General features: G+C 45.1%; 1 protein-coding gene across 3 annotated transcripts; it reads left to right on the top strand.

The window, feature by feature from the left end:
• Positions 1-58,126: 58,126 nt before the first annotated feature.
• LOC146858300 (uncharacterized) lies at positions 58,127-133,348 on the top strand. 3 transcript variants are annotated; one of them, XM_085646908.1, is made up of 5 exons: positions 58,184-58,243; positions 72,223-72,333; positions 121,533-121,682; positions 132,088-132,172; positions 132,573-133,348. In XM_085646908.1, the coding sequence occupies exons 1-5, from the start codon at positions 58,241-58,243 to the stop codon at positions 132,590-132,592; spliced, it is 369 nt and encodes a 122-aa protein (XP_085503034.1). In that variant the 5' UTR covers positions 58,184-58,240; the 3' UTR covers positions 132,593-133,348. The 3 variants fall into 3 exon arrangements, 1 of the variants encoding a protein (XP_085503034.1); XR_014979674.1 differs by lacking the exons at positions 72,223-72,333; positions 132,088-132,172 and having other exon boundaries at positions 58,127-58,243; XR_014979675.1 differs by lacking the exons at positions 58,184-58,243; positions 72,223-72,333; positions 132,088-132,172 and adding an exon at positions 72,682-72,747.
• Positions 133,349-144,179: the final 10,831 nt, after the last annotated feature.

Here is a 144,179-nt window from a genome sequence, read left to right as displayed (position 1 = left end):
ATGCTATCTGGAAATGCAGTGCTATGGTGGCTGATGGGAACATCTCTTCACTTATTCTTATATAACTTCAGGCACCAAGATCATCAAAAGCAGGTAAGTAATTATTAAAATAGCAAGTTTGAGGAAAAACAGGTTTTTGATACTTTAAGTTGGAATTGAAGCACTTTGTGGCAATGTTAATGTAGGAAGAAATCATATGCTGCATATGGTCGCTGAACAGCGACTTACAAGACCCATCCCTGGATCTTAAGGTTAGTAGGGGCAAGGTCCAAGGCAGCACCAACAGTTAACTATCGGCAGTTCTAGCGCGACCGGTTGCAGAGTTACATTACAGCATTGGGTGCCCCATTCAAATTTATGGAGGTCGGTCCATCGGAAAAGAGGTTGCAAACTCGGACTGGGGGACTATTTAGGCTGCACTGACAGGGGTGCTCAACTCTTGCAATGATATGGGACGCGGGGACGCCTTTGGTCCTCTTCTTCAGGCGCCAGGGGTGACGGGTACAAAGGTGTCTTCAGGCGTCGGATTTTCATCAATGGAAGCACTTGCAGTGGAGGGGGGCCTGCAAACCGAGGCAGCATGTGGTGTCTGGAAGTCCACAGTGGGCACGTCCAATGTGGGCTTTGCCTCTGGAGGACCACACTGGCACTATTGGCCCACTTCAGCTCAGGCTAGAAAGCACAGGTGAAGTGGTGCTTTGCGGTGTTGGTTTTTGCAGTTTTGAAGTCTCACAGTCTTCTTTGAAGTGCCTGCATGTTGCAGGGAAGCTGCTCCTTTGCTCCACTGGAGTTCCTGACTCTTTGGAGAACTGTTGGCAGTCCTCTCAGGCTCTTGAGGATCTGCAGCTTACAGGGCGAGACGACTTTTGCGCAATTGTTGAGAATAGGCGAAAATGCTGGCAGGTCAGGTGCCAAGCCAGTTGCTTCTTCTGCAGTTCTTGCTTTCATGGCTTTTCTGCCCTTCTTCTTTTGGTTGAAAAGACCTGGTTTTCTGATGCCACGGCTTCCCTAAATACTGAACTTACGGGAGCATAGGGTAGTAGCTTGGGGTCACTATGCCCCCCCATATGACCACTTCCTATGGGGGAAGGGAGCATAACCCTGTCCCAGAGATCCTAAATTTGCCATCAGCAAAATGGTCACTTCTTAAAAGTTGCATCCACTTTAGGTAGCTCAGTTCAGGGGTGGTGCTCGCCTGAAGGTGGATACGCCTGTCTTGCCTAGCTAATTTTCCTGCCAATCCAGGTGCCAAAGGGCTCTGGACAAAGGGGGTCGGTTTCCTCTCCTGTGAGAGAAGCCAGTACACATACCAAAGGCAGTGGGCCTCTCTGAAGCTCGCTGACCCTAGAATGCTAATCCGCAAGTCATCCTGTGCGCGGGGATGCAAAGCACCCCCTGCTCGAGCAGGCCTGGCTAATGGACCCCGGAGAACAAAGGCCTTTACCCTTGGGGGTCAGCAACTCGTTGTGGCAGGGTGGCGAAAAACAGTCAGTCAGTACACCAGTGGCTGGTAGAGTTCCACGGGGCACCTCTAAGGTGCCCTTTGGGTGCATGCATTACTAAATCTGACACTGACATTTAAAATGGCTTTCCTGATCACTTGTACTAGCGGTAATGGAACTCCCCAGTATGAGGCCATACCTTCGCTTGCAGTTATACCCTCACATGTAGTATAGTGCACCCTGCCTCAAAGAGCTAAGGCCTTCTGTAGGGGCGGCTTACTTGTACTGTATGCAGTGTCGGCAGGCAGGTCACACAGGTTGTGTGCCATGTGGTGTTTTCACTTTTGTCTGCACCAAGACACGCAGCCTGCAGTGGCAGTTTACATGAGAATGATGAGGGGTCCCTTAGGGTGGCACAATTCGTGCTGCAGCCCTCAGGGACCTTCAGCCCCTATGTACCGGAGGTGCCATTTATTAAGGACTAACAGAGGGCGCTAAAGGTATCGTTATTTGAGAAAACAATTGCACAGTTTTGGAAAAGAGATCTGGCACTGGGAACCTGGTTAGCAGGAACCCAGTGCACTTCCAGTCAAATGAACATCAAATACAAGGCAAAAAGTGGGGGGTGACCATGTCAAAAAAGGTACTTTCCTACAGTGAATCCTATCATGGTTTATTAAACCACACACGAGAGATTGTTGTACATTATGTATCCTGAGCTATTTAAAGACGCTCTCAAATGTGCGAATCACGGAAAAGGAAGCTCTGTGACATAACTACTCAGGGTTGGTAGTTTTGGATGCTGTACACAGTCTAGTAAAGACCAATTGTGGGTCCCGATGTGGAAATGTGCCTTTTCAGGGGCACACTGGTGCAGGGTTCACCCTTAAGTTTGTCCACGGGTCCTTAGACTAACAAAGAAGAGATTGGCATGAAGCTGGAATTCAAAATTGCAAGTTTAATAATCACTCGTGTGGGACTACATCAATACAACACTCAGGCACTGTAGGAGGTAGTACATTGAATACAGAAACCATGGGCCTTTCATACACAGTTTGTTGCAGAGTAAGCATGTAGTTACAAATAGAAGGTACAGGCCTACACAGGAATAGATACTGACGAACATGGGCAGATGAATGTCAATTAGTCAGCAACGTAGGAGGGGAAACAGAACTGCTTACATCAGTAGGATATGAGAGACAGTTACATTCTCAAACAGGTGCATTCTAGCAGCTACAGGCCTTTCTGAGCTCATACATTGCTCTGGCTCAGTACAGAAGGAGTTAACTAAGGTTGATGACTCAAGCAGAATAGAAAAGCAGGCAACAGTGAAGACGGCAGAATCACAAGGCTAACAAAATGGATGCTGCAAACAAGATCGCTTCAGCTTATGCTAACAGCAATTATTTTCGATTTCTACAGACGGCCCTTTTAGCATTAGCTGAAGACATCTCTAGGATTTAGAAGGAGCATGGACGATATCATGGACATCAATCATCATTAACTCACTAATTTCTTGGTCTGTTACTAGTCGGGCATTTACATTCTTGACATTTTGTTTAGCTGGTATACATGAGGTACAGGTAGAAGCACAAAGGTAAGCATCGGGCCACATTGGATACATAGGCAACAGATAAAAAGGATTGCAATAAATATACATTGAGCTGACAATAGTTTTCAGCCCCATACAGTAAACATAGTCCATAGCCATCCAGTAAAAGTTCACATTCCTGAATCCTGATGGATTTCAGTGGGTATCTTGTGCAGCTTAGAAATTGCTTCAAAAACTGAAGGGGCGTGGTCAGGGATGTAGACACAGCAGCTGTTCCCAATAATGCGGCATGCTCCATCACGGTCTGCCAGGATCACATCCAAAACCATCCTGTTTTGGAGCACCACAATTCTCGCAATTTGTAGTTCTTCCATGATGTTTCTAAGTGCCATGGCTGTCTGATTGGTAACAGCCTCTACAACATGAGTTGACCGCCTTATTTTTCTGCTGTTTAAGACCGCACCAACAAATAAGAATAGACCCAAATTAAAGTCAATATACTGCTGCAATGCAGTATCAGTTTGATCCACCTCATCGCGATTTATTGTCCTCTTTAATAGGCTCTTAAAAATTTCATTATACAGTTTATAGTCTTTGTGGTAGGATGCAGGTGCCAAAAACACAGGTGGTAGCAAAAACAACACAAAACAGCTACCTGACCACCAAAATAGGTAGGTGGTAATAGCCTTTACTTCCACAAATGAAATAGCTTTTATGTGATGACAAAAAACTACTATTGTTTTTTATTCCAGTAATGTTCAGCACTGTAGTTCAGTCACTTTTTCCCACAGGAATACTGCCACTACTGCTCACACAAAGGTCTGCTCGAGCTCTAGTAACAGCTATAACAGGAGGCCCATTACCCTTGACAGTTCAAGTGTTAGGGAAAACATAGTGCGTGGAGGAATTTCCTTGGCGATACTCCATTTCCTATACAGTTCCTTTAGCTTGTGGATCTCCTTCCTCATCAGGGTAACAGACTCTATTTAACTGAGCGTTAAGTCTTCCTACATCAAAGTTGGTAATATTACCACTATGAGAAGCCCACAATAGTGCAAACCAGGCTCTGCATGAGCCATTGTGTGAAAACGGCAAAGGAATGAAAGGCATTCCTCCCCTTTTCTGATGAGCTGGCATCATTCCACACACCCAACAGTTGGTAATGTTCGTAGCATTATGGGTGTGATGCAACATTTGAATGAACGTATTGTTGAGATAGGACATTCTGTGCTTCTGCTCATTATAAGGGAGAGTAAAATATCAGTGCTCAATGGGGACAGGAGTAGTAGTAGGCAGTTTTTGAGCAGAAGCTACTCCCTCTACAACCAATGTTATTGTAACGATGATGACAAAAATCAAAGTGAGTCCAATAATGAACATACTTTTTCGATCACAAACTTTTGCAGCAGTTGATTTCTTCTAAGCAGGCATGTTCATCTTGCCATTGACCAACAGAACTGATGGTGCCTTAAGGTCCTGGGCAAACGTTGGTTTCTTCGCTGAGGTTGAGACGAGTAGCCACTAAAAGAGCACCCCCCTTTGTAACACAGTCGTTCACTACCCAGGACAGTGGCTCAAACAGTCTTTTTCAGCAACAAAGTGTCTCTCTTCCGGGGTCGCAGCTGATATCGAGATGCACCAGGGATCGTGTGGTCCGGGAAGACTTCCTCAGGTCCTTCAGGTGACGTGGCTTGTTCTTTCTCTGCGTCCAGAATGTCGCGATGATCTGTCAACACAGCTGGGCTCACTTGGTCCTGCAATACCTTCCGAAAATGGGTTGCGTGGACCCAGTTCTTCAGGTTGGTCACTGGAACCGCAGTCCTGATAGCCAAGAGCACCTGATCAGGGCCACGCCAATGAGGATCCAAGGATCTGGTCCGCTGAAAGGACGTAGTTAGGACAAAGTCCCCAGGCCGTAGATTATGGCCCTCACCCTGCAACCTGTCTAGAAGAGTCTCCCGAACCTGTTGATAAATAGAAGACAAACTGTCAGTCAACTGAGACAAATATTCGTTCATCAATACATAGGGTACATCATGTATAGGGCGTGGCTTAGGAATCCCCCAAATATTAATTGGCCTTCCAAAAACCACCTCATACGGTGTGTGGCCAGATCGTGTATATGGTATCTATCTAATGGATAGCAACGCTAATGGCAGTGCATCAGGTCATTTCAAAGATGTGGAAGCCTGTATTTTGGCCAATTTTAGCTTGAGGGTAGAATTGTAACGTTCCACTAGCCCTGCTGATTGTGGGTGAAAAGCAGCATGGAACTTCTGTTTAATTCCTAACCCTTTCATGAGGTAATCAACAACTTACCCAATGAAATGGGGTCCGTTATCACTCCACAAAACTCGACAAATGACGATTCTGGGGAAAAACTCCTTTAGGAGCATCTTTGCTGTTGTAAGAGCTGTATTATCTTTCGTAGCGTATGCCTCCACCCATTTACTGAAGACGCAAACTACTACCAAGACATACCTTAGGTGGTTACAACACTCAAACTGTATTTAATCCATTTGCAGGACCTCAAAAAGTGCAGTAGGTATGGCAAACCCTCCTGCTGGAGTTCGTGTTCCCTTTCCAGGATTATATTGGAGACAGATCAGACAAGACTGGACTATCAATTTCAATTTCAAAAAAGCTTTATTTCGACAGTTAGTCATAAAAGCACAACAATACAACACACAATAAATAACACATAATACAATACAAGGTAAAAAAAGAATTAAATTCCATATACTGTCAGATATCTAAAATTTTTTAAGAACAATTAAAAGAAAACAGGCAGCAGGTGAAGAAGCCCTGGATAAGAAATAATCTTAAGAGGAGATAGCAGCAATATTTGTACTTAAAGTGCGAGTGCGTATAATCCAAAACCAGCCCAAGAATTTGGCAACTGCTATAGCTATGCTAGGCCTACAGTCAGAGCCCAAAATTCTCAGTGCAACAGCACATCTCCGAACACCCAACAGGCTACAGATCGGCCTCAGCCATCTCCGCCGTGGGGCCGCATATAGCGGACAGACAAAAAAAACATGGGGGATGGATTCTGTCAGTGTCAAACAGCAATGGCATTTATCATCATTTCTAGGGGCCCATTTGCAGGTATAGGTCTTGATAGGCAAGCTACCTATCCTGAACTGAAAGTAAAGTTTTCGATCAATGGGCCTCTCAATCAAATCCCAATAGGCCTCACACACTAGCCAGGATTTAAAATCCAGAAAGCGACCTGTTAGGCTAGTTGGGATGCTGATGTGACCTATAGATGTATAAACCATTGCCCAGTATTTCTGCTTCAGTTGCACCTTTGATGGGAAAACTGCCGTCTCGGGGTTAAGCCAAAGAGTCTCCAAATCCAGTTTAATAAGTAGGGATCTAATCTCTTTTAGCCAACCTATTCTGTGGAAGCAGTCACGTAGGATCACATCCTTAAAGCCCAGAGTGTATTGCACAAGTTCTGGAGTGACCCATAGACGCCTCCAGTAGAGGAGTGGTCGAAGCTTTGCTAGGTCCACTATATTTTTCCTCCCAAGATCTAGATGAAGAGGGATCGTAGGAGTACTTTGTGGGACACTTACAAGATTACGTAAGAATTTATTTTCTAGTCTTGCTAGTTGTTTTATATCATTAAATCCCCAGAGCTCAGCTCCATAGAGGGCCGAGCTCACTGCTTTAGCGTTATAAATTTCTAGTGCAGGAGTGACTGGTTTGGTAAAAGAGGATTTATATTTCTTAGTTAAGCACCCTATATGCTGGTGCAGTTTTAGAGCTGTGAGATCCAAATGGTGCTTCCAGCCCATATCTTTTTGAAGAGAAATACCCAGGTATGTAAACGCGCTCACCTGTTCTAAGGGCTCATTATTTAATAAAATACTGCCTCTAAAAGATTTATGCTGATTAAAAGCCATAAACTTGGTTTTTGAGGTATTTATTTCTAGCCCTCTTAAGGTACAGAATTCTGCAAATGCATTAATGGTCTTCTGGAGGCCACTCGGAGTCCTGGAGATGAGCAGAGTATCGTCCGCAAACGTGAGGACAGGGACACGATTGCCAGCCAGGAGGGGAGCATCGGTGGGGGCCGCCGAAAGATACTCAACTCCCCCGTTGATGTACAAGGAGAACAGGGTAGGAGCCAACACGCAACCCTGTCGGACACCCCGCCCAACAGGGAAGGAATCGGTAACCTCCCCCTGTGCCCCCCACCTAACTTTTGCAAAGTTGCCCTCATGTAAGCGGACGAGAAGGGTTAACAGTTCCGGGGCCATTCCCAGGTCACCGAGCACACCCCACAATTTCCTCCGAGGCACCAAATCAAACGCTGATTTGAGATCTACAAAAACAGCGTAAAGTGACCCCTCATTCAGGAGCACGTTCCTCCAGTAAATAGTTATAAATCGAAAAATTTGATCTATAGTACTGGTACAGGAACAAAACCCCGATTGAAGTGGAGACAAAATGTTAGCTTCCTCCACCCAGGTCTGTACTTTTCCTAGAGCTAAGCGACCTATAACCTTTTGTATTGAGTCGATGAGGCTTATAGGCCTGTAATTACTGGGGAGGGATTTGTCTCCTTTCTTATAAACGGGAATTATCTCGGCACCTTTCCAAGATGGGGGCACTAAAGCTCCATTAGCCACTGCATTAGCAAGAAGGGCTATATACTGACACCAAGTTGGCTTATCGCTTAAAAATATATCGGCCGGGATTCCGTCCATACCTGGAGCTCTTCCCTTTGCCACACAGTCGAGTGCTATCTCAACATCCTTGATAGAAAACACTGTACCAGAATAGAATTTTTCATAATGTGATGGTAGAACCTCTTCACTGGATGCTCTACCAGCATACTGAGGTCCAAAAAATTCAACCCATAGTGCCTGGGGAACATTATTCTGGGGGGGCTCCGGACGCCCACCCCTATCCCAATTGACAATGCTCCAAAAAATTCTCGAATCCTTTGCTGCACAGGCACTTCTTAAGTCCTGCCACCATGATTCGTCCCAGTCTTTTTTAGCTTTTTTTTGCACATCCCTATAGTGATCCCTTGCACTCCTAACCCCCGATCGGTCTCTTGATGTAAGAGCTTTACTTAGCTGCTGGCGAGCCACTCTACATGTGGTATTAAACCAGGTTGCGTCATGGGTTTTCAAAGCCTGTCTTCCTGGCTTAACATCCTTTAGAAAGTAGGTTTTCAAGTTATCAAATAGACTGGTATGGGCTTCTAAGACAATTTGTGGAAAATCATCATTATTGACTTTTGACATTAGGAAGTTGGTACTCTTAACTACTTCAGCTTTAAGAGCTTCCAACTTTTCTGAATGTTCAGCTATTTTGTTCCATTTTACATGGCGTTTATCATTTGCGATCACTAAATCCAAGGTAATAGTTCCCTCAGGATGGGGCGCTTCTCCCTTCCTAGAAGTTGCCCACAAATCAATACATAGAGGGTTGTGATCACTTTCGAGCCGCCATGTTACCTTCATGTCATCAAGCCTATGCCATATCCTAAGATCAATTAGTATATAGTCGATACGGCTAGTGGAACGCCCATTATCAAAAGTAATTTCTCCTTTCAGATCTGATCTGGTGCGCCCATTTGCAGCCCTAAGACCTCTTTCGAGACACAACGCCTTAAGCTGGATTGCAGCGTTTGACCATTTTTTAACAGGGGGTAGATCAAGCCTCGGGATTCCCCATCTAAGGTCTTGTTCTGTTGAAAGCTCCTGTACCTCGTTACCCAATGGTTCAAATGTAATGTTAAAATCCCCTGCTACAATTGGAATAATGTGATTGGGAAGATTTTCTAGTTGTAAGTCCAGAGATGTTACAGTCTCTGAGCGAAGTCCTCCCCTCTGACCCCTAGCATACACATTGAAGATAGCAAGGGTACTCTCATTAGCCCGACTGAATTTCAACACTAAGATATCTTTATCAGAGGATTTTAACATTACTACGCTGTAGTCTAGGTTTTGCCGGACCCATGCCACAAGGCCACCTACAGGACGCCCTTTAGGGTTTTTTTCCGCAGGTATATAGAAATTAAGATATCCATCCCTGTACACAGGATCAACAGCCCATGACTCTTGAAATAAGCAAATATCGTATTTGTCAATAAAATTGCCCCAATCAGGAGACGACATTTTCTGGGCAATACCTGCAATATTCCCTGATATCATGGCTATTTTACAACCACTACTGAAAATATTTCTTGGGGAGCTACACCTTTCACTTACCAAGGAATTAATAACTGTGTTGTCTGAGGGGATCACTTGTTCAGGTGGACTATTACGAGCAGATACCCCTATTTGATGGTTATTCGTGGGGGTGCATGTGACAACTCGGGTGCTGGTATAGGCAATTATTTCATCCGAGGATTTGTCACTAATCAATATGTTTACTTGGGGATACAATTGAGCAAAATATATATCACACCCCCTATGTCAGTCGCATTCCTCCAGATCTGTCAAGGCATTAAATCTATTTTCTAGCCTAAGATCACTAGAGTAACTTAGAAGTGCTCTCCTATCAGTAGCTAAATATGGGTCATTATATAGTAATGGCATCACATTGTGTCTTAAGGAACTGTGTTTACCAATAAAGAATTCCAATGTGAGTGGAATTATATCAGAGTTTCTTTTCTGAGGTGGCAGTAAATTAACAAGAACATTGGGTAGAACATACATATTAGCAAAGTTTATAACAACACAGTCTCCGCCAAATTTCTTCACATTATTTCCAAGCCATGGAACACGTCTGGCCATTATAATTTCTCTTGCCAGTTGTTGTTGACCACCCACTCCTCCAAAGATCATATTCCTGCTAAGCCAATGCAAAGCTTTGTCCATCAACGCAGTTGTTAACTCTACTTGGCCTGGCCTTAGATGGGGAACGTTGGCAAGGACGAGAACCAAAGGGATGGCCTCTCTAACAAACGGGAGGCCACTCCCAGTATGGGTTTTATTCACATTCATAGTAGGGGTAGGGACAATGGGTGGAGGGTTGTCATTACAGACATTATCGATCTGAGGATTTTGGGTAGGCATGGTTGATGTAGGAAACAGGATGTGAGTGGAAGAGCTTGCCACCACTGGGGGGGGCAAATGAGCAACATTCAAGGGAGCTTCCTTCGTTAACACAGGCACAGAGCACTGAGGTTGGTCATGATTTCTTGCTACCAACAACTCCAGAGTAGAATGTTGCGTAGTTGTTGGCATGGCATTAAGCTTCGTTTCCAATGAAGAAAATCTGGCCTCAATTGATGTCAGTCTCTCAGTAATGGGGGCCAATATACCATCCAATTTTTTCTTAATTGCTGCCCAGAGTTTGTTAGGTAAAACCTCCACTTGAGGCTGGGGACCCAAGCCTATTTTAGCAGAACGTCCCACAGTCGGTTTATTTAGTCGCCCAACTGTAGCCAAGCCCCCTGCTCTTGTACGTCTTGTCTGCATCGGGACTGGGGGGGAAGGGGAGACCTCTACGACCAGGGGCTCTTGGGCATGAGTTGGGGGGGGGGTGGACGCACAATTCTCGATGGTAAATGGTGGGGACGGCATGTGCTCTGCCTGATCAATTAGGTCCCTGGGGATGCCTGGTGATTGCTGCTGCGTGTTTGAGGCTGGGGTGTTGGGATTGACGTGAATGAGGGAAGAGGTCTTATTCCCCACTCCCATCGACAAACGCCTTTCCGTTCTTTCTATTTCCTCAGTCAGAACACTAGCAGCTCTAACCAAATATGAGTCCAGGGTTGCCCCTACCACCCCTTTTGATTTACTTCCTGTGGGCTTCTTTTTCACCATAATAGTATCTAACAGATGCCACTAGGCACAGTACCTTATTTATTACGTTGAGCGTAAAGGGGGTGCCCAGCCCGGCCTCTTCCGGCCCCGGACGGCCACAGACGGCCCGCCCTTTGCCCGGGCTTAGCCCGGCGCGTCCCGCCCGCGTCCCGCGAGGCGGGTCTCTGCGAGTCTTAAATGCGCCTCCGGGCGCTGTGGTGTCGTCAGCAGGTGCGCCGCCGCCGCAAGGGACCTTGGGCAATGTGGTCCGGTGGCGGCAGCGCGGGTAGCAAGGCTAAGGCAGGGGCTCCTGGCGTGACCTGCACGATTTTCTGACTCTCGGCGGTGTCGGCGGTATCAGAGATCCCCCTACGGTATTCTGTTCGACTGGACTATCTTTTTAGCTGTGCCAGCAATATCTGGATGATCTCAAACTTGCATAAGTTGCTTTGCCATTGAGGAGGCTCTAACATGTGCCGGCCCATGTGCCATGTAAATCATAGGATGTAAATAGGCTGTGGTTAACTTCCATTTTGTCATTTCTTTATTCCTCCAACAACCCTCATCATCCAATGTTCCCTCCTTAGACCATTGGTCTAATTCCTCAACAGAAGCAGATCGTTGCATATCCAGTACCTCTTGCCTGGCATCATGTCAACGCTCAGTCTGTGACTTAACTACATACATGGGTGTAGTACTTCGCTGCATTGCAGTCTCACGAACTGTGTGATCCACAGAGGCATTACCTTTTCCTATTTTATCAGTCACTTTCTTGTGTGCGCTACACTTAACAATTGCCACTTTCTTAGGATACGTCAAGGCAGTAAGGAGATTGTGTACTAATTCCCCGTGCACTATTTGCGTCCCCATGTGAAGTAAGAAAGCCTCTTTCCTTCCAGAGTTGCCCAAAATCATGAGCCACTCCAAAAGCATATCAGCTATCGGTGTAGATGTTAACAAGTAGATCTGTACTAAGCTCACATGCTCTTGTCAGTGCTATCAACTCGGCTGCTTGAGCTGACTTCTGTGGAATGCGAGCTGTCTCAACTACTGTATGAAGTGTGATTGCATAGTCAGCGGATGTCGTACCATCAGGCAACTTCAAGCAGGACCCATCAACCCACAGTTCCCCATCAACACTAGAAAGGGGTGTATCATGTAGGTTAACACGACCATGTGCTTGTTCTTCAGTAAGGGATATACAATCATGTAACTCTTGTGACTGAGATGGAGTGGCTGGAAATGGCAATAATGTGACAGGATTCAGAGTCGAGCTTGTTTTCAGTGTAATATGAGGAGCCAAAAGTATCAATTCATATCCTGTCAAGCGGGCACTAGTCAAATGTTGTTTTTGTTTGTTTTAAAATAGCATCAACTGAATGAGGTACTAACACAAGCAATCTGTGTAACAAGAGTATTCCCTCACTTTGATGTATGGACACAGCTGTAGCCGCCACCACTCGAAAACACCCAGGCAGCGCACAGGCGACTGGATCAGGACAGCTGAGAAATATGCACAAGGACGCTGCTTAGCACCGTGTGTTTGTGTTAAAACTGAGAGAGCACAGCCGTCCCTCTCGTGTACATAGAGTATGAAAGCCTTAGTGTAGTCTGGAGTTCCTAATACTGGTGCAGAACAAAGAGCTTGATGCAAATGTTGGAAAGCATGCTGGCATTCAGTAGTCCATGGGAGGGGCATTGGAGTATATTTAGTCAAAAGGACCAACAAGGGTTTAACAATGTGGGATCTACTGCCTACAGAAAGAAGTAAGGCCAATCAGTGCATGAACATCCTTCTGAGTATGAGGCACAGGCGTGTCTAAAATAGCTTCAATGTGATCTGGTGTAAGTGCACATCCCTCCTTAGACAGAAGGTGACCTAAATAGGTAACCTGCTGTTTACAATATTGCAATTTCTTCCGAGAGACTTTGTGATGATGAGAGGCAAGGAATGATAGCAATAACAGTGTTCCTTCTTCACACTGTTCAGGGATATCAGCAGCCAACAAGATGTCATCGACATATTGAATAAGAGCCACCCCTTTTGGCACAGGGAAAGAATCAAGCCGCCTTTTCAATTCCTGGCTATAAATGCTAGGACTCTCTGTATACCCTTGTGGAGCTCTACAAAAACTGAATGATAGATTATTCAAAGTGAAGCCGAACAAATAATGGCTGTCTGGATGAATAGGTAGCGAGAAGAATGCATTCTTCAAATCGATTACACTGAATGTAGTTGCAGTAGGAGGAACCATAGTAAGAAGTGTTGTGATGTCAGAGACTACCGGATATTGGGGCACTACGATCTTGTTAACCTCTCGCATTTTAGAATCAGTGTCTTTTTTCAAAATAGGAAGAATAGGGCTATTACAGGTATGGTAAGGGACTTCTTCCACAACCCCCACCGTAATCAAATCCTGAACAATGTGTATCAATGCATCTTCGCCTTCCCGAGATATTTTATATTGGGGCAGTCGAGGCAAAGAAACACCTTCTTTCACTTGAAAATGTACTGGTGGGATAACCATTTGTCGCACATCGGTATCTGATGTAGCCCACAAGGCACAAGGTAACAATGCAAAGCAATATCCTCTTTAATAAGACAAGACCTCTCAACCATTGGATAGTTATCGTTTAAAATAACAACACGCACACCCTCTGGGAAACAACGTATTGTAGCACGAAAATGTTTAAGCATATCGATACCCACAATGTTATCCGGCGTGTTAGGGGAATGCAGAAAGGGACATGCTACAATTAATTTATCAAGACTAAATGCAAGTGGCTGTGACAGTGGGCTAAGTGTAGGTGTCCCATCGATCCCTATCGATGTTATCATTGTGCCAGACAGGGGAGCCCTAGGAACCAACTGTTTAGACAGAGCACAACGAGTAGCTCCTGTATCAACCAGAAACATCAGTAGAACCCAAGACGTTTCCATCGACATAGGGACCCCTCTGATCTACTGGGACCTCAACCGTTTCCTTACCCCATCCTAGGCATTCCTATGCATAATCAGAATCCTTAGATCATCAGCCGAATAATCAGACATTTGGTATTGGTTTCGTCTATCAAAGGTATTACAAGCATTTGGATTGTGTTCAACTGCCTCAATTCTGGTACGATTATCCATGCTGCTTAGCACCGTGTGTTTGTGTTAAAACTGAGAGAGCACAGCCGTCCCTCTCGTGTACATAGAGTATGAAAGCCTTAGTGTAGTCTGGAGTTCCTAATACTGGTGCAGAACAAAGAGCTTGATGCAACTATTGGAAAGCATGCTGGCATTCAGTAGTCCATGGGAGGGGCATTGGAGTATATTTAGTCAAAAGGACCAACAAGGGTTTAACAATGTGAGAAAAGCTAGGGATCTACTGCCTACAGAAAGAAGTAAGGCCAATCAGTGCATGAACATCCTTCTGAGTACGAGGCACAGGCGTGTCTAAAATAGCTTGAATGTGATCTGGTGTAAGTGCACGTCCCTCCTTAGACAGAAGGTGACCTAAATAGGTAACCTGCTGTCTACAATATTGCAATTTCTTCCGAGAGACTTTGTGATGATGAGAGGCAAGGAATGATAGCAATAACAGTGTTCCTTCTTCACACTGTTCAGGGATATCAGCAGCCAACAAGATGTCATCGACATATTGAATAAGAGCCACCCCTTTTGGCACAGGGAAAGAATCAAGCCGCCTTTTCAATTCCTGGCTATAAATGCTAGTTCTCTCTGTATACCCTTGTGGAGCTCTACAAAAATTGAATGATCGATTATTCAAAGTGAAGCCAAACAAATAATGGCTGTCTGGATGAATAGGTAGCGAGAAGAATGCATTCTTCAAATCGATTACACTGAATGTAGGTGCAGTAGGAGGAACCATAGTAAGAAGTGTTGTGATGTCAGAGACTACCGGATATTGGGGCACTACGATCTTGTTAACCTCTCGCAAGTCAATGATGAATCCATACATTTTAGAATCAGTGTCTTTTTTCAAAATAGTAAGAATAGGGCTATTACAGGTATGGTAAGGGACTTCTTCCACAACCCCCACCGTAATCAAACCCTGAACAATGTGTATCAATGCTTCTTCGCCTTCCCGAGATATTTTATATTGGGGCAGTCGAGGCAAAGAAACACCTTCTTTCACTTGAAAATGTGCTGGTGGGATAACCATTTGTCGTACATCGGTATCTGATGTAGCCCACAAGGCACAAGGTAACAATGCAAAGCAATATCCTCTTTAATAAGACAAGACCTCTCAACCATTGGATAGTTATCGTTTAAAATAACAACACGCACACCCTCTGGGAAACAACGTATTGTAGCACGAAAATGTTTAAGCATATCGATACCCACAATGTTATCCGGCGTGTTAGGGGAATGCAGAAAGGGACATGCTACAATGAATTTATCAAAACTAAATGCAAGTGGCTGCGACAGTGGGCTAAGTGTAGGTGTCCCATCGATCCCTATCGATGTTATCATTGTGCCAGACAGGGGAGCCCTAGGAACCAACTGTTTTGACAGAGCACAACGAGTAGCTCCTGTATCAACCAGAAACATCAGTAGAACCCAAGACGTTTCCATCGACATAGGGACCCCTCTGATCTACTGGGACCTCAACCGTTTCCTTACCCCATCCTAGGCATTCCTATGCATAATCAGAATCCTTAGATCATCAGCCGAATAATCAGACATTTGGTATTGGTTTCGTCTATCAAAGGTATTACAAGCATTTGGATTGTGTTCAACTGCCTCAATTCTGGTACGATTATCCATGCCTTCCCTATTTCCTGTGTTCCCTAGCGGCTTTTCATGCTTCCTCTACCCCGCTGATACTGCTGACCTTGCAAAGAGGGCACGCAGCACGCCAATGTCCAATTTCTTTACAATAAGCACACTGATCAGAAGACAAAGTTGCTTTAGGGAAATGGGGTACACTAGGGCAATACATAGCACGTCCACCTCTACCACCACCTCTAAATGAGGGACCATAGACTTTAGCCAACATAACTTTCATTTTTAGATCCTTAACCTTTTTATCCTCCATGCCTTTTGCTTCCAATTCCTGTCGCTCATAATACAGAGCCATAGTCAAAAGGGAGACTGGGGAAGACGTAGTCCATGAACTCTCGCTGGCCTTTAGGCGACTAGCTATTTCTGGCAACATGTTAGCGACAAATTTGTCAACGAACAGATGCTTACCCATGTCATCTGTCGATGACTGCCCACTAAAATCATGGAATGTCTCTTCAAATCGTGAAAAGAAATCAGAAACTGACTCATCCGCTTTCTGTTTACAAGACGCTAATGTAGTCCAATCTATTTTCTTAGGGGGGTATAAGAGTTTTCAATTTAATCACAATAGCTTTGGGAAGATCTAATATCCCCTGTTGTGGTTTCTGCGCAGGTTCTCTAGCCGCATCTATTTTCTCTAAATGCACCCAAGTATCACCATAGGCTACATTATCATCTACCTTCCGAATTGATCTCCACATATCAGGGGGCAAATTAAGTCCAAAAAACATGTCAATATCTGGCAGAGTCATAGTACAGGAGCTAATAGCTCCTTCCACTTCTTCATAAAAAGCAGCTGGGTTTTTCCGTGGGTCGGGCAAATCAGCTTTAAGAGCCATAATGTCTACTCCAAGGAATGTAGACCCAATTATAAACAAAATATCCCTTTGCATCATCTGAATCTTTATCATCATTCGTTCCCACTCCCTTTGGGGGAAGATACAGAGGTGCTGCTTCACGCATGGGTTTCATAGTAACTTCAATATCACTAGTATCTTTATCTGTCCCCGTAGCTCCCTCTTGTCGCTCGGGGGTCTGAACTGTTTGTTCAGTTGTAGTTTAAACAGCTGCTTTTTTTATCCTTTCGCAGATGGAACATCTCAGTGCGCAATTTAACCACTCGCCTAATTAGATCAGGCACCTGTGAAGGAAGAAAGGTGCCATCACTTAATTGTTTATAATTAGAATTTATATCAGAGGGCTCTAAATCATCAGAATGTTTTCTAAAACGGAGTATTTCTTCCCAAGTAAACGTCTCTACAAAATATAACTGCTCTAAATCTATCCACTGCTGAACCATTGCTACGAGTTCTGGGGCAGAGGCACTCCCACAAGCTGCTTTACGAGCAACGGATCGAAGAGTGGCCTTGCCTTCAGTAGTCAAAGTAGAGCGAGTCTTCCGCCCATCCTGCTTATCTTCATCTTTTTCTTCTGAAGAAAAATGCTCTTCATCAGAACCTTCATTCTCAGGGGCACTAGGGAATTTATACGGGGGTGGAGGTGGATCTAACAAAATAGAATCATCTGGAGGTCTATTAAGCATGAAATAAATGGGGCACCTAATAGGGTACTGGCCAGTTACCTCTAAACGACGGTCCCTAACATCTTTTTCTTTTATTTCCTTCATCTCCTCATTTTTCAATTCCAATGCTTTTTTATATATTGTTTTTCGCTGTTGTTTTTCTGCTATAGCTTCTTCTTTCCTCACTCTCTCATGCACTTCTTTCTCTCACATTCGTACACAATCAAACAGATCTTGTCAACTCTCTCGTTTAAACAGACACTGCTCAACATACTGAATCTTTTTTAAATCAAATGACCCATTTACTGACCATCCTTTTTCGTATATTTGTTCCACAGTGTACTATACATTATGGGAGAAATGCCGTATTTAATATACATATACCGATTAGGTGTCCCCTCTAGGGGAGCCGGCTGACTACTTTCTAAATCCATTTTGGTACCACAAGACAGCAACACAACCTACGAAGTGTGCTAGGAGCAGACATGCTATCAAATTGTAGTAAAATATTACTTATCCCAGATATATCAAAGTAGAAAAAAATCTCCACATAACCTGCCTTTATTTATTGCAATAAACAAACAAAACCAGAATCTTGGCCAAGCAAATCCAAAATCAAGAGTGTCGCTTCAGCGACCTTACCAAACAAAAATCTCCAACCTCCATCTGCCAATCTCTTGGTCGACCTAATGGTCACTGCAAAACTTGCGCCAAAGGAGATCTGTCAGGACCGGCCACCACCTGGAGGGTCAAATCTGGGAAACCGGAAAAGGACTTTGTTCTGCAAAGACAAAAGGTCTCCTCGTGCAGGACGTCTCCTCAGTAAGATTCCATTCCTCTGTCAAGACCACTCCTTTGGACGGCCGTGTCTCCGATGAGCCCCACGAGTCGGGCGCCAAACTGTGGAAATGTGCCTTTTCAGGGGCACACCGGTGAGGGGTTCACCCTTAAGTTTGTCCACGGGTCCTTAGACTAACAAAGAAGAGATTGGCAATGAAGCTGGAATTCAAAATAACAAGTTTATTAATCACTCATGAGTGGGACTACATCAATACAACACCCTCAGGCGCTGTAGGAGGTAGTACATGGAATACAGAAACCATGGGCCGTTTATACACAGTTTGTTGCAGAGTAAGAATGTAGTTACAAATAGAAGGTACAGGCCTACAAAGGAATAGATACTGACAATCATGGGCAGATGAATATCACTTAAGTCAGCAAAGTGGGAGCGGAAACAGAACTGCTTACATCAGTAGGATATGATAGACAGTTACATTCTCAAACAGGTGCATTCTAGCAGCTACAGGCCTTTCTGAGCTCATACATTGCTCTGGCTCAGTACAGAAGGAGTTAACTAAGGTTGATGACTCAAGCAGAATAGAAAAGCAGGCAACAGTGAAGACGGCAGAATCACAAGGCTAAAAAAATGGATGCTGCAAACAAGATCGCCTCAGCTTATGCGAACAGCAATTATTTTCAATTTCCACAGACGGCCCTTTTAGCATTAGCTGAAGACATCTCTTGGATTTAGAAGGAGCATGGAAGATATCATGGACATCAATCATCATTAACTCACTAATATCTTGGTCTGTTACTAGTCGGGCATTTACATTCTTGACATTTTGTTTAGCTGGTATACATGAGGTACAGGTAGAAGCACAAAGGTAAGCATCGGGCCACATTGGATACATAGGCAACAGATAAAAAGGATTGCAATAAATATACATTGAGCTGACAATAGTTTTCAGCCCCATACAGTAAACATAGTCCATAGCCATCCAGTAAAAGTTCACATTCCTGAATCCTGATGGATTTCAGTGGGTATCTTGTGCAGCTTAGAAATTGCTTCAAAAACTGAAGGGGCGTGGTCAGGGATGTAGACACAGCAGCTGCTCCCAATAATGCGGCATGCTCCATCACGGTCTGCCAGGATCACATCCAAAACCATCCTGTTTTGGAGCACCACAATTCTCGCAATTTGTAGTTCTTCCATGATGTTTCTAAGTGCCATGGCTGTCTGATTGGTAACAGCCTCTACAACACGCGTTAAGCGCCTTATTTTTCTGCTGTTTAAGACCGCACCAACAAAGAAGAATAGACCCAAATTAAAGTCAATATACTGCTGCAATGCAGTATCAGTTTGATCCACCTCATCGTGATTTATTGTCCTCTTAAATAGGCTCTTAAAAATGTCATTATACAGTTTATAGTCTTTGTGGTAGGATGCAGGTGCCAAAAACACAGGTGGTAGCAAAAACAACACAAAACAGCTACCTGACCACCAAAATAGGTAGGTGGTAATAGCCTTTACTTACACAAATGAAATAGGTTTTATGTGATGACAAAAACTACTATTGTTTTTTATTCCAGTAATGTTCAGCACTGTAGTTCAGTCACTTTTTCCCACAGGAATACTGCCACTACTGCTCACACAAAGGTCTGCTCGAGCTCTAGTAACAGCTATAACAGGAGGCCCATTACCCTTGACAGTTCAAGTGTTAGGGAAAACATAGTGCGTGGAGGAATTTCCTTGGCAATACTCCATTTCCTATACAGTTCCTTTAGCTTGTGGATCTCCTTCCTCATCAGGGTAACAGACTCTATTTAACTGAGCGTTAAGTCTTCCTACATCAAAGTTGGTAATATTACCACTATGAGAAGCCCACAATAGTGCAAACCAGGCTCTGCATGAGCCATTGTGTGAAAACGGCAAAGGAATGAAAGGCATTCCTCCCCTTTTCTGATGAGCTGGCATCATTCCACACACCCAACAGTTGGTAATGTTCGTAGCATTATGGGTGTGATGCAACATTTGAATGAACGTATTGTTGAGATAGGACATTCTGTGCTTCTGCTCATTATAAGGGAGAGTAAAATATCAGTGCTCATTGGGGACAGGAGTAGTATTAGGCAGTTTTTGAGCAGAAGCTACTCCCTCTACAACCAATGTTATTGTAACGATGATGACAAAAATCAAAGTGAGTCCAATAATGAACATACTCTTTCGATCACAAACTTTTGCAGCAGTTGATTTCTTCTAAGCAGGCATGTTCATCTTGCCATTGACCAACAGAACAGATGGTGCCGTAAGGTCCTGGGTAAACGTTGGTTTCTTCGCTGAGGTTGAGACGAGTAGCCACTAAAAGAGCACCCCCCTTTGTAACTCAGTCGTTCACTACCCAGGACAGTGGCTCAAACAGTCTTTTTCAGTAACAAAGTGTCTCTCTTCCGGGGTCGCAGCTGATATCGAGATGCACCAGGGTTCGTGTGGTCCGGGAAGACTTCCTCAGGTCCTTCAGGTGACGTGGCTTGTTCTTTCTCTGCGTCCAGAATGTCGCGATGATCTGTCAACACATCTGGGCTCACTTGGTCCTGCAATACCTTTCGAAAATGGGTTGAGTGGACCCAGTTCTTCAGGTTGGTCACTGGAACCGCAGTCCTGATAGCCAAGAGCACCTGATCAGGGCCACGCCAATGAGGATTCAAGGAGCTGGTCCGCTGAAAGGACGTAGTTAGGACAAAGTCCCCAGGCCGTAGATTATGGCCCTCACCCTGCAACCTGTCTAGAAGAGTCTCCCGAACCTGTTGATAAATAGAAGACAAACTGTCAGTCAACTGAGACAAATATTCGTTCATCAATACATAGGGTACATCATGTATAGGGCGTGGCTTAGGAATCCCCCAAAATTAATTGGCCTTCCAAAAACCACCTCATACGGTGTGAGGCCAGATCGTGTATATGGTATCGATCTAATGGATAGCAACGCTAATGGCAGTGCATCAGGTCATTTCAAAGTTGTGGAAGCCTGTATTTTGGCCAATTTTAGCTTGAGGGTAGAATTGTAACGTTCCACTAGCCCTGCTGATTGTGGGTGAAAAGCAGCATGGAACTTCTGTTTAATTCCTAACCCTTTCATGAGGTAATCAACAACTTACCCAATGAAATGGGGTCCGTTATCACTCCACAAAACTCGACAAATGACAAATCTGGGGAAAAACTCCTTTAGGAGCATCTTTGCTGTTGTAAGAGCTGTATTATCTTTCGTAGTGTATGCCTCCACCCATTTACTGAAGGCGCAAACTACTACCAAGACATACCTTAGGTGGTTACAACACTCAAACTGTATTTAATCCATTTGCAGGACCTCAAAAAGTGCAGTAGGTATGGCAAACCCTCCTGCTGGAGTTGGTGTTCCCTTTCCAGGATTATATTGGAGACAGATCAGACAAGACTGGACTATCTTTTTAGCTGTGCCAGCAATATCTGGATGATCTCAAACTTGCATAAGTTGCTTTGCCATTGAGGAGGCTCCAACATGTGCCGGCCCATGTGCCATGTAAATCATAGGATGTAAATAGGCTGTGGTTAACTTCCATTTTGTCATTTCTTTATTCCTCCAACAACCCTCATCATCCAATGTTCCCTCCTTAGACCATTGGTCTAATTCCTCAACAGAAGCAGATCGTTGCATATCCAGTACCTCTTGCCTGGCATCATGTCAACGCTCAGTCTGTGACTTAACTACATACATGGGTGTAGTACTTCGCTGCATTGCAGTCTCACGAACTGTGTGATCCACAGAGGCATTACCTTTTCCTATTTTATCAGTCACTTTCTTGTGTGCGCTACACTTAACAATTGCCACTTTCTTAGGATATGTCAAGGCAGTAAGGAGATTGTGTACTAATTCCCCGTGCACTATTTGCGTCCCCATGTGAAGTAAGAAAGCCTCTTTCCTTCCAGAGTTGCCCAAAATCATGAGCCACTCCAAAAGCATATCAGCTATCGGTGTAGATGTTAACAAGTAGATCTGTACTAAGCTCACATGCTCTTGTCAGTGCTATCAACTCGGCTGCTTGAGCTGACTTCTGTGGAATGCGAGCTGTCTCAACTACTGTATGAAGGGTGATTGCATAGTCAGCGGATGTCGTGCCATCAGGCAACTTCATGCAGGACCCATCAACCCACAGTTCCCCATCAACACTAGAAAGGGGTGTATCATGTAGGTTAACACGACCATGTGCTTGTTCTTCAGTAAGGGATATACAATCATGTAACTCTTGTGACTGAGATGGAGTGGCTGGAAATGGCAATAATGTGGCAGGATTCAGAGTCGAGCTTGTTTTCAGTGTAATATGAGGAGCCAAAAGTGTCAATTCATATCCTGTCAAGCGGGCACTAGTCAAATGTTGTTTTTGTTTGATTTAAAATAGCATCAACTGAACGGGGTACTAGCACAAGCAATCTGTGTAACAAGAGTATTCCCTCACTTTGATGTATGGACACAGCTGTAGCCGCCACCACTCGAAAACACCCAGGCAGCGCACAGGCGACTGGATCAGGACAGCTGAGAAATATGCACAAGGACGCTGCTTAGCACCGTGTGTTTGTGTTAAAACTGAGAGAGCACAGCCGTCCCTCTCGTGTACATAGAGTATGAAAGCCTTAGTGTAGTCTGGAGTTCCTAATACTGGTGCAGAACAAAGAGCTTGATGCAACTATTGGAAAGCATGCTGGCATTCAGTAGTCCATGGGAGGGGCATTGGAGTATATTTAGTCAAAAGGACCAACAAGGGTTTAACAATGTGAGAAAAGCTAGGGATCTACTGCCTACAGAAAGAAGTAAGGCCAATCAGTGCATGAACATCCTTCTGAGTACGAGGCACAGGCGTGTCTAAAATAGCTTGAATGTGATCTGGTGTAAGTGCACGTCCCTCCTTAGACAGAAGGTGACCTAAATAGGTAACCTGCTGTCTACAATATTGCAATTTCTTCCGAGAGACTTTGTGATGATGAGAGGCAAGGAATGATAGCAATAACAGTGTTCCTTCTTCACACTGTTCAGGGATATCAGCAGCCAACAAGATGTCATCGACATATTGAATAAGAGCCACCCCTTTTGGCACAGGGAAAGAATCAAGCCGCCTTTTCAATTCCTGGCTATAAATGCTAGTTCTCTCTGTATACCCTTGTGGAGCTCTACAAAAATTGAATGATCGATTATTCAAAGTGAAGCCAAACAAATAATGGCTGTCTGGATGAATAGGTAGCGAGAAGAATGCATTCTTCAAATCGATTACACTGAATGTAGGTGCAGTAGGAGGAACCATAGTAAGAAGTGTTGTGATGTCAGAGACTACCGGATATTGGGGCACTACGATCTTGTTAACCTCTCGCAAGTCAATGATGAATCCATACATTTTAGAATCAGTGTCTTTTTTCAAAATAGTAAGAATAGGGCTATTACAGGTATGGTAAGGGACTTCTTCCACAACCCCCACCGTAATCAAACCCTGAACAATGTGTATCAATGCTTCTTCGCCTTCCCGAGATATTTTATATTGGGGCAGTCGAGGCAAAGAAACACCTTCTTTCACTTGAAAATGTGCTGGTGGGATAACCATTTGTCGTACATCGGTATCTGATGTAGCCCACAAGGCACAAGGTAACAATGCAAAGCAATATCCTCTTTAATAAGACAAGACCTCTCAACCATTGGATAGTTATCGTTTAAAATAACAACACGCACACCCTCTGGGAAACAACGTATTGTAGCACGAAAATGTTTAAGCATATCGATACCCACAATGTTATCCGGCGTGTTAGGGGAATGCAGAAAGGGACATGCTACAATGAATTTATCAAGACTAAATGCAAGTGGCTGCGACAGTGGGCAAAGTGTAGGTGTCCCATCGATCCCTATCGATGTTATCATTGTGCCAGACAGGGGAGCCCTAGGAACCAACTGTTTAGACAGAGCACAACGAGTAGCTCCTGTATCAACCAGAAACATCAGTAGAACCCAAGACGTTTCCATCGACATAGGGACCCCTCTGATCTACTGGGACCTCAACCGTTTCCTTACCCCATCCTAGGCATTCCTATGCATAATCAGAATCCTTAGATCATCAGCCGAATAATCAGACATTTGGTATTGGTTTCGTCTATCAAAGGTATTACAAGCATTTGGATTGTGTTCAACTGCCTCAATTCTGGTACGATTATCCATGCCTTCCCTATTTCCTGTGTTCCCTAGCGGCTTTTCATGCTTCCTCTACCCCGCTGATACTGCTGACCTTGCAAAGAGGGCACGCAGCACGCCAATGTCCAATTTCTTTACAATAAGCACACTGATCAGAAGACAAAGTTGCTTTAGGGAAATGGGGTACACTAGGGCAATACATAGCACGTCCACCTCTACCACCACCTCTAAATGAGGGACCATAGACTTGAGCCAACATAACTTTCATTTTTAGATCCTTAACCTTTTTATCCTCCATGCCTTTTGCTTCCAATTCCTGTCGCTCATAATACAGAGCCATAGTCAAAAGGGAGACTGGGGAAGACGTAGTCCATGAACTCTCGCTGGCCTTTAGGCGACTAGCTATTTCTGGCAACATGTTAGCGACAAATTTGTCAACGAACAGATGCTTACCCATGTCATCTGTCGATGACTGCCCACTAAAATCATGGAATGTCTCTTCAAATCGTGAAAAGAAATCAGAAACTGACTCATCCGCTTTCTGTTTACAAGACGCTAATGTAGTCCAATCTATTTTCTTAGGGGGGTATAAGAGTTTTCAATTTAATCACAATAGCTTTGGGAAGATCTAATATCTCCTGTTGTGGTTTCTGCACAGGTTCTCTAGCCGCATCTATTTGCTCTAAATGCACCCAAGTATCACCATAGGCTACATTATCATCTACCTTCCGAATTGATCTCCACATATCAGGGGGCAAATTAAGTCCAAAAAACATGTCAATATCTGGCAGAGTCATAGTACAGGAGCTAATAGCTCCTTCCACTTCTTCATAAAAAGCGGCTGGGTTTTTCCGTGGGTCGGGCAAAGCAGCTTTAAGAGCCATAATGTCTACTCCAAGGAATGTAGACCCAATTATAAACAAAATATCCCTTTGCATCATCTGAATCTTTATCATCATTCGTTCCCACTCCCTTTGGGGGAAGATACAGAGGTGCTGCTTCACGCATGGGTTTCATAGTAACTTCAATATCACTAGTATCTTTATCTGTCCCCGTAGCCCCCTCTTGTCGCTCGGGGGTCTGAACTGTTTGTTCAGTTGTAGTTTAAACAGCTGCTTTTTTCATCCTTTCGCAGATGGAACATCTCAGTGCGCAATTTAACCACTCGCCTAATTAGATCAGGCACCTGTGAAGGAAGAAAGGTGCCATCACTTAATTGTTTATAATTAGAATTTATATCAGAGGGCTCTAAATCATCAGAATGTTTTCTAAAACAGAGTATTTCTTCCCAAGTAAACGTCTCTACAAAATATAACTGCTCTAAATCTATCCACTGCTGAACCATTGCTACGAGTTCTGGGGCAGAGGCACTCCCACAAGCTGCTTTACGAGCAACGGATCGAAGAGTGGCCTTGCCTTCAGTAGTCAAAGTAGAGCGAGTCTTCCGCCCATCCTGCTTATCTTCATCTTTTTCTTCTGAAGAAAAATGCTCTTCATCAGAACCTTCATTCTCAGGGGCACTAGGGAATTTATACGGGGGTGGAGGTCGATCTAACAAAATAGTATCATCTTCAGGTCTATTAAGCATGAAATATATGGGGCACCTAATAGGGTACTGGCCAGTTACCTCTAAACGACGGTCCCTATCATCTTTTTCTTTTATTTCCTTCATCTCCTCATTTTTCAATTCCAATGCTTTTTTATATATTGTTTTTCGCTGTTGTTTTTCTGCTATAGCTTCTTCTTTCCTCACTCTCTCATGCCCTTCTTTCTCTCACATTCGTACACAATCAAACAGATCTTGTCGACTCTCTCGTTTAAACAGACACTGCTCAACATACTGAATCTTTTTTAAATCAAATGACCCATTTTGCTGACCATCGTAGATCAGGATCCTTTTTCGTATATTTGTTCCACAGTGTACTATACATTATGGAAGAAATGCCGTATTTAATATACATATACCGATTTGGTGTCCCCTCTAGGGGAGCCGGCTGACTACTTTCTAAATCCATTTTGCTACCACAAGACAGCAACACAACCTACGAAGTGTGCTAGGAGCAGACATTCTACCAAATTGTAGTACAATATTACTTATCCCAGATATATCAAAGTAGAAAAAAATCTCCACATAACCTGCCTTTATTTATTGCAATAAACAAACAAAACCAGAATCTTGGCCAAGCAAATCCAAAATCAAGAGTGTCGCTTCAGCGACCTTACCAAACAAAAATCTCCAACCTCCATCTGCCAATCTCTTGGTCGACCTAATGGTCACTGCAAAACTTGTGCCAAAGGAGATCTGTCAGGACCGGCCACCACCTGGAGGGTCAAATCTGGGAAACCGGAAAAGGACTTTGTTCTGCAAAGACAAAAGATCTCCTCGTGCAGGACGTCTCCTCAGTAAGATTCCATTCCTCCGTCAAGACCACTCCTTTGGACGGCCGCGTCTCCGATGAGCCCCACGAGTCGGGCGCCAAACTGTGGAAATGTGCCTTTTCAGGGGCACACCGGTGAGGGGTTCACCCTTAAGTTTGTCCACGGGTCGTTAGACTAACAAAGAAGAGATTGGCACTGAAGCTGGAATTCAAAATAACAAGTTTATTACTCACTCATGAGTGGGACTACATCAATACAACACCCCAGGCGCTGTAGGAGGTAGTACATGGAATACAGAAACCATGGGCCGTTTATACACAGTTTGTTGCAGAGTAAGAATGTAGTTACAAATAGAAGGTACAGGCCTACAAAGGAATAGATACTGACAATCATGGGCAGATGAATATCACTTAGTCAGCAAAGTGGGAGCGGAAACAGAACTGCTTACATCAGTAGGATATGATAGACAGTTACATTCTCAAACAGGTGCATTCTAGCAGCTACAGGCCTTTCTGAGCTCATACATTACTCTGGCTCAGTACAGAAGGAGTTAACTAAGGTTGATGACTCAAGCAGAATAGAAAAGCAGGCAACAGTGAAGACGGCAGAATCACAGGGCTAACACAATGGATGCTGCAAACAAGATGACTTCCGCTTATGCTAACAGCAATTATTTTTGATTTCCACACCAACTGGTTAGTCAATAGTCCGTGTTTTCCAAAAGAGAAGAGCTGGTGCCTAGTGACTCTAGTGCCCAATACAAATTGTGGGGATGATGGGAGGGCATCAATCTTTGGTGGCATTTATTTTGAAACTGTCCAGTTGATGTGGGGATTTTCAGATTGATCCACCAGATGGGAATGTGATCGGGAACTGTGATTTAGAACTAGAGTCTAACAGCCTCTCCAAGATGTGATAACTCTGGACTTGCCAGGGTTAGTAGGAAAATTCCAATAGTTCAAGAATAGGGGTGGCCAGTTCCAGTACCAGGATCCTACCCTATGGTTTAGAGGGTGTAGGTATCCTTTTTAGGTCGAGGGACTGTCCGGTCTGCCGAAGGCAGAACCGGAAGTCCGGAGATTTAATGATTCTTAGAGTGGCTATTTAGCCCGCCTCTCTTTTTGCGTCTCCTCCATTGGCTGGCTTCCTAAACGGAGGCCAGCCATTGGAGGAGAGAGACGTCCCTCCAAATAGGCTTCGTCTTTTTCAGATTCGGGGGCGTGTTCCCTGCTCTTCTTTCCACCTTTTAGCCACGCCCCGAATCTGAAACCGCCGCTGCGTTTCTCCGAGGCATTTCTGCTTCGCCTCAGAGAAAGGCAGTGGTGTGCTTGTTACTATCTGTTCCACCGACTCCTGCGCCCTCCGCACCAATGGCGCCCACTTAGCATTCCACTCGGGGGAGACTCCTTTACGATCGGTGCATTCGGAATGAGGGGATGCCGGTGCACATTAAGGAGTAATAGGAGCCAGCTTTAGTAAAGTACTTGTCCTAACTTTTGTATTTTTTTTTATTTATATAGCGCAAACTCGCCCGAAGGTATTGGAGCGCTTTACATGCGCGCTGGTTACGTTGCGCATTCAGGCACGAGGGGGGGTTAAGTGATTTACCCAGGATCACGAGAGTTAAGGCCACAGCTTGCATCTGTTCCACCGACTCCTGCGCCCTCCGCACCAATGGCGCCCACTTAGCATTCCACTCGGGGGAGACTCCTTTACGATCGTTGCATTCGGAATGAGGGGATGCCGGTGCACATTAAGGAGTAATAGGAGCCAGCTTTAGTAAAGTACTTGTCCTAACTTTTGTATTTTTTATTTATTTATATAGCGCGAACTCGCCCGAAGGTATTGGAGCGCTTTACATGCGCGCCGGTTACGTTGCGCATTCAGGCACGAGGGAGGTGGGGGGGTAAGTGATTTACCCAGGATCACGAGAGTTAAGGCCACAGCTTGCATCTGTTCCACCGACTCCTGCGCCCTCCGCACCAATGGCGCCCACTTAGCATTCCACTCGGGGGAGACTCCTTTACGATCGGTGCATTCGGAATGAGGGGATGCCGGTGTACATTAAGGAGTAATAGGAGCCAGCTTTAGTAAAGTAATTGTCCTAACTTTTTTATTTTTTTATTTATATAGCGCGAACTCGCCCGAAGGTATTGGAGCGCTTTACATGCGCACCGGTTACGTTGCGCATTCAGGCACGAGGGGGGGTTAAGGGATTTAGCCAGGATCACGAGATGTGAACGCGACCCAGAGTGTCGAACTCTGGTTTCCCGCACCTAGGTCGGTAATCTAGCCGCCGGACCGCATCCGCTCCCCCGCTGCTTAAGCCCTTACCCTGCCACTGCTCTCGGCGCCAAGAACCTCCTAGTCTTCGCCTGGGGAGCTGGGGGTCGCTACTGCGCCTTTCTATCTCACTAACTCACTTTCACTGTCTCTTTCACTACCTCTCTCTATCTCACTACATCACAACACCACTCTGCTTACATCTCACTACTTCACAACATCCCTCTCCCTCACTACATCACTGTTTCACTACCTCACTCTCTCTCACTACATAACTCTCTACCTCACTACTCCACTCTATCTCACTACCTCACGATCTCACAACTTCTCTCTCTCAAAACATCACTAGCTCACAACCTCACAACTTCACTCACTACCTCAACCACTCTCTATCTCACTACCTCACTCTTTCTATCTCACTAACTCACTTTCACTCTCTCTTTCACTACCTCTCTCTCTATCACACTACATCACAACATCACTCACTACCTCACTCTCTATCTACCTCACTCTCTCTCACTACCTCACTCTCTATTTCAATACCTCACTCTCTCTATCTCACTACCTCACTCTCTCTCTGCTAATGCAATAGGTATCACATATGCAAAAAAAAAAAAAGCTAATGCCGATAGAAATGACAATGCCATTTATTTAGGGATACAATAATGATAAAAAAATAATGAGCAATACCAATAGCTCTACCTATAATATTGCCGAGACCATTGCATTGTAAATGCTTGTTAATATTCCTCCTGGGCTGGAAAGAGTCGTCCGTTCACTAACTAAATGTGAGAGGGACTGGTGCAGGCTCAAGAGGTTTCCTAGAGGTCCTCAGCCTCATAGACCATTCTGAAGTTCATGGGCATTCACTTTTAACCAGCTGGGCATTACGTGGCCTGTGGTTTCTTGGTCTTTCATTTCTTTGTGACAATCTCATGCAGAGTCTAGTCCACTAGGTATTGCTCTGTTTCTTGTCACAACAATTTCTTCACACTGAGCCATAAAGCTCCCTCCTTCTTCGAGGTTACTGTAGGGGTGATTCTTTCCAGTTCCCGTCTCTCATCCTAGCAGCTCTGTGATGATGTACAGTGTCCATCTGAGTCCAGATGAAGTACAGCTAGTGGCAGGGAGGGTAGGCCTGGGTGGAGTTCGGGGAGTTCTGCTACGCACCAAACAAAATGTGTTTCATTTGTGCTTTCCTAATTCTGATATATTCTGAAATATTTGCTCAAGTCATTTATAAACATTTAAAGTTAGCTGTGCAACAAAAAAACATACCGCTGTTAACTCACATGAGAAACCCAGAAGGATTATCACATAAATACTCTCACTTTGAAGTCAGAAAAAAAAGTAAACACCAATCTCCAGAAGACAGAGACTGACATTGGACCTGTCTTTATGAATGTGCAGCAGATGTGACAAGATAAGAACAAAATATAAAGGCCTGTTTACAGAAAGCGAGCACTCGTGGACGAATACAAACAGCGATGGTGGACAGGTTATACTGCACAGAAGGGACAAGGACATGCTGGCCAGCCTAAACCAGATAAAGCCAGAAATTAGAAAGCAAGCAAATGTGAGTTACAAACCATACAGCCAATGGTAAGCAACAGGCAGAATGCATTCCCATGGAAGCTTTCACGATGGCCCCAAGATGACTAGGAAAACCGGACAGCAGTGTGGTCTTGTAGGTTTCGACCTACTTAGGTAATGACCTCCTCTCCCCTGTTCACGAGCCCATCCTAGTGAGGGTTGTGATTTGGGCGACACGTTTGCAACACTACTGAGATGCAATCTGCGTCGAACCAACTTCAGCACATGCTGGCCCGCCAAGGCTGCCAGGGGAAAACACAGATGCTTGTCATGTGTGGGAATATAAATACCTAGCGCAGCAAGACATAACCCAACATAACCAACTGCAAGGCAGGAAATAAACAGAGCAGAATAAACTGGAAAACTCACTTTTATTCTAATCCAACAATTGGAAATCAAACACGTAAGAGGGGTGGAGAAGGCTCGGCCTGTGACAAGGGTGGTATCCTGGTGCAAAGCCGCAAACACCGTTGTGTTATTCTTTCTTTATAACAGTGCACGTCCGCCAACACCTTGGTTTCATAGCGCTTTTACCGGCCGGTGCATCACAGTGCATCAACAAGACAAACACTGCTTGGAGCCTCTGGAATACTATGTTTCAGGTAGGTGTTTTTTTTAGCCACTATTAAGAAACTAACCGTGAAAGCCAGGTTCGCTATGCTCGAATTCCTGAGACTGGAGCCCTGAATCTGAGCTGCCTGCTACAGTCCGTCCCACACCCAGAACCCCTCGACGGTACACTGCCCCGCGAGGCATCTGCGCGCGCCCGAGAGGGGCGGGCAGGGTGTGTGCGCAGGGCACGAGTAATAATAGTTTGTTTGTTTAGCATCGCATGTCACACGTAGAGAGTTCGAGCGGACATAAACTTCACAACAACTTTAACATGGTCATCAAACCCAAAGTGATAACATGCAATAGCTCAATTACCCGAAAGGTTAAGACTTTACCGGGAACTAAAGGCCACGTGCTCGTACTGTAACTGCCAATCGGCCAACAATTCTTGGGCCACGTGTCAATAACAGCAGGCATCCTTGTACCGCGTGTCCCTGGGAATGGAGCCTTGTGCGGCAGGCAATGAGACAGCACCAGGTCCGAAAACTGATCCACAGAAACGGACACCGCCAAACGTGGTCCCAGAGTGCCAGACAGCCACGCGCCATGATGGTTTTAACATACTTCAACGCACTATATAAGGTCATACTATTAAACTTTCAATGCAGTCCCCACATGCAGGGTTTCAGCAAAACTCGGCAGTAGATTGGTCTTGGCTCCCAGGGGCCCTGGTTAGAAGCAAGAATGATTGAAATATTTCCGATCTAGGCGTATGAATATGCTCATGCAACATCAACGGCCTAGAACAAAAAATTAAATCAGCCGCTACTAGTGGCTTCCTAAAGGAGCACGACATCATTCTACTGCAGGAAATCTGGGCAGTTGACAATACACCCATAGAAGGCTACCTCGAATTTGCATCATTTGCAATAAGACAGTCTTAAGTTCGGTAGGCCAAGCGGTGGCCTAGGTATTTACGTGTCAACCAAACTATCTCAGCAAACTAAACATTTGAAATTTAAGGAAGACTGGCTCACTGGAATACTAATGGGAAGTGGACAGACCGAAAGCCAATTACTTCTTCTCAACGTTTATATATCCCCGCGGACCTCAGAGAAAAAGTCAAAATTGGATAGCCTGACCAATAACGTATGTAATTTCCTTAGCGAGTACGGCATCATACCAAGTATAATCACAGGCGATTTCAACACTAACCTTTACAGTAATCCCATTGAGGATCCTGAGCCTACTCTGCAAATGGTTCCATCACACCTAGTCTCACAGTCAATTCCCACTGATAATAGACCATCCAAATTGGGGGAGTACGCAGTTACCCAGCTCAGTAGCATTGGTTACACCGTCCTGAATGGTCGTTTCCCTATGGATAAACCTCCAGCCTGGACACGATCTGATGGCCGAACCTTCTCTTTCCTGGATTTTTCTCTAGGGAGCATAGAAATTCTCCCACTGATTGAGAACTACTACATTGCACCACAAGGTGATAGCGACCATCGGCCTCAAAAAATAATAATACTCGCAAGAACACCACGCCACCAGGAGCTAGCCTACACCCATGGAGGCACATACACAGAGAATTTAAAACGATTGAAATGGTCAGTCGACATGGCCCCATCTTTGATGGAAAAAAGGAGAGCACTGCTAAATCAACAACTAGACATTGACTCCACAGCTATTAGTAGCTGGGCAAATTTTACCAACCAATTGTAATATGCAGTGCCTGCAAAGAGGAAAACTCGGCAGCAGGTATTTCAATCACACATTTCACCAGCAACAAAAAAGCTAAAGCTGCACCGAAATCGAGCCCTTCGGCAAATCAAGTTAGAGCCCAGGCAACAAAACACAATTTCTCAATAATAAGCAAGCTCAAGCAGCCTTTAAGTGTGCAGTATGCAGGGAAAAACGAGAAGCCTCCGATCAATTTTGGCTGAAGCTCTTCCATGAAAGCAGGAAATAAAATTCAAAGCAATTCTGGTTCATGGTGAATAGGAGTCACGAGGCGGAAATGGCCACGGAAATGCAAAAATCAGTGCTGACGAATGGATCTACTTCTTATCCTCTCACTTTAAGATCATTTATTACAAAAATAACTGCCTCACTTCGCCAAGCATAAATAACTCAATGATACTTTCACCGGAGGCCGCGAATGAAACACGACCGCGGCCAAGACCGTTACCCATTAACACACCCGAAGAGCCTGTTCACACAAGTAGGAACAACATTAACCTACTCACTGGAAAGCCAACAGTGACACTTGAAGGAATAAAGAACAGGATCCTACGCTCTATAAAGAAAGCCAGGGCTGATGGCACGCCAGGTCCAAATGGTCTCCCTCAGGCAATGTTCAAAACGGAAGCCGAATTTTGGCCAGAGCATTTGACTCCCCTGTTTTTGGAATGTCGATCAAACTACGAAGTCCCTGACTCCTGGAGAGGTGCAATCATCCACCCCATTTACAAAAGTGGGAAGAGAAACAACCCTAGTAACTATCGAATGATAGCCCTCCTTGACGTGGAGTCTAAATACTACGCCAGCATGCTATTGGAAGATCTCCGGACCAGGGCAAACGAAACCAATCAAACAGGTTTTGTGGCCAAATCTAGAACAACAACTAACCTACTGACATTATCTGTCTTAATAGAGAAACCTACCGTCCAACAAACTCAACTGCACTATTGCTTTGTGGACTTCAAAGCAGCCTTCGATAACGTGCCCCGGGACCTACTTTGGCAAAAATTAAAAGGCTGGGGAGTTCCCCAATCCTTGCTACTAGCAATAGTTCAACTCCACTCTAAAACGTGAGTAAGAATCAAGCTGGGCGAAGGCTCTCATGTTTTCAGGAAGATTGAGACCAGCAGTGGAGTAAAACAAGGTTGCGTGCTGGCCCCACTCCTTTTTAACCTGTTCATATCGGACCTTTCGCCAATCCTTGACAGCGTCAATTGTCATCCCCTTTAATTAGATGGCGTACGAATCAGCAACCACCTATACGCCGACTTGGTACTGCTCAGCCACACGAAGGTGGGCTCACAGAGGCTACTAGATGAACTGCTCCCCAACACTGAAAACAACCTCTTAGAGCTAAACTTATCAAAAACAATCACCTTTGGGAAATCCAAGAAGTCGCGCGGAGGTTGGTACTTCAACAACGTAAAAATTGACTCAACACCTCACTACAAGTATCTGGGAATATTTTTAGACTCCAGAAGCTAAATTTGCTAAGCAAAAAGAAGCACTGAGGACCAAAGATCTGGCTTTAGAGGCAGCAGCAACAAAACTGTCAAAAAATCTATTAGGTCCCAGCTTTATCCCACTGTTAAAAGTGATGAAGGCAAAAACATCCAATTCCCTGACATACGGCCAAGAGATCATGAAGGGAACCACAAACATTCTTCTAAATAAACTGATAACTAAAAATTTTAAACGTGCATTCCATCTTCCGAATTCAGCATCACCGGCACAAGTTCGCCTGGAATTTGGCTTACTAGACCATCACGGCGTAGAGGCTGGGGCATTCATAAAGTTTTGTAACAGACTGCGTCAAGCCTGGGAAGACTCACTGGAGACCAGACTCTGGCAAGAAAATCAGAAAAGTCATGCCACCTACAAACTTCGGCTCCACCTGGAGCATAGCTTACTTGGTATTAAGGAGTTTTGGGGAACAACCCCCCCCCCCCCCAGTCTGCATTAAAGCTAGTTATCAAGAAGAGTGTCAGGTTGTGGTCCTTTCACACAGACAGGGCAATACTGTCAAAAAGGAAGCACGCCTGGGCAGTAATTACTAACTTTAACCCAGGAGTAGAATCCCGTCATCTATCAAGCACCACGGCACTTTACCTGGAACGAAAGTTCATGGCACTGAGGTTGGGTGAATGGCCTTTTTTGAAAAATCTTCCAGAATGGCGCCGGAAAGCCAGCCACACCCAATGCAGGCTGTGTGGTTACCACACCGAGGGGTTGGAACACATAGTCTGCTTATGCCCAACAATGCTCACTTTTAGACGCTCACTATTGCGGGAAGAATAGATAAGACTTGGAATTCGATCTTGCCGCCAAGCTATAATAGCAGCTTTCAACCCGGATAACACAGAGCTGAATATCGGGCTAACAAAATTTATAACTAAAGTATTAAGCCAGTTGGAAGTTATCAGGGCCACCAACCCTGTCCTATTAGAGCTGAGGGAAACTCCATCATTGGACACACCAACGCCTTGTCAGCTGTCAACAAATTGTTGATTCGTACCTGGTCCACGCGACTTTTAACAGCAGTTAAGAAGTCAAGTCGAGTTATAAACAAAATGTTATTCCAATAATTTTTAAGAAATGTATCCATTTTACGAACACGATGCGTGCTTTTATATTGAAAAGTTTTAATTTACCAACAATAACGTTTTTACGTGTTTCACATGGGTGAGTGCAGCCCAGATCACTGTAGTTACCTCGTGGCACTTCATCGGAGGAGCATAGACACTTCTCAGCAATAAAAGCGCCAATGTTAATCTAATAACAGCTATTATTCAAAATGGGACAGGAGCCCCACGCCTTGGCAAGACGGCTCCAAGCGCCAACGTTAATCTAATAACCGTTATTATTCAAAATGGGACAGGAGCCCCACCCCTTGGCACCACGGCTCCACTTTTACTGGAAGAGTCGTCAGCGATAAGACCATCGCTTCCCAGCAGACCTTCTATTATTTAAACAAGACAGCACCATCGTCACATCAGGACCACTGCACTTTAACAGGATATTGGATAGCAGAGCTGCTATTCTTTAAATAGGACATTACCGACACTTAAAGACCGCTTTACATTGCTTCCTGCTTCGGCTTGTTGGGCAGGGAAAGCTCAATCTCACAGGCGAAATTTATGCGAATCCTACACAGTCTTCCCTGATTTGCTCTTAAGTCTTGATCTTGCTGGAAAAGTCACTCGGGCACAGAGACGTATAAAGCCATGGGCAAAGTGGCCTCTGGCCCAGGACTCCTGCCCCCTTGATAGAGCCAGCTGTGTTCTGGACAGGGTCATACCCTGATGACCCTAAATAATTCCTAAGCAGATTGTTTTAAATACATTTTCTTTTAATTTATTTTTAATGCGAGTGATGTGTGAGGGTCTATTACAGACATTTTGCAGAGAAATCTGTTTGTTTCATGCAACATCCATAAAAAAGTTTCTTTCAGATCAAAACAGGACCTCACATATGAGAAAGGGGAGATGCAGAGAGATTATCTGCAGTAATACTAGTGAGCTGCTGCTGTTGTACCATATTGAAAACATACATCACTATCCCTGAATATTAGATATAAACACATTTAGAATTTGGAGGAGTGTGTGTGTGCGCACTCTCAGTGACCTAGCCAAAGAGGGCATGAAACAGCTGAAATTGGATCATAAATTCACAGTTGTTCTGAACAGGGGCCCCCAAAATATGTTTGGCCCAGGACCCCCAAAAACAATAAAATGTCCCTGCTCAGGCAAGCCAGATAGAGGCCTCAAGCTGCCGGAAGCTTGGATTAGCAGGCCTGGGCAAGAAGACCGCAGGGATCTGGAACCAATCATCCTCGGCACGCTCTACTTTCAGTAGCCGTGGACTCTTAAGGAGATATGGGGCCCTTTGGACTTCCCGTCTTCCCCTATTGTTTAATATTATTGAAAACGTTATTAAATAATTATGAAAAACAATGCAGGTTTACATCAACATTTGATACATGGCCTACAATATTTGATAAATATAGCAGTAGCTTATACGAATTATTTTTTATTAAATAATCATTTTACTATTGTACATCTACCAAAAATTATAACCTGAGAAAACATTTACAAACATTTCTAATGTCGAAAAAGTAATAATAAAAGGTGAATTGAGTATCCACCGAAATTTGAAATATGTAAGAAATTGACTTAGAAAGAAAAGAAATCAAGGCAGACCATATTATATTTCTTTTAGGTTTAAAGAAAAAAACATTCTGTTCACCTTCTCGTTAAAATAGATGGCATTCCCCCCAAAAATAGACAATTTATCCTGCTGTTTTTAATTTGCAGTAATCTGTTGAACAGAGATTGCCATAAAGAGAACAACAATGTTGCACTTACAAGCAACTGGGTACCAATATTTCAATAAGCTACATATTAATGTATCATTTAGAGCTAAAGGAACATCAGTATTTCATAATTTATTACATTGCAAACAGATTTGAGACCAAAACTGTTTAATTCAATGGTAAGAATAAAACGTGTGCCTGTTAGTACCTATAACCTTGAAGTCTTTCCTGTAATAAAATGACTTTGAAATATATCACGTGTATAAACTGTGGAGGGAGGAATAATCTATTATAAAAGAAAAAAGGTGTCCGAGTTGTACTAGCAGACCAGGATGCTGATGAACTCATCCACATATGAATCCACAGATTAGTCAACAATACACCGTCAATGTTTGCTTTCCATTGCAATTCCATTTTAGATTTATATCTCAAATTTCATAGGGGAGTCAAAAAAAATATAACTTGGTAGCCATAGGAGGTAATAAACTTGGTTCCAAAGAAATTGCATCAAAAATAAAAGAATGAGACAGACTAATTCAGTTAGGAAATATCTCTGATAGCCTCCAAGAGATAATTGTATTGAGTGGACAACAGTTAAAGTAAGGTTTATTCTTTGCAGAGAAATTAGTCTTTGAGGGTGAATAGTTGAAGGTACGGTCTCTAGAGAGTGTAAGAGGTGGTCAGTGGAAGGGCAAATCAAGCTTCAGCGCTGTTTTTTTTTTATATATAAACATGCAGACTTTTTCAGTTTAGGACCTAGAAATTAAATCCTATTTTTAGAAGAAATGTTGTTGTTGTTTTCAAGGGCACTATTTTGAGAGGAGTGAAGATCACTATCTCGCACTCTTTTTTCTCCTTTCGCATGTCTCTCTTTTTCCCCTTCTACAGACTTCTCCCCCTCTCGTTTTGGTGAAAAGCAGCACAAAACTTAGGATTCAATCCGTTTCATACCCCATCATTGTGACATCTAGATATATGCCAAGTGACCTGCCATTTTGGGGTTTAGTTATGTGATATGTGTATAGTATGCAAGTGTCACTGGTGTGGCATTATTAGCGCTTTGCTATTGCAAGCAGGAGCATACATGCAAGTTTATACTGCTGGTGGATGGCCAGTGTGGGAAGAGCTGAATGAGGTGCATAGGAGCCGGTGATTCACCACGATCATGCTGCAGGGAACTCTTCAGCAAAACTCTGCCTCTAGGTATTACAGAGATGTTTATTAGATTTCTATAGGTTGCACGTTTCATAGGACTACACTAGTGTGGTCACGCAGAGGTTAGGTTTGGAATTGAAAGGTTTCTGTGTGAGGTGGATTTAACAATGAGAACAGACTGACCTAATTGCTGGAGATAGGAAGCAACAGAGTTTTATGGGCTCTCTGGACGGACAGGTGATGCTGTATTTTCTAAATGAAAACTGTTAGGAATACCACAGATTAAAAGATTTACACCAAGATGGCAAGATTGTTAGTATGAAGTGAGGGCCACTGTTAAGCCCACCTCTTAGTAAGATGTTGTGGTGGATGAGAGTTACTCAGGCAGGATGCACTGGAAAGGTAACAGAGTGAATATCCCTTTAGGTTCACCCATATGTGAGTGAAATTTGCTCAGTCCCAAAACTCCAGCCAGGTCTACCTAGATTAGAGAAGCATAAGTGGCTGACAATTACTCATGCCTAGATACTCCAAGTAGGTCTGCATGCATGCAGGAAGCAGATGGGAAAAATAATTGAAGCAGATGGGAAAAATAATTAAAAATCAGCAGGTCCATCAAGAGGTGAGGAACATTAGTTCAAATATCCCAGTCTGGTTTACACAGATGTGATAAGAAAAGGTATTATTGGAGGTGCAGTTAGTCCCACAGGTTCACTGAGGAATTAATGTCTCCGTCACATTCACCCCAATGTAACATGCAGAGGCGCCTGGAATTTACTCTGCCTAAAATACCTCAGTATGTTCACCAGGAGTGATTAACCTAGTCGGGGTCAAACAGACGTAAAATGCAAAGGTAGATAATAAATACTCCAGCCTAACTGGTTGCGAACCACTCTAGTCTGGAGTATCTCAGTCAGATCCACTTACTTATAAGAAAGAGATGGGCTTGGCCGAATAGGTTCACTTAAAGTATGCTCCACTGTCAAGTCCGACCAGATGTAAGGAACAATAGCAGCTGGGAATCACTCAGGCCTAGATGCAATTATAGAACCATGCAATCTGGAAATGGTAGTTCCTCATTTTTTTTTTTATAAATGTGGGCCTAAAATCTCAAACAAGTAAAGTGATATTAACTAAAATGTTTGACCTCAGTCAAAAGAGTTGTCTCTAATGTCTTACATTCTCAGAGAAGAGCTATACATCTGGTTGCACAGATATCAAAGGCCTACGCCTCCAACAGAGCTTGCGTAACCTTAAAAAACCTTGCTGCAACAGAACTATCCCTCAGGTTACATATATTGCCATGGTGCCATTTCCACATTACCACAGTAAAACCCAATGCCAAGGTGGTAGCTTCCACAATGATACAAAGTGCATGTTTATTTAATGCAATTCTTCACATTGCCCCAGTACATCTCACAATGTTTCCTCAGTTTCTACCTGCTCCAGAAATGCACACATGACCATTTCTACCAACAAACATGGTCAACTCAGAAGAGAAGACCAAACCTTCAGATCCTTCACAGACTTCTCCATAGACAACCAAATGTTTGAACTCATCTCTCACCCCATCAATCCCACGTCCAATGCCTACAGCTATCAAAACATTTTTGGAAAAGTATGTCCAAACCCACAACCCAATTAAAACATGCACGTGCAAGCTAAAGCCTTCAGCACTCTGATACTTTAAAGATGTTGCTGACAATAAATGATCCATTAGCAGAGTGGAAAGAAAATGTAAGAAAAACAGAACTTAAAATGACCTTATGATACGGAAGTACCTCAGTACAACACACAGGCAGCACATCTTCTCACTCAAAGCAAAGAACTATACCAGCACCATAAATAAAACCACTTTCTTTTCAAGGCAATCATGTATAGTATCAATCGCCAACTGGACCCACCTATTCTTCACTCCACAGATAAGTGAAATGCCATCAACCTCTTCTTCAGTGAAAAAAATACAGGAAATTTGAGTGCATCTAAACACCGCCAAGCCGATTTCATCTAGTATACACACACCTTCCCATAGAATCCCAAAATGGTCAACCTTCAAAGTCAGATCTCTTGGAGATCTCGCCAACACACAAATCCTAAAAAAACAAGCATTAAAAATGCAATAGGTCTCGCCTTTTTTTAAGTTAAAGCCATTTGCTTTGCTATACAATACCATTAGGAAAGCAAATGGCTTTAACTTAACCAAAGGCGAGGCCTGTTGCATTTTCAATGCTTGTTAATATTTATAAGTCCCCCCCTAAGAAACCCCTATGGAACCCTCAAGGCAAGGTGGGTTTAGCATTCAATCAATCAATGACACTTATAGAGCGCGCTACATACCCGTAGGGTCTCAAGGCGCTGGGGGGGGGGGGGGGGGGGGGGGGGGGGGGTGCCGCTACTGCTCGAACAGCCAGGTCTTCAGCTTCTTCCTGAAGGAGAGGTGGTCTTGGGTCAGGCGCAGGTCGGTCGGGAGGGAGTTCCAGGTCTTGGCGGCCAGGTAGGAGAAGGACCTTCCTCCTGTAGTCGCTCTTCGGATGCGGGGGACGGCGGCGAGGGCGTGGTTGGCTGATCGGAGGTGGCGTTTGGGTGCGTAGAAGTTGATCCGGCTGTTGAGGTAGCTCGGGCCTTGGTCGTGTAGGGCTTTGTGTGCGTGGGTGAGGAGGCGGAAGGTGATTCTTTTGTTGACGGGGAGCCAGTGAAGGTCTCTCAGGTGTCCGGTGATGTGGCTGGTTCGTGGGATGTCGAGGATGAGTCTGGCTGAGGCATTCTGGATCCGCTGGAGTCTCTTCTGGATCTTGGCGGTGGTACCGGCGTAGAGGGCGTTGCCGTAGTCCAGTCGGCTGGTGACGAGGGCCTGGGTGACGGTCTTCCTGGTCTCGGTGGGGATCCACCAGAAGATCTTCCGTAGCATGCGTAGGATGTTGAAGCACGCCGAGGAGACGTTGTTGACTTGCCTGGTCATGGAGAGGGAGGAGTCCAGGATGAAGCCCAGGTTGCGTGCATGGTCTGTCGGTTTGGGTGCGGCGCCCAGGGCGGGAGGCCACCAGGAGTCGTCCCAGGCGGAGGGTGAAGAGCCCAGGATGAGGACCTCCGTCTTGTCAGAGTTCAGTTTCAGGCGGCTGGTCGCCATCCACTCGGCTACCTCTTTCATCCCTTCGTGCAGGTTGGCTCTGGCGGAGGCGGGGTCGTTGGTCAGGGAGAGGATCAGCTGGGTGTCGTCGGCGTAGGAGATTATGCTGAGGTTGTGTTTGCGTACGATGGCCGCGAGGGGGCTCATGTAGACGTTGAAGAGGGTGGGGCTCAGAGATGATCCTTGAGGGACGCCGCAGATGACTTCGGAGGCCTCTGACTTGTACGGTGGTAGGCGGACTCTCTGTGTTCTTCCGTCGAGGAAGGAGATGATCCATTCCAGCGCCTTGTCCTGGATTCCGATGTTGCTGAGGCGCTGTACTAGGGTGCGGTGGCATACCGTGTCGAATGCCGCGGAGAGGTCTAGGAGGATAAGGGCCGCTGTTTCTCCATTGTCCATCAGGGCTCGGATGTCATCGGTGGCGGCGATGAGGGCGGTCTCGGTGCTGTGATTGGCTCGGAAGCCGGACTGTGAGGGGTCGAGGGATCCGTTCATCTCGAGGAAGGCGGCCATCTGCTTGTTGACGGTCTTCTCGATGACTTTCGCAGGGAACGGGAGGAGCGAGATGGGGCGGTAGTTCTTGAGTTCGGTGGGGTCCGCTGTTGGTTTCTTGAGCAGAGCGGTGAGTTCGGCGTGTTTCCAGCTCTCAGGGAAGGTGGCGGTGTCGAAGGATGTGTTGATGATGTCTCGCAGGTGGGGTGCGATGACAGCGTCGGCTTTGTTGAAGACGTGGTGAGGGCAGGGGTCGGTCGGTGATCCGGAGTGGATGGAGTTCATCGTGCGGATGGTGTCTTCGGTGCTGATCGGGGTCCAGGCGTGGAGGGTGGTGGTGGGGGGTGGTTGTTCGGTCATGGTGTGCGTTGGTTGGTTGTTGAAGCTGTTGTGTATGTCCGCGATCTTGTTGTGGAAGTATGAAGCGAGGGAGTTTCAGAGGTCTTGCGATGGGGTGATGTCGTTGTTTCCTGTGCTGGGGTTGGAAAGCTCTTTCACGATATTGAAGAGTTCCTTGCAGTTGTGTGCGTTGTTGTCCAACCGGTCCTTGAATGCTGTTTTCTTGGCGGCGCGGATCAGCTGGTGGTGCTTCCGGGTGGCAAGCTTGAAGGAGGTCCTGTTGTCCGGTGTAGGTTCCCTTCTCCAGACTTTCTCGAGGGCTCGGCAGTTCTTCTTGGAGCTCTTGAGTTCGTCGGTGAACCACGGGGCTTTCTTGCTCCCGGGTCTGCTGGGCGGGGTCCTCAGAGGGGCGAGTTCGTCCGCGCAGTTGCTGATCCACTTCGTGAGGTTGTCGGCGGCCTGGCTGGGGTTCGCTGAGCTGGCAGGAGGGTACTGGCTCAGGGAGGTGGCGAGCTGGTCTGCTGTGATCTTGTTCCAGCTTCTGCGGGCGGCCTGTTGCTGGTGGTGGTGGGTCGTCGTTCTCTTGAAGGTGAAATGGACGCAGCTGTGGTCCGTCCATTGAAGCTCTGTGGCGTGGCTGAAGGCGATGTCTGTGCTGGAAGAGAAGACTGCGTCGAGTGTGTGTCCGGCGAGGTGGGTGGGGGTGGACACCAGTTGCTTGAGTCCAAGATTAGTAGCATTAGTAGCAAAATCAGTAGAAAGGCTGGAGAGAAAGTAAAGAATTGTCAAGAGAATGGAATTAAAGAAAACGTTAAGAAACTACCATTTGCAATGCAATAGGTCTTGCATTTGTCAGAGTTGGAGCTATTGGGATTGTAAATGACAATGCCTTTTATCTATAAATGCCCGCTACGTAAGCCATTTTTCACGCATCCATTCTCCATTTTTCAAGTTCCAGGCACCCCTGTGGATTTAAATGAGACAGAGACGTAATAACAGACTATGGGGGCAAGTCAGGAAAGGTAGCCGGTCAGTTCAAGTAATGTTATGTTACTGTGCCTTGTAGAGCGCTACAGCTGCCCCAGCAAAGGGGCGCCCCGGCGCTAAAACCAACAAAAAATGACATAAGCAGATGGAACAGACCTTCCTGAATTCTAAATAGTTACTAAGGCCACGAATATGCGCAGGTAGTGAGTTCCAGAGGATGGCTGCTCTACTACGAAAGGTGCGGCCACCAGCACAAACTCTTCGTATCCGGGGAACCACCACCAAGTGCTGACCCTGTGAACGGAGATGTCATGAGGGAACATATGGCAAGAGGAGGTTGGCCAAAATAGAGGGGGTGGTCAGTTTCAAAGCTTTGAAGGAGATACATAAGTCTTTAAATTCAATACGCCTGGCAACAGGTAACCAATGAAGACGGCGAAAGGCCTCAGACACAGAGCAAGGTTTGCGCAAACCTAGAAGGGTTCTTGCTGCCGCGTTCTGTGCCCTTTGTAGCCTCCGAATCTCCGCCTTGTTGGACCCCAGATAAAGAGAACAGGCATAATCAAGTCTGGACAGTGCAGACGCCTGAATGATAACCTGGCGCATAGGTGCATCGAAGAAGCCCAACAGGGGTCTAAGCCCCCGTAGGAGTCCAAAACAGGTCCCTGACATTTTTTTTGTTTGGACTCGATAGTTAGGAGATGAGTCCAGCCAAACCCCTAGATATTTCACTGTCTGCTTGGGAGAGGGGGCCCTGCCCAGGCTATCTAGCTACCAGAGTTCACTCCACTGACCATGGTCCTTTCCCACTAACAATACCTCTGACTTGTTAGAATTCAGCTGGAGACAGTTGGTGGTCATCCACCACCCACTGCCGCAAAGCCGCCTCATATGTGAGGTAAGAGTGTCAACAGCCCACTGAAGAAGTAAAAATGCCACATCAAGTGACAGAATTGAGGTAACAAACATGGCATGGTTGTGGCATGAGGTTTTGAAAAGCCATAGTTGGAAAAGGGTTGGTGCCAGGCCATTAGGTTACTGGGCTGGTGAGTGAGGGTGAAAGGACGAGACGTGGGAAAAAGTGACACGCCTTGGACTAGAATAATAATTAAGATTGTGGGGCAGATGGTGGCAGAGCAGTTAACGACCCAGTCTGCTGTTAAATGACTGAAGCAATAGCTGGCATCGGGACACAGATAAAGGTTTTAGACAAGGCTTTGTGGCTACTCTCTCAGCCCTAAAGATTTTAAAATACCTCATGCACCGATCCACTGGCACCTGTGCTTTCACCCGCTGTGCTCCAGCTGTCTAGTTGTGTTTGACTCCAGGATTGCCTTTCACTCTGACGCAAAACAACATGGTGGCGGAAGCCACGGACATGCCCACGCAGCACCCGCCACGCACACAGAGGAGAGCCACTAGCACAGACAAGTCTGTGATGAGCCCCCACATTGTGAACTTGTGAAAAAAGACGATGTCTGTAGGCAATAAAAGAAGAACTGAAACTGCTCCTCATGGTTATGCAACACTGCTCAAACAACAGTGCCTTCTTGGAATGGTCAAATGTTGTTAGTTCGGACGAATTCAATAAATATAACGATGGGGTATCGAATGATATGGCTTTTTAAAGGACACAGGTCATTTTAGGTGCAACCACTTTTGTTTAAGTGGCAGTGCTGCGTGCCGCGCTGCTGAAATGAAAACATTATGTGGGGCTGAAAAAAAGTAATAATAAAGTGCGGGGTGCCACGGTGCTGAAATAAAAACATATTATGCATGGCTGAAAAAAAAAAGTGCGATGTGCCGCTGCTTTAAAAAAAAGATATTATATTGTGTGTATTTTCTGGGAGCTGCACATAAGAAAAGAAAGGCTCAGCGGCGTGCCATGCTTTTTCAAAAAAAAAAGTAGTTGCTCAGTATCTTGTTGCTCGATAGCGTGTCGCAGGCAGGAGAAAGTAATTTGAGAAAATAGTGCTCACATACTGCAATTAAAACATACCGAATAACAAAGCATGTAACAGGGGCAATCCTATTGGGAGGTTACAACAGGAAAAAAGCATTGAAAATGCAATAGGTCTCGCCTTTGATTAAGTTAAAGCCATTTGCTTTGTTAATGGTATTGTATAGCAAAGCAAATGGCTTTAACTTAAGGAAATGCGAGACTTATTGCATTTTTAATGTTTGTTGAACATTGGGTTTACTTTATATTTGTTTCCCCGTATAAGTTCAATAAAGCATTTTAAAATTTTAAAAAAGATTAAATCATACAATGTCAAAAAACGCTCAAGGCAGTAATTTCACTTTATGGAAAAGGGTTTTAATGAGTTGCTTGTTGGAATGACGTATGGTTTTCAAAAGATGTGAACTTGCGGACGACGCGAAAGTAGCCTTCCCAATAAAAGAAGGTATTTATAGCTATAAAATATGACCCAATTCATTTCGGGTTTAAGTAACCCTTCATCAGGGGTAACTGACATGAAAGAATCATTAATAATAATAATAATAATAAGTTACATCACAGGTTCGAGCACAGACAACATACAATGAGGGAAAACAATTAACACGCTCATGTGGTTGAGAATTATTTACCAGCTGTCGAGTTAGTACGTTATGCACAATATTATAACACATACAACGTAAGTCGACATGCCATATTCAGAAATTGTGAACACTGACTGCTGTGCAAACTCAAAACAAATCGATGTTCAATAGATAGGTGACCAATTTACTAAATGGGAGATGAGAAAAGAAAGAAACATCAAGTCCCCGCAGTGTTGAAAAGTGAGGCTGATCGAACATAACCTACGGTGGAGGGACTCGGGCAGTCGCGACGGGGAAAGCTGCAAGACCATAGTGGTGGGTAGGCCACACCAGAAGTGTACCAAGCATAGCGCGCAACGAGCTAAATAGCCAAATCACATGTCGTCAATGCGAACCAGATTGTGCGAACCCTCTGTCGGCGATTCCAACACAAATACTATGCAAACGTGATGAAAAAATGAAAACACCAGCGCCCGGTTGAAATGCCAACTGACATGTACATAAAACATTCAGTGTTTGGCCGTAGCCTCCAACTGCAAACGCCGCATCAAACTGCTAACTCTAAATGTCAGGAAAGGGGGGAATCGAGATGATTCAGTCGTGACACAAGCATTACCTGCGACGTGTGAACACTACGGTCAGCACCTCATGTGATGCTGGCAGGTCTAGCTGTTGTCGTCAGAGCGCTTCCGGCCTCCTAGTCCGTCATCTACTGTAGCGCAGTGGAGCGGGGGTGTGGACGCTGCTCTGGTTAGCTACAGTAACCGTTTCCGCACTTTTATCTCGAGGCACACCGCATTCCTGTTGGCGTTACATTGGCGGAGAGGGAGTCTGGTCGTAGCACTCCGCTTCCTGTGGGTGTTACGTTGGTGGAGACGGCGTCTGAGTCCTCGTACCCTACAGGTTCTTTCCGGTTTTGTTTTTCCTTGATCAGTCGCTTGTGCCACGGCTGATTTACCTAGACTAGGCTTCTCCAATGAGTAGTTCCTGAGCTACCTGTAAAATAGCTCTCATGTGTGCGGTCCAACTTCCTTAGGAGCTTTTTAGCTAGTTTGAATTAAAAGCGTCTATGCTACAACAAGCCCGGCGGTCGGCGGAGCGTGGCGCGCGCGCGCTTGGGGGCGTGTGCGTATGCGCTTCTCAGAAGCGCGTCCACGGACCCCGATCGCTGCGCGTGTGTCTCCCTTGAGAGGCATCTGGGCAACAATAGTTCTCGTTGGCGGCAGCGCTTCGCGCTGCAACGCCAGCGAGACCTAAAAATGATGTCTTACTCTTGTCCTTCCTCAAAGCTCTCTGGGGATGCTTTCGCCTCTTCTCAATATTCTCAATACCGCTCTCACTCAAGGCTTATTCCCAGAAGCTCTCAAAAAAGGGCAGACCCTCCCCTCCTAAGGAAATCTACAGTAGATCTTGATGACCTCACCAACTACCGGCCCATCACTCATCTAGCATTCCTTTGTAGAATGATTGAAAAAACTGTCTGTGTTGAACTCCACAAGCACATTAGTGCTAACCACCCCCTGCATGACTACCAGACTGGCTTCAGATAATGCTGCAGCACGGAGACCAGTACCTTAAACGTTGTAGACAATCCCCTTTAGGCCACGAATGAAGAGGGCCCCTTTCTCCTGACATTGCTGTACCTCTCTGCTGCTTTTGACACAGCCGACCATGCTATCCTAAGACATCCTTTTCAGTCTTGAATGTGAATCACGGTCATTGTCCTTCACTGGTTCTCTTCCTACCTTTGCAGCCAACAGCAGTTTGTTCACATGGAGCAACTTCAGGTCCCAAAAGATCCCAATCACCAATGGAGTGCCTTGTAATTCCATACTGTCTCCGGTCATCTTCAACCTCTACATGAAGCCACTGGGCGCTGTACTCAAATAACAGCAACAAGAGTTAGGATTATATCAATGAAATACAACTCTGCTTGAAAACCTTCTCTACTTCAGACATCCATCAGCTAAGACTACCTGCACACCATCCAGACCTGGATGCCCAGCACCTACCTGAAGGTCACCCCAATTGAAAGAGAAAACCTGTTATTTGCCAAGAACAGCAAACAAGAGTCAGTACAAGCCTGGCTCAATGACATGAAACTTGACAGCTTCGAACCACAACTCTCACTGCATCACTTGGATTCACCTTGAGCACCAACTGCATCCTCAAGGGACATAATGTCAAAAAACACAAAGACCTAGTTCTCTCTACAAAAGAAAGTGAAACCATTTACACTAGAAAGCGACTTCAGAACTAATGCACTCACGTCTAGATGGTGGTAACACCCTGCTATATAGCCTTTCAGACTCTACAATTGTACCGCTTAAGGGCAACCTACATACTGCAGCACTTCTCGTCTGGGGCCTGAAGAAATGTGATTAAATCACTCCCATCCTGGTGCAACTTCAGTGACACCCCTTGCCAACCCACTCAATCTTCTGAACCATTGGCATAATTTACAAAGCCATCAAGACCAGCACACCTGCTTATCTTTCAGACAAGCTCAGCCTCTCTGGTGGTTCTCTGCACACCCACAGCTAGGATACCATCAGATTGCAGACTAAGTATAAACAAAAATTGGCATAGCCAATAGGTCTCGCCTTTGGGACCTTATAAGTATTTAGTTATGCAGCACAATATCCTTGGTGCAACAACATCAACTGTTGCACAGCTAAACACTTATAAGAACCCAAAGGTGGTAGAGAGTTAGAGAGAGAGGTAGAGAGAGAGAAAGAGGTAGAGAGAAAGAGAGGTAGAGAGGTAGCGAGAGAGAGAGGTAGAGAGGTAGCGAGGTAGAGAGGTAGAGAGGTAGAGAGGGAGAGAGGGAGAGAGGGAGAGAGGGAGAGAGGGAGAGAGGGAGAGAGAGAGAGAGGAGAGGAGAGAGAGGAGAGAGAGGGGCAGATGGGAGGGGGAGTGGGGGGGGGGAGTGGGGGGGGAGGGGGAGAGAGAGAGGGTGAGGTAGTACATGGAGTGCAGTGACTGACTTCCCTTGCAACATAACATGCAAGCCAGCAGGTGGTGGTACTGTAAATCGAGTCACCACACAGTTCAGTATATATTGCGCTATTCAAGGCTTCAGCATGAATTAAGATCACATTTAAGACCTATACCAGGAGTTCCAGGAATAACCATTATGTGGAAAGCACATAAACAGGGCATAAATTAAAGACTTATCACACAGTTTGGGGCAGCTAGAGCATCTACCTTTAAGTGGCAGACAGGCCCAGATAGCCCGAAAGCCACAAACTAGGTGGGAAGAAAATGTAAGTGTAAATAAGACAGGTTTGGCTTTAATATTGTCGCCCTCATCTGATATCTGGTCATATACCCGACGAGGGCGAGATGTTTTGCGACGTTTATCAGAGAATCTGCGGAGGGAGATGCATTGAAAATTACAACATGGATTGGACAAATCAGGCATGACTAGGAAAATAATGCAACTAGCAAAAGGCCAGATACATATTCTTGTATCTTTCCTTATGGGGAAAAAATTAATAAAGGAAGCATAAAAATGCATTTAATAAAAAAAGAAAATATTTCAATATATACGTAATCCTAGCAGCTATACCAGGAAGAGGGTTGGCAACAGAGGGAAACCATCTGCAGATGCAGCTACCAGTGAACTGGCAACCAGTGCAAAGGAACATTCTGGAAGCAGGAAGGCAAAAGGTGGTGAGGGAGTGTAAGTAACCCAGAGTGTGAGAAATTAAACAAGCAAAGTAACTAAAGGGCATATAAATAAAAGGAGCATACGTCTTTTTACAAGGTTACCACTGAATTCGACAAGAAAAGCTTTTACACGTTGACAAGTACACGGCAGAACAATATTTCAATCCATTTTCCTATGTTACCAAACTCTCAGAATAGTGTTTTGTTTAAAATAGCCTTCACCTAGAAATGTCCAACTCTTTAGAAGAACGAGCTTTTTTTAGCCCTTTTAGTGCTTGCAATAAAAAACTGAAAACTGCTTAGAGTGGAAATGCGAGTCTCTTTTCACAGTTTTCACAGCAGTACCAAAAGTGAAAGTCTGTGACGGAGGAGACAGATGGCTGCTGCGCAATAGTATGACATTTTCTGCCCGAGCTTGAAAATCGGAGAGGTTCTTTGTTCGCTGTCTCTGTACGGCTTGTGAAATAGTTAAAAAATAGAGTTTCTCCAGTTGTAGGTCAAACTGTCAGTTAAAATTAGAAAGTAGTTACACGCATGCTCATAAAATCACCACACACGCATGCTCATAAAATCACCCTTTTACATGAAGACTAGAGACTTGACACACCGCTATAGTCTTCGCCCAAGACACGGAGACTAAAGGGCAAATAGAAAACAATGTTAAAGAAGGAGTGGAACTGAATAACCGGGCACTAACCTGTTCCTGTGTTTATTGTAACAAACGCCATCCCGAGAGAGCCATTGACGCAGGGCTTATTACTGCACCTCTGTGTTCAGCTGTTTCCTGTTCATAACATATGGGAAACCTAGCGCCGCCTAGTGGAAACTGTTTTAAAAAGTCGTTCTTAGGGGAAGCTGCCGAGAGGCATCGATTTGCTTACTGGCGTTGTTCATCGTTGGCTTTTACTGAGTGCAGCACGCCGCTGTGAAGCCACGCACGGGCGCTTACGTTGTATCAGACTATAGGTGATTTGCATGGTATTGAGCATGGCCGGGATCACTTGCTCAGACAGCAGTGACTCGGAGCGGCTGGCTGCGCGCGCGAGTGGTGCGCGCGCAGCAGCGCCAAAAGTGAAAGTCTGTGACGGAGTAGACAGATGGCGGCTGCGCGCGGGCACGCTCGTGTGAACGCAAGCGTTAGGCCAGCCAGTAGCACTTTCAAAACGCACCTGCAAAATGGCTCTCCGAGCAGCGCATGCGCTGGCTCAGCGAGACCTAAAAAAGAAAAAATTAAAGCAGCAGACCTTTTCCATCTATGTTCCTAGGATATGCAACAACACCCCTGTACCAATCAGGACGACCCCAACGCTGCTTTAGAAAAAAGATGAAGAGACACCTTTTTTAAATAACACTACAACACAATGCAGTAACTGTACACAACCAAGCTACCTCTCCTATTACTCGTTGACTTATGCTTGCCTTTGACAATGTACATTGCTATGCTGTCTTTTGGCCAGGTTCTTGCAATTGAAATACCACACAAATTACGTTTTTCATATTGTCTCAGAAAACAACATATTGCCATCATACAGGTTTTACAGTGCATACATGAAACACATACTGCCACAATGAAATATTCCACATTGCCTTAGTAGAGCAAGTGTTTCTAGGAAATCCCATTCCCAAATTGCCCAGGTAAAAAGCACATTGCATTGAAGTTTATACCTTGCCCCAGTAAAGTGCATACTACCGTGACAATTTTCACAATGCTGTAAGAAAAAAAAATGGTAATTGTCCTAACAGAGCACCTCTCACAATTAAGAGTGTTCACATTGCTCCATTAAATTACATAGTACCATTCTGAAAGAATACACCTCGCACAATAAAGCAGATTGCACTGTCTACATTACCCTTGTAAAATAGAAATGATCATGCTAGATACCACATTTTCCCATCCCCCATTAGAGCAGTAAATCACAATGCCAGTTTTCACATTGCCAAAAGCACATTAAATATTGACAAATTACTGTGGTAAACTACACATTTGCCATAAAGCAAAAATATCCATTCCAATCTTCGCATTGCCTCACTAAAACACATATTACTGCCCTAGTTTCCTCATTTTCCCCATGCCTCTAATTTAACACAAACTAATGCGACTGATTCCATACTGCACCAGTAAGCAATAATATACCTACCAAGTAGAATTACCAACTGCCCCCCTACCCCAACTGTACCAACAATATTGAGTCCAGGCATTATAACCAATAATGGCATACAAATCCAGGGTCATATACACACACACACAGTTACATCAACACACAAAGGCACATACTTAATGCAGGATATCAGACAGGCATATGTTAAGCACACAGTAGCACACACCCACGCAGGTGCGCAGATGCCCATCAATGAGTATCCCTTGTCCCCAGCCATGCCATTACAGTTTGTCCCCACTCTTTGGCTGTATCTGCTCTGCCGCGTCTTCATGCAATAGAGAACAGATGATGGACGGAATGCTGAATCAATCAAACATTCACCCCCAGTCACAGATCTGGGTTAAATCCATCAGTTTTTTGCACGCCATGCCATGCCATTCCAGTTTGTCCCCACTCTTTGGTGGTATCCGCTCTGCTGCGTCTCCATGCTACAGCACATGCACAGGATCAGCAGCAAGTAGGGCGCACATCATTGTTTAGGCATTGTGCAACAAGAGGCAATACAGGAAGACTCGGGGTCCAGAGCAGGGCCCAGGATCTACGCTACTACTGCAGTCTGCTACAACAGTTGTTGACTCTGACCTTTTGTGAAGATGGAGAGATGCAATTTTGCGTCTGACACACTTCTGGCAGTTTTACGTTTTTTTGTTTCTTTTTTTTAAACAGATTTCTTGACAGAACTATTGTGCACTGAAACGTGAAGCATATAGAGCAGCGGATGGGAAAATACCATTCCAAGAGGATAGATGGGCACATAAAAGCAGCATAAGTGAAGGGCGACTACAACAACCGATGTGGTACAAAATGGAGTAATAGTCCAACCAGTGTGGCATCGCCTCAGGAAACAAACTATCAATGCAGCACAATATTAAAGGGGGGGGGGGGGGCATTAAGGGAGCACTATGGCAGATGGTATACACTAATACCACCGTCTTGGGGAACATACCAAGGGGCTGTCTCCATTTCGGTCACTTCTCGCTTGCCCATGTCCATCGGGGAGGGTGGATGAAATCCAATGCCGAGTACAGGGGCATCAATTCGGGTTTACCAGGAGCAGCAGCTGATTCACACCTGCCTTGCTCTTTGTTATCCTCCCTCCTGCCCCTGGTCTCAGTGGTCATGAGGCACAGACTGGCGCAGAAAGCCTCTAAGAGCCAGGTTTATTTTCAATAGTTTAACTTCGAGCCATTTCCTGATCCGTGAGAAGCGAGGAGGAGCCGAGGTGTGTCGAGGGGTTGTGAATGTTTACTGATTTGTCTTAGCACTACTGTGATCACCGACGCCATTTTACGTGCCGATACTAGCCGCAGACCCATCTGTGCTCCTCGTGCTTAGCAAGGCAAAACTCGAATTCCCAAGCAGTCTCCTCAGTGCTGCAAAATTTATATTTTGTATCATTTTGAAGGTCGAACGTGCTATGTGTCTCAGGTCTTGCCTGCACTTGCAACGTTTTCAGCCACATGATCTCTGTTGGTGCCAGTGTACGAAAAAAAAACTTTACATTTGCTCTATGTTCGTGTATACTTGAAGATTTATGCTCATCTAGAGCCTCCCTCACCCCATTCGGTGACTCACAAACTTGTTCAGGCTTCAAATGGGCGTGACGCCATATATTTTTCTTCGACCGTAGTGCCTAATTTGAGCTGGTGGTTTCTGGTGTTCTGCACCCACACAATTGTCAACACCACACTTATGACAGTCTACCACATGGTGGCGCTGCTCATCTAATTCAGAGATGAGCAGAACAACGGCTGTTTATGAATGCAATACACATTAAAAATGACTAATACCTGCCTCCCCAGTCATTTCTTTACATTTGGTGACCTGGATAATCTGAACTGTCGCACTTGCAGACGAGACAGATGGTAAATAGTTGTTTTGGTGCCGTCATTGGCAGCGATGAGGGGGCAGTGGGTGGTGTATGCTGCAGTGGCATCCTGGTCGGGGCCCTGGCACTTATTTATTTACAAATTAAGGTCGACAGGGTCAATGTTATGATGTCTTCGTGGGTGAAAGGCTGTGTGATGCCGTGCTACCCCTGGCAGTTTGATGAATAGTCATTTTTATAGATAATCTAATCCTTTACAATAATCCACAGAGAATCATCTGTCAGAGGCACCATCCTGGCGAGCGCGCCAGACATGCAAGGTGTCTTCCGCACATGATCTCTCTTTACTCGACTGTACTCTCAACTCCATCCACAACTGGATGTTAGCTCACCAACTCATTCTAAATCCCACCAAAACTGAATTCCTCCTCCTTTCGACCTCTCTCTCACCTCCTCCTGTTCAATCGTGGATGGATCAGCTGAACCTGCTCAACAACAAACCCATCATTGTCGACAGCGCTAAATCTCTAGGTGTCATTCTTGACAAAAGACTCAACTTAATCTCCCACATCAGCTCTATTGCCAAGAACGCACGGTACCAGTTGCGCCTTCTCTGGGGGATCCGTCGGTTCTTCCCGGAGAATGACTTAAAAACCTTGGTACAATCGCTGGTTCTCTCAAGACTGGATTATTGCAATTCTCTTCTGACTGGCCTACCCAAATCCCACCTCTCCCCTCTCAAATCCATCCTCCATTCAGCAGCTCGCTTCATTTCAGGGTCTAAGCGAAGCGACCAAATCACTCCTATCCTGTCCTCTCTTCGATGGCTTCCGATTGAGGCAAGATCTATTTACAAAACTGCCTGACTCACACACAAAGCCTTGCACACGTCCTCCCCTCGTTACCTGGCAAATAAATTGAAACTGTCCGGAGGCTCTCGACCCTCTCGTAATGCAGAAAAGCTTCTGCTTGAGCCCCCCGTCTTCAAAAGGGAAAGATCGATGGTGCAATCCTTCTCAGGGACTGCCGTGAGGATATGGAACTCACTTCCCCCATTGCTCCGTGCCACTTCCTCTACCCGGATCTTCAAAGCTGAACTCAAAACTCTTCTCTTCCAAAGACACTTTCAGAACTAATACTTCCATACTCCGGCCCCTCTTGGAAGTTCGCTCTTCATTGTAAATTTGTATTTTTTCCTGTACATCCCTCACTCCTGCGTGCTGTGTTGGATTTTGTGCACCCTTTATTCTCAGGCCCCTCTTGGAAGTTCGCTCTTCGTTGTAAATTTGTATTTTTTCCTGCACATTCCTCACCCCTGTGTGCTGTGTTGGACTTTGTGTACCCTTCTTTTTTAGTCTGTGTAATGTTATATTCTGTACCACCATTTCTCTTGTAACGTAACTAGCTCTATTGTACAGCGCTCTGACACCTTTGGGTAATGTCCGCGCTTTATAAAAATGCACTAATCAAAAATAAATAAAATGTGACCAAATATGCCCTACTGCCAGACTTGTGCCCGACCCATTTGCAGTCTGACATAAAAATATCCCCAGGGCAGTCTCTCCTGGGCATTCTGCCGGCCCTCCGTGACCCCCTGCCCCGAGGCGCTTTTGCCATGCCTTCCTCGGCATGGGCCCGGGTTACAAAACTACTGCTATTAACAGATCTGGGTTCCGGAGTAGTGTGCTACTCGCCGAAAAATGGCGCTTCGAGGCCTCGTCAGGGGCAGCAAGCGCTATGCGATTACAATATGCATTATTTCCAACATAGGGTGACTTGCTCCTGAATTTACAGGAGTCCTATTTACTCCTGGAAAGAAAGGTTGAATGAATCTTTCCCAATCACCAACCGCTTTCTAGGTGCTGGGACAGATGTCGAAGAAGACTTTAGTCACTGTGAGAATGCTGTACACAGTCTCTGGCTTTACCCTGCTTGCTGGGCGCTATTGCTCCAGTGTTATAAAAGAAACGTCCTGAATGTATTCGTTTTGCCTCTGTCGCTCTCCTGGGGCAGTGTTTCTGAATTCACGTAAACTGTTCCACAGCTTCAACTCGTGCTCCCTCTCCACCGAATTGGGTCGCTGACGTGACCCATTACTCAAGCCCCCCTTCCCTTTTCCAAGACTATCGCGAGATGTTGTGCCGTAGCTTCTTAGCTCGCCTCGCTGCGCTGTGTATTCTAATATTTGCATTGCACTGGTTTTCGCAGTGACCGGCTGCCCTCGTAGCAATGATGCAGTTAGCCATAATGTACGCAAGGTTCAGTTGCAAAGGCATTCGCAATTAAAGGGAAGTACCCCCTCACACACGTGGGCCCAGGTGCCACTGCACCTGCTGCACTAATATTTAGTGCGAGTGCATAAAAACCTGAAATGGCCGAAGGTGACCGTCGTGACCTCTGGCACCGGCAGTTTAGCAAGCTTAAGAATCTCTTTTGCTTAAAAATACACAATTTACACTGTTTACTCGTTTAATAGATTGCTTTTAGTATCCGATCTATAACTTACTACAAAGTCCATTTTGAAGTCATAATCCTTTCGGACTCTGGTGTAAAACTGTTAGTACCACGTGACAATGGCGTGAGTGTTTTCATGTCTTCGGTTCTCATTCAGCAGACCAGTGAATTTTTTGTGTGCAGTTTTTATATAGCGAGAACTCGACCCGAAGGTATTGGAGCGCTTTACTTGAGAGCCAGTTGCGTTACACAAGAACACATCCATTTTCGTTAGGCTCGGGGAGATCAAGTGATTTGCCCAGAATCACAGGATGTTGAGCCCACGCCCATTCATGTTCCCCAGCTCTGTCCGTTAGGCCACCACCTCCAATTTTTGGAGCATATTTAGCTATACCATTGCGTTAGATTGACTCTGAGAGACAGGCATTACTAATCAATCAATTGATTGATAAGGACTGTGGAAATCTAACTAATACAGTAAACCAACCAGCAAAAGCTCACCTCTGTTGTTGGTTGGAGGCGATACCTCGTCCTCTGAGGGAACACTTCTTACAACGTCGGGGGTGGCCATGCTGCACTGAGAACCATGTACTCATCGAAAGAGCCCGCTGGGAGGGGGGGTTACAGAAGACAGCCCCTTTATGTTTCCCCCACGGTGTCCGGGAAGAAAAGTCTTTTTTCAGTGGCTATTTGGCCAATCAGGCTAGCCACAGTGAGCTCGAGATCGCTTCCCCCGTCCCATATTTAGTCCTGGATAAAGTTGGATGTTTAGGAAGGCTCACTTCCACGTGATGTCTATTTTTCCCCCAACACCCTACACTTTAAGTGGCCTTTGCTCTCTAGATGTTCTTTTGGGTCCTTGTTTTTTTTTATTTGTTGTTGTTGCATATTTATATAGCGCGAACTCGACCCGAAGGTAACATAGCACCGTATTTACATCACACATTCAGGCACGGGGAGATTAAGTGATTTGCCGAGAATCACAGGATGTGGACTAGACCTGGAGGCTCGAACTCTAGTTTACAGCACCAAAGTCGGCAGCGCAGCCGATGGAGGGGACATCCTTCGTAACTGTTTACCTATTCTCGCTCTTCCTTTCTCAAATGTCAGATAACAAGCATTTACAATGCAATAGGTCTCGCATTTACGCGAGTTTGAGCAATTGGCATTGTAAATGACAATGCCTTTTATTTAGATTGTGTTTTTTAAACATAAATAAAAGGCATTGTCATTCACCATGCCAATAGCTTAAACTCGTGTAAATGCGAGACCTATTGCATTGCAAAAGCTTGTTTTACTACCGATCAGTGGTAGATTTTCAAATAACTCACCAGTGCCAGCCTCCTACAGTGTTGGCCACACCTCCTGCCAGGGCCAGATCCTACCATGCCTTACAAAGTGCACCAGTGCCAACTTCTCATTCTGCCACCACAATAAAGACCTTTTCACAATTCACACCCCTGTACATCAAACCCACTTTTGCGACTAAAACACATTCATGCTACTCGTCCATTCAGTAATTGGCCTCTGGTTACGCACCTCCTAAAACGAGTCAAAACTTCGTGCCAATGGTGATTGTAGGTTTACTATAAATATTATGGTGGAAGTAAAGACTGTGTAAAATCATTAACGACCTAAAATTGTTGCAAGTGATAAATAACTTGCATCCTTTCTGAAACAGAAACCTAAACTTTAACACCATCAAATCCGTCATCATCCTGAAATCACCTAGACCACCAACACCCCCTGACCTGAATTCTTAGCCACAGTGATTTCCTGAGCTCCCACCTATGGTTACAAAACATAGAACAAAGGCACACATATGTCCAACATATCACTTCTTCCACCGGCCACACTTGGAATTTAGTGCCATATTTATTTATGTGTTTAATATTGCGCCAAACCATGTTCTCTAGGAAGTTTCAGTGTGTCATGCTGGCAACCGCCTAAAGGCCAATAAATACGCTATCTGTTTTGGACGGACAGGACAGCCAACGAATGTCTCTCTTGGCAGCACGGGTGGTAAATTTAAGCAGTTCACCTTAATTTCAGATGGGCCAAGGCTGTGGAGACAGACATGAGATTCAAGAGTCCAATGTCTCCACAAGGTGAATCTATGGGCTCCACGCTCACAGCTGGCACAGAGGCGAGCCCTAAAGAGGAATTGCTCTCCAGTGAAGGTCACTAAAACGAGCAGGCCAGGGGCGCAAGAGAGAACCTTAGCCGATACAGGACATTCAGATCTCGAGGGCCAAGGGCTATTCCCAGTCTGTCTTCCAATCTCGCATCAAAGCGGAAATGTGGCGACAGGGCGAGCAACATGTTCATAATACGTAAGGGCCGCTACTCGTAGCCCGGCAAATGAGAGTCACCTTCCACTCCTCTCGGGCGGCATGTCTCATCTCACAGGCGAGAAGTAACGCGAGACTACCAAGCCACTGGCATCTCACAGGAGAGAAGTAACGCGAGACTACCAAGCCACGGGCAGCCTAAGAACGCACGATTCGGAATACCGTGTCAAGCTATGGAGGAGATGAGCTTCGTGTAATGGCAGAATGGTGAGCATCCCTTTAATCTTATATGGTGAGGTTATTTGCGAGCTTAAAACAAAATAAACCACGGACATGCCTATGTTTCAAGATTCCATCTAGGTAAAACTACTAACTGCTGTGGCGTTCATGTACTCACATGAAGTCCTCAGCCACACGTATTGTATTGTAATTGTATATATATATATAGCGCTTACTACCCATGACGAGGCATCCAAGCGTTTTTTCGGCGAGTAGCACGCTGCTCCGGAACCCATAAAGGATTAGTGCTAAATTGTATTGGTACATTGAATTATGTGGTTAGTGTACACATAGATCGCTAAACGGTGTGAGCGAACACCGACCCGTGTAATTTGTTCCACATACAGTACTGCATTAGCTCTAAAAGTGCAACAGGAATGTGCACAGGGCTGTCCAATCATGCAGATCAAACTGCTTGAAGGGAACATAAAAAGCGCTTTACAGAACAGTGCTGTGCAAAACATTCTTACACTCTCTTCCAGTGCACGCTTCTTGTGCTTTGAACCTGGGGCGAGAGTGCACATGAATAAAAGTCATCGTGGTTTAATTATGACGACTGGACTGACGCAAAGTCTGGTTTGCCCTAAAAGTGTCATGTGCAGTGATTGGTGCATTATGTTTGCTTTTCATTAAGAGGATAAAATACAGCAATGTACAATATACATTCTATTTCGTTTGCACATTTAGAGTGAGGACGAGCTCTGAAGCACAGAAAAGATGCGGTAAACACTAGACTGTCTCCCAACCAGAAGATTGATGATGAGGCGGGGGAAACGGGCACCAGAAGAAGGGAAAGGAGATAGAGGAGGCAGGAGTTTGAAAACAAGCATTGGCATAGCCAATAGGTCTCACTTTTGGGACCTTATAAGTATTTAGTTATGCAGCACAATATCCTTGGTGCAACAACATCAACCGTTGCATGGCTAAACAATTATAAGCTCCCAAAGGCGAGACCTATTGGCTATGCTAATGCTTGTTTTGTTTCTCAATTGTACTTGCACAGCAGTGCTCTGTTGCAACAGTCCAAGATGCAGCTGTTGTACATCTGAGGTCTAATGCATGCAGCTCCCGTGTGCGCCATCTTTGTGGAAGACAGATGCTTACACACAGCTTGTCTGAAACTGGTCCCAGGATGCTTGTTTCGTGTCCAGGGAGAACCTGGCATTTCGGCCTGGACTGTTCTCATGAGGGGCAGGGTCACGGCTGATTTGCATATGGCTGGGTGCAAAATGAGGTGGTGTGGAGAGCAAAGAATAATGGATTTTACCTAGATCTGTGACTGGAGTGAATGTTTCCATTGTTCAGCATTCCGTCCAACATCTGTTCTTTTTTCTTATGTAACCCCAATTGGGGAGGGTATGCCGAGACGTGGGTCCCAGGCCCACTGTGCCACTGGGCTCCAGCTAGCCTTGCTGATATGGGGTGATGTCCTGAAGCCATCCTATGATGCTTGTTTATAGTCTAGGGAAGGGCCTGGCCTGGCAGTTGAAGCTGGACTTTTCCCATGAGGAGCAGGGTCAAGACTGATTTGCATATGGGCAGTCCAAACTGGGGTGGCAATGTGAGCAAAGGAACAATTGATTTAACCCAGACCTGTGACTGGGGTATAGTGTCTGAAAAGTTTCATCAGTGCTCCGTTCATGGGTTGCCAGAGAAAATCAAACCTCCCTCCTTGTACTGAAGCCCTGGCTCTTCATGTATCATGTTGCGCTCAGTGACGTAGCTTCCATTAGTGCAGCGGCACTGAAACTCAGGAGGGACATATTGAACTATATTACTACATTTGAGGTCGAACCTCTTAACTACTTCAATGCCACATACTTGACAACATTTTATATGGTGTAAGTGGGATATCTTTACAAAATAATCCGGAGTCTCCCGCCTGAATCTGGTTTAATGGCATGTGTGATACTATACTGCCCGAAAAAGGAAACTGCCCGTTGCCGGACTTAGCACGGCCACGATATACGAACTCACAAAATGCCGGTTGATATGACCACTTGAAGACAATGACCCATAATACTGGCCACGGAAGTACTGGATCGCCTACGAGAGGCACAAAATCTACTTTCAGCACCACCTTCCTCTGCACAACAAGGGCACTAACTGGGGGTAGGTATGCACGAAAATCAAAGCTCCTCACATACTCGTAGGCTCCAATAGACCGGTTGGCACTAGAGCAAACAGAGAGTGGGAAATTCACCATGCCTTGCAGGGTAGGGGTATGAGCAGCCCCTTAAGCTGAGTGCCTGCTGCCTCTTGAATCACATGGGGGCGCCTCACTCATTGGTTACTACTGAGCTGTGACGCCAGGTGGATGACGAAACTGAACTTGCATCTGAAAGGAAAGCAACCCCGATATTTCCTACAGGAAGTAGGAGGCCACAGTGACTTGAGTCCGTGTCTATCTCCTTCGTACAAGTTTGGTAGACAAGAAATAAAGGGGTACCCTCCACAGCCCAGAAGGAAGGGCTTGCTCTTCATTTCAGCGCGTAAAGTAAATCAGGATGAGTGGCTGAATGTATCCCTCTTAATCGAGACGAGGATGATGGTGGGATAATTAGACCAAGTGTTATGAATTCCACAAGGCTATAACGGTTTCCGGGTGAGAAAACAAAAGCGAAGATTCTAAGCTAGCGCACAGAGGGATAAAATGCACAGGAAGCAGGATGCAGGCGCTACAGAACTAGAAGAAAATCAAATCGGCTGTGAGTAGCAGATTTATAACCGATTTGGCCTTTTTTCTACGCACAACTAGCCAGGATCCCGCCATCGTTCTTGCAGTTTATTTTCCAACCACAGAAGACTCATAAGTACACGCGACCACGAGACAGGCAAGAAAGTGAAAGCGACCGCAAGACAGGCAAATGTAAATAAGAGCATACAGCCACGCTAATTAGAAACAGATGGCCCCTGCGTGCCGCTACTCGCTCCCGCAAGGTGGATGCCACCACACGGACGAGTGTTAGAAAAGTGCAGACCGATTCCAAAAGGTCATCTCCTAGAGCAGCACATGCGCACTACGCTAGGCTCGACCTAAAAAACAGCGCCTGTCAGGACATAAATAATCAGATGAACGAGAAAGACCAAGAGATCCCCTGTTACTTCTGCTTGGCCCCTAGTTACTCATAGTACAGTGATTACTGCCCCTACAGTCTGAGGCCATGCACAGTGCAGCAGGAACAGTAAGTAAACAGGAAAAACACGGCCGTAGCCTAAAAGTTGGACATCAAAGGGATTTAGGGCGGGGAAAAAGGTCAACATAGTTATGTAAATGTAGGAGGGGAAACGTTACATGACGTCACTCACTAGTAGGCGGTACATGATGTCACTCACTACAACCCCTGGTGTTTCGGTGAACCAGCGTCCATGATTACAAATAAATAATTAGAAATGAGGAGCATCCAGGCTCGCAATTTGCCTATCCTGTTCAGGCTTTCAATACACTGCAGCAGTAGAACTACACTTCCGGCGAGGCCTTGGGAAGAGTTTTAACCAATGATAACCTTGTTGCAAACACCAATTTTCAGTCAACAAAGCCCATATCAACCCTGTTGGCGGGTAGCAACAGATATTTTATAGACGCATTTTCTATGAAGCCCTCACTGCTAATGAGACTACGGCCTCCGTAAGGGTATTAGCCTTTAAAACAAGCAGCAACGGGGTCGGAGGGAGAGGGCAGTAAAGATGTGGGGGCGGAGTTGGGATGTACAAGGAGGAACCTGAGAGGGGCGTTGAGGGCACCCAGACACAAACAGAAAATGCAGCGATGGGTGGGAGGTGGTCCGAGAGCCGAGTCAAAAGAAAAAGTAGTGCACCGAAACTAACTAAATGGCCAGAATTTAACTGATCCATGTAACAGGGCCAGTCTCCACAAAGGTAACAAAGCAGCCAAAAGGCAGGACAAATGTAAAGCATTTACCAATGAAATGAAAGGAATTTTGAAAGGCAGGCCAAGGAACAAATGAAAGTGATGGCTGTGTGATAGATGTGGTGAAAGCCCACAGAAGTAGATATAGCATGTTGAGTGACAGCACATGCTCGTTGCCTAGGCTACACCTAAAAATGAGTACCACTGCTGATCCTCTGTAAACACCAGCACAAATAAAACCTGGTAGTGTGGCATGTTGTATGAGGCGTTGCCACCTGGCCGCTTTTCTACTGGCATGACCACTATTTTACTGTCCACGTCATGCAACAATTAAGAAATTCACCTGAAGCAAGTATTTTTTCCTCTTTATCTTTGCATACCTAAAACACCAAACATAAAAATAAAGCACTTTATAATGTGCTCTAGAACTGCCTTAATTATCTGTGACTAATTGTTAAAGTAAACAATGGTAGAAAAGCAGTGTTAAAAATGAATATGGATGATTTTACCTAAAGCGTGGTTTAAGCATCATGCCAGGGCCTTTGGACAATCTTAAAACATGATCAAACGAAGTACAGGTGGAGTTCAGTCAAAAACAAGTTGCCGCTGTTCTCCTGGTCTCCAGTTACAACGAAACCAGTGGTTCCATTTAACTGACAGTAACTTCCGTGACAGGCCCCCAAATTGCACTCTGACGACTCTTCCGGATCCAGGAGACTCGGGTGCAAGTTTTGAGGGTCAGGACACGGTCTCCCAGTCTGTACTTCGGCCATCAGTGGCGATCAGGTGTTCCTGGTTACCAAGTTTTCAAGGCAGGTTTTTTCAGCCTATATGGTCCCTGTAGCTGTAACAAGGTGTCAGCCAACTGGCTCTTGAAGTTACCTGTTCTGTCTGAGGTTCGGGAATAGCTTTTTCTTGAGCGGGGTGCCACAGGCACAGTCCTTTATTTACCAGCCTACGAAGGAGCAACTGCAGTCCATTTTTCGGTGCAGCTTCACCCCGCTGTTCCCTGGATCCAGCAATGCTTTACACTTTTTCCTTTTTTTTTTTTAAACCAATTTTTGTAAGTTTTGTTTGCATATCAACAAAATAATGAATATCAGTGGAGGAACATTTGAAGAAAGGAGTAACCAAATACATCAAAAACCTTTGGGGAGGGGGAAGGAAGCCCAGGGAAATCTATGGGGTAGCAGGAAGATGACCAAGATGGGAATTTGAATCAGGGGTATGCACCATATTCAGGGGGTTTAATCCTCAACATTAAGTGGAGGCAGAGGGCCTAGGGTATTGTCTGTTGGACATCTTGTTGAAGGTATAGGAGGGAACCAACTCTCTCCAAAACCATGTAAAGAGTTTCCCCTAAGACGAAGTGTTGTCATGTAGCTGAGTAGAGTATGTATGACTGGTGAGGGTGAACTCTCTGTTGTGTTTGGTCAGGAGGAGGGGGAGTTGTCTGACCTGGAATCCAGAAACCTGGATAATAGATGATCTCATGTCAAAGGTTATAGGGTGCGGGAGAATACCCAGGCCTCTTCATTTATACTAGCTCAAGGGCTAAATCAGTGAAATGGGCTACGGTCTTGTATTTTTTTATCCAATGATAAATACCCAAGGCTCCGGGCTCGCAAGTATCCAGTGGAGGTTGGACTGTGGTTGCATAGATCTTCCGGGTAACCTCTGTCCAGTATGGGCGAATGTGGGGACAGTCCCACAACACATGGCGGAGATCTGTCACCATGGATTTGCAGCAGGTACATGTGTCAGGGACATATCAGCGAAGATGCTGTGGATGCATTGGGGCAAGAGATAAGCTCTGTGTAATAACTAGAACTGTAACCGCTCTAGGCATGCCCTGCAGGAGATTTTACGTAGGTGCGCCCCCATGAGCTCCTCCTCATATTCCCTCACTTCCACCCGGCAAAAGGGCCCCTCATCTCGCCATAGCCCCTTTCTTACATACATTTAATTTGTTTTAAAGCGCAGGTAAAGGCTGGCTTTACTAATCCACTCAGCTATCCACTTTAAATACCAACCTGTTCTATGGAGCCGGCATATTAACTAACCTTCTGTGCTACTTTATGACGAGTCAAAACTGCCTCTAGACAAAACTCCAATCTCTGGCTCTAGCAGGCATATTAATCGCAACAGTTATTTTTTTTAAAAACATGTTTTTATTGGTTTTCTTGCACAGCAACAAATAAACGTTTCTGTATTACCCATATTCAATACCCTTCACGGCAACAACCCCTCTAGACAGGAGATTCACCGCCCTCTATCTTCCTGTTCATGGAGTCATATGCTAACGATCATTCAGCTAGCCCCCGCTAGTCCTTCCCCCCCCCCCCTTGCAACGTGCAGCAGTCGGACTGGGACCCATCCCGCTCTATTCTTCGAGGCGTGTCCATTTCATGAGAATTGGGTAATATAATTTAGAATAATCTGAGCCCCCCTCGCACCCTCCTCCCACCCCACCCTCTTCCACCGGGGTGTCCAATCCCCAATTAGCTGTACAATCTAGAACAACCTTTCCCTCCACAGTACTTTGCGTGGTAATATTATCACAATACATCGTCACTTCTAATCACTCCATTGCGATGGCTGCACAGCATGTCTGCCCCAGCAGTGTCCCTACCACCCTTCTATTTCAAGGTTGCCCTGTTTGTGTATCTAGGACCGAGTCTTCGTTTGAATCTACCTCTGGTGCTTGCAGCGCCATAACTAAGGCCTCCCATGCCCTTGCGGACTCCAGTGTTTTATCGATATTAGACCGCTTGGCTTGCTGAAGTCTAACTGTACTTTCGCTCGACGCCCATTTAACTACTTCTGCCTTCCATCTCGTAACGCTAGGCCCTTCCCTTGACTTCCAGTGCGCTTTTATATTCCTTTTAGCCAACAGTAATCCCAGATCTAAAATCGTACTTGTTACCTTCAGTTTGGGAGTGTGCGGAAACCAGTGCAATAAACAAGTACCCATGTCGGGCTCAATCCGTCGTTCCGTGATTTCACAGAGCATGTCCGTTGCCTCCTCCCAGTATGTACCCAGTTGCAGACAGCCCCACATCATGTGACAAAACTCCGCCCCCTCTAAATGACAGCGCGGGCATTGGGCAGTATCTATTTTAAAATACTTGTTAATCTTAGCGGGAGTAAGATATTTCCTGTGCAATATAAAAAAGTGAATCAGCTGGAATCTAGCGTTCCTAGTACTTTTCCATGCTCTCCTGACTTTTTGAGCCCATGTCTTCTAGGGGATCTCCATGCCTAGGTCCGCCTCCCATTTCCTTTGCAGTTCCCTCAGTGGCTCCATTCCTTCCCCCCACCATGCGCCTATAGAGGCATGTGACTGCCTTGAAGGTCCCCACCACCATCACTACATACTGACACGCCATGGCAGTCCGTGGTTCCGCAAGGCCCTCTCTCCAATATCGCTGCACCGCAGTAACCAGAGCAGAATGCAATAAATAATCTCCGTGAGGGAGTCCATACCTATCCTGCAGGACTTGGAAGGGCAACAGGGCACCATCCTCATATAAATCCCCCAATACCTGTACTCCCAACGCCTCCCACTCAACCAACGTGGTCCAATCCCCCCGTGCGGGAGAGCTGTACACACATACCTAGTGGTATCTCCGGGGCATATGGCCGAATGATTCCAGCCCTGCGTTGGCTCCGATTCCAGCATAGCCTCAGAGTCCGCTCCTCGTTGGAAAGCATCCTGAGTCACAATTGCTGCTGGAGCACTATGAAGGACAGCACATGACGCGGTATCCATCGTCCCTCTGGGCCATCAGGGCCCCCAAACTCCTACGCCACCGCTTTGGTAAGCAACTGTAGTTGGGCTGCCAAATAATAGAACTCAAAATCAGGGACTGCCAACTACCCCCCCCCCCCCCCTCAACCCTCGGGCACATCATGGTGTCCAGTGCTACCCGCCGTCTACCATTCCCCCACAGAAACCCCCCTATGATTGAACGGAGCTGTCTAAAAGTAGATCCCGGTACCCAGGTCGGCAGCGTCATAAAAAAATATAACAACCGGGGGAGCGCCACCATCTTTAACAGGGCCACCCGACCTGCCACCGAAAGCGGCAAAGTACTCCAAAATGTTAAGCTACCCTGAAGTCCTAGCACAGCTCTGCCTATGTTCCCTTCTAGCAGGTCCTCAGGCGCGTGATAAATGTTAGTTCCGAGATAAGGCAAACACCGGGACTCCCACCTAATGCCCTTGACATAGGTGGGGCCAGTATCCGATGGAGTCACCGGGAATAGGCAAGTCTTCGCCCAATTCACCCCAAGCCCTGAGACCCTGCCAAATTTGCGAAGCAGCATAGTCGCTCCATCCAAAGCCTCCTCTGTGTTAGCTAAAAACATAAGAAAATCATCAGCATACAGTGAGATATATTGCACAGCCCCACACAGGCCCAGCCCGAGATAAGTCCGCTCCAATCTAGCATTTGCCGCTAATGGCTCATAGCCAATGCGAACAATAAAGGAGAAAGCGGGCACCCCTGTTGCGTTCCTCGCCCTACGGGACAGGAGTAGGAAATCATAGTCCCCGTCTGAACCAGAGCTGTCGCCGATCTATAGAGAATCTCGGTCCATCCCACGAAAGCCTCCCGAGACCAAACGTCCGCATAACTTGAAACCGGTATGGCCATTCAAGGCTATTGAACGTCTTTTCAGTATCTACCGATAAAACGGCTGCAGACGTAGCCTCGTATTGGCCCTCCCCCAATATACAAAGTAAACAGCGCACATTGGTGGCTGTATTCCGGGTAGGTATAAAGCCCGCTTGATCTCGTTGACCAATTGAACCATGTATGGGAGGAGACCAGTCGCAAGGATCCGACTCAGAATTTTATAATCAGATGTGAGCTTGGATAGGGGGCGATAAGCTGTTTTATCAGTGGAGTCCTTCCCAGGTTTCAGCAACGGAATAATGACCGCCTCTCAGGTGGAAGCCGGTAATACTCCAACCTACCTTGCCTCCTTAAAAATCAACAACCGCTTAGGGGCCAGTATATCGATAAAGGCCGAATAAAATTCTATAGGCAGCCGGTCAGTCCCTGGCGTTTTGTTACGTGCCATCTGTTTAACCGTGCTCCTAATTTCCCCTATCGTAATCTCTCGTCCAAGCAGATCTGCTTGTGTCTTTTCTCATTGAGGCGGCTCAACGGCGGCCAGGAAATTCCCTATGTCATCCCTGGCAACCCGTAATTTACTTCAATACAACTCATGATTATAGTCGAAAATCAGTCCATTAATCCCCTGTTGGGTATACATCAGAGTCCCCGTCGGGGAGGCCAAGTTCAGCATGGGTGTGCCTCTGGGATCGGGGTAGCTAATCAGGCTGCTCGCTTTGTCTCGTTCCGCGTGCGCACCAGCCAAATATCTCTTGTGATCAAAACAACGCAACAGCTCTAGTTGTACCGCCACCGCCTCTCTGGCATTCAAAACTTCCTCCTGCGCCTCTGGGTTCTCAGGGCGAGCCCTCTCAGCCGTCCACAGGCATTGCTCTGCCTCATCTATGTCCCGCACTAGTCTCTTTCGCACTCCCAACAGTTTAGTGATACATAAGCCCCTTACCACCACTTTAAATGCGTCCCATTCCAGTGCCGTCGTCGACGCCGTGCCCTCATTTCCAAGAAAATATTGCGTAATTCCGGTCCCTACCACTTCGCGGAAGACCTGGTCTTACAGTGCCTCTGGTCGTAAACTCAAGGCCGGAATCGCAGGCATCTCTTGGGCCCATTGTATCCTCAACAATACCGGGTTATGATCAGAGAGTGATCTCGCAAGGGACTCACTGTGCCCCACTGTAGCATGTATATCCGGGGAGCATAATATCGCATCCAACCGCATGTGTAATTCGTGCAGCGCGGAAAAGAAGGAATAATCCCGCTCCCGCGGGTGATGCGCACGCCATGTGTCAATGAGCCCCCACCTGTCTTGCCAGTCACGTCTGATTTTGGAGAGGCTATGTCTGGGCGCGTCAGACAAAGGAGGGTGTGAACTATCCATGTCAATGTCAGCTATAGAATTAAAATCTCCTCCCATGAGTACCGAGCCAGTCAAATACGGCGCCAGCCTCCCTGACAAATGTGTGAAGAAGGCTACCTGGTCCACATTTGGAGCATATATGCTGCACAAAGTCACATCCTTCCCATTAAGGCGCCCCCCCCACCACCACAAACCTCCCTTCCGGATCCACCAACTGACTTGTCATCTGAAATGGGACCCCTGCTCTAACCCATATCAATGCCCCCTGGCAAAAGATGAGTATGTTGTGTAGTATAGTTGCCCCCTCCATCTACGTAGTAACGCCAAGCCTGCAGCGCGGTTAATATGTGTTTCCTGGAGGAATGCAATTTGGGCCCCTCTACGCACCAAATAAGCGTGCACCCTATGGCGCCTCTGCATTGTGGTGTAACCCCCGTACATTCCATGCTATGCATTTTACTTCAGGTAACGTCCCCATATCGCATTTGAGTTCCTGTACATAACTGCTCTCCCCTTTTGGACACACCGGTGGTCCCAACAACCTCAACCAATCCCCCCATTTACCCCCAACATCCCCACCCTGCAACCCACTGGTCTCCCCCCTCCCCCCTCAAACAGGCGCTAAACCACTAGTTCTCATCCAAACTACAAAACGCTACTGAGGACTTGCAAACCCAAAAAAGTAGGGGAGGCGGCCAAGTGCCAAGAAGACCCGACTTACTACGCCTTCGCTGTCCGGCGCCATGCCCCAATTACTTGCACGTGTTTTTAAGGAACAAGGGTACCCCAATATGTGAACCTGGGGTGATACAATGTAGGAGAATACAATGGTTCTTAATGGCCTATGAAGGTCCAGGGTAGCGAAAAGCCCTAGAGAGGGCAGGTGATTTTTTATAGGTACAGAGACTCAAAGGGGAGAGGGATAATTAATATAGAGAAATTAATTAATATAGAGAAGGGCCAAGAAGGGACAAGAAGGTCAAATTATGACACTTATTTATTATACAATAGATGAAATCAAGTGCTCACATATTCAGTGACAACAAGCGTGACGTGCAGGTGAGGGTGAACTTTAAAAGAGAACATCGCATTGGCAACAATTGTGAACCATTTTTTCTTAGATTAGTGTAAAGGGTTCAGGTTGCGTAAGGTCGACGACGTTTCGAACTCAGTTATTTGAGTTCATCTTCAGGACAAATGTGAGCATATGAAATTTAGCATACGGAATGGATAATCACTTGCGGTGCAATTGTGAAGTTAGCGAGTCAAGTGATTATCCATTCCGTATGCTAAATTTCATATGCTCACATTTGTCCTGAAGATGAACTCAAATAACTGAGTTCGAAACGTCGTCGACCTTACGCAACCTGAACCCTTTACACTAATCTAAGAAAAAATGGTTCACAATTGTTGCCAATGCGATGTTCTCTTTTAAAGTTCACCCTCACCTGCACGTCACGCTTGTTGTCACTGAATATGTGAGCACTTGATTTCATCTATTGTATAATAAATAAGTGTCATAATTTGACCTTCTTGTCCCTTCTTGGCCCTTCTCTATATTAATAAATTTCTCTATATTAATTATCCCTCTCCCCTTTGAGTCTCTGTACCTATAAAAAATCACCTGCCCTCTCTAGGGCTTTTCGCTACCCTGGACCTTCATAGGCCATTAAGAACCATTGTATTCTCTTACACCAATTACTTGCACGACACCCAACTCTCAGGGGGCCCGCATCGCAGTGAGAGCCGCCACATTACAAAAGGATAAATACCCCCAGGGCCTGCCAGCCTCCATTGCTTCTGTTCAACAATTGTAAAAACCTTCTAATGTGAAGCAAGGTCCCAACAGTCCTTAGTCCCACTCAGATAATTACTAAACACACTCTGATAGCATTAAGCATCAACAATCTCATCTGCTGTCCCAGGTGTAACATCCGGCGTAGCAGGACTTCCAGTTCCGTCAGAGTCAGTTCCTTCCGAGCCCTTCTCCGACTCCGTGTCCACCACCGATTGAGAGAGCTTTTCCTGGGAAATTTTGGACACAGCCTTCAGCGCAGCTGACCGCTCCGTTTCCGTTTGGGTCACCGTGGGTCCTCTTACGCCACGGCTGCCCCGCCTGATACGCTGCGATCGAGGGCGTGGTTCCTCAGCATGCGGTCTCATGCTTCGCCCGCTTCCCCCGTGCCCACTCGATAAGACTCCAGCCAAGCCCACGCCTCCTCCGGGCTGTCACTGAAATGTGTTGTACCGTCCAAAACTATTCGCAGGCGCGCGGGGGAACATCAACGAGCACTGCAGTCCTTCATCCCGCAACACCTTCTTAACCGCCAGGAATGAAGCACCACGTCGCTGGACTTCAAAGGTGTAATCCGGGAACAGGGTCACATTGCCATTGCCCACCTTGTAGGACCTGACGATCTGGCCCTGTGTAGCAACAGGTCCCTGTCTTTGTAATGGAGTAGTCATGCCACCACTGGCCAGGGGGGCCTTCCGGGCGCCAACGGGCGAGCCGGTACCCGATGCGCTCTCTCCAAGGTGTAAAAAGGAGATAGGCCCCCCAGTGCCACCTCTGTTTTCAGCCAGTGTTCCAGATAGTCCACCATACTGGACCCTTCCACTCCCTCCGGCAACCCCACCACCCTTATATTATTCCTGCGATTGCGGCCCTTTGCGTCCTCAGCTCTCCGTTCCAGGGCCTGTAACCGGTTCATAGCATCGCCCATTTGTGACTCCAGTTTCCTTTGAGCCGGTTCCATGACTTCCAACGTCGTTTCTGTCTGCTTCACCCTATCATTCAATTTTGTGTGGTCAGCCTGGAGGAGACCCAGCCCTGTTGCTCCCTGTGCAATGTCCTGCTGCAGGGCCGCTCTTGTGTGAGTGATAGCCTTCAGTATTTGAACCACTTGCTGCTGCATCAGGGTCCCAGGTAGCTGTTCTGCGGTGTCCTGTTTCCCGGGTTCCATCACCGAGTCTTCAGGGTCTAGCGTTGCACCCTCTTGTTTCCCCCGGGGCTTCCCCATGCCCTGCTACGTTCCCAGTCACCAGCTCAACCTCCAAGACAATTCTGCACTCCGATTCCGTCTGTTCCAGATCGGGTGATGTGGCGGTCTTCTTTTTCTCACTGCCACGCGGCTCCAGTGGGCACTTGCCCTGGCACGAATTATAGAGCCGTCAATTGCTCCCATATGGCCCTGCACGTTTCACGCGGGTACGGCCCCATCCACAGCCACGCACCTCCACTGGTCGGCACCCCAGGAATCCACAAATAATTGCCCTACCGCATTGTTCACTAGCCTGCACAGCTCACGCTCCTCGTGAGTTTATGAGCGCATCCCGCCGCAATAGTGCCACACCAGAATCCTCTCCACAGCTCCCAGTCCACACAGGTTCCACAGTCGTGTCCAGCAATCAGACCATCCCACCAGGCACTCCCTGCAGATTAGGAGTTCTCCTTATCCAATGGTCTCTCACCTTAGTCCACCGCAGGGCCCCGTTAAGGTACTCACAGATAGTCCAGCAGGACCCTAGTTCCGGAGTCTGTGTTCCTCCCCGTCCGGGGACACTCTGTTGCAGTGTTGTTGGTATGGCGTAGTTATCGGCAAGGTCACCACCAGCCCAACAAGGCTCTCAGGGAGGCGTCCGCCCTCCTGCTGCCTGCCGCAGGAATCCGAGTCTCGCGGCAGGTCGGGGGCCAAACCGCCAATCCAGGGGTGCACTCCGCAGGCCTCACACCCCCCAGGGCCACGCACCAGTTCACCAAGTTATGCGGGGGAGTCTTCAGTTTAGTCAGAAATTACCTCAGCAGTACTCCAAGGCTGCCGCTCACAGCCAGGACTCTCCGCAGCTAGATTTCCCCTTGGGTCTCCCCGGCCAGTAGGTGAGTCACAATAAAAATTATCCAAAATGGAGACTAATAAGTCCTCCACTTGTTTTAAACGGCTTCCAGTGTCTCCCGGACCACCAATCTTGTTTCCGATATATTTAACGGGCCGTGAGAACTTAAAGTAGAAAATAATTTGTGTTCACAGTAGTAATAGCTTAAACCTTGCCCATAGTTGGCTTTTTTATTCTATTCTGTCTTTTCTACTTTTCTCAAGGCCCCCGTTAAATATATCAGAAACAAGATTGGTGGTCCGGGAGACACTGGAAGCCTTTTAAAACAAGTGGAGGACTTATTCGTCTCCATTTCTGATCATTTTTATCTGGAGGTAGGTGACTCCATTTTTATAATAGTGTTTTTTAACGAATATTGGTAAAATAGTACATATAGATCTTATATGGGAGTGTGATTGTTATGGTTACCTTCTAGGTGTTCTTATTTCTGTGGGGTCATTATCTATATCAGTCCCCCAGACAACGTGGTGAATACCTGGAGCAGAAATGTTTAATCCTGACCTTGGGTGAATTATTGATTGACAGTGGCCAAGGTGGGTGTCACATTATGAGAATCGCGATTTTGGTGAGGGAAAAATATTAGTACTGTCTCCCTGATTTTTTAATCTTTTTTCATCTTCTTCCGTCTGATTTATATTAACAGTATCAGGATGGTAGAAAGGGCCACGCACTACAGAGGGAAAAATATGTGATACCTCTACTACCAGATGGAACAGTGTTATTATAAGGTACAATTTACGTCACTATGATCATCAAAGGGATTGATAGGAGATAGTCCTAATTGAAGGGAGATCTACATGTTCCCTGGAAAGGAATGTGATACAATACCGAGTAATAAATAATGATAGAATATCGGTACTGTTTAGATGTGACATGTGGATAATTTCTCTGAATGCAGTAATGCTTGAGAGTGAGGGATAAGGATGAGCGCCTGTTCCCTTAGTGGCGCCACATCCTACTTCGACATTATATGAGTAGGACTTTGTAGGCTATATAAGGTTGGTATTCATGTCTGGGTTGAATGAGTATGAGCGGTAGTTTAGCTGCACGTTAAGGAAGGGCCCTTGAATCAATTATAAATTATATGTATAGATTATTTATCCCATGCATTATGGATACTGAATGTCTTTTTAGAAATGTTTAGGCTGTCATGAGAGCAAGATGTATCCGCTTTTTTATGTTGTGTATTCTACAATAATGTGATATATATTTTGTTTTAATACAGGCATACACTGTGAGAAGTTGGCCTGGTATATGCTGTTCACTAGTTCTAGTGACCACCTTGTACCATGCCAAGCAACCCTTATGGTGTGGTTGTAAGTCAACCTTTTCGGACTAGCTGCCCTAGTGGTAGCGTAGGCTAAGCAGTCTTTGAGGCTAAACTCGTGAAGCGTGTTAAGCCAGCTGTTTTACCAAATGTAACCCCCTTTTATACCAATGAAAGGACACCACACAGATATATATTCAAAATATATATGTATTTATTTCTCAAAGTAACCCCTAGTCTCTTTATGAGCACAGGAGCACAAATCGTCAAACAAGATTACAGTAGAATACACAGAAGTTGCACTTTATATGGATAGGCCCTGGTGGCCGCTCAAACCATATACTAAAATAGTGGTATAAGTACCACGAACAGAAAAGGGAAAAGGCCTAGGGCCTCTAGAATCGCTGGGCCTACAAGGAGCTAACTTCAGTTAGTGACCAGGAGGTCCACGGGTGGCGGGTGCAGAGCAAATAGTCACACGCGTGCTCCCATAGGTTTCAATGGGTGCGTAAAAAGTACAAAGTTACTGCAAAGAGGATCTTCCGGATGGACTAGGAACTCAAGATTTGGAACACAGGCACTAGAGATGTAATACTACACTTGGGCACAGGTGTGCCAGCTTTACTTCACCCACGGGAAGCGGGTGCATAGGCCTCGAAGTGCGTCGGGTTTCTTCTATCTGTTCCGTGGAGCCTGAAGACAAAGATGCTGCAGGCGGTCGGTCCGGGAGAGATGCAGTGGATCCAAGAGTGGATCGGAGATGTTGAAGACCTGTAAGCAGAGGGGACAGTGTTCACAGTCACTAGCCAGTGACCAGCGTGGCACCAGGTGGGTACCCGGCAATGTCGGGTGCAAACAGGAAGAAAGGTGTAGCTTGTCTCTGCAGCCACGTGGTCCCTGGAGGTCGACGACGTCCAGGAGTCGGTTCACGAGCTGTCCCACGCAGGCTCTCGCTGTCGGCGGTGTCGGCGACTTGATCGAAGCAAACAAGCCTTGGCAAAAGCAATTGTTGTAGGAGATGAAATAAGCTGATGATTCTGACCAGCAAGGTCAGAAGGACTGCTCCTTTGGAGGGGAGCAAGGGCCAGTCTGGAGCAACCAGACCAGCGGTGTATTTCTTGAAGTTCGTCGCCAAGATGGCTACTAGCCAGCGGGCCAGCAACCGGTTAGGCGCGTCGAGTGGCAAAATGCAGAAGGGCCCCACGCAGATCGTGGAGATGCTGGAGGGCTCACCTTTGGTGCAGATGCTGCTCGAGGGTTGGGCTTCTCAGATCCCAAAGCACAACTTGGAGGGAGCCTCGGTTGTTGCACTTGTCAGCTTGTCGTGGTCGTTTCAAGATGGCTGGCTCCACGTGTCTCGGTGCCTCCACGGGTCTCCTCTTTTCAGGGACTGTGGATCGGGCGGTGAGAGGTCTGGAGGTCCAGGTCTTGTCAGTCTCTGGGCTCGGGCTCCGGCGGGAGGCGGCGGCAAAGCAGACGTTGATTCGCTGGATGGTGCTTGCGTTAGCAAGGTGGTCACTCCCTGACCACAGGGGAGATTTCCTTCAGTCTTCTGTGCAGCAGAATGTCGAAGTTCCCGTCTTCTTCTTAGTTTCAAGTTGATTCCAGGATGTCTGAAGTCTTAGGACACAGCTCCTACCTTTAAGCGGATTCTAGGGGCCGGACTACCTGCTAGGTCCCTCCCTATGGGTGGGACCAGGAAGGGGGGTGGTTACACCCCCAATCCTTTGTCCAGCTCGCCCCAGGCCCGGGACTGGTGTGCCCCAGGACCGGTTTGAACTGGCATATGCACCGAGGCTCCTTGTGAGCCACAGGCATGTCTGGTTTCTTTCAAGCCCTACCTGACCAATACACAAAATCCTGTCTGGGGTGGTGCACGCACCTCCCCTGGCAGGAAACCCTTTGTCCACACCTCCCAAGCTGGAAGGACTCCCAGCAGCAGGAGGGCAGACTTGTGTCTGTGGTGGCAGCATCCATTTTGTGGAGCTGAGGCTATGTCTGATTTTACCCGGGTTTCAGGTACTGTACATGTCGTGTCCCTCTATAAGGGTGGAATGCTAACCCCGTCGCCAGAATTGGCGAGGGGTTAGTATTCCAATTCGTATGACACCTTACTCGACATGTTTTGATAAAGCCAAACCAAAGATAGCATTTAACCGCGAGGTTCATAATGCACTTAAGAGTATATGGTATGACGATATCTGGAAACAGTAGAAGGAAGTTGTTCCGACCACGGCAGACAGGCTCAGCTCATGCCAGAGCACCATCTCACATGGAACCAAGCACTCTGCCTTCAGGATTGTTAAGGCCTGCCATAGGAGTGACTTATAGGTTACCATGTGTCCCATTTAAGGTTAGGTATAGGTATACTACACCTAAGTAAGTGGTGATTACACCAACTTACCCCAGCTGAGTGATCAGCCAGTTGTGTCAAATTGTTAGGCCAAGCCTGGGGTGGCATAATACATGCTTCAGCCCCTGGCAGGCCTTGGGTACACCAATGCCCTGGGTACCTAGTGTACACTGGTACAGGGGCTGACAGGGTGATCCATTTCCAATTGGTTATGCACCTAGGGTGCATAGGTTTAATTTAGTAGAGAGAACAGCAGGCTGGGGGTCTGATTGGCAGGCCCACAGCCTCAATATGTCAAAAACCAGTGAAGCAAAAATTTGGGGTGACCATAGGATAGCAGACCCTACTCTCCTACACAACCCCCCCCCCCCCAAACGCTGGGACATTAAACTAGCCTTGACCAGTCTCGTCTTCATGTCCTAAGTGGAAGTACCTGGAGAGACCATCTGCATTCCCATGGTCAGTACCTGGCCGGTGCTCCACTGTAAAGTCCATCCCCTGTAGGGAAATAGACCACCTAAGCAGTTTGGGGTTTTCACCCTTCATCTGATTTAGCCACAAGAGGAGCTTATGGTCGGTCTGAATCTTGAAGTGAGTGCCAAACAAGTATGGCCTCAGCTTCTTCAGGACCCACACCACAGCAAAGGCCTCCCTCTCAATAGCTGACCAATTCTTCTCTCTGGGGGTCAACCTTCTGCTAATAAAAGCAATGGGTTGGTCTTGACCATCTACATTAAGTTGTGACAGCACAGCTCCCACACCCAACTCAGAAGCATCTGTTTGGACAATAAACTCTTTGGAGTAGTCAGGACTTTTCAGGATAGGTGCAGAGCACATGGCCTCCTTCAGGTCATCAAATGCCTTTTGACAGCTTACTGTCCACTGAACCTTTTTGGGCATCTTCTTGGATGTCAGATCATTAAGAGGAGTCACAATGGACCCATAGTTCTTAACAAACTTCCTGTAGTACCCAGTCAAGCCCAAGAAAGCTCGAACTTGAGTCTGGGTGGTTGGAGGGGACCAGTCCTTGATGGATTGTATCTTACTCTCCAGTGGTTGAACTTGGCCTCCACCTACAAGGTGGCCCAAATATACAACCTTACTCTGCCCTATCTGGCACTTAGTAGCCTTGATAGTGAGGCCTGCCCTTTGCAGAGCCTCAAGAGCCTTCTTCAGGTGGATCAGGTGATCCTCCCAGGTGGAGCTAAAGACAGCAATGTCATCAAGATATGCTGCGCAAAAGTCATCCAACCCAGTAAGGACTTGGTTCACCAGCCTTTGGAAGGTGGCAGGTGCATTCTTCAGACCAAAGGGCATCACCACAAACTGGTAGTGCCCACCTGGGGTTGAGAATGCTGTTTTGGCCTTAGACTCCTCAGCTAATCTGATTTGCCAATAGCCAGCTGTTAAGTCAAATGTGCTCAAAAACTTTGCAGAAGCTAGTTTGTCTATGCGCTCATCTGCCCTTGGAATAGGGTGTGCATCTGTCCTGGTGACAGCATTGAGACCCCTGTAGTCCACACAGAACCTCATCTCTCTCTTGCCATCTTTGGTGTGAGGTTTGGGGACCAGAACCACTGGGCTAGCCCAGGGGCTCTCTGAGGGTTCAATGACACCTAATTCCAGCATTTTATGTACCTCAGCCTTTATACAGTCCCTGACGTGGTCAGGTTGTCTGTAAAGCTTGTTCTTTACAGGCAGACTGTCACCAGTGTCCACCACATGGGTACACCAGTCAGTTTGACTAGGTATCAAGGAAAACATATGTGAAAATGATTGTAGAACCTGTCTACATTCAGTCTGCTGATGGGCAGTGAGGTTGCCTCCAAGGGTCACTCCTTCAACTGAGCCATCTTCAGGGTTCTGAGACAACAGGTCTGGGAGAGGGTCACTCTCTTCCTCCTGTCCCTCATCTGTAGCCATGAGCAAGCCCATGTCTGCCCTGTCAACATATGCTTTAAGCCTGTTAACATGGAGTACCCTGTGGGGACTCCTGGGAGTTCCTAGGTCGACCAAGTAGGTGACCTCTCCCTTCTTTTCCAGGATTGTATGGAGTCCAGACCATTTGTCTTGGAGTGCTGCTGGGGCCACTGGCTCCAACACCCATACCTTCTGTCCTGGCTGAAACTCAACCAAGACAGCCTTTTGGTCATGCCAAGCTTTCTGTAAGGCCTGGCTTGCCTCAAGGTTTTTGGATGCCTTCTCCATATACTCAGCCATCCTGGAGCGGAGACCAAGTACGTAGTCCACTATGTCTAGCTTAGACTTTTTGAGAGGTAACTCCCATCCTTCCTTCACCAAACACAGTGGGCCTCTTACAGGGTGCCCAAACAACAATTCAAAGGGGCTGTAGCCAACTCCTTTTTGTGGGACCTCTCTGTAAGCAAACAGAAGGCAGGGTAGAAGGATGTCCCATCTTCGCCTGAGCTTTTCAGGTAATCCTTTGATCATACCCTTTAGGGTCTTGTTGAATCTCTCAACAAGCCCATTGCATTGTGGGTGATAAGGGGTGGTGAACTTGTAGTTGACACCACATTCCTTCCACATAGCTGTCAAGTATCCTGACATAAAGTTGGTACCTCTGTCAGATACTACCTCCTTAGGAAACCCCACTCTGGAGAATACTCCCAGCAGGGCCCTGGCCACAACAGGAGCTGTAGTGGTCCTAAGGGAAATTGCCTCTGGATACCTGGTGGCATGATCCACTACCACCAGTATAAATCTGTGCCCAGATGCAGTGGGAGGATCCATGGGACCCACTATGTCTATTCCCACTCTCTCAAAGGGGACCCCCACCACAGGTAGTGGTATCAGGGGGGCCTTTGTTGTGCCACCTGATTTGCCACTGGCTTGGCAGGTCACACAGGAGCGACAAAACTCCTTTGTATCTTCATTCATATGAGGCCAGTGAAAGTGAGGGACAAGCCTGTCCCAAGTCTTGTTCTGGCCTAAGTGTCCTGCTAAAGGAATATCATGGGCCAAGGTAAGAAGGAAGCCCCTAAATTGCAGAGGTATAACCAACCTCCTGGTAGCACCAGGCTTGGGGTCTCTAGCCTCTGAATAAAGGAGCCCTTCATCCCAATACACTTTATGGGTACCTTGAGCATTCCCAGCAGCCTCAGCAGCAGCCAGCTGTCTGAGGGGTTCAAGAGAGGGACAGGATAACTGAGCCTGCCTCAAGTCAGCCCTTGAAGGTCCCCCTGTCCCCAGAAACTCAACCTGATCAGGTTCAAGCTCTTCAGGGACAGTTCCTTCAGGGTCCTCTAGATCAGCTTCCTGGGAAGGCTGATCATCACTCTGAGGCAGGGGGGAAGGCACAGCCTTGACCCTCCTGTTCTTCTTCTTGGTAGGTGCTTGGGCCATTGTTCCAGGATCCAAGACCTGAGGTTCAGTGAGGCACTTTTTGGCCTGTGACCTGGTCACAGCAAGGACATGTGATGATATACCTAACATCTCTGCATGAGTCCTGTACTCCACTTCTGACCATAGAGAACTCTCTAGGTCATTGCCCAACAAACATTCTACTGGGAGGTCTGCACTAACCACAACCCCTTTGAGGCCAGTTACCCCTCCCCATGAGAAGTTAACAACTGCCACACTATGTGAAGTAGTGGCATTGCTGGCATTGGTCACCAGGTAGTTCTCACCTGGTATGTACTGTCCAGGGTCCACAAAGCCTGGTGTCACCATAGTGACACTGGCACCTGTGTCCCTGTAGGCTTGAGCCACTTTGTCATTAATTAAAGGAGTCTGTCTGTACTTGCCCAGGTTACTGGGGCTCACAGTCAGGGACAAATCAATGTCCCCATCACAGATCAAGACTGCGGCATTGCTGGCATTGGTCACCAGGTAGTTCTCACCTGGTATGTACTGTCCAGGGTCCACAAAGCCTGGTGTCACCATAGTGACACTGGCACCTGTGTCCCTGTAGGCTTGAGCCACTTTGTCATTAATTAAAGGAGTCTGTCTGTACTTGCCCAGGTTACTGGGGCTCACAGTCAGGGACAAATCAATGTCCCCATCACAGATCAAGACTGCCTGTGTCAGGGTTCTGTCTAAGTCAGAATCTCCTTCAGTTCCCATAGTGATTCCCACTACACCCTTTGTCTGGGGACCAACACTGCTAACAGTAGTACTGGGAGCAGGTGCCTTAGGGGCAACAGTGTTGGGGGCTCCACCCTTTTTGCAATCACTAGTCCAGTGAGTTGTATTTTTGCAATGATTGCACCAGGGTTTCTTTTGACCTTCTTTCTTCTTTTTGGACTGTTGTTGGGACCCACCCTCCTTAGCAGTAGTTTGGGGCCCTGTTGAAGACTTCTGGTCTTTAGATTTCTGATCTCCACCCTTTTGGTCTGTTTTCTTCTGATCACCCCCTTGGCCCTGGTTCTGGTTCTTTTGCTTAACCCTGGTTCTGACCCATTTGTCTGCCTTCTTTCCCAATTCTTGAGGAGAGGTCAGATCAGAGTCAACCAAGTGTTGATGCAGTTGCTGGTTTTGACAGTTATTTAAAATCTGTTCTCTCATCATCAAATTATACAATCCTGTAAAATCAGATACCTTACTTCCCAGCAACCAACCCTCCAAAGCCTTAGTGGCACATTCAACATATTCAGACCAGTCCTGAGTCTGTGTCTTTTGGGTGTCTCTGAACATTAACCTGTACTGTTCAGTGGTTAAGCCTAACCCATCTACCAGAACACTCTTCAGGACTCTGTAATTTCTGACATCCTCTTCTCTAACAGTGAGGAGTCTGTCTCTGCCTCTTCCTTCAAAGGAGAGCCAGAGGATTGCTGCCCACTGGTCTTCAGGAACCTGCTGTACTTTGCAGGCTCTCTCAAGAGCAGTTATCCATTTGTGGATGTCATCCCCACTTTTGTAGGGGGGCACAACCTTAGACAGGTTCCTATTATCAAAGACCCTATCTTTGTCCTTGGGGACAATGCTGCCACCAGTGGGTATAGACCCACTCTCTCTAGGTTGCCTAGCCTTGTTCAGTTTTTCTTCCATCAGGGCTACCTCTAGCTCCTGCTTCCTGATCCTCAGCTGGGCTTCCTGCATTCTGGCCTCATGTTCCCTCCTCTGAGGGGTGGTCATCCTTTTCCTGGAGTGACCTTGAGAGCCTCTAGAGCCATGGGAAGCATTGGAGTCACCTGAGCGATTCCTTTGCCTCCCAAGCCCTGTGTTAAGTCCACTGGGGAGATCCAATGGGGTAAACCCACTGTCAATCCCCAATAGCCTTAGTTTAGCTGGGCCAAGTATAACACTTGGCACTGGGCTAGTTCTCCCTTCATCATCAGTACTTTCTGTATCCTCACCACTTTCCTCCCCTGTAGTATGATTCTCATCTAAGGGATGGCTATTGGAACTGGGTACCTCTGTAGCATCTTCAGAAGGGGGGCCTCCTGTTCCTGACCCTAAGGGGGCTAACTGGGAAGCTTTCCTGAGTTCTCTCTGATTCTCATCCTTTTGTAAGAGTTCTCTGAGCTCAGCAGAGGTAGGGTTCTTGGGCTGTTTAAGGCCTCTAAGAGTTGCCAAATGCCTGAGCTCATTCTGGTTAAGGGTAGCAAAGCTGGATGGTGCCCTCTGGGGGTCACTCTCAACAGAGATGGGTACAGTGGACCCCTCTGCCCCGGCCATTGCTCTTAAGTGTGGGTGGATGTGTTGCAATCTACCTACACTTGGGTTTACCTACTAAACCTATCTAGTAGTTGTAGTCAGGGTGTGCTCTACAACTCTACAACAACTAAGTTCAGTAGAACTTATGTATATCTAATCTTGTTTTATATGTACCTACAGGTACCTATGTGATCTTTCAATTGGTAACCAAGAGATTACAATGGTAAAACACAGCAAGCTCAAATCCAACCGCTGCTCACCAATGTGAGAAGTTGGCCTGGTATATGCTGTTCACTAGTTCTAGTGACCACCTTGTACCATGCCAAGCAACCCTTATGGTGTGGTTGTAAGTCAACCTTTTCGGACTAGCTGCCCTAGTGGTAGCGTAGGCTAAGCAGTCTTTGAGGCTAAACTCGTGAAGCGTGTTAAGCCAGCTGTTTTACCAAATGTAACCCCCTTTTATACCAATGAAAGGACACCACACAGATATATATTCAAAATATATATGTATTTATTTCTCAAAGTAACCCCTAGTCTCTTTATGAGCACAGGAGCACAAATCGTCAAACAAGATTACAGTAGAATACACAGAAGTTGCACTTTATATGGATAGGCCCTGGTGGCCGCTCAAACCATATACTAAAATAGTGGTATAAGTACCACGAACAGAAAAGGGAAAAGGCCTAGGGCCTCTAGAATCGCTGGGCCTACAAGGAGCTAACTTCAGTTAGTGACCAGGAGGTCCAAGGTGGCGGGTGCAGAGCAAATAGTCACACGCGTGCTCCCATAGGTTTCAATGGGTGCGTAAAAAGTACAAAGTTACTGCAAAGAGGATCTTCCGGATGGACTAGGAACTCAAGATTTGGAACACAGGCACTAGAGATGTAATACTACACTTGGGCACAGGTGTGCCAGCTTTACCTCACCCACGGGAAGCGGGTGCATAGGCCTCGAAGTGCGTCGGGTTTCTTCTATCTGTTCCGTGGAGCCTGAAGACAAAGATGCTGCAGGCGGTCGGTCCGGGAGAGATGCAGTGGATCCAAGAGTGGATCGGAGATGTTGAAGACCTGTAAGCAGAGGGGACAGTGTTCAGTCACTAGCCAGTGACCAGCGTGGCACCAGGTGGGTACCCGGCAATGTCGGGTGCAAACAGGAAGAAAGGTGTAGCTTGTCTCTGCAGCCACGTGGTCCCTGGAGGTCGACGACGTCCAGGAGTCGGTTCACGAGCTGTCCCACGCAGGCTCTCGCTGTCGGCGGTGTCGGCGACTTGATCGAAGCAAACAAGCCTTGGCAAAAGCAATTGTTGTAGGAGATGAAATAAGCTGATGATTCTGACCAGCAAGGTCAGAAGGACTGCTCCTTTGGAGGGGAGCAAGGGCCAGTCTGGAGCAACCAGACCAGCGGTGTATTTCTTGAAGTTCGTCGCCAAGATGGCTACTAGCCAGCGGGCCAGCAACCGGTTAGGCGCGTCGAGTGGCAAAATGCAGAAGGGCCCCACGCAGATCGTGGAGATGCTGGAGGGCTCACCTTTGGTGCAGATGCTGCTCGAGGGTTGGGCTTCTCAGATCCCAAAGCACAACTTGGAGGGAGCCTCGGTTGTTGCACTTGTCAGCTTGTCGTGGTCGTTTCAAGATGGCTGGCTCCACGTGTCTCGGTGCCTCCACGGGTCTCCTCTTTTCAGGGACTGTGGATCGGGCGGTGAGAGGTCTGGAGGTCCAGGTCTTGTCAGTCTCTGGGCTCGGGCTCCGGCGGGAGGCGGCGGCAAAGCAGACGTTGATTCGCTGGATGGTGCTTGCGTTAGCAAGGTGGTCACTCCCTGACCACAGGGGAGATTTCCTTCAGTCTTCTGTGCAGCAGAATGTCGAAGTTCCCGTCTTCTTCTTAGTTTCAAGTTGATTCCAGGATGTCTGAAGTCTTAGGACACAGCTCCTACCTTTAAGCGGATTCTAGGGGCCGGACTACCTGCTAGGTCCCTCCCTATGGGTGGGACCAGGAAGGGGGGTGGTTACACCCCCAATCCTTTGTCCAGCTCGCCCCAGGCCCGGGACTGGTGTGCCCCAGGACCGGTTTGAACTGGCATATGCACCGAGGCTCCTTGTGAGCCACAGGCATGTCTGGTTTCTTTCAAGCCCTACCTGACCAATACACAAAATCCTGTCTGGGGTGGTGCACGCACCTCCCCTGGCAGGAAACCCTTTGTCCACACCTCCCAAGCTGGAAGGACTCCCAGCAGCAGGAGGGCAGACTTGTGTCTGTGGTGGCAGCATCCATTTTGTGGAGCTGAGGCTATGTCTGATTTTACCCGGGTTTCAGGTACTGTACATGTCGTGTCCCTCTATAAGGGTGGAATGCTAACCCCGTCGCCAGAATTGGCGAGGGGTTAGTATTCCAATTCGTATGACACCTTACTCGACATGTTTTGATAAAGCCAAACCAAAGATAGCATTTAACCGCGAGGTTCATAATGCACTTAAGAGTATATGGTATGACGATATCTGGAAACAGTAGAAGGAAGTTGTTCCGACCACGGCAGACAGGCTCAGCTCATGCCAGAGCACCATCTCACATGGAACCAAGCACTCTGCCTTCAGGATTGTTAAGGCCTGCCATAGGAGTGACTTATAGGTTACCATGTGTCCCATTTAAGGTTAGGTATAGGTATACTACACCTAAGTAAGTGGTGATTACACCAACTTACCCCAGCTGAGTGATCAGCCAGTTGTGTCAAATTGTTAGGCCAAGCCTGGGGTGGCATAATACATGCTTCAGCCCCTGGCAGGCCTTGGGTACACCAATGCCCTGGGTACCTAGTGTACACTGGTACAGGGGCTGACAGGGTGATCCATTTCCAATTGGTTATGCACCTAGGGTGCATAGGTTTAATTTAGTAGAGAGAACAGCAGGCTGGGGGTCTGATTGGCAGGCCCACAGCCTCAATATGTCAAAAACCAGTGAAGCAAAAAGCAAAAATTTGGGGTGACCATAGGATAGCAGACCCTACTCTCCTACATACACTAAATTATATTTTCATTGAGAGAGACTTTAAGATTGAGAGACCTGAAGAAGGTGGCTTAAAAATATATTGTCCACCGAAACACGTCAACGCTTCTGTTTTTGTTTATGGTTAAATTCGAGGAACTTTGAAGTCTAACCACAAAAGAATTCACAGACTTTAACAACATTGATTCAATTGAATTAACTTGGTTATGACGATTTAAAGTTGTCACTTGTTTTATCTCTCATTTTTATGTTTATTGAAGTTCAAATTTCATGCATTTGAGATTAATTATTGGATTGTTTTTAACTTTTGAAAAATTATTGTATTTATGAATTTTCTCTTATATGATCAAATTGTTTTTTAAATAAATGTGCTTTTGATGCATATAATTCTTTTTTTATTTTATTTTTTATAATTGATTTTTTGGGTCCTGGTTTAATAAGCTGACTGAGGGTATTTGAACGCCTTTTGAATGATTGGGTGTGGAATATTCTTGATGTTGTGAACCAAGAGAAATTATTTTCTGATACATTTATTGTATACAGCACCCTGTCTCTTGGATAGTGGGGCCACTCTCTCCTTGTTTAGAACCATCGGAGACAGTATAGTGGTTCGGGTAAGGGGAGGGGTCCAGTACCTCTAGGCAGTGCCCCAGAAGCTAGCAGGCAAACCACTGCAATTGGGCAGCCAGAAAATATAATTCAAACAGAGGGGCTCCCAAGGCCCATGAAGCTGGAGGGAGCTGCAGTTTTGGCACGGCCACTCCCCGGCAACAGTTATGCCAAATTAGGTCTTCCAGAGGTTTATCTAGATCTCTAAAGACCTGATGGTGCGGTATTACTGGGAGGGTGGAGAAATTGTATAATTGCCTAGGAAGCATCACCATCTTCACGAGGGTTCTATGGCCCTTTACTGACAGTGGTAGGAATTTCCAAAGGGTAACTTGACCCCGTAGGGAAGACACTTCAGCGGTGAGATTTCCCATCCAGTGTATCCAGCTCGGAATGGTATATCCTGGTGCCCAAATAGTGGAAAGATCTCCCTTCCCAGTGCACCAGACCCTGCCTGATGACTAATAGAGTCTGGATTATGGTGGGCGTCAGAGGAAGCTGGCAGGATTTGGTACAGCTCACGCAGAGTCCCAAAACGCAGCAGTAGGCTGGCCATGCCTGAGTGGTCAGTGTTAAAATCCTTGATGTAGAAGAGAACGTCATCCACAAATAGGGAGATGAAGTGTCTTCTATCCGGTAAGGTAATACCCCAGTCCTTTCCTGTGAGATGGCCGTGAGCTATGCGGGGTATTATCTTTAGCACAAACAGTAGGAGGGAAAGGGGACACCCCTGTTGAGTGCACTTTCCCACCCGCACTAGCTGCGAAATCAGGAGCCCTCAGCGGACTCTCATTGTGGGGTCAGTGTATAACAATCGGATAAGTTCAGAGATGCAGATCAAAAAGTCAAAGCGGCACAATGTTGCATACTAGTAGTTCCAGATTTGGGAATTGAATGTTTTTTCTATGTCTACAAACAGGGCCATGGCACAAGGCCACTGGGTCTGCGCTGCCTTTATGACACGTGCAGTTGGCTGATGTTCAGAGCGGTGCACCTACCGGAAATGAACCCGTTCTGGTCTGCATCAATCAGGCAGGGGAGAAAATGTTGGATACTGGTAGCTAGAATTTTACTCAAGATTTTGTAATCCATGTTCAGGATAGCTATGGGGCGGTAAGATGCCTGGCTAGTAGGATCTTTTCAGACTTTCAACAGGGAGACCTGTAGCGCTTCCCCAGAGTGTATCCAGGAGCCGTCTCGACTTCAGTGCAAAGTTAAAGAGTTAAGTCAGTTGCTAGAAATGGGTTCAGTAATTGGCAGAGGTATGCAACTTGTCAAAGTAGGGACCCTTCCTTCTAGCCAGGATAAGGGAGTTGCACACCTTAGATAACCCCTGCTCACCCCTTTGGTAGCTTGGCACGAGCAGACAGTCTTATCCCAAAGACAATGTGTAAAGTAAAGTATTTGCAACACACAGTAAAAACACTACAATTAGACACCACACCAGTTTAGAAAAAGAAAGTATCTTTATCTAAACCAAACTACCAATATAACAAAAATCAAACCTACACAATTCAAAATATGACTTTTTAAAATTTCAAGCAATTCTGTCCATAGAAATGGATGCACAATTTTACACAATCTACCTTGTAGGTATATAAAAATTCACAAGGACAAAAAGCTGCAGAGAAGTGAAGCGTCAATAAATACAGCAATGCGTCAGTTCTTGAGTCCTTGGGGAGGCGATGCAACAGTTCTGCTGTGCACAGGAGAAGTGATGCGTCGAATCCAGACTGTAGGAGGAAGCAGTGGCGGTGCATCCATCCGTTGCCCCACAAGCCGCCCGCAGCTCCCTCGGCATCTCTGAAATTATGTAAACTCTCAGTTTACTTAAGTTCATAGACACCGAGGGAGAACTGACAGTCATGTCAGTCCGCATGATGTGGGACCGCCCACCCCCTTCAGAGTCTGAAGGGGGTGGGTGGTCTGGCGTCATGTTGACTGACAGGCAATGGCATTGTCACGGGAAGGCAGCAGCACAAGTGCGCATGAGTGGGGAAGGTCGGCAAATTTTTCCGCTGTGCCCAGTCATGTGCACTGGTGTCTGCTCAGGCTGGCGCATGCCCATTAGGCGAGCGAGGGTTGAGCAAAGGCTCAAACCTTGGTCTCCTAATGGGCTGGCGGGCGGAGAATAACCGTGCCCTAAGTCAATCCTGGCGCTGCTCCAGTGCCAGGATTGGCTGAGAGGGGTTGCCACTTGCCAGCACTGCAGCAGTGATCCGGCTGTTGAAGGCGCCAATGGACCCGAGGCGGTGCGGACCAGGTAAGATTATTATTTTATTTTAACCCCCGCTCCCCTCAAAGCGCCGTAGAAACTAGTTGGACAGAGGATTTGTACCATCTCAAAATTAGGAGCTCAGCCACCCCCTCTCTTAATTTCATAGGAGAGAATGGATTTGTTCCCATACCTATATAATATTCCAGACAAGCGCTTGCGGAATGGAGTCTAGCGCTCAAGGGTGAGAATTCTCCTGGGTGGCGTATCAAGGGATTAAAAACAGAGGTTGTTAAGAACAATAGCCTGTGCCCCTGTAAGAGATAGGAACTATTCAGTGAGCCATTTATTGTTGTATTGTGTATTCTTCACTGAGGCAAGGACAAAGAAACTTTAGCCTGTCTTTAAAAAATACGGGATGCAAACTGGAGAAATGGGTTAGAGCTGATTTGTAGTCTTAGATTCCAAGATGTAGCTATCACCGTTGGTCAATATTTGTATAAAATAATAAAGACTCAGCCGGCATTATCTCCAAATTAGGGTGTAAGATCCAGGTCTGTCACTAATTTACTTGACGTCAGTAAGGAGATGTCAAGTAAATCCTGATTGGGGAAAAATGTGCTGTTTGCTATTGGTTAAATGCACATTACAATTTAAAATGCTATTGGGGCTAAATTAATTGTTCTTATATTGATCAATTTTCTACTATTTTTAGTGAAGGGTTTTAAATATAGGTGAGACCTTAAGCTGTAGATTGTATTGGGTCTGGGTAGGAAAAATGTAATGTTTTATATAGTTAAATTTGTATAATTCACGAGTAGTCATGGTGGAAGGATATAATCATGCATTGTTGTTTTAGGTTACTAAAATTGTCTGTTCTTATTTTCACTCTTTAATATAGATAATAAACTGCACATAAAGGTCTTGGGTACAACACTAAGTCCTATCCTGCTGGATCACATACCAGCCAGGAGGGCCAATCAGGCTTATTCTAAGTAATTTTAACTATATACTAAAATAAATCTAAATCTAACTTACCCCATGGGGAATCCAGGTGGGCTATCTGGCATCGCAGGCCTGTGGAATCCCTCATGTGGAGGATCCTTGTGGCGTAGGGGATTGGGAGGCCTGGGGTGTCCATGGCTATGAAATGAGTCTTCTTAAAGACCTGTGTGGTGTATCAGCACCTTGTCCTCTGAGAGTCTGATACTCGAGGCACCAGAAGAAGGAAAGGATGATCTGTTCAGATACCTCATAGTTTCGGCTGGGGGGGAGGCCGTAACGGGGAGAAGATCTGACGGTTAGCATGCCTTTCATTATTGGGTCAGCAGAAACGGAAGATGGAGTTTGGCTGGGGAGCTAAATAATATAATCTGCTGTCTGCAGTGAGGTGGGGGGCTTAAGCCATGGTGGGTCGAAGAGGCATCGTCGTCCCCGGAGTCCTCCCGAGGAACCAGTTGAGTTTGCTTGTGGGTCTCTAAAGGTAGTGACCATGTCCAGTGCCTAGCGCTGGCCACCCTGAATCTGCTCTGAGGATGAGTCTGCCGAGGTCAACGGGGCTCCAGTAGATCCTTCCTGTGAGCATTTTCGCAGAGGTAGACGGGAGAAAGACCTTGTGTCCCTGCCCACTACCGTGGTCTAAGCATCTTCAGGATCAAAAAGAAGTGGGTATGCTGGTCGGCCATGATTTTGAGCTTTGCCAGGAAAAGTAACACATATTTGAGTCTCCTCACTCAAAGCCTTCGTTTGATGCCTAAAAGGTAGCCCATTTTTTCTGAACTGCCAGCATGTAATCCAGCAATATGAGGATGCAATGTTTCACTCTGGTTTTCTGGACCTTCCAAGTTTGGCATCAGGGTCTTTGCATTGTAGAACCTTGACTACAATCGGACGCAGTGGTGCTCCCAGTGGGGGCAGCATAAGGTACTCAGTGAGCTTTCTCAACTGAGAAGTAAGGGGTGAGCTTCCAGGAAGGGACCAGCTCTCGCAGTTGGGCATCCAGGAATCCCTCCACGTTTCGGCTCTCAACCCTCTCTGGGAGGCCCATCACCCGTATGTTGCTGCGGTGGGGGCTTCCCTCTGCGTTCTCTACCTGGCCCTCTAAAAACCTAACCCTATTCGCAAGATCCTTCACCTGGGTTTACAAATTAGTTGTTTGGGGCTTTAGGTCCACCAACATCTTTTTTGATTGAGTGAATCAGTCGGACAGTTTGCAGTGGTCAGACCTAGGCGGGTCACATCTACAGCAACTGAGTCTATATTGGCCTTTAATGTGGTGTGGGAGGTCTCTTTTGCCCCACACTTGTTCTTTTGATAAAGCTTGCCTGCTCTAAGCCACAATTACCCTGGACTGACTTAAGCAGAATTGGGTCTCATGATGAGATCCCACAACCATACCATATAATAAACCACTTTCCTAACACTCCTGAAAACCCCAAAGTGGAGCCCAGCAAGAAAAAAGAATAAACTAACAAATCAATCAGTCAATCAGAGACATTTATAGAGCGCACTACCTACCCGTAGGGTCTCGAGGCGCTTGGGGGGGGGGGGGGGGGGGGTGGGGTGCCGCTACTGCTCGAACAGCCAGGTCTTGAGCTTCTTCCTGAAGGAGAGGTGGTCTTGGGTCAGGCGCAGGACGGCCGGGAGGGAGTTCCAGGTCTTGGCGGCCAGGTAGGAGAAGGACCTTCCTCCTGTAGTGGCTCTGCGGATGCGTGGGACGGCGGCGAGGGCGTGGCTGGCGGATCGGAGGTGGCGTTTGGGGGCGTAGAAGTTGTTGAGGTAGCTCGGGCCTTGGTCGTGGAGAGCTTTGTGTGCGTGGGTAAGGAGGCGGAAGGTGATTCTCTTGTTGACCGGGAGCCAGTGCAGGTCTCTTAGGTGTCCGGAGATGTGGCTCTGTCGTGGGATGTCGAGGATGAGTCTGGCTGAGGCGTTCTGGATGCGCTGGAGTCTCTTCTGGATCTTGGCGGTGGTTCCGGCGTAGAGTGCGTTGCCGTAGTCCAGTCGGCTGGTGACGAGGGCCTGGGTGACGGTCTTCCTGGTCTCTGTGGGGATCCACCAGAAGATCTTCCGAAGCATGCGCAGGATGTTGAAGCACGACGAGGAGACAAAGATGATAAGGTCTATATTAACTGGTGTTAAGATTGCACTAACCTGGCAAGCCAAGTCCAACCGGAGTGATACTAGTATCCACACTTGTATAAACCCACTGGCGACCATACAAATGATATCTGTGCCAGTCAGTAGTGGACCTGATTCTGGGATAGAGAGAGAAAAACAGAGACCCTGGATATCTCCACTCTGCCTGTTCTAATGGGCTCAAACTGTATTGCAGATATGTTAATTTCTATAATAACCAGAAATAACTCTTATAGTATTTGGTCAATTACATTACAGTGTTTTAATATTTTTACTATGACAGATGATATACCTTGTGACAATCTCTGTATCACCGGCGGAGGCACCCTTGCAACATGGTGCAAAGATGCCTGTGTCGTGGGGAGACTGTTTTTGTACAGGAAGGGTCACCTGAGGTGACTTCCTCTTCCAATGCTTGCTGTAGAATGCAGCACGTATTGAAAGAAGACATTTCTCCTTGTTGCATCTCATTACGCCACCCTTTGAGTGGCGTAGCATTCTGACGCATATCCAGATTTACGATTGCTCGTAAATCTGGAAATGCATCAGTGGACATGGGTGTTGCGTGAGAACACCCACAGCAACACCCATGTCACGTCTATAACATGCAAAGAGTTGTGTGAAAAGGGGCGATATTTACAAGCACGGGTAAAGTCACGCAAGGTGGCTTTACATGAGCTTGTAAATATCTTGCAGCAGGCGGTGCCGCAGGTGTATCGCGCAACGTGACGCACCGGCGGCGCAAGTGGCTTGTAAATCTGCCCCAAGGAGTTTATATTCTGTAGTTCTAAAATGACTGTCACATTTCAAGACTCAAAGTTCTGTATTGCTCTGTGAATCTTAGGGCCATATTTACAAGTAAAGTGATGGAGCGCAGCGTTAGCCTTCTTGGCTTAAAGCCGCGCTATGCCACTTTGGAAACCCAGGGCTGTATTTACAACAATACGGCGCAGGCCTGCGCTTGCACAATTACAGCTGCCTAGCACCAACGCAAGAACCCTTGCACCAGTGTGGGAATTATTGTTTATGTGTAGGAATGTGTCCCTTCCTGCCCATAAACAATCTTAGATGGTGATTTGTACCTTTCATGTGTGCTGCTTTGTGCAGCACACATAGACGTTGCAACTCGTCATTTTTAAAATGATTGGTTATGTGCAGGAAGGGAGATCTTCCTGCACATAAACAATCATGCGTGGTGTTTGCTGTTTCTAGGTGTGCTGCAAAATGCAGCACACCTAGAAACAGCAAAAACGAGGAGAAAAAAGCATTTCTCCCCGTTGCACCTTGTTAAGACCAGATGTTTTTTGGTCTTAATTTTGGCACTGCCCCATATTTATGCCACCCTTGTAAATGTAAGGCAGCATCAAAATCGATGGGTGTTGCGGTGGAAGGCCCACCGCAACACCCATTGCCTCCACTTTCACGCTAAGTATAGCGTGAAAGGGTGCCTTATTCACAAGGCAACGTTAAGTGGCTTAACACTGTCTTGTAAATAAGGCAAAGCTCGTATCACCACAGGAACGTAAAAATAAAGTGATGTTCCTGTGGCGATAGGGGCTTGTAAATATGCCCCTCAGTTTGTCTTGATCTACTTGCTTGCTTCACGTAGAGCAAGCGTTGCAGGCACGAAACCTCACACCAGGCGACATGCACACTTGACCTCTGCAGCAGAATACTCAAGCACCTTGTTTCAGCTCAGAAGAGCCAACTGTGTGCCCGCTTGGCATACACAAGTCAGCGCAGGCCATGGATCATGCAGGTGAGCCTTTCACGTCTTTTGCAACACTTGTATCTAAAAAATCAAGATGCCCAGCCATTTACCTGATTTTGAACTCTGAAGAACTAAACATTCTTCTTCAGGACCTGTGTATTGGGGGTTTCAGGAAGTTAACATGTGGGTGATAAGCAGTAAAGATTAGTCCTGCGGACTACCGACACTGCAGTGCTACTAGTGGCAGATAATGCACTCTACAAAGTGCTAACTACCAATAACAGGTACAGTTGTATTCTTTTTTTTTTTTCCCTCCCAAAAAGGTTTGGATAACTTTCAATTAATAATCATTTTTAGCTCTTTAAGTTTTATTTGCAAACTGGTTCTATCTAATCAATAATTTCAGATTTGAATGATGCATGAGGAGTTGTAATGACGTTTCCAAAATCATACAAAGGCCCTTTTTAGGTCTCGCCTAGGCAGTGCGCATGCGCTGCATTAGGAGATGACCTTCAGAAATTGGTCAGCTCTTTTCAAGCACTTGTGCTGGCATCCACCTTGCGGGAGCGAGCAGCGGCGCGCGCGCTATTTGAAAACAGATGGCCCGCGCGCCGCTGCTTGCTCCCGCAAGGTGGATGCCAGCACAAGCACGAGTGCTTGACAAGAGCTGTCTCCCGGTCACCTTTCCGGCTCGACATCCTGGCGCTTTCACTTTCGTTCACGGCCGCTCTTGTTGTTTTCTCTCCCTGGGTTAGATATTTCTCTTTGTTGTTGAGCGAGCTGGCTGATGCCCTAACCAAGAGAGCCTCTTCCTCCTGGGTCTAAAGGTTAATTTCTGTGCCAGTCCGACCCTTTTTACCACATAATAATGCTTAATATCAAACAAGGGAGAATCAAGCGCTTCTGCTCACGTGCAGTTTGCTTTCTCAAACGCAGTACCAACTAGAAAATGCGACGCGTATTGTGTTGGGAAATATAAAACACAGTTTTTGTCACATTCCTGCAGGTATCTGTTAGTTGAAAGTGTGCGTCTACTGATTGTTTTTAGAAATACAAGACATACAATCCCTGAATAGTTGGTGAGTAAGGCGTCTTTGCCCATGGGCCGTCACTTGACCGCCCGAATACTATGCAAGCCACCGACATTATGCGCCACTGCTATGTGGATAATGTTTAACTTCGTAGGATCGCTGCGCCGCCTTAGCAGAACCAGTTTGTAAGCCTGTTCCCGGACTCGGCGCTACTGCTATCGAACACCAAGCTACGGATGAAACCAGCCCTTTGATCTCCCTCCCCTTCGGTAATGTTGCTTCAAACAAGTTCCCTTGAGTTGGTTGTGATTGATTTGAAGTAGACATGCTGCACAGCTTGTGTCCTCCTCCCATGTTAGCACAGGGATCCACGCAGACCTGAAGCTCGTTTACAGTTGTTGCGTAGTGTTAATGGATCAGAGGTGTCAAATATCGTGTGCCTTTACACTGTGGTTGTTTCTTCTTTAAGGGGAGAAAGTGTGACTGTCTTTTTTGCTGTTTTTCTTTTGCTCTGTTTAAGAAAGACACAAGTCTTTTTTTCTTTGGAACTGAAAATTCCACTAAGCATGTAATTTATAATTTGCACTTTGTATACTTGGCTGGCGCTCGCCACTGAGTGCCTTCCAAAGCGACACTCTGGGTAATTACAGTAGTGACATGAACATGACAATCTTACAAGTCTGCGCCAGTGCAGCTGAATGCGACACCTGTAGAGTCCTACAGTAAGCTGAAACACAAGTTTCTATCTCAAACACCGTTATAAATGACACGAACAATCGTCTGCGTTTTCTTTTGACAGTGTTACTCCATTACACTATTGAAGACATGTATAAACAATGGAATTTTCTTTACCCTCCAAGTGTTTCTCCATTGAAACCAGATCCCTTGTTTGTCCCTCCTTCCATCCTGTTGTTAAAAATGCATTTAAAATGCTTTAGCAGTAGCTCCGCCTGCGCTTCTATGCAACAAAGGCCAAGCCAAAACCTCTGGCTGACCATAAGGTCCCAAAGGCGAGACCTATTGGCTGTGGCAATGCTTGTTACACCTTTTGGTGCAAACCTCAAAAAACCGATGCACAACTGGCACCAAATTTTAACTGGAGAACATTTTGCAGGCAAAAAACTCTTGTGATGCATGAGCAATTACCACCTGATTTAGAATACTGTTCTGGAACAAAACTAGGGTATAACCATTGACCAGGATTAGCGTACATCTTTGAACAAAGACTAAGGTGTTGGTGAGACGGTGAATCCCTAGCAATTCAACTACAAACAAGAAAACCACTGCCTTAAATACACTGAACCTCCTTGTTTCTCCTCCATATGGCCTTTCCCCAAAAGAATGTTATACTGTCCCACCCCCCCCCCCCCGAAAGCAAGTTTAAGCTCCAGGGCAAAAAAAACATTTTTTTTTTTTTACAAAACAGTGGTTCGACTTAATTAGCATTGCTATTTTTAATAACGGGGTACAAAGTCTCCATAATGAGGTATTTATCCAAGGTATGAACAGACAGTCTAAGATGGCAGCAGCATACAGTTGTGGCGATGAAGGGGTGGCAAGCATCAGGAGGCTAGGCTCTGTGTAATTAGAGGGTTGGCATCGGAGGGCAGAGCTCTGAGAACAGGGAAGGCTTATACACTAGACTCTGCCCAGTCACATCGCTTCTGGAAGTTTCTCCTGGAGGTTTCAAGAGTAGAAGTTCTTGTGATACTGTTTCCTTCACTGAGATCCTTTGAACAAGCTGATTTGGTATCATCACAACTTTCTTCATCGGGGTGCTCCGCTATGGATGCGATATGCGGGCTCTGAAACCATAAAGAAGAATTCAGCTTAATATTTTATTACATGTTTGTGTTTGTTTTTAGTACCTGAGCCATGGCCCCGTTCATAGAGAGATGAGTAGATAGAAACACATGCAGTGAGGTGATAATGAAATGGAGACATAGACAGACATGATGATGAGATTGAGACCCAGACCATCATGGTGGTGCAAACCTGAGAGAGGAGCCTGACAAGTAGCATAAGGAGGTTCACAGATTGGCGACAATATCCAAGGTGCTTTGGACTGATTTGGATAAGTCGTTTAAAATTGGGTTCCCATGTGATTTGTGGGCAGAATGCAAAACAACTGTTGCTTGGCCAACACAAGAACCAGCCAGAGTTTTGCCTAATAATGCGCCAGCTGATTTGGTTATGGGAAAATACAGAGCAGTGATAGAGCATTTGATAAAGAAGGTGCTGGATAAAGAAGCGAGCTGGGCAAAAGTGATGAGATCCACACAAGCGCTGAAAGAGTCAGTGCAAGCTTATGCAGATGTACAGTAAGTACAGTGGAGTTGAATAGCCAGAAAGAGAGTGCATTTGTGGATGCGTATCAGCCTTACGTATGGATTTGTGTCCACTGCTTAGCTCTCACATTCAGCAGAGTGTAACGTGCTGGCAGACTAAAAGTATCCGTGAGATATTGAAGTATACAAAGTCCTGTGGCGACTGTTTTGAGGCAGCGCAGAAAAAGGTCACACTGAAGTTGATGATTGCGCAGATGAAGCAGATTCAGAGAAATAATAGTCATCTGATGATAAATTCTGATGCAGATTTTGTGCAGACTGGAAATTCTGATTTGAATGGGATACAAAGATTGCAAGGATTGGGAACACAGAATAATATGCTGCACATGAAAACTCAGGGTTGATGTAGTTTTTGTGAAAAATTGTGGAATGACAGCAAATGCCAATTTGCTGAAGAAGAGCAATACTTATTTCAAAACAAAATAACCCATTTCTGTCATGAACAACGATAATGACTCTCCACTAAAGAAAAAACAACCTTTTTCTTGTAAAATCCTCAACCACCAGGGTTACCCCTTGATGGCATGCTTCATCATCGGTTTCGCTACTGATCTGGGCGTGCTATGACCTACGGATTAGGTGGGAGCACTATTTTCTTATACAATGATAAAAGATGGTATTTAATGAGGAGGGTGTTGGGGTGGTGGTGTAGTTTAAAAATACCTGGCTAATAGGTGTATCCTATTTTATTTCTACCTCTAGTCGGTATGGTTAAAAAGGATAGGGGGTATTTAGGAAAAAAGTTGTTTATGATACTGATTTACAAAAGGTCAACATGTTTCAAGCCGTACCCCTTAATGGCTTTTCATCAGGACCTAGGGAATTTAATTCCCTCGTTCCACTCTTATTGTTTCTCAATGGATGCACACTATTTGCACGGCAAAAAAATGTAAAAATATATACATTTACCACTTATTTGGTATTTACAAGATACGCTGCATTCCAGTCCTTTCAGCTGGCTCACATTTTGCAGCCGTGCAGCAACGCAGTCACCCTTGTCACCCTTGCACCATGGTGCAAAGGTGTCTGGTAAGTCAGCAGGATTGTTTTTGTGCAGGAAGTAGCGCCTTCCTGCACAAAAACAATCTTAAGAGGCGTTTTCCTCTTTCAGAATGCAGCACATCTAGAAAGAGGAAAATACGAGGAGAAATAAAGATGTGTCTCCTTGTTACAGCACCCCTGGGGAGGCGCACGGTTTTGACTCATTCCCAGATTGATGCTATGTTGTAAATCTGGTAATGTGTCAAAATCCAGGGTTGTTGCGTGGGAACACACCACAACAAAGCCTCTTTGACTCACAGTAAGGCGACGCAGTGACTTGCACTGCTTTGCCTTACTTCACAACAACGAGGCATGAAAAGCCATGCAAAGTGGCTTTGAGTGCCCTCATAGATATGGGTCTGCACACTGCCCCTCCAGAGCATCACAAAAGTGACTCTACGGTGGCACAAGGGGCTTGTAAAATAAGCCCCTTCGTACTTAAATTAAAGTCTCATGAGAGTTCAGCTTTTTTCCCCTTCTGACATACAATGAAAGAAGAGGTATGGGATTTCAGAGGGAAAGAATAAGGACTGATAAAAAGTTCAGAACCGGTCAGGATACAAAGTAAACCGCACACAGTTAATCAAGAATTCAACAATATAAACTTTCATGAGATGCAGAGGATATGAAGCCTGTCATAGAGGAAAAAGTTAGAAGAGGGCATTCTGTGAGAGGCTCTTGATAGTGCTTGCAACCTTCCTGTGATTGGCATTTAAAAAAACAGTGGTAATTGGAGAATAGTGTATGACCTGAAAAACATTAACCAATTTGTCGTACCATACTGGGTGGTGGTACCAAATCCTGCTGTAATATGGCTTCAGATTCCAGAGGATGCAGAATGGTACAGAGTCTTGTGCGTTTTTTTCCATTCCTCTACATGAAGATAGCCAATATCTTTTCACATTTCGAATCCTTAATAAAGTTCTCATTTGGTATTGAATTCTACAGAGTTCCTTGATTTTATTCACATTCTAACAAAAGATTTGGAGAGTTTGCAGCTGCCCTGTTACTCCGTCATACTGATGCTTTCATAGTAGCATCACAGACAAAAGAAGATTGTTAGCCGGATACAATTGCTCTCCTGAACCATCTTGCTGACAATGGTCACAAGGTCTCACCCACAAAGATGCAGTATTGTAAAAAAGAAATGATTTAACTTTGTCACCACATTGAGAGGGGGCAAGGAACGTGCCCAAAGAATGTGTTACTGCAATCCTGAAGATGAATCCTCTAACAACCTAGAGGGCAGTAAGGATTGTTTGGGACTAGCTGGCTATTGATGTTAGTGGATTCCAAACTTTTCCCTAATCCTGAAGCCTTTACTGAGGTTTACTTGAAGTGACATCAAGGATTCAGAACCATTTGATGGTGAACGCATGAAAGCCTTCTGACACTCGGAGAAAGTCTTTGTGGCGCACCCGTTCTTGGAATGCATTATTATGAGAAGGATTTTTTTTGTTCTGATATGAAAAAGATGGGTGTGCTCTATCCATGTTTATTCAGAAGCAGGGTGAGGCAAAGCAGCCTGTCGCTTAATTCTCTGCTACATTAGATCCAGCAGCCTCAGCTCTTCCTGGTTGTTTAAAGGTGGATGTAGCTGTATTTTGCTGACACATACTTGCACTCAACATTTGAGAAGCAGTCGCATCACATAGTATGAACAAACGATACTGGCAGCTGAAAATATTTCTGTTAAAAAGTGTAATACCTTCAGTCCTGCAATGCTGCTTCCAAATAATGACGAAGAGGATGATGATGATCCCGACCATGATTGTGATAAGTTAACAGAATTGTGTACCATCAAATATGTTCCTCTTGGAATGGCTGATCTGACTTTGTTTGTGGATTGTTCTTGTCTAAGAGATCATCAAGGAATACTGAGAGCAGCTTATGCAGTTTGCTCTATTTTGAAATAACTGAAGCATCATGAATTGAGTGTGACAATTTACACAGACAGCCAGTACGGATTTGAAGTGGTACATGATTTTGGGTAGTAGTGGTCACTAAGAGGCTTCGTGAAATCCTCTGGTACTCCTGTTAGGAATGGGTCATACATTTTAGACCTCTTGGAAGCAATATAACAACCTGAAGTAATATCTGTTTTGAAATGCGTAACCCGCAAGTCTGGTGATGAGTCACAATAGGCCGATCATGTAGCCAGATACTGTGCTCTTGATAATGCAACTGTAAAGTCAAATGAGCAGGAATAAACACAAGCATCAGAACAATGTGAAACCAATTTATAGACTAATGATGATGTAAATATTATCAATTGTTTTTTTGTTGAATCCAATACATACAACATTGAGTGAACTGCAAGTGGAAGTAGCAGAAGATGAAAAGAAAAACGGGAATTAGCAGTTTATAAGAGAGATGAAAATGACTTGTGGGTAGTGTTCTCATCATAATGTTCTGCCAGAATCTATGATACAGGTCAAAGCTAGATTCCAACACTCATGTAGTGAGAGTTGGAATGGTTAGGACCTTTAGCAGTACTGGCACAACAAAAAGTTCATAAGTGTAGCAGAAGATTTTGTTAAAGATGCATTATCTGCCAGATAAATAATCAGGGTACACTCGCATAGGCAAATCAAAAGGCCTATTTTCTAGGCTTCAAGCACGCTTCATAGAAATGCCTGTTTGCAACAGGATCAGGTATGTTCTTGTGATTGCTTGTGCTCTAAATGGATCAGAGTCTGTAGGGTTTTGAAGGTGAGAGAGTGCTGCACATTCATCCCAGATAAGAATAAGCTTATTAACACATATATCAATACTATAACCATCATTTCTCGTGAAAAAGCTTTGGAAGAGTATGGCTTATGAGAATTAGTTAGTTCCTGGTGTAGCAAGATCTAAAAGGGCTTTAGAAAGGTAGGTGAATGGTGTGATCTTTAGGGGGGGAGGCATTTTACCTGGTTCACTGATAGAATATCGAACACACAAATATCGTGTGGACAGAATATCGTGTCAAAAATATCGAGGGCAAGAATATCGAGTAGGTAAGTGCAAATAGATAGGTATAAATTCACTATTCTTAACTCCAGATCTACATACCTTGAAGATGTATATATCGTCAAAGTACATATATGTGGAGTTATATATAGTAAAACTTTACTTACCCATAAGAAATGACCTTCACAATATTCTTGTCCGCAATATTTTTGACACGATATTCTGTCCCATGATATTTGTGTTTTCAATATTTTGTCTACACACATTTTTACCTGCTATATTAACACCTATAATTATTGTGTTTATCTGTGCAATCATTCTGTTCCTTTTGTTCAAATTTTCTGATCTAATAATTTCAGCATTGGGTTTAAAATATGGGTGTAAAAAGAAAGAGGCCATGTTGTAAGAGGAAAGCGTGTGAGCTAGAGATGGAAGGTGCCAGATATCGAGTCTATGAACAGCTCAAGATGTTGGAAAAATCAAGACGCAAGGGACAAAAAGTGATGCAGGCTTTATTGTAAATAGTTTGGAGTTTTTAGTGATGATAAAAATCATCCGAAAGGGGAAATTGTTGGATCTTTTGTTCGTTTAAATAAAATGTGCCTTAATATTGTGCAGAACAAAACATCTACACTTCAATTCATGTGTATACTGACATGAAGCTATTACAATTGAAACAAATTTGTTATGACATGCTAAAGTGTGTTTTTCTTGCTTTGGGTAACTGGACCTCAGTTAGGCCTCAATACCATCTTGTCCAAAATGTATGCTATATCATAATTTGTTCTTTTTATATATCTGCCTGACACTAAGTGCAGCAAGATCTGAATTGCTTATTTCTGAATCCCAATGTACTCATGGACTCCTCTAGAAATCCTGCTCCTCACTGTGGTTTGCTACTCCTCCCTCTATTCTGTATCTGCTGTGCCTTGCTATACTCCTGCCAGTCCATTAGCACTCTAGTCAGCAAATGCAGAACATCGTCAAAGGTGTCTACACTGAACATGGTGTGTAATATTCCTTTTGGGATGGTCCTGTCTCGTGTCTCCTTGAGCTTTTGATGGTTCCGACTAGCATCATGTTGTTATTGTCAGCCGCCCATGTGGGTGTCCATGACCTCTGAACCTGGGGGATTCATTGATTCAGACTGCAGCTCCTCAGCTATTGTGTCCGCCTACCTGAGAAGGTGGGGAGGGCAGGCCTGCGGCAGGGAGCGTGGAGTTTAGCAGCAAATGGCTCACATTGTGAGGGTGATTGGAGCAATAGAATTTAACAGAATTGGTGTTTAGGACTAAAGGGACCCCACCGCAGGGTAGTTGTTCAGCAATACCTGGCTAATTAAGCACTATGGCTCAAAGGATGGTGGTGACAGCTGCAGCAGAGCTAGAGTGCAGAAGTAAGTGGAGCATTTGTAAAAACTTTATAAACTCAATTACATGAAGGCTTTATATTTTAAACAATGTAAGGAATAACAGTTTATCAGAAGATAAGATCCTATATCAGAAATCTTTTTCTTCTTGTCTCGATATTTACAACACGGCTGGCTGCTTACAGTCACTATATCTATGTATGAAGAGACATCAGTTCAACTTATATAATGTGCTAAGGTAGTCAGAATGGAAAGCCAGACTAGTTATTCCGCCTTTTTGTTATGATCAAAGCAAATGAAGAAAGTTACCTCCAACTTGAAAAAAACAAAGGAATGGGGAGAATTTGTAAAAGAAAGGTTCCGTAATGTGTAACAGTGGCTGACACCAGGAGAAAAAAAGTATTTAATACATTTCCATTATCTAACTCCATTCCAAAATTTGTGCATGCCATGTATGACTGTGGAATATTCATGGACAGCCTATTTTAATAATTGATATGGTCTCCACCAGTACATCAAATTGATGCCATTTAATATGATTGGTTCTCTCTGAAAGTAATCCAATCTATAACTGCATATTTGAAGCTGAATGGGGCTGTGGATTCAGGCAAGAGTTATCATTAAGTCCAATAGATCATGGTGGGCAAGTATATTTCTGCACTTGTCTCAATGATTTGTCAAATCTGGGTTATTCCCGGATCAATGGAAAGGCTCCGTGGTAAAGCTGATATTGAAAATAAGAGATGGAAGTTTGTCATCTATCTGTAGATTACTAAGCTTATTAGATGTTTCTGAAAAGGTTTTTCAAAAATGTTATTACATCATCTTGAAGAATGGGCCTCGGCAAAAAGTCTCCTGCCGATCGAACAAGGACGGTTCCTTTAGGGTCACTTTACCACCGATCACTGTTGTGCCCTCTATGGACAGTCATCAAAAACATTTTGGAAATGAATCAAAGGCTGTGCTATTGCTTTATTGAGTTTCTCACAGCCTTGGATACAGTGGAAAGAGGGTGGCTCTGGGAGAAACGGAGGAACTAACATTTTCCTCATGATCTTATATTTTTTACACAGTCACTGCACATTGCGAATTGGAAGCAGGTGAAATTGCACTTGGATTGTTTATCAAGTAAAATTAATATATTAAATGGCTTGCATCAAGGCTGTGTCTTGGCAGCTTCTCTTTTTAGCCCTTATGTGCCAGATATACCTGCTGTCTTAAGTGCAACCCAGTTTGATGAATCCTCTAATTTCTTACTCTCCTCTCAATCTGGTTTTAGAGCGGTTTTTCGACTGAGCATACTCTTCTTGGAGTCACAGAAATGCTACAACATAGTCTGGACTTCAGGGACACAATGGCCCTCATATTACTAGATCTGAGCACTGCGTTTGACACAGTGTTTCACACCGTGTTAATAAAATCCCTAGAGTCCCTTGGCTTCTCTGGTCCAGCTCTTGACTGGCTTACATCTTTTCTCTCCAATCAGACATTTCAAGTCTTCTCATCTAGGGCCACTTCCAAAATGTATTCCCCTCCTTATGGGGTACCCCAGGGCTCTATTCTTAGCCCTTTACTATTTAATGTTTATACCAGACCTTTGGCGACCATTGCTGAGGAGGCTTGGCTGTCCCTTTTCTCTTATGTGGACAATACCCAAATCATCTTCTCCCTTTCTGCCGAGAAGATGTCCGGACCATCAGTTCTTCAGACCGGTTTAAGGAAAATTGCATCTTGGATGCAAGTCAATCTACTTAAACTTAATGGCTAGAAGACCGAGGTCCTGATTCTGGGGGAAAATAAAGACCTTTGGGGCCCCCAGCACTGGCCTGCCGAAATGGGTGCACTACCGCAGCCTACCCACCAGGTCCGCAATTTGGGATTCATTATTGATTACCAGTTATCAATGAGATAGCAAGCAGTGAAGGTGGCAGCCACCTGCTTTACCATTCTGAAATGGTTGAAAAAAATTATCTCGATGCTCCCCTGCTCCACTCAAAGGACCGTGGTCCAGGCGCTTGTGACTTCAAGACTGGACCACGGTAACATCCTCTATTTGGGGGCAAACAAGGAAGTGATAGAGACTACAGGTGTTGCAGAATTCTGCTGCCAGATTACTTTGTCAGATCCCCAAAACTGCTTCCATCTCTGGCTCTTTGCAAGATCTTCATTGGCTCAAGGTCGCAAATCGTGTTAAATTCAAAGCCTTCAGCTACATGTTTAAGATCAAGTCTGGCACTGCCCCATGATATGTGCAAGACTTAGTCCACCCTTACCGACCTCCACGTCTGTTACGCTCCACTACTCAGGGGAAATTCTTGGTGCCCAGGGTTAAACTCTCATGGATGGGTGGTCGCTCATTTGCCTGTCTCGGTCCAAACTTATGGAACTCTCTTCCCATATCGCTCCGGAATGACACAATATATGTGAAGTTCCGTAAATGTTTAAAAACGTGGCTGTTCAACCAATAATTTCCGATTCTCTTGTTCCTTTAGGCTGGCGCTGGGAAACCCTTTTTGGGTAGCTGTGCGCCTTACAAAATCAATATAACATAACAACCCAGTCATTTTCACCGACAGTGGGTACCCACCATATGATCTGATCTTACTTGATTACCCAGCTATTGGTCTTCAGAGAAGACTTAGGGCCATATGTAGGTAGCCCAATACCGGTCGGTAACGGCCGATTTTCGGTAATTATACCGTTACCGACCGGTATTTAGGCTTTTGATATGTAGGGGGATCATTTCTGTATTCGGTAATTTACCGAATCGGTAAAATTACCGAATCGGTAATTTTACCGATTCGGTAAATACCGAATACAGAAATGAGATGTAGGGGGAGTGTGTGGTGGGTGTGGGGATTCGTTATTTACCACCAACTGAAAGTTGGTGGTAAATGACGAATGACTCAGTAAATGCATTTTTTGGCCCTTAGATGTGTGCAATGTGGCAGACACACATGTCCTCAGGGCATGTATGTGTGCCACATGTGCACACATGCAGGAATCAGGGGTGCAACAGGGTGTCAATGTGACACCCTGCCACCCTTGATTGAGCTCCCCCCATTACCGATTCGGTATTTACCGATTCGGTAATGGTAACTGGCTTCCCATTGAATACTATGGGCCTCCTGGCCCATAGGAATCAATGAGATACAGGTTACCATTACCGAATCGGTAAATACCGATTCTAAAATACCGACACTTACCGAATCGGTATTTTTTTACCTACATTACATTTACCGATTCATAAATACCGAATCGGTAAAATTTGGTATTTAAGAATCGGTAAATGTAATTTACCTACATAAGGCCCTTAATGCTTTATCAACATATTCTAGGGAGATTTTTTTTTAAATAGATTTAGAAAAAACAAATATTATGATCTTAAAGAAAAAGGTAACTAAACCCAAATTGTCAAAGGACAATTAGAAATTGAGGTGGTAAATTCATATAAATACTAAGGGATGACGTTTTCCTAAAACCTGAAATGGGACCATCACTTGAAGATAACAGCAACAGCCTTGCTTAGAACAGGGTGTTCAGCATAATTCAGTCAAACACATGGGGGGTTTTCATTAGCTCCTCTTAAGAAAGATTGCGAAGGTGAAATCCTGTCATTGTTCCTGTATGGAGCAAAGGTTCTGTTAGAAGCTGGGGACACCATGGAGGCTTTCTAGAGTGCAGCATTGAAACATATTTTTAGCCTGCCTAAGGGTACCATGGTTCAAAGTATACAGCAACAATTTAACATTGTGTTAAGCTTCCAAAAGAAGTTGTACTTATACAAACAGGCATCATAAGGGATTCTCTCAAGTGAGATTAAATGGGTCAGAGGCTTAATTTGAGTCAGTTAAATTATGCATAGTTCATTTGGGACTGTAAGAATGTGGGCACCATTTACCAACAAACTCACTATGAGAGAGTCCACCCTACAAGTTTCCCAAATGCTGGATATGGAATTTGTTTCATCATGTTTACAATCAACACCCACAGTCAGGCTGATCTTTTCCCTACCTGACAAATCTACCGGATGCTAAATTGCGCTTAGAATTACTCAAAATGCCGCATAGTTGTAATCTAATTTTACCTCGATCAGAATGGTACAATAGATTTGCGATAATAATTATATGTGTAATTTTTATGTGTACATTTAAAAGAAAAATTAAATACTCTATCTCTTGTGTTATTGATTGTCCTTACTATATATTTGCACATAGAATGTTTTTAAAACCAGTTTTTTAAAATATCAGATTTGATCAAGGCATGAGGCAATTGCATTTTTGGCTAATATGCACTTTTTGGTGCTGCAGAAGAAACTGCATGATTTTTAATATTTATCAAACATCAGTTAGCAGCTGGTGAGGTGTAAAAATATCAAATTTTAATGTATTTTATGGTGATATTCTTGTTATGGTTTTAATAATATTGTACTTCTGTATGTGGTAAAGACATTCCTTAATAAAATTATTTTTTATAAATCTTATCTTTTGCAACATTTTCCAAGGACCTTCCGCTTGCATGTGAGATTACATTAATTAACAATGGTTCACTTTTGTATACACGTAGTGGGTTAGTGCTAAGGTAATAGGGCTATGTGACGTTTTTAATTGTAAAACTGGGATTTGTTGGAGCAATGATCATATCATGCTAACTTGGCAGATTTTGTACTTTCGTATGAATCTAAACCCTAGTATTTTGGGGGGAGCCGAAAGACTTTCCCGACCCCTAGGGATTAAGGCAACCACCTGGCATGGAGGCAAATTCAGGGCAGGACTGTAAAAATTCAGGACAAAAGTTCAAAATCCAGGACAAAACTTCATCACAAAACGTCAATTTTAGGGATACATCTGAGGAGAGGCCATACCTCACTACTTTATGAGTACATTTATATACTATTTTTATATTGCACTATTTCTTCACTGTGTTTTGTATGTGATTGCCTCTAGATATGCTACATTCAGGTAGCACATTATGTCCTTGTTCAATAGTAAAATGATTCACTTGAGCACGGTGTCAAGGGCATCACCCTTACACAAATGTACCCAAGCTTTCTTTGAGAAAGCAACAGCAACATTTTGATTGTTTCTAAATATTTTCAAACCCTTGGCTAACAGTTTGGAAATGTTACGGTATGTGACATTTTCACCTTCTGCTAATTTAGACAAGTTAAACAAAAACATCTGGCTCACCACACCCTCCACTAAACGTTAAACCTAAAAACATTAATGAGGCAGAGCAGCTAGTATGAGCAACAGTCTCAGACCTAATTTCAGGATGTGAGGTACCTACAGCTTGTCTGTAGTTTCACAGCCCCAATAAGTCCTGATTGCTGTATTAGAGTGCACCAGGGACTCTACATTTATTTCAGAGGTGGGAGCCCGGGCCACCAGACAAAGAGAATTATAGAGCAGGATGAAGTGGAGATCAGATAGGAGATCTACCACAACAGATTCAACCGGACCAATAAGGAAGAGAAGAACAAGGTGGGTCAATTCCTAAAATCAAACAAGGTGCTCCGGCCATGATTATCGGAAAGTATTGCATACCTGAAGAATAATCTAAGAAGAGAGGCCAGAAACAGATGAGGCACTGTCAGGTGGTTAAACAAGGAGCATTTCCAAACCCAAGCAGACTCTGCTGGAGCAATAGCCTGTTGGTTGTGCTTGTGGATGGAGGGCAGGGACTGGGCCTCTTTGAAGATTGGGCCCTGGGCAATTGCCCACTTTGTCCACGTCAAAAAATAGCTCTGCATTCGAGCCAAGGCCAACCCAGTGTACTGGCTCCTCCCTAAGTGCCAAAGAACATACAGAATCTGCAAAATATTTGGGATGTAAAGGACACAACAAACAATGTAAGAACATGAAAAAGACTTTAAAATCTGGAAAGTGTTTTGTTAACGTTTGGAAGTGTTTCAGTTTAGTACATCAGATCACACCATTACATTAACTTTTTTGTAGAGAAAGTTTCTAAACATGAACTTTACAAACATTTATTAACTCTCCCTTGTGACAATGCCATGAGTGAACAAAGTGGGTGAACCAATTGTTTAGTGTTCCTCACATCATGGCCAATAATATTGGGTTGGTGGAACATTATGGCCTATTAAAGCATATACGAGTGAGGTTTTTGTACAAGATCCATCTTGAACTGAATTACTTAAAAGTGCTCTCAGATGTCACTATCAAGTAAATTAGACAGATGAAGTAAATTGATTTTACTTACATCACACAATTTAGTTATGACTAGATTAATTTCTTTTTCTAAATCCCCCTTAACACCAGAGGACCGTTTTTATGAACAATTCCGTCAGATGACTAGTACACTGTTAAATAAATACAGACCTAAGATTAACCTGCCACAACATCTATACAAAAAGGTACACAGTGAAGGTATGGGAAAGTAAGACAACATGTGCTAATATCAGTGGTTTTTTCAGATTTTACATAGCTATTCATTGCAGTGAGCAAAGTGCACTAAAAAGAATGGATCCTTTGATCATGAGTGAAATGGGGGCGGGTTAGGAAGCATGGAGGCAGAGCAAAGGTAAAAAATATTCTGTAACGATTTTGTTGATCTTTCACCATCAGGTAACTGCTTTAAAAATAAATGCAAGTTAAACTAATCAGTGGGAATTGCACTACTTTATGTCACTGAACTGGTATTGGTTAATGTGATCACTACAGATATCTGTGTGTGCAACCAGAGGGGAATTCTATTTAATCCCGTTTGGTGCAGCAGGGAATAGTAACTGATGTATTTTTTGTGCTAGGGTATTACAATTTAGAAATACGCAGATTGTACGTACTGCATACATTTTTAATAACAGTCCATTAAAAGCACACACTCCACAACTCAGCTTGGAACACCCTTACAACACATCTCATAATAATTCTTTGTCATCGAGAAGCTTAAAGTGACTACATCAATTAACACCAATACTGTCTTCCAAGCAGGCTTTACATTTGCAGATTAACCAATTGCACACATTTACATTTCTTTCAGGTAACAGGCACCATGACAAGAAGGCTCGATTCTACTTTATTTTTCTGCCCTTCCTTGAGATCACAGCACAACATAGAACACCTCATGCCTTCCAGTTCAGCTGAGCTTTATCAGCTGTTGGAATTAACCTTTGTCTTTTAGCTGAATGGCTAAATTCACTAACAAATGATGTCTGTTGAAACATCAATCATGGACAACTGACATTAAGGATACTGCCTGATTTCTTCCTGATTTTGCTGCACATTTGATGCTTAGCCTATTTCTGTTTTTACCTATTAATCTACATTGTACCATTCACTGAGAGTCTTCACGGCAGTGACTTTATGCATTTAAATAAGATTATTGCTGCAACTGAATTTTACCATTTCTCCATTTTGCATTCAAGATTTGTATTAACCTTCATCATTTTCTAAATTCTACTCTAGAACTCACTTATTGAGTCAGTACTTTTCTTATGGACCGTATTTTTTTAGGCTATCACTGTCCCAGATCCACCCAACATCTGGACGTGCCATTGAGATGCCAATTTTCTAGGGTGGTACATGAAACACACAAAAGGTGATGGGAGGCTGCTTGCAGTAAGTCTAAACACTCTCAATAGCTTGGGTTAGCACTACGGCCCATTGTTTATTTGCTTGACGCCTCCGTTTGGACCCAGTCATATGCAAATCTTTCATGACCCTGCTCCTCATGGTAACAGTCCAGCCCAAACTTCCAGGCTTGGTCCTCTCTGAAGCAGACCACAAGCAACACAGGACCAGTTTTACCCTAGTTATGGCCTCATCAGCTGGGTACATCTTGGTTCAAGTGACACTGTGACCATGGGACACACATCTGGGCATACCCATGCCACTTAAGGCGGTACATGAAGCACACACAAGGTGATGTGAGGCTGCTTGCAAAAAGTCTAACCACTGGCAATAGCTCAGGGTAGGATTCCAGCCCATCGTTCTTTTGCTCACCATGCCACCTCCGTTTGGACCCACCCATATGCAAATCAGTCTCGTGGAAACATTCCAGCCCGAACTGCCAAGTCTGGACCTCCCTGAACCGGAACACAAGCAACCCAGGACCGGACTAGTTCAGGGAAGACCTGGCTTGGCAGTTCAGGCTAGACTGTTCCTATTGGATTTGGGTCAAGACTGATTTGCATATAGCTGGGTCCAAACTGAGGTGGCATGGTGTGCAAAACAATGATGGATTGGGATGTGGCCCGAGTGATTACCTGTGACTGAGAACAATTCAAGCATTCCATCCATCACTGTTTTGCATACTCATTGTGTCGCCCAAGGTGGGACAGGTGTGCCTATACATGTGTCCCGTGCATGCTGTGTCATTGGGACCAAGCTATACTTGGCTGATGAGCCCATAACTAGGGCAAAACCAGTCCTGGGTTGCTAGTGTTCCGGGTCAGGGAGTACCTGGCTTAGCATTTCTTGTTCCTATTGGATCAGGGTTAAGACTGATATGCAAATAGCTGAGTCCAAATTGAAGAGAGATGGCATGAAAAATAACGATGGATTGGATTGAATGCCCACTATCTCCACTACTGTCCTTACTCACGGTGGAGCCGAAATACCGAGGTCACTCAGATATCTCACTGCCTCTCTCAGGTCACATGCAGCAACACCGCTGTTCTCTCTACAGGTGCACTGGGAGGATCTACAGCGCCCTTTTACGGATGTTGAATGGAGCAGGGTGCTGGAATGGCCGACTAATGTCCCGCGAAACATGCGATTTCGTCTCATACAGTACTTTGTCACCCAGAGGGTATATACCTCACCCCACCGAAAGTCAACAAATTTTATGTTGGTGCGGACGCGGCTTGTCCGCCAAGCCGCCGATGCAGACCTATTGCACATGACATGGAGCTTCTTGAGTCTAGGAGAATACTGGGAATCAGTAGTGTCCACTCTAAGCCGCTGCACAGACTGAACAATATCCCTGAATTGGGAGACCTGCATTCTACACTTCTATACAACCTCCGAGCGAATGAGAGTCACTGCCCAGTTTATGGCACTATGGCTAATTGTCGCAAAGAAGCTGATCACAAAAAGATGGCGCTCACCCGAGCCATACATACTGGGGAACACACCTTGCAGGTGTGGGCCACGGCAGAAAATGTAGCACTTCGCAGGGAAGATGCATTGGGCCTATGTAAAGTTCCAATCGCAGAGTGTTGGGATGCAATACTGCAGGAATTCCTGGACGGGAGCGAGAACCCAGAACCTGAAGCAGCACCAATAGCAAACTACTAGCAAGGGGAGCCTGTACACACGCCTTGAAACAACTTATCACATATGCGACACCCATGCGCAATGCCTATAGAGGAAAACACTAAAGATACAGCAGGCAGAGCATACACACCCCGCAAACGAATGCATGTCAACCCCAGCAAACACCACAACCCAACGACTATCGCTCTGGCTGCAAGGAGGTGCGACGCCAACCTACACCCTAACCCAGTTAGTCTCAGTTACCCCCGACTTCTTGCCCACCCCCACCATCATTATCATAGAGTCGTAGCACATGCAGGCTATATCAATAGGCAAACCTCCCTACGACGATCAACAATAGGTCACAGGTTGCACCCTACCAGTTGCAGACTTGCCGGGGCACACAATAGCTGGGAGGTTATGTTTGTAGCTCAGTTTTTCCTGCACTAGGCAAAAGTAACAATTGTTGCAGATGATGTTATGTATTGTGATACTGATACTGACATTTTAGGAGTGCCGGGGTTTCCTTTCTGTTAATTATGTTGCACAAGTTACTCTTGTTTCTTGTGTTACTGATACCTTGGGTAGTGGGGTTTCTTACCCTGAGAGGCACCGAATGTACGTATTGGTATAAAGATAAATTGTTCATACTAGCCCATTTTTCTGAGATGCTTTGAAGTGCGACTGTGCATCCACCACTACCTCGTTTTTGCTTTTCCCTTACTAATCCTATACATTACCCATCCCTGAGCCCAAAAAAACTCTTTACTACCAGTATGTATTCCCCTTCCATGACCCCTAAAAATATCATACTACCCCTAAACACTCCCCACCTCTGAGTCATAAAAACCCCTTGCTACCTTTGTAAGCTATCCGTCCCTGAGCCCTACAAACTCCACCCTACCCATGTACACTACCTACCACTGAACCCTAAAAAATCCTTGATACCATTATCAATACCCATCCCTGAGCCCTCAAAATCCTTAACTGCTCCTTTATTCTGAGTACTAAAACCGTCATACTACCACACACACTATCCACCCCGGAGCCCTACAACCCATCCCTGAACCTTACACACTCCTTACTATCCCTATACACTACATATTCCTGAACTCTAACTTCCACTTGCCATGTTTAATACCCATATATTTTTTTAAGAACCATACACCTGTATATCAAATTAAATGTATTTTAAATATTATTTCTTACTTAATGATATTTTATTCTTCCTTTTAACTTAAATATTTTTGGTTCAATCATATAAATTCACTTTAATTAAACAGTAACATCACTGATTCCTTGTCGCGTGGTCAGACAGTATTCAAATGACTATGTTAAGAACCTGCTGATGTTACTGTTTACACATCTTTAGAACTTTTTTGGAGGACGAATCTCTTGTTTCAGAATTGAATAGGAAAGGAAGGAACGAGCCTTTATGTTTTAACTACTGCTTGCTATTTCGAAAGGAATACTGTTTGACCACGCCGCAGGAATCTTTGATGTTACTGTTTACACGTCTCTAGAACTTTTCTTGAGGACGAATTTCTCATCTTGGAATTGAATAGAAAGGAAGATACGATCCTTCATTTTTTTAACTACTGACTGCTATTTTAAGAGGATCCGTCTAATTGTGACTGTAGAGCCGCTGACATTTCCAAACTCTATTCGACCAACTCAGAAGCACTGAGAAAGTCACGGTGGTGACGAAACGAGCGTTGGCTGTGATCGGATTTCTTCGCCACAAGGACTGGACCATCATGTATTTTACACAAAAATTTGTTGTATGAATGTATTAACAAACATCTATGTGCTAGTCCTTTTTTCCTTTCTATGTTATTGTAAATAAATCTATTGATGAATGATTTACGGAATAGTTCTCATGGTTTCCTGAAATTGTAGGAATCTCTCTTCATCCTTGTGCTTTTTGGTGGGATAGATAATGTACAACATTTGAATTGATGTGAAATTTTAGGAGTGCCGGGGTTTCCTTTCTGTGTATTAGGATTAGTAAGGGGTTTTTAGCGTTCAGGGATTGGTACTGTATAGGTGTAGTATTGAGTTTTCAGGGCTCAGGGATGGGTAGTAAATGGGCTAGTATGGTGTTGTCAGGGCTTCAGGATAGGAAGTGTATAGAGAAAGCATGGCATATTTAGGGTTCAGGAATGGGTAGTGTGTAGTGGTCATATGGAGATTCGAGAGCTCAGGGATAGGTAATACATAAGGGTTGTAAAGGGTTTTTAGGGTTCAGGAATGGCTAGTACGTAAGGCTAGTAAAGTGTTTTTAGGGTTCAGGTAGAAGTAGTGCATAGAAGTAGTAAGGATTTTTGGGGTATAGGTATTGGTAGTAAGAGGTTTTTAGGGCTTAGGGGTAGGCAGTTTCGAGGAGTAGTAAGGGTGTTTTAGGGTTCAGTGATGGGTAGCGTATAGCGGTAGCAAGGGGTCTTAGGGTTCATGGATGGATATGGAATTTTTAAGGTTCAGGGATGAGTAGTGCATAGGTGGCTTAAGGAGTTTTTAGGGTTCATGGATGGGCAGTGTATGGGGTAGTAAATAATGTTTCAGATTCAGAAATGGTTAGTGTATAGAGATAGTTAGAGCATTTTGTTGTACAGGGTTGGGTGAATGAAAATAATTTTTTAATAATTAAAGTAGGTAAAATCGGATTGATTGCATTAAATAATCAATATTCATGTAATTGAATAAAATATAAAATTGAATCTATTTTAATAAGATGGATTTTACTGTTAAAATTTATGTTAAGTGATGTATGTGGGTGTGTGTGTATATATATATAATCTACTGGCGGTTGCCAGTAGATAGTTATAGTTAGGACCGTGTTTCCATAGGAAATCTCAAAATTCTATTTTGAATAACTTTGGCGCCGGTTGACGAATCCTCGCGAAATTTTCAAAACGAATGGGGCGCTCCGTTCAGCTCCTACCCTGAAAGTCTCGGGGTGATTCGTCAAGCGGGGGCCGCGAAAAAAGGGGGGTCCCAAAACACGTTTTCCCCATGCATTTTTCCATAGGACCTTTAGACGCAGCTACAGCCCGAACGGCTGAACAGAATTACTTGAAATTTGGCAGAGAGGTAGCCATAAGGTCAAGGAAGTGCAAATCTGTTCAGTATTTCCTGAGAAAATAGCATTTAAAAGCATATCAATATCTATACGCGCGTAGGGTGCGCGCACCGTGCGAGCACCCTAACGTGCGCGAGCGTAATTCTGATTGGTGGTTACATGTTAGTCAACGTTCGAATCGGTCGAAATCAGGAAGTGTCGGCCGCCATTTTGTTTGTTTTCAGTGCAAGAGTGAAAAAGGAAGGTGGCGAACGTGAAAAGGGGGCAGGGTAGAGAGTTCCTGACCCCCTAGCCTTTGTCAGGGGGTCCCTGAAGGACCCCGAAGGCAGAAAATTATTATTTTTTTTTTTTAAATCGCGGGGGTGCGCGCACGGTGAAAAACCAAAAATAAATAAATCGCGGGGGTACGTAGTTTATTGTAAAATAAATATATTAAAAAAATAATAATACATAAATAAATTAGCATTTAAAAAACCGTACAAATTCACTGAAAAAACCATAGGTTTCACACACGTTATAGTTAGGAATTAGCATTTAAAAAACCTTGCAAATTCACTGAAAAAACCATAGGTTTCACACACGTTATAGTTAGGAATTAGCATTTAAAAAACCTTGCAAATTCACTTAAAAAACCATAGGTTTCACACATGTTATAGTTAGGTGGATATTTCACTCGTAAAAAACCAATGAAATTCCCCCGTTATAGTTAGTTCAGATAACTATAACTCGCGCGACCGCCACTCTTATCACAAGGATGATGTCATGAGTGATGTCATGAGTGATGCCACTGACCATGTCATGAGTGATGTAATATGTGACGTCATGAGCAGTGGATTGCGGGCGCGCGAGTTATAGTTATCTGAACTAACTATAACGGGGGAATTTCATTGGTTTTTTACGAGTGAAATATCCACCTAACTATAACATGTGTGAAACCTATGGTTTTTTAAGTGAAAATATATATATATATATATATCCAAACAGATGAGGCCCGTTTCAGAAAGCAAAGCATTTATTCAAAAGGCAGCAGCACATATTTCCATGTCCTTACGCGTTTCAGCCTTCGCCTTGATCACAGGTGGAAATACTTAAAATTGCAAAGTGCGTAGTGCATGCTATTTATACGTGAAGTCACATGACTGATACATTTAAAATACAAGTTCCATAATGCATTGTACTGTCATTGGGTAAATTCTGCATGGAATCTCGATAGATTCTCTTTCGGCTTTGGTATTAGCAATTCCTTCACTGTACCTGCATTGTTGTAGTGGAATTATTAATCACGTCGCCATGTGTTTTTAAATCCTGCAAGTGCTCATGTTCAACGTTAGCCTCCGTAAAATGCTTGCTTTTCAGAATGGTCAAAAGCGGGATGTCACCCTTTCCGACTCCCTTCCAAACAGTCATCTCTTTTCACCGCTGTGGCATTTCCTGTGTAGGCCGGGTGACTGTAGTGGGTCATGCTCCCGATTTAATCCACACAACAAGTCTCCAAGCACAAGGAGCCCCCAACCCTTCAGGGTGGCCTCATTAACAATGGGCTTGGAGCAGCCCACCAAACGAAAATCCAAACAGATGAGGCCCGTTTCAGAAAGCAAAGCATTTATTCAAAAGGCAGCAGCACATATTTCCATGTCCTTACGCGTTTCAGCCTTCGCCTTGATCACAGGTGGAAATACTTAAAATTGCAAAGTGCGTAGTGCATGCTATTTATACGTGAAGTCACATGACTGATACATTTAAAATACAAGTTCCATAATGCATTGTACTGTCATTGGGTAAATTCTGCATGGAATCTCGATAGATTCTCTTTCGGCTTTGGTATTAGCAATTCCTTCACTGTACCTGCATTGTTGTAGTGGAATTATTAATCACGTCGCCATGTGTTTTTAAATCCTGCAAGTGCTCATGTTCAACGTTAGCCTCCGTAAAATGCTTGCTTTTCAGAATGGTCAAAAGCGGGATGTCACCCTTTCCGACTCCCTTCCAAACAGTCATCTCTTTTCACCGCTGTGGCATTTCCTGTGTAGGCCGGGTGACTGTAGTGGGTCATGCTCCCGATTTAATCCACACAACAAGTCTCCAAGCACAAGGAGCCCCCAACCCTTCAGGGTGGCCTCATTAACAATGGGCTTGGAGCAGCCCACCAAACGAAAATCCAAACAGATGAGGCCCGTTTCAGAAAGCAAAGCATTTATTCAAAAGGCAGCAGCACATATTTCCATGTCCTTACGCGTTTCAGCCTTCGCCTTGATCACAGGTGGAAATACTTAAAATTGCAAAGTGCGTAGTGCATGCTATTTATACGTGAAGTCACATGACTGATACATTTAAAATACAAGTTCCATAATGCATTGTACTGTCATTGGGTAAATTCTGCATGGAATCTCGATAGATTCTCTTTCGGCTTTGGTATTAGCAATTCCTTCACTGTACCTGCATTGTTGTAGTGGAATTATTAATCACGTCGCCATGTGTTTTTAAATCCTGCAAGTGCTCATGTTCAACGTTAGCCTCCGTAAAATGCTTGCTTTTCAGAATGGTCAAAAGCGGGATGTCACCCTTTCCGACTCCCTTCCAAACAGTCATCTCTTTTCACCGCTGTGGCATTTCCTGTGTAGGCCGGGTGACTGTAGTGGGTCATGCTCCCGATTTAATCCACACAACAAGTCTCCAAGCACAAGGAGCCCCCAACCCTTCAGGGTGGCCTCATTAACAATGGGCTTGGAGCAGCCCACCAAACGAAAATCCAAACAGATGAGGCCCGTTTCAGAAAGCAAAGCATTTATTCAAAAGGCAGCAGCACATATTTCCATGTCCTTACGCGTTTCAGCCTTCGCCTTGATCACAGGTGGAAATACTTAAAATTGCAAAGTGCGTAGTGCATGCTATTTATACGTGAAGTCACATGACTGATACATTTAAAATACAAGTTCCATAATGCATTGTACTGTCATTGGGTAAATTCTGCATGGAATCTCGATAGATTCTCTTTCGGCTTTGGTATTAGCAATTCCTTCACTGTACCTGCATTGTTGTAGTGGAATTATTAATCACGTCGCCATGTGTTTTTAAATCCTGCAAGTGCTCATGTTCAACGTTAGCCTCCGTAAAATGCTTGCTTTTCAGAATGGTCAAAAGCGGGATGTCACCCTTTCCGACTCCCTTCCAAACAGTCATCTCTTTTCACCGCTGTGGCATTTCCTGTGTAGGCCGGGTGACTGTAGTGGGTCATGCTCCCGATTTAATCCACACAACAAGTCTCCAAGCACAAGGAGCCCCCAACCCTTCAGGGTGGCCTCATTAACAATGGGCTTGGAGCAGCCCACCAAACGAAAATCCAAACAGATGAGGCCCGTTTCAGAAAGCAAAGCATTTATTCAAAAGGCAGCAGCACATATTTCCATGTCCTTACGCGTTTCAGCCTTCGCCTTGATCACAGGTGGAAATACTTAAAATTGCAAAGTGCGTAGTGCATGCTATTTATACGTGAAGTCACATGACTGATACATTTAAAATACAAGTTCCATAATGCATAATACATATACATATACATATACATATACATTCAGCGACAAGGTTTCAATTGCCTTGGCACACTGGAACTCTGATGGTGGCAGCTTAGTTGGGGAGCCACTCCTGAAACGTATAAATTCAACAAAATACAGGTGGCACACCAGGTCACTAAAAAGTCCTTAATTTTCTTATATTCACCAACATGCCACACCAAACAATCACAACGCGTTTTGACCTTAGTCTTGATCACTTGTTAAGCGATTATAACTTCATCTCCCTTTTAAAATGTTGTCCTATTACTCTTTTTACAAATAGAATTATTGGGTGATGCTAGTGAGAAATTGGGATGTTGGTTGACTGAGGTGTGAGCCCCAATGAAACAACAGCCACAATCTTTTGCAGAGTGAACCAAAAATACTCACTACATTTACATGTGCTTAAACCTGGTAGCTTGACACAAAAAAGCAGTCAGGCTTAACTTGGAGGCATTGTGTAAAGTATTTATGCAGGACACAAACTGTAATAACGTGAAAACACAACATAAGAAAAATCCAAAGCAATTTAGAAAACTAGAGTACATTTCAATAAATTATTTTACACCAAAATGACAAAAATTCAATAAGTAGAACCGAAGTTATTAATTGTAAAAGTTTTAGTGAAATCTAGCGCATCATAGCTCAACGCGCCAAACGCAGACATCTGGTTGAGCAAGACCTGGTCAAAGTTGAAAGATAAGGTTTGCCGCGATGGAGGGCGGCTAGGATACAAGAAGCGAATTGGGCCCCGTCAGAGCTTGCCTTCTGACTTAGAAAAATTCTTGAAGAAGAATGTCTGAGAAGGTAGAAGCTCAACAGGGCATGGTTGCAGGAGTGTCCGGGGAGGGAACTTCATTGTCAGATGGCCTTGGGTCAAAGCTGCGGTAAAGATTTTTACCTTCGGAGTTAGTCGCCGAAATGGAAGTTGAAGATCTCCAACGAAACGAGGCAGATGGCTGTAGCCGAAGACAGTTCCACAAAGTCGCATACCTCTGTAGTGAAGGACAGCTGAAAATGATTTGCTACTGCGGGGAAGAATGTAGCAGTAGAAACCGCAAAGCCAATCTGACTGATTCTCCGATTATACATCCCTCTCTCTACTGCATCACATTAACAGAAGCCAATTAAAACAATACAAGTGCAAAAAACGACATTTGCCATGAACGTATAGTCTGTAATCAGTCAAATCTTCCAATCACTGGTAACGCAGTCCCTTTAAGAACAGGCACCACCATTTTGAAATCCTCTTTATTTGCTGCTTTGCAGCCAGTTAAGTCCTTTATATTTGTTGTTGATTATTATTTTCAGGCTATTTGTATTATATTGCTTGTCGGCATCCTCCGCCATTCTATGTGTTGTGTGAATGAATACTGAAATTTATTGGACAGTCCACTTCCCTGTCCATGCCCGCGAACTCTACTAGGCCCATGTCACCCATTTGCGCTTGCTACCTAACATTTCCTTCTCTTCTAGGGGGAGCGCTGAGGCCTTCTGAGCCTTGTGTCCTCTCACGGGCGATCTTTTCTGTGGAGTGGGAGCGGGAACAGGGTTGCAGCCATCGCGTCCCGATGGCAGCAATTCCATTTCTAGCCCTTCAGGCTACGGTCACATATACATATGCGCAAAGCCGCCATGCTTCTTTCAAAATTGGCGGCGGGTGATTTCAGAAGCTTCTAGCGGCGCCTGTCTCTGCTAGTAGGTCCTGTGACAATTTTGGCCTCAACTGTGCTTGTTTGCGCTCCCCACACTCTGGTGCATCAGAGTGCGCTCAGGGTGGTAATAATTGGCATAGGCTCTGCCTAAAGTGCTCTGCAAGTGGCTTCCTCAATGTTATTTCATTGGGTTATTCATCTGCTGGGGTTTTGCACTCCCCCTGAGTGTAGCCCTCGGCTACCTTGATTATGGCACCTTGTTGTCTTAAATCTTAAATGGTTGCTTTACCTCCAGTATGGCCCATTTTGAGCCTTTTGATGAGGAGGAATATTACCAGAAGAACATACAGCCATCTTTGACACTCTGGATAATAGTGTCCAAATTTCAGTTAACAATGCCCTGGCCAGGGCTCTGGGTCCCCTCACGAATCAGTTTAAGGACTTCGCTCACCAGCAGGACTGGTTCCGCCCAAAACCCTTCAGGGGTTTCTTCATCCTCCTCAATAAACCTAGTAAGAGGAAAGCTAAAGCAAAATGATGGGCTCACGCTGAAGCTTTTGAGAAGCTCTCCATGACCATCGCAAACGACCATGGTTATAGCGTTCCTCAGGCCCTGGATGTGTAGGACTCGTTCCTACCCAGTGGCCTAACAGATTTGAACTCTTCATCCACTGATACTAGAGATAGTAGGCAAGACGATGCTCCTGGACCCTGTAAAAGGAAGAGCTCGGGCACTTTTCAGACTCTCGATCAAAGGCTTCTAAAAAGTTGACCTTCAAGCCTGGGGATATCGTCCACCATCGACCTCTAGTTGGACCCCTTCCAGGAGGTTGCTGATTATGTTCAGGAACATATTAGACAAAGTTTCAATAAGGAGGTACACGCTCGGCTTTGCACAGCATGCTCCAGGCCTGACCTGGCGGGTAATACCATGGAGATTCCAGAGGTGGACTCCACCATGTTGAAACAGTGGGCCAAGGACCCCCAAAAATGGGCGTAGACAGGACAGGGTGCACCTCTCATGATAAACCTTTTGACATATCTGGACCCCTCACCAAAATCCTGGAGTTGGCCTTTCAGGTCAACAACACCAATTCTCCTATTGACAAAGATATTCTTGTGGAATGGGCGCAACGTGCATTATGCCCGCTGGGAAACGCCAATGTGGCCATCTCTACTGAACGCCAGTGTTCAATCCTGATGCACATTGACCCGAAGTTGACCGAGTTGGCCTCTTCGGAGGCTGGTGCAGTGGCACAGGGTCTCCTCTTCAGAGGTCTCTTTGTTAGGGATTTATTGAAATTTGCTGCAACCTTTAACTCCCTGGATAAATCCCAGTTGTCCCTGAAGAAAGTGTTCATTGACACTGCTTTTCGCAGGGCCAGGCAATTTCGGGGCTGTTCATCAGGCTGTGGAGGCTACCAAGATCCCCCTAGAGACTTTCCCTTCTGTGGCCGTGGTCAGCGGCGGTTTGTCAGGAGCAGAGGAGCATCGCCCGCCACCCTCCAACACTGCTGTACGGAAAGCATGAAAAATAAAATGATTTTAATACCATTTTATTTTTTACTCTCTGCCAGCAAGCGGACATTGGGGGCGGATCCAGTGTGTCACTGCTACTGATTGACAGCAGTGAGAGTGACCACTTTAGTTTGAAGAGCGCAGGTTGGTTTGGCTGGTTACCTTGCTACGGCCAACCAGACATGCACAATTCAAACCTCTCCATTGGAGGGCAGGGACAGGGCTCCAGTGCCTTTCAAAGCAGAGAGCCAGACTGCTCCAGCCAGTCCAGATGCTTCACTCATGCTGCTTAACAGGATAATGGAGTTGGCTGTGGGACTTGCCTCGCGCTCGGACTAGAGTCAAGAATATTGTGCTGCAGAACTAGGCCTGGGCTGTAAATTCCGTTCCGTTCACGTAATTTTCGTAATTTGGGTAATTTCGTGTTGCCGAAAATTCCACGGCTTTGCAGAATTTTTTGCTTGTTCGCTCTTCCAAAATGCGTGTTCGCGAGATTTCCCCCCAAGCACGCAAACAGTGTTCGCGAACGGGAAAAAAGCATCGCAAACGGGCGGAACAAGCAATTCCTCGTGGTCGCGGAATTTCTGCGTGCTCGCGGATATTTTTTACCATTTCGCGGAGCTTTGCGTAGCGCAATTATGCAAATTCCGCCCACCCCTAGAACATCGAGGACGACACTGAGGACGTGTAGTGTAAGGTAAGTGATTTATTTGTTTTGTAAATTGTTTCATGAGCTCCTCGTTCCAATTTGAATTTGTAGTGAGTGCAGTCTGAACTGTGTATGACACCATTAGTACAGCAAGGCTCTGGGCCCTGGAACCGTTATCTATACAGCCAATGTAGAAACTCAAAACCGTGTACATTATGATTGAGCACAGTTGATTTTTTTTTTTCTTTTCAGAATTCCACAACTTCAAATATAAAACAAGTTACTGCAAGTTTCATAAAGGATATGCCCTGTTTTCATTATATTTTTAAAAAGAATTCTGCCTGGTTTATATTTTCACTGGTTGTAAAAGGGTTATGTTACAATAGCACAAAAAAACAGGAAGACGAGGTGGTTTTAAGAAACTGGTTATTTATTGGCAGTTTCACATACTTTAGGTACAGTACACCCTGGCACACAAAACATGCACTTTGTATCTAAAGTCCATAGTAAGAATAGTCTTTGATGTGCTCGCAAGTGTACGTGCACTCTCACCACACTGCAGCATGCCATCGGTGTCAAAGGTCATTATTTATATATAAGCATAAAAAACATTAGTCATGTTGCAGGGTTGTCCCTGAATTGCATGCTTGCCCTAGAGATTAATGCACTGAAGTGCACGATGGAAGGTGCAGAACATGCCATGCTTTGTCTGTCCAAAAGTTCCTATTTAAGACTTGTAAAATCCAGGAGACTCTCAGTACCCATAGCCTTCAAACTGACTCATTACCCACAAACCCCAGGTATGGGCCTAGGGAGTAGAAATAGTAACAGAATTATATTTAATGCAAATAAAAGGAGACGGGACAAATAGATATAAGCAAATGTGTTTTAATGGGAAGAGCTGCCGGTCTCGGCTCAGCATCCTTTCATTCTGTGCAGTGGGCCTATATGTATTTTGGGGGCCCCTGTTGGAAACAGATTTGAATTTATGATCCAATTGCAGCTCTTTCGTGCTCTCTTTGGCCAGGTCACTGATGGGCGCAGGTAGACTGGTCTGAATTCTAAATGTGTTTCCACCTCATATTCAGGGATTGTAACGTGTAACTTGAATACATCCCCGTCATAACCTCTCCTTCAGTTCAAACTCATTCTCTATGCTATTTCATGTGTTCAACGATTTTCTGCCCCACCACTTTTAGAGTCCACCATTCGCCACTTGCCGCAGTTGTAGACCGGGCCAATTCGCTGAAACTACCTCTATCCCATCCACTATTGTGGGGGATGACAATGGTTCCGCAAGGGTTACAACAGAGGTCAGCAAGGAGCATTCCAGGATTCAGGATAAGCAGGTGAGAATTATTTCTCTGGCAGAAGTAGTTTGGGGGCAGAACAAGGTTGTTTTTGCACAATTGGCAGCATCTGGCCTGGGACCCCTGAGTTCTCGAATCTATCCAAGGCTACAACTAGAATTTTACAATGCCCCCTCTCAAACATTTTTCTCCTCAGGAGCTGCATTTTTCCACTATAACAACAAGAGGTACTCTCAGCAGAAATCTAGGCGCTCTTTCAGAAAGACGCCATCTGCCTTTCTTCCCCTCATCCCAGGGTTTCCTCAGCACCATATTATTAGTCTACAAAAGAGTTGGTGGTTCTTGCCTAATCCTGAATTTGAGGGAATTCAAAGCCTGGATAGTTTATTGGCCTTTCAAAATTGAGGGTATCCACCTCCTTTGGGTGAGTGATGGTCCATTTGAACCTAAAGGACACATACTTAACGATTCCCATCTTCCCTTCACATCATCGTTTTCTCCAGTTCAGATGGTTCGGTCATTGTTTCGAGTTACTGGTCCTTCTCTTTGGTCTCTCCTCAGCTACTTGATGCTTTACCAAGCTGATGAGACCCATAGTGGAGACTCTTTGGGCCGAGGGAGTGATGTTGATCATCTACCATGACAAACTGATTCACTTGGCCCAAGACCCTCAAACAGTGCATCTACACTTGTCCTGGAAAATCCAACGGTTTGTCATAAATCAGCTGAAATCTTGTCTGATCCCTTTACAATGCATGAAGTTTTTGGAATACCAAATAGATTTGGTGTTATCCCAGTTTAGTAAACATAGGGATCCACCCGTAGGTTGAATGTGTAACAAGACTCCCCACGGGGACCAAGATGTATCCCACAGCTGTGGAGAATACAAATCAGTTGTTTAAATACCCCTCACACACCAAAAGGGCCCTTGGTGTCATGCTTCATCATGGGGGTCTTCCCGCCCCTCTACGGGACGGGGCGTGCTACGACCTACGACTACGCGGGAGCACTGTTAACAATGAAAAGACTATGTGTGATGCAAGGGTGTGAGAGGAAGGGTCAGGGGTGAATGGAAAAGTGAATTAAAAAATACCTGGCTCTTTGGTCTAACGAAATTTATTATACCGTATGAGCTGGTATTAATAAAAATTGTGGGGGGAGGAGGAAGTATGCCTCAATGAGCTGTGCCTCCTAATGGTTATCCCAGTTTATCCTTCCTGCCCTGAAAATCCAGCTCAACAATCTTGTTGAGATCTGTAGCTCGGAGTGTGTGCCTTCTGGCCCCTTCCATCCAAGCCATTATTCTAGGACCCCTCCATTACAGGGCTCTGTAGAGCCTCAAGAATCAGCAACTGCAGAAGGGTCTGTCTTACCAAGTTCAGGTTTGCGTCTCAGAGGAGGCCAAGACAGAGCTGACATGGTGGCTCAATCACATGGATGCCTACAATGGCATGGCAATCTTTGGCCGCTCCACAGACATCATTCTAGAATCAGATGCCAGCAGGTGGGACCGGGGGGCCAGATGTGGGTCCCTTGCCACTGGGGCTGGTGGTCGGAGATCAAGTTTTATCTCCATATAAACTGCTTGGAACTCCTCGCGGGTTCATTTGTGATCAAGAGTCCTTTCCCCTTTCGGACAGATTTTTGCATATTGCTAAGAATGGACATTTTATGTCAACACGTTGGACGGTACGTGGCCGAGATGATGGCGATTGCCAAGGATTTTTGCCGCTTTTGCCTTCAACATCGGATCTCAGTCGTGGCAGAATACCTGCCCAGGGAGAGGAACTCGGTGGCGGACTGACATTCTCACTTTCTTCAAGACTTCAGCGATTGGATACTCCATTCGAAGATCTTTTTCTGTCTCAATTGCAAATTAGTATCCTTGTTCAGCGGACCTGTTCACTTCCCGCCTCAATCAACAGATCCCCCTCTTCTTCAGTTGGAAGCCGCATCTGGAGGTGCTAGCCACGGACGCTTTCTTACAAGTCTGGTTTCCCCATTTGGGATATGCTTTTCCCCTGTTCAACATGATCCCCAGAGTCCTGTCTCAGATGTGTTGTCAGAAAGCAGAGGTCATTCTGGTGACCTCGTTTCAGAGGGCACAGCCATGGTTCCCTATGGCTGTGGAATTGTCTTGCGACTTTCCTCTCTTGCTTTCTTCTCACTGGAACCAGATGCTGGACCCACTGGGACAGCCTCATCCATTGATCCTCTTGGAGCAACTTCGATTGGTAGGTTGGTGAGTTTGAGGGGCATGTGGCAGTTGCTAAGCATGTCTTCATAGGCTACCTTCTACATCAACCAGGCATGGTCTTCCAGCACCCACAAGGGTTATGCTTCGGCACGGAGACAATAGCTTTATTGGTGTAGCTACAGGAATTACAATCCTTCTAGGGCAGATGTCAGCATGGTGATTAATGTCTTCAGCAGGTTCCGGCCTGGCGTATCGGTCTATCAACAATTACAGATCTACAATTTCTGCGGGGCATCTTCCCTTTGAGGGAAAGCCTTTTGGTGAACACCGTGTGACGTGTAAGATTTTCTGGGGTATTCACTTGTGTAAGCCCCCTCAAGCCATATACTTGTTGCCACGTGATGTTAATGTGGGCTTGTAATTTGTAAAGTCTTGGCCTGCAAATAACTATCTCTCTTGCAAGCAGCTGTCTGCCAAGCTCACCATGCTTCTCTGTTTAATATCTTGTAAGAGTGTCTGATATCAGTGCTTTCGTTCTGGCAGGGTTTTCTTCCCGGAAGGAGTTTCTTTCTCCATTTCTAAACATACTAAGTCTAATACTAAGACGGTGTCTTACCCGGCAAACTTACATGTCCAACCTTTTAATTACACAGCATCCTACCCTATGGGCTACCAAGGGCCTACATAAGGGGTGACTTATATGTGATTAAAAGGGAACTTAAAAGGCTTGGCAAGGGGGTTTAACTGCCAAGTCGACAAGGCACTGCAATGGCAGGCCTGGGACATGTTTTAGGGTGCTACTTAAGTGGGAGGCACAATAAGTGCTACATGCCCAATGGTAGCATTTAATTTACAGGCCCTGGGTATATGGCATACCACTCTGCAAGGGACTTACAAGTAAATTAAATATGCCAAATAGATGTAAGCCAATCTAACCATGTTTTAGGAAGAGGACAAGCACATTAGCGCTGGTTAGCAGTGGTAAAGTGCACAGAGTCCTAAGGCCACCAAACACGAATTCAGCAAAAATTAGGGGAAGGAAGGCAAAACGTTTGGGGGTTACCCTGTAGAGAGGGCCAGGACCAACAATGCAGTTTTGTGAATTAATTCCAGTTTTTTCGATCTCCTTATAAGCAATTTTAAATATCACAAACTTGTGAATGACATTGTACAAATTCACACTTATGCCACTATCCTGGAAACTCTCCTGAAATGTCAATCTCTTTTGTTTATTTATTTGCAAACACCTAATCACATTATGGATTTCATCTTTATATACTTTTACTATTTGTATCAGACTTGGGGCCACCCAATTTTATATTACCGTTACCATATTTGAAAACCTCAAAGTGTATTCTTCTATTTTTCGTTCACATCTTAGAAGCTTATTCAATCACTTGATTATTGAATCCCAGCTGTCTCTTTAAAGTTTAGCCCTTTAGTGGGCAATCTCATTACTTGGAGAAGACCAATGATCATTATTATTTCACAAAGTGTCAACGTTTGATCATAATAAATATAAAAGCAACCAATCCATACCTAATCAGAAACAATAGAGATGAATAATGCTAAAAGCACCATTTCCTCCTAGTGTCCATTCACCAATGTCTTTTTCAAATATTAATCAGACAAATGTCCATTATCCTGCTTATCGTCCTTGTCCTACATCCAGTTCATAGCTACAGATGTACAAAACGTTCCTCACCTAGTTATGCCCATAATTTTCTTTAGTTTTCCTCTTTATAATGTAACACAACTCTAATTGTCTTACATTATGACTCTATTACATCCACATCCAGGTTTTTTCATTACCAAATAAATTCCAAAACATTTCAAAGAGTCACCATTACCATCATGTACTTTTTAACAGGGTTTTGTGTCATTAATACACTACATTATGATGTTGTATGGCATGTAAATATCGAAAGATGTGTTTATGTAGTTCGCACAACATATATTTGTTCAATTCTTGTTCTGTACAGCGGCCATTTTAAGTGGTGAACATGATGATTTGTAGCATGCAAGACGCTATTTGTGGCTGTAGCTTTCCTATGTATTGTCTGTAGATTTCCTCCTTAACACAAAGATGACAGTTCCCACAAATTCTACTCTCTCTGAGCTTATCATGCATGTTCGATGGATATTATATAGGCTTTGATTTATGCTCTCAAAGTAATCTGTAAAGTGCTTTTCGGTTCTGTCCCAAATTATAAATATGTCATTGGTAAAATGTAACCAAATGACTTTATTCTCCAGAAATTTCTCATGCTGCTTGGCCCATACATATTCTTTTTAACACCACCCCATAGTCAAATTTGCATAGTCTGGGACAAAGGAATTTCCCATTGCTGTACCATAGGGTTGGTGAAAAATGTCCATGCCATACATAAAGTAATTGTTGGGGAGTATCATTTTAATAATTTCTAGCGACATACATATATGTTCCCACCTGTTTATGTTTTTCATTTGTAAAACAGGTTTGTATGCATTTAACCCTATTTCATGTCTAATGCACCTTTATGAGGATGTGACAGCCATAGTAATGAGCAGATTATTAGGGTTTCAAGAAATGTTTTCCAAGTGGCATAGCAAATCAGTTGTATCCTGGAGATATGAACTGAACTATTTACTTTAGGAGCCAGGTAAACATCAATGCATTTGATGTTCTTTCAAATGATGAGCCAATGCTAGAAGCCATCAGCCGACCAGGTGGATTTCTTTGCTCCTTATGCACTTTGGGTGAGAAACATATCATTGGCATGACCAGATTCTCAACTCAGCTATCTAGTATCTCACCTCATCATCACTAAGAAGGCCTCTCTCCATCCATTTGTCCAATCGATTTACATATCTTTCTTGAATTTAGGTCATTGGATTTTCTGTGCATTTCTCATTACTGTTCCCATCCAGTAACTGCTTTTTTGTTTCCCATACATATTGTTCTTTAGGCTGTATGATTCTATTGCTTTATTGGCTTTTTAATTACAGTTGTATCATCGCTCTTTAACAAAGCAATTATTTGATTTTGAGTCAGGCTTTCTTGGCTTTGTGCCAACCTAATCTTTCATCACACTCTCAGAAAATAGATATAAAAAATTCCCTGGTTCTACTTTCAGGCTTAATTTACTCTTTTCTTCCTACTTGATCAATGCCAATTTGCATCAAGTATTCATCAGTTGCAAGTTTTTCTTTGTCTTCCTCTTCAGCACACCACTAGTACCAGTACCATTGCCCGAGAGGCCATACAACAAACTTAAATATTTAATCGTACTTGTTGATTAGCACTCAAAATGGAGGACGTAGTGTCAACAGTATAACTTTCCGGTTCCTACAGATGTCCTCCTCCAGGCTATGCATGTCATGTTGAAGCCAGCTCCTAATGGTGGGCTGCAGCTCAGAAGTATCAATGTGGTCGTAACATTGCTTCCTAAGGTGCCAAAGCCGAAAAGCAACCCCAAATTAAGCTGACTGTTTTTATGGTGCAATTCACTTGAAACACTTTATTAACGGCTCACCAGTTTCTGCTTGAGCAAACCTAGGGGATGAAGGTGAGGTAGCGGGGGGCTCTAGAAGGCGGCGGGGGCTCTAGAAGGCGGCGGTGGCCTCTGTGCAAGGCTGTAACTGAAGCGTGCTTGGATCTGTGTTCATGGCAAAGAGCATGGCCATGCTGGTTTTCATAGCTGGCATCTGCTGTGGCCATTATTGAATTCAGCACTTCCTCCACCTGGCAAAAGTGTCATTCAACCAGTGACACATATTGCTAGGGCAGCAATTTAATCAGATTGTTTTTAAAATAGAGAATTTGAGAATCTCCATAAGGCAGCTTAATACATAAAACCTTTAGTGATTAAAAACCCGCAGCTTGGGATACAAACACAAACAGTGGCCCCAGAAGCATCAAAGGTGGCTACAATGCCAAAGCACCAATGGCTGCTGTCCATGTCAGTGTCAAATTCTTCTGAACTTTAGGAATTTATTAAAAGAAGCAATAATTACTATACAATCCCCCCTCTCCCTAATCGGACACATTTGGTAAACTACAGATGGTATATCAGATTTGTTAGGCTAATTTACTACAAAAGAAGCTCCCCAAATTCAAACAGCAAAAATAACAGCTGGTTAGGCTAGAAACAGATGCAGACAGTAGTGGAAATTTGGCTGGGGGTGAGGATGCTTTTTCAGTGAATTCGGCAGACAGTTACTCTATATGTACTTCAAGCGTTACGCCATTGTTGAATCAGCAGAATGTTGCTGTCTGTGGTACAGGTACATCTATTACAGCCCTAGATAAAAAAAGTTGAAGCAATTGATGCTCCTACTCTGGCTGCAGTTAATAAGCCAATGGATATTTCCCCTGTTCTGACAGAAATCCGCCCCAAGACCGTGTTACATAAGCGAAAGCCACTGCCTGAAGTCTCTGCTGTAGCAAAGATTGTGATTCAAATCAAGCAATGGGAGTCACCAGTACTACAACAACACGTAGAAGACATGGGGTTAAAAAAAGAAATGAAATTACAGATCCTGACATCCACCCAGCTTCACGTGCTTGAGAGTTCTGTGACCTCCAAGCCTAATCAAAGTTTAATAATTCACTTAATACCACTTTTGAAAGAGATACTTGAAGAAATTATGAAAGAACAGCGAGATCGCAAGGACCATTAATGAGCACTTGGCTAAAATATAGTGTGAGATGGGTGATCTCGCAGATATAAAGGAAGAAATGGAGCAACAGAGTTAGAAATGGGGGTCTCTAGTTGGTGGTGATTTGCACCCTGTCCAAGTAGGGACCCTTCCTTCTAGTCAGGTTAAGGGAATTACACAGATAAGATAACCCCTGCTCACCCCCTTGGTAGCTTGGCATGAGCAGTCAGGCTTATCTCAAAATCAATGTGTAAAGCATTTGTACATAAACACACAGTAACACTGTGAAAACACTACAAATGGACACCACACCAGTTCAGAAAAATAACCAATCTTTATCTAAATAAAACAAGACATAAATCCAACATGTATAAGCAAAGATATCACTTTTAAAATGTTCAAGACAGTTTAGTCATAGGAAACTATGGATGCGTCACATCTAGCACAAAGCACCTGAGACACGTCAAAACTCAAAGACAAAAACAGGCGCAGGAAAGGTGAGGTGCAGGAAAAGCAAAGCGATGCATCGTTTCGTTGCTTGCAGGGAAGATGATTTGTCAGTTCCTTGCTCCAGGACAGGTGATGCATCTGTTCTTTACTGCTAGTCAGGGAAGGTGATGTGTCGGTTCCTACTGTGAGAGGAGGTGATGTGTTGGTTTCTTACTGCGAGGGGAGGAGGTGCGTTATTTCTGCGGCCACACAGCCTCTGGTCCTTACTGAAGCCCAGCGTCGATTCAGGCTTGGCGCATAAGTGCATTGCGTGGAGAATCTGGGTGCACTGGGGACAAAGCGGCAGCGGAGAAACAGGTGCTGCGTCGATTCTCCCAACCGCAAGTGATGCGTTGAATCTTCAGCGGCACAGCAGCGCCTGCATCGGAGTCGGAGCGGGTGTATCAGGCATCGGAGACACTGCAATCTTGGAGCCGCAAGACAGGTGCTTTGTTCATTCTTCAGCTGCACCGTGGTAATGTGTTGGTTATTCAACCGCTCAACAAGCTTGCGGCGGGAAAACAGGCGCTGAAGTTCGGTGCGTGGATTTTCTTTCTTTATTGCAGCAGAAGCCACCTCCAAAGACCTGGAACTGGCACCACTGGACAAGTCAGGACTTCCAGCAGAGGAGTTCAGGGGCTGCAGGTAATGTTTTTGATGGCCTTCAGACTTCTTAACAGGAGGCAAGCACACACAAGCCCTTGGAGAACCTTGGTATGCAGGGTGATGAAAAACAGAGTCCAGTACTTTTACTCGCCAAGAAAGAAGCAGCAAACAGCAGGCCAGCACAACACAGCAACAAGTAGAATGGCAGTTCCCCTCCTATAGATTTTCCAGTTCTTCTTCTTGGCAGAATCTCTTCTTAGTACAGGAGTGTTCTAAAAATGGAGGGGTCACAGATCCAATATGTATTCCCCTTTCTACCTTTGAAGTAGACATACTTCAGAGAATAGTCTTTGTAGTGCACAGATCCTGCCTTGCCCTGGCCTGACTCTAGATGCACTACAGGCGGGGTGGAGACAGCTTTGAGTGAGAAACAGAGGTGTCAGAGACAACTCCTCCCAACACTCCACCTCAGGAAGCCCAATCAGCCTGATTATGGGCAATCAGGATATGCAGGGTGCACCTAAGCTCCCTTTGTGTGACTGTTTACAGTGAATGCACAAACAGCACAACTGTCAGTCTAATCCAAACAAGGATTTTACTGGCAGACAGAGGTACAGGATGGTAAAGCATGAACATGCCCTCTTTCCAACAGTGGCATTTTTAAACACAATTTAAAAAACAACTTCACTAAAATATGTATTTTTCAGGGAGCCCAAATTCCAAATCTATATCTCTTTCCAATTGAAGGTTACACTTGTAAGATGTTACAAGGCAGCTCCAGTGATAACCTATGGGAGAGATAGTCCTTTCAATAGTGGAAAATGAAATTGGCAGGATTTCATTATCAGGACATTTAAACCAAAACCAGCACTTGTCCTACCTTTCACATACACTGCACCCTGCCAATGGGGCTACCTTGGCCCTATGTTAGGGGTGCCTTAGATGTAGACTTGCTAGGTCGACATGGAAGTTTAAAACTGCACTCACAGACACTGCAGAGGCAGGACTGAGACATGTTTATAAGCCTACTCATGTGGGTGGGGCAGTGCTGCAGGCCTACTAGTAGCATTTGCACAGTGCACTTTACTAGGAACTTGCCAGTAAATCAAATATGTCAATCATGGATAACCAATCATAATCACAATTTACACAGGGAGCACTTGCACTTTAGCACTAATCAGCAGTGGTAACGTGCCCGAGTTCAAAAACCAGCAAAATGAAGTCCAGCATACAGTTAAAAAAGAACAGGAGGGAGAAGCAAAAAGATAGGTGAAATGACACCAAGGATGCCAGGTCTAATAAACAGGTTTCTGTTTGCGAGGGCAAGTTAAACATTACTGTAGAGCAAACAGCACAGTTTGAGAAGGAGAAAGCAAATCTGAGTGATGAGTAAGAGCAGATTGAGAACCATTAAAGATGATTTAATTTGAAAATTACCAGTGTGCTTAAAGGAAAGGAGATCATGTTGGTCAATCTCATTTTACCTCGTGTTCCCTTCACACGCTGCACCAGTTGCTAATTACCCATGCACTATGCTAGTCAATTTTTCTGATTACAGAGAAATTGAGTAAATTCTGGAGAAAGCGATTAAGGAAAATATATTCTTTGTACGGAATGGTATCTCTTTTCATATTTATTCCAATATGGCAATCGAGGCTGCACCTAGAAGTAGGGAATATATGACGTTACAACACAAACAAGTACAATGCATGCTTTTACAACAAGGTTTTTACATCGCAACTACCATTACATCGCATGATTTTACAATGCATGCCATTAGAAAGCATTTAAAAAAATTACCATTACAACGCATTCCATTACAACGCATTCCATTACAATGCATACTATTACAACACATACCATTACAACACATAATACTTTTAGGGCAACAGTAGGGTATGTATAGGATAGTGTAGGGGTAATAATTACTATTCCCACTCCAGTGAGTGCAACAGTAGGGTAAGTGTTGGATAGCGTAGGGGTAAAACATTACTATTCCCACTCCAGTAAGTGCAACAGTAGGGAACGCGATTGATAGTGTTGGATAGTGTGGGGGTAAAAATTACTATTCCCACTCCTGTAAGTGCAACAGTAGGGAAAGTGTTTGAAAGTTTAGGGGTGAAAATTACTATTCCCATCCAACCCAAAACCCATACCCACCATAAAATAAAAAAATCTCTATTACTTACCTTATAATGCGTTGTAATGGCATGCGTTGTAGAGACATGCGTTGTAATGGCATGCGTTGTAATGGCATGCGATGTAAAGGCAGTTGTGTTGTAACAGCTGCGTTGTAAAAGCAGTGCAATGCAACAACTGCGTTGTAATGGATGTTTCCCGAATTAAGGAGTTTAGGAACATGTGATATCACAATTACAAGCAGAAAGAGTACAGAACTCAATTGTACAAATGTCTAAACTGAAGGTGTTATTCATGGGGTGATTTCATGTATTTTCAACGCTAACTGGGGTGATTTTAATTTCTTGCAAAACCCTGCACTCAACACCACAGCAGACATGCCAACCCTCCCGATTCAGGCGGGAGACTACCGATTTCAAGGCTAGTCTCCCACCTCCCGATTCAAGTGGTGGAGCAGGTAAAACAAAAATTGCGTTTACCTTCTCTATTTTGCATGATAAAATACTAATTACGTAACTCTTCTTAATATTAACTGTTTTGAGTGTTAACATTAATCAACCTTGCACCTTAATAAACACGAATTACCCAAGGGACTAAATGCTAATTGCATGGCAAATAATTCTAATGATTAACTGTGGTACGCATATTAACTGTGGAATGTGTGGTGAATGAAATTTGCATGATTTATGTTGCTTTGTAACGGTTTGCGTTCCTGGTATTGCGGAATGGTGAGTATTATTGCTTTAAATGTTGCTATAAGCTAGGAAAATACTAATATATAATGGGATTAGTGTGGGTTTAAACATTAGAATCTTCATTTCCGTATATTAATGATTTTTTTGCTTGTTTTGCTTAAGTTGGCATTCGGGCCTACTAGGCCGCAATATTCAAAATGGAGTTTGGAAGTGGCCACCGTCGTGTGAGCGCGATGTCTACTGTGCAGACTCGGATGGCTCTGAAGATCTCCAGGCGTACTCCGACCAGGGCACAGTGTTCCTCGTCAAGCATAGGAACGTGGAGGACCGCCAAAATTCAGCTAGTGTGAATGACAGAAAAGACAATGACGACCTATACTCAGAGGTCAACATGTTGATACATCGGAACTGTTCGCATGAGAACTATACAAGCCAAAGGATGACCTATTTGATTCCCTGAGAACCAAGAAACATGGGAACAACGTACCATATTACAAATTTGAAGGGCTTAGCCAATCGGAGTGTTTACATTTTAGAAATTGTTGCAGGTTATTTTAGAATTTATTATAAAAGGGGAACTTATATGAGGGTAATGTGCGCGTTCCAGGAGTGCGTTTCCGAGACTCTTTTGGTGACTGCTGATCGATTTGCTTTCACGTTTGCTTAGTCCTGTGGATAACTTTGGGACTGAGGCGTTCCGAGCGAAATAACTTTTCTCTGACTTATGTGGGTTTTAGCCTGCATTCGATTGAGAATTTTACCAGAGGGAATTGATTTATGCAGGGCTGACAGGTTTTGGAAATGGTCACCGATATCAAAATTTAGGTAAATATACTGATATGTCAATTTGTGCCAAATATTCAATGAAATTATGCAGATTTGATTAGATGTTGACGATGCCAATGAAAGTGAATTAATTAGATAAACTAAACCTTTATTAACTGAAAATGAGTTTGTGATTCTTTAAAAAGGTATTGATTAAAAGGTTCTGAACTCTAAATGTGTTTTAGCTGGTTCTAAATCACCATCAACTAGTCCAACTAATTAGTCCATCGACCAAGTGGTGGAGTGCCTTGATGTTAAAGTTAGGAGTCTATCAATACTAAGGGTATTGTGTATATAATGTAAAGAATTTTCTTCCTATAGGTAATAAGGTACCCCCACATGTCCAGCGCTTCTTTCCTTCCTGTGTGCAGACTCAAGTGAGACGTATGAGTGTTGGTGTTATGGGCACCAGCGAATGCGAGTGTGAATGAGTTAGTGTGATGACGGGTCTGACACAGAGAGGATATGTAAATTTGCCCTTTCCGCTGGAGCACAAGCATCCAGAAACCCGATTCCTCTGGGTTTCAGCTGACAGGGCTTGGTATTGTGTAACGTGCTAATTCTTCCAGCAATAGTCAGAGTGGTGATGTGGGGGCTCTAGAAGGGGTGAAAAACCAACAAAGCCTCGTTAACAAGCGAATGGTCTTTAGAAGACCTGTGAAGTACTCGGGGGCGCTCTGTGTGTGCCCGGGAAACTGTTTCAGCCTGGGCTGCCACACACTTGGGGGGGGGTTATGGTGTATGCACTGCCAGCTGTTCTTTGGCCCACCCTCTCTCTGCCTGCCATTGCGCTCCATGAAGAAAACAAGCGTTTGCAATGCAATAGGTCTCGCATTTGTGAGACCTATTGCATTGCAAATGGTAGCCATCATGGATTACAGTAGGAAGGGCGGGCGGGGGTGAGAAGGCACAGACAATGGGAGGGAGGGTGGGGAGGAAAGAAGGCATGACAATGGGAGGGAGGGGGGGTAAAGAAGGCACCAAATCATGTCGTGCCTGCAGTAAGAGAACCTCATTAAAGTAAATAGTGCTCACAGTCTAAATAACATGCACCGTGTAATAATCAAAGTAAAGGGGCCAGTCGCCATGGGAGGTGACAAATGAAGAGGAGGCGGTACTAAGGAGGGACTAACAAGCCTATTGACGAATCATAGCCAGCATCTAGGATGGACTATGACACAAGCCAATGGCAAATATGGGCGGAGAGTGGACAGGACTTCTATTCCCCACTCCTCTACAATAAGTCTCGCAGAGCAGCGCATGCACGTTAGCTCGAACCTTGACATAAAAAATGGCATTGGAAAAGCAATTAGGGCTTGCTTTTGTGCCAATAGCTTTAGCAATATGGTACTGTATATACATTGCCTATGTTATGAAAAAAAGTAAGGCCTTTGATTTTGTTGAAATTTGTAAATTCTTTGCTTTAGTGCAATTTTGTATTATAATTGACTTTACTAAGTATTGGCAAAGTCAAGGGGTCTCTACTCTAAAATTCAGAGCTATTGAGGTTTCTAATGCGTGTATGGTACAAGTGAATTGAGTTGCATTTAGGTGTGCGGGTGAGTTCTGGTTGTTCAAGAATGAACAAAAAGGGGCATGATCGAGAGCTCTGGAGCTGAGACTGAAGGCCAGTGAGAATCAGTGGGCCATAACAGTGCTCAGATTGCATGCTCATCCAATCCTTGGCCTCTCTCCAGTGCACACATGGTTTTGGTCACAGGCGTTTGATTTGTAATTACCAATTCTAATTCTTTACAAAAAAATCATTGTTGTTACTCACTTATATAAAACTGTTAACAAGCACTCACAAAGCCAATAGGTCTGGCGTGTTTTAGCATTATGTTTGTTGTTGTTTGAGAGGTCTGGATCCAATTGAAGAAAACTCAGAGTAGCACCTAAATGCTCATCAGGCCGCATGCTGTGTAAAGAACAAGGTTATAGTCCACTTTTTTAAGCCACACCCTTTATCACGTAGGTCATGCCCGTTTTAGAGCCCCACCCACCCCTTTCTTCTCACTTAAAACACTGTGGTCCACAATAAGCTTTTGCCTACGGAGAGCTAAAAGTTGTCTCGTAGACGATACTGAACATTGTGATGTATACCTGCGGAGTTCTTGGAGTCAAATTTAAAACATATTGAGCAGAAAGAAGCGGGGACCCCTCTGTGGCACTCACTCAGCGGTGCCTCTGAGAGGGCACGAGCACAGCGGGTGTTGCATGTCAGAGGGAGGAGGAGAGCACTTGGTGAAGTAAAACCTGAGCCCTCGACCTCCTGTGACACCCCAGGCTGTTATTGAAGGTCCTGGGGCTCTTGCTGTCACCGCGCCTCTTCAGGAGCGGAGCTGCAGTATTCTTTCCCCAGCAAAGTGGATCCAAAAGTCTTGCAGCTCCTTGGCTCCCTGGGGAAGCTGATCCAAATGTCTTCAGCTTCTCCGTGAGTCAAGTGCAAAGGGAGAAAAGCAGGAGAGACGCTGCAAAGTGGAAAATGAGGGGTCTGCAGACTATACGGATGGAGTGGGACATAATCACAGAGGATAGGGTGGAGGAGCAACACGGGGCGGGGCAGGAGCAACACAGCAGCAGGGGTGGGGGAGAAGCAACATGGAGGGTGTAGGGAGGGAAGCAACATGGAGGTCATGTGGAGGGAAGCCATCTAATGGGGAGAGAGAGTAGCGTAGGGGATAAGCACACACCCAAGAATGAGAGTGCAACACGGAGATCGGTTAGGAGGTAGAAAACCGCAGTAGGCAGACCACTGAAAAACACATGCATGCCAAGAGGTTTCGGCTGCCAGTGAAGAATTTCGATTGTGCTAATTCTGCAATGTGTGGTTAAAAGTGGCTGGGTGCCTTAATGGGCCCAAGTGTTTCTCTTGATATTTTTCGTCTTTACAAGTGTGCCAGTTCATATTGTCCTTGTTATGAGTCTGTGTATGTCTGAAAGGTTACTTATATGTTGTGTGTATCTGTCTTGGTTTCTCTCTGCCCCCCCCCCCATATGTCTGCTTGCACTTGAATCTGTCTAGCAGCAACATCGATTTTACTAACAGAAGCCGAGAATATATTGTTGATGCCTCTAGACACCTCAGATTCGTGCACAGTGCAGGGGATGCTGACATCTACAAACAGAGGAGTTGGTGACATGCACACACATCTCAAATAATTCTTGTCAACCACGACAGGCGGAGAATAGCGATTACTGACGGTAACAACATATGAACTGTTACAGAGGTGGGAATACTGAAGACTATAGACACCGGGCTGGCGTTAACTGACACCCAATGAGACCTCAAACACACCGAGCAGAGGTTGTTGGCACCAAGAGAGATTCACCCAAACAGACACAGAACAGGGATTAATGGCTCAGAAAGCACAAACTGAGGGCAAGCATTATTGACAAAGAAAGTACAAACACACAGCTAGGGTGAATCACACAAAAAAGATCCCATGAACGGACAAGGAGGGGCGATTACGGACATCAGTTGACAACTCACAAACTGACACAGAGCGTGAAATACTGGGGGCAAAAAGAGACGAGCCTACTCTACTCTAAAAAAAAAAAAATACTAAGCAGATTATTTTTAAAACATTTGTATTGTTTTTGTTATTAACATAATCATTGTTTGATCATTTGGGTATTTTGCACATAATTACCCAAGAACAGCGCAATAATGTACTGATCTCCATTCCCGCAGCGATTTATACAAGACAATCTGCAGCTTCCGTGGTTCACATTTATAACAAGGAGGAAGTGACAACGGAGGAAATAATATGAAACCGATGACAACAAGATGGAACCAATGACTGGGGAAGGAGAAGCGAGAAAACAAAGAATAACAAGCATTTTCAATGCAATAGATCTCGCATTATTAAAGTTTGAGCTGTTGGCATTGCTAATAATAATGCCAATAGCAGCTCAAAGATTCAGTAATGTGAGACCTATTGCATTGCAGTTGTTATTTTTTCTGGTTTTTTTATATAGCACTAACATGAGTGAAAGGTGTGTATTTATGTTGCATAGAGTACAGTGTAATTATGTGTTGTGTTATTATGTGGCACAGAGTGGTATTGTGTGGAGTGTATTTATCTTGCATTAAGTAGAGACTAATTATGTGACGTGCAATTATGTAGCACTGAGTGGTATGTGGAGTGTATTTATGTTGTATTGAATACAGTGTAATTATGTGATGTGTAATCACACAACCACACACACACACAACCACAAACACACCCACAACCACATACACAACCACACACAACCACACACACACAACCACACACAACTACCACAACCACACACATAACCACCACAACCACACACAACCACACATACAACCACACACACACTCAACCACACACACACACAATCACACACACACACACAACCACGCACACAGAACCACACACACACCACACACACAACCACACACAACCACACACACACAACCACACACACACGCACAACCACACACACAACCACACATACAACCACACACAAAACCACACACACAACCAACCACACACACACAACCACAAACACAACGCACACAACCACCCTCACACACAACCACACACACAACCACAAGCACACACACACAACCACACACACAACCACACACAACTTAAGGGAATCGGGTAAAAGAAAGAGAAAGAACTCTATCCAAAATCACACGTTTTCAGTCCAGTCACAAAGTATGACTTAGCCCCAACAAGTCCTTGTTTTGTAGCTAAGCAGATACAGTCAATTATTTCAGTAAGCCTGACGCGACATTAGAAAAAGAAAAGTATAGTGCAATTATTAGGCACGCATTGTTTATCTTGTAACCGCGTAAATATTTGCAGTGCATTTTTATTTTTTTTACCTTGTAACCGCCTTCATTTATTTTACCTTGTAACAAAGTAAATATTTGCCACGCTTTTTCATTTACTTTGCCTTGTAACCGCCTACATTTATTTTACCTTGTAACCGCGTAAAGATTAGCCACGCATTCCTCCCAATTAAGCAACAAACTGTATTGCAGCCGCAAAGCCACAAGTAAAGTGATCGCAAAACTGAAAGCAAAGCTACAAGATGTATTTGTTTTACTGTCTGTTTCTTCTCTCATAGTGTATTCATCTTTCTCTTAGTTTGTGCGTTTCTATCTCTCTCTCAGTCTATCTGTGTGTCTCTGTCTTTGTATATGCTCCTCTGTGCCCGTTATGCTCCTCTATATGTGTCTACCTATGTGTACACTGTATTTGCGTGTATGTATCAAACTCTATATGTGCCTTTTAGTGTTTATAAGTTTCTGTCTTTATCTCTGCCTCTGTTCCTCTTTGTCTATCGGTCTCAGTTTCTAGCTTTGTGTATGTGCCTCTGTTTCTATATATCTCTTTGCTTGTTAATCTCCTTTTCTATATGTGTGTACGTCTGTTTTCCTGTACCTAGGTCTAGCTCTGTGTATTTCTGTCTATATGTCTATAACTCTATTTGTAAGCAAGCGCCATTTTAGATTAAGGGAATCGGGTAACGGAAAGAGAAAGAACTCTATCCAAAATCACACGTTTTCAGTCCAGTCAGAAAGTATGACTTAGCCCCAACGAGTCCTTGTTTTGTAGCTAAGCAGATACAGTCAATTATTTCAGTAAGCCTGACGCGACATTAGAAAAAGAGAAGTATAGTGCAATTATTAGGCACGCATTGTTTACCTTGTAACCGTGTAAATATTTGCAGCGCATTTTTCATTTTTTTTAGCTTGTAACCGCCTTCATTTATTTTACCTTGTAACAAAGTAAATATTTGCCGCGCATTTTCATTTACTTTGCCTTGTAACCGCCTTCATTTATTTTACCTTGTAACCGCGTAAAGATTAGCCACGCATTCCTCCCAATTAAGCAACAAACTGTCTTGCAGCCGCAAAGCCACAAGTAAAGTGATCGCAAAACTGAAAGCAAAGCCACAAGTAAAGCGATCGCGAAACCGAAAGCAATCGCTTTTGGAAGCAGAGACAGCCGCCAATGGTGCGCGAGCGCCACTGACAGCCATATGCTTTCAATTATCATGCCTGTGTCTGGGCACGATAATTGAAACCAGATAGGCTTTAGTGCGCGTAACAGACACCAATAGGCCGTGGGTGGAGCGATGCGCCCACCGTTGGCCTATTGCGTGCTCTGTCTTAAAAAATACAGCCACTAAAAGCTCAATAATAAAAGACAAAACAAAAAACACACGCACAAGCGTGTACGATTCCAGGGTCCATTCCTGAACCCCAGACAAAAGGACTCTCGCTGCGCGAGCACTGCTGCGCACTGCAACGCTAGGCGCGAGACCTAAAAATTAATTACTACTCACAGCCACCAGGGTGATGAAAGAGCCTGAAAGACATGATGAGGAGGCACTAAGACATCTCCTAGTTTCAAAGCCGCAGGGGAAATGTACAAAACACAGCTGCGAGTGGTGCGCGCGTCACAACCAAGCATGTGATTTCAAGTATCACGCCAATGTTGGCACAATCATTGCTCCTCCCACGCCCTATTGGTGTCTATTACGCGCTTGCTGCGCATAATAGACACCAATAGGCCGTGGGAGGAGCAATGCGCCCGCCTTTGGCCAATAGCGTGCAGTCTTTCATTAAAAGACGCACGCTAAGGCCAATGGGGTAGCTGAAAAGGAAACGCACAAGCATGTGTAATTCCTAGGTCAGCTTAGATTCCCCTTTTTTCACCTACAAAACGTCTCGCGCTGCGTGAGCACCGCTACGCAGTGCCCCGCTAGGCGCGAGACCTAAAAAACGTGCATTTGCGTTTCAAATGTCCGATCCTGCAGCAGCACAGTTCCAAAGCCCATACATGACAGTAACCAGACTCAAGGCCCCATTCTCCCAATTTGTTCTAAAAAATCTCCCACTTTGCTCTTCTGAAATGTTGGCAATTATGCCACAGTAATAAACAAAAAGTAGCTTACACTAAAAGTGGCAAGGTAACTAGGCAGCATCAAGAAAACCTAATGCTGACCAATTCATGGTGAGTATTATTTACATATAAACAAGAATACACTTGTCTATCAACTGGGTTTAAAACCACAACCCAGGGGGCATGGCCTAGATGGCGGCGCTGTGAGATGTGTTTTTTGGTCTCTCCTGCCCCAGGGTCCTGGGTCTCCCCGCGAACCCCCATAAAGTGGCATACTGACTCCCTGGGGGGCTATCACTAAGTGGGGGCAACCGGGGGGGGCCTTCCTCACTGCCTGCAACCCCAGCGGTGCCCGTCACTCGGTGACTTGTCAGCTCCAGGAGGTGCGCCCCAGACTAGGGGTGTGTTAGCCTCCCGTGCCAGTCTAGCAATCATCCAGCGAAGTCGCGAAGCTTAGAGGGAAGCCCCGGACCTGTGCAGCCAAGAGAGGCTGAGGCAGACGATATTGTGACGAGAAAGGTTCGCAGAGGCAGTCGGACATGGGGACGTCTCCCCTTCAATGCCTGGAGCTGTGTGTCGGGCCTGTCCTGACTGCCTGGCCACAGCAAGAAACCGGCCTTAAGAAGAGGGATGCCCCAGGGCTGCGAGGCTGCGGAGGACTGAGCTCACATTGCGACCAAACCCCTCGGATCAGAGGGATGCCCCAGAGCGTTGCGGCTGCGAGAGGCTGAGTTCAGCAGCCATCCACGGCGAGGATCGATCAGACCGGGAGACGATTATCCTGCAACGTTTGTCCCGCAAGACGGGCTCGGCCTGATTGGCGGCACCCTTGGGGCCTCGTTGACCCCTGTGGGTCCGGCAGCGCCAGGCCCCAGAAGTTGCTCAGTAGGGCTGCCAATCGTATAAGGAAGCCCCGGAGCTCCGCGGCAGAAAGGGCCTGATTGAAAATACAATGATGAGGGATACAAAGGTAGGAGATGCTGCCATATTGAGAGACTTTCTCGCGTGACGCATGCTGCGGCAGGACAAGATCGGCCTGTTTGTCCCCAGAGATTCTCCAAGCCCTATTGAAGGCCCAGAGATGCCTGGGTGAGTGGGGGGGCTTCGTCTGGCCCATGCTGACTGGTGAAGGTGGATGCGCTGACCAGAGCATTGCCGGAGGGTTTATTATGCAGCACCTGTGTAGAGAGGCCTCCCTCTCTCATTCCTTTACGTTGCTAGGCAGACTGTCCTGATTGAGTGGGCCTCCTACCATCGCATCGACCTACGCGGGTGCTCTTCGGTGCTCTGGTTCTGAGGTGAGAGCGCCACGACCACACCATTGTGTGGCCCCTCAGGGAGACGCCTCTCCCGCATCGCTTTAGCTCGAGGGGCCTGACTGGACTGATTGGACAGGTCCTCCTGCAAGCTGCGATTACTTAGCTGTGGTCCACCTATTCATGGTGGTCTAAGGCTCCCCAAGCTATCCTGCACTCTTTCTTCTGGAGGCCGGATCGGAGTGTGCCTATACTGCCTCTGAGCTTGGAGGTGCCTGTGGCCCGAACCGGGAGTGTTGCCGCTGGACTGTCTGGTGAGAAATAGCAGCTCACATACCCCCTCACCACCGCCACTGCAGGACGTGCACCAGACCTACCGCCTCCGGGTGATGACACATAAGGACGAGGCTGTTTAGAGTGACGCCCTGTAATCCATCTAAGGATACCGGTCGTGGTACTGGAGGTTTGTGTGGCATGGCAATGTGAGTGACGAAGGGAGCCACATAGCCACCACCGGGGGTCAAGCAAATTACAGGGCCCGTAATTGACTATACTTGAAGGGGAGGCCCCGAGGAGTTACATAGCTTATCACCATCCTGGTGAAGAAATCTGGCATGGTCATAGGGGCCGTAAGAAACAAACACACATACCATTCCTAACACGCCTCTCAGCTGGCACTAATGGCATCTGGGAGAATGAATAGAGAGGGTTCAATCAAGGACATGTTCGCCCGCCTCCCTTAAGGGGAGAGTAAAGGGGCCGTAAGTTGCGCTACATCACCTACTGAGGAAGATGCAGAGGCCCCGGTCACACGCCCTTACCTGGAAGCTCTTTTTTCCACCGTGAGAGATGACCTCATGTCTGTAAAGAAAGATCTCACTTCCGAGCTCCAAGCAGTCCGCAAGGAAGTAACTGACATTGTCTTATAGAGACAAGGAAATCGAACAGATGCAACAAGAGATTATCTGTCTCTCAAAGCAGCACCTGTATTTCCAGGCCTATGCAGAGGGCCTGGAAAATTGCCTTAGGCGTACCAATATTAGAATACATGGTGCTCCCCGAGACGCTGAGGGAAAGGAAATAGAGGTGTATGTCCAGGAACTCTTCCCACAAATACTGGGAGACACTCCCGCTGTGGACATCCGCTTGGAAAGCAGTCATATGGTTGGTAGATGGACCTCGGGATCTCCCTGCTCACTAGACATTCTGATCGGTCTCCACAGTTTTCCTCTCAAAGAAAAGATTTTAAGGGCAGCCCATGCCTCAACCCCAGTGGTTTTCCGAGGACATACACTCCAATTATATCAGGATCTGGTGCACCGTTTTTAATCCTGACAGTGGGTACTTTTGAATAAAATAAATATTGTGTGCCCCCTAGCTAGTTTTACTCACACTTCCTGCACATTTTGTATTTTCTTTGCGCTGCGCCCTCGCTCATACCTTTTTTGCTCATCACATGTGGATTTAGTATATCTTAAAAATAGGTATTCAAAACATCCCTGAGCTCCTCCCTCTCAGTGAGGGGGTTGTAGCCCCCAAAGGAACTAGGTATTTCCTTTGGGAGGAGAATCCCATATGATGTAGCATGTCACCTTTGGTGAGTGAGGGATTTTGACCTGAAAAGGGAATATTTCTTAGTTAGGTCTGTTTGTTATAATTTGTGTCTGTTTCTCAGATACACTTTTTAGTACTCTACGCACATTAGACCCAAGGATTTAGTAACTGTTTTTTCTAAGGTGTAGTAACAACCATTGGACTAAAGTTAGTGACTGTAGGTCCATTACAGGTGGAATAATAAATTGACACCAGTAGAGAGGTTGGCACTTAACACTGTAACATAATACCATGTGACTGGGTGACTGTGTAGCCATGTAGATGGTCCCGTGTATCCATGGTACCTGTAAAGTCACACAGCATATGAAAAAGTTAATTTAGAAGGCACACGGTGATCACCGTCTCAGGACTGAACTCCATGGAATGTTGGCATTCATTCCTTGCTTATGGGTGTCCAAACAATATACCCAACGTTGCTCTTTCTTAAAAAGGGCCCCCTGTGTGTTTCTGCCGGGTCTCAGTTGTTTGATTACTGTCCAGTGTATATCATTGGTAGTATGGTTGAGAACATTCTCAAGAAGAGCTACAAGCGAGCAAGGAACCAGCCTCGCAAAACCCTCTTAGAAGATATCACGAGGAGCGATGAGAAAACCCCACTGACCTGTGTGACCACGTATAGTATGGCGTTGAATGTAGTCACAAAGTCTATCAATAGACCGGAAAATTCTAGAAATTTGCAACAGAAAATGGGAAAAACCCCTCTTTTCATTTAAAAGAGCCAGAAGCCTCCGGGATTGTCTAGTACACACTCGCCCTAAAATACCTGACACTAACACCAATCCGTCAGTGCTCAATGCGTGGGGCTTACCGAGCGTTGTGGGTCACTTTACCTGTGGCAACTGCAGTGTCTGCCACCTGACTTCTGCCTCCAAGACACTAGCACTTGAGCCTAATAAGATCTGAACCCAGAGAGCCCACACAAACTGTAATTCAAGCGACTTGATATATCCTATCACGTGTCCTTGTAGCCTACGATATCTGGGTATGACCACCCGGAAGATAAAACAACGTATATGTGAACTCCGGAGCAACATCCGGTGTAAGAAAAATACAACTAAGATGACGGAACTTTTCCTACAGACCAACCATACTACCAACGATATACACTGGACAGTAATCGAACAACTGAGACATGGCAGAAACACACAGGGGGCCCTTTTTGAGAAACAGCAACGTTGGATATA

The sequence above is a fragment of the Triturus cristatus genome, chromosome 3_2 (assembly GCF_964204655.1).
Source record: "Triturus cristatus chromosome 3_2, aTriCri1.1, whole genome shotgun sequence".
Lineage (NCBI taxonomy): Eukaryota > Metazoa > Chordata > Amphibia > Caudata > Salamandridae > Triturus > Triturus cristatus.
Note: the sequence above shows the minus strand (reverse complement) of the source record. Positions and strands in the feature narration are given on the sequence as shown.

Coding starts and splice junctions, on each gene's coding strand:
- LOC146858300 (XM_085646908.1), top strand. Junction 121,683..132,087: donor CCAGGATTCAGGATAAGCAG/GTGAGAATTATT, acceptor TCAACACCACAG/CAGACATGCCAACCCTCCCG. Junction 132,173..132,572: donor CGATTCAAGTGGTGGAGCAG/GTAAAACAAAAA, acceptor GTTTTGCTTAAG/TTGGCATTCGGGCCTACTAG.